Here is a 104,539-nt window from a genome sequence, read left to right as displayed (position 1 = left end):
CCTCTTACTTAGACCTTTCCCATTAGGAGGTGATTTTTTAAATCCCCCTACGTCTTCTTCTGGTACATTTATAGTTTCATTTACATTTGATGCAGCCGGTAGTAATTTTGTCTCCAGGAGGGAGAGAGTCCCCACACTCCTCATTGCCTTTACTCATCTTCCCCTCACAGATTTGCTTTGCATGTTTATCAATTTGAGTTTATTTTTAGACTCTTCTTCTCTTCTATTGACTTGTCTATTCATGTGCTAACACCATTGTTTTCATTTCTGTAGCCTCTCATGTTGTGACTTCATAATACTTTTAAATATCTAGGAGGGCTAGTGTTCTTATCAATATTCTGCTTTTTAAGAAATTTCCTGGTTGTTTCTTAAACATTTATTTTCCCCAAGAACTTTAGATTCAGCAGATCTAGTCTAGTACCCATTCCCTCTTCATCCCCACACCCCCAAAGCATGAGTGTTTTATCAAGAGGACAGTACATTTATAGACTACATTAAGAATATTTAATGCAAAGCACAGAAATACAACTGCATAAACAAGTTCTGGGTATTTTTTGTGGCACGTATTTCCCAGGTTCTATCTCACACATCAAAGCACTCAGGGTGCTTGCCACTTTCTGCTCCACAAGGTGGATCTGTGTAGAGTCTGTGATGGGAATAAGAAAAGGTGAAGGAAGCTGAGATCCTGGCAGAATGAAGGGAACCATGAAAGTAGAGTTACTACGTAAAATTCACGTGATTGGTTGATGGCATTTATTGAGGAGGCAGGCACCATTAACCCATTTACCACACAGTCACAACCTCTACAGGGCTTCCCTGGTGGCTCAGACGGTAAAGCATCTGTCTGCAATGCAGGAGACCGGTGTTCGATCCCTGGGTTGGGAAGATCCCCTGGAGAAGGAAATGGCAGCCCACTCCAGTATTCTTGCCTGGAAAATCCCATGGATGGCAGAGCCTGGTACGCTACTGTCCATGGGGTCACAGAGTCGGACACGACTGAGCGACTTCACTCTTCACTCAGAACCTCTACAAGGCAGGCACGAGTAGTATCATACCAACTGGGTGATAAAACCGAAGCTCAGAAAGATTAAATAACTTTCACTCAACTAATTACTGGAGAAGCTGGACTTTGAACTCAGGCAGCCCAGTTCCTGCAGCTCAGTCAAGGTGAACAGCCTCTGGGAGGCTGAGCAGACAGAAAAAAAGAGAAAAACTTGTTTGCTGAATCAATTGCTGCAGACCAAGAGCACAGCTGTTGCCCCTGGTATCAGCACGGGTGAAGGCTGCAGGCTATGCCATGATCCTGTTGCCACAAAACCAGAAATGAGTGAACAGGCTTTGGCACATACCGGCCAAATAGGCCTACAAAAGTTAAACAACCTTGGGTATTCTTTAGCTGTTACCACTAACAGACACTTGTAGCTGGACTTGTCCTTCACCAAGCTAATTACTCTCTGACTCCATAAAACCAAAAATCTTCAGGGTGCAGGTTATACCCTGCACCTGGCATTCTTCTCCCCCCATATATCCTCTTGTAGCATCCTGCATCTCAGAAAGAAGGTCACAGGCTGATAACTTCAGGGACACCAGACCCAGCTATTGAGTTGCCTGATGCCAGCTGTAGTCACTCTGAAACTTTGCAAGAGGAAGAAAAAGAAAATGCAAGACCTTCAAGAGGATATAAATCCTCTTCCCTACTCCCAAGAGAGGGGGACACAGCTCTCCAGGCGCTAGCCTGCTATGCATCCCTTTTGCCTGGCAAAAAATAAAGCTACTCTTTTCAATTTCCTCCAAACTCTGTCTCCATGTTTCTATTCGGCATTGGGGGACAGGGAGCCCAGACTTTGGCAACGGTCCTTGTGGCCCCATGCTCCCATTGTACTAGACTGGGAGTGGTCAGGCACAGAGGATCACTCATTGATGTCTCCCAGGTCTTTGTCAGGGGAGGAAAGGCTGACCTTTACTGCAGAGGGAAAGCCTTGCTGCCATCACAGCCCTTAATCCCCAGATCAGGGAGCTGAGGTGGGGGCTGTATGGGTTTCTAAGAATATCCACCTCAACCCTTTTTGGAGCAGATGCCTGCAGGGTGAGCCAAAGTTCAGCTGGGCTTGTGTGACACCCCGTCCCTCACCTGGCCTCTGCTGGACCACGTGGCACTGGGATTAGAGTCCACTCAGACACCCCATAATCCCCGAAGGCTTTGGTGCTCCTGAAACTGCTAGATGGCATTTCCAGGGGCTCCATGGAGCTCTGGCTCTTTATGTCTCAGCACAGAAATACCACTGCATGATTCCAAAATTCGGGTCCTAAGACCTGTGTGGGCCTGCCTAAGAACAACCCAGAGTTCTGGGATTAAAAGTCTGGGATCCTCGCTCCAGCCCTGGAGACCCTGTCGTGATGGGCCTGGCTTTAGTCCCAGCATTCTATGGGTCTGTCTGTTCTGGGTGATTCTCACCCAGGTTCATTACACGGAGCATGGGCTGAGCTAGCGCAGACTTTGGTCACCAGCCCTCACCCTTCTGGCTCCAAGTCAAGCAGAACTGCAGTGGCTGCCAACTGACTCCATTCCTGGAAACCCCAAGGTGTATAAACAAAGATCATGCCCCACACGTGACCTTGGAGGTTCTCAGGAGCAGACAGCGATCACCCACCCTTGATTTCTCTGCTCTTCACATTCCCAGTGTTATCTGCACACTGATTTTTTTGTTCAAAGCAACCCAAAGGCCCTCATCACAGGCCTTGCTCTGGGTGTTTCAGTAGGGAGGGTGGCCCTGCAGCCTGCAGTAACAGACACCTCCATCCTCCCCATTGGGCCAATGGGTGTCCCTACCGTAGACTGGAATGTGCCAGGTCTCAGGATGCTGAGGTGGGGATAAGTCACGGAAGATCGTTAGGAAGCCGGGCCTCACAGGAGCATCCAGTTGTCAAGGTCCCTTAGTTTTCTGCCCTTTGGATTTCCCCAGAAATACCTGGATGTTGCAGTTACATATCGTTCAGTGACATTTCATCCAGGCTCCAGTACCATCTGGAAAATCTTCCCCGTTCCCTACAACTGCCGCACCTTCCAACATCAGTGCAGAGCAGTTGCACCCCCAATGACAGCATAATCTGGTCTGAGGTCTCCATCCTTTGGGCAGCACCGCCCTCTGCTGGCCAGCCTCTGTGCATGCAGCTGAGCTAAGCTTCCCACTCTGCCACTAGGGGCGGGCGGGGGTGTCCCACCCTTGCCCACTGGCCATCTTCAGGGATCGTTTGCTTCATGTAGTGAGTGTTTGCATCAGAGGCAGTCATTTACTGATTCCCACCCCACTTGGCAAGGGAAGGGGGGTGGGAGGGTACTTCCTGCTTGAAACAAACAACAAGCCCGTCCACACCCGGCACTAAGAGACTCGACCAACCTGGCTTGGCTTCTGGCTGCCTAAGCAGCATCCCTGGGACAACCTGGCCACGTCGGGTTCCTGTCTGACCAAGCTCTGGGCCGTCAGAAGGATGTACTGTTAGAATATACTGTCTGTTCTAGCCAGTGCCCGACCCCGGGCCTCTGACCCCCGCCCCTCCACTCTTTCTTAGCGCATTCACGGTTGTGGATCCTCCTTGGTCCCTCTGGGAGAGAGATGTATCTCCTGCAGCCCAGGGGCGGCTCTTAAGAACCCTCCTGAGATGAACGCAGGAAGGCCCAGGCCCGTGTCCCGGTCTCAGTGGCCTAGCCGCACTTGTGCCTACCAACCATTTGTGACTTTTCACTCCTGGCTCTGCTTGGGCCCTGTCCACACCTCCCCTCAGCCTTCACCTTCCTGCCAAAATGCCCAGACCCTGCAGCGTTCTCATTTCCCTGTCAGTTGTTACAGAATAAAACGTACTTTCACGGCTTTAACTGATGTCTGATTGTGTTTATTTCTGACAAAACCTGCTCGCCCTGTGGTCCCCCCTCGTCCCTGCACTGAGGTGGGGTGCGAGCTTTGAGAGCAGCAGCATCCACACAAAGTGGGCACAGACCCCGGGAGGGCGTCCCAAGCTCGCTCTCCTTGAATGGCTGCAAAGGCAGAAAAGAAGGGAGAGGAGGGGAGGCAGCCTGCTGGGAGGGGTCTGCCTGCCCTGGGAGAGTGTGGGGTGGGGGCTTCCCGGGACAGAGGCCGCTGCCCAGTTCAGCAAGAACTCAGGGACAGACGCACACACATCTCAGGTCTTCAGGCCACAGCTTCATCCTCATCTCCAAATCCAAGCATCCAACCACTTGCTGGGCATCTCCATGGGGAGACTGGGCTCACCAGGACACACAGGACGCCCCAGGTCATCGCTTCTCCTCTGTGGCCTCTTGCTGAAAGGTTCCAGCCACCAGGTCCTGGGCACCCCTTCATCCACGGCTCCCTGCAGGGTGCATCCTGCCTCATCCCTCCTCCCACATCCCTTGCTGGGCCCCTTGAGCTCCTAACTAGCCCTTCACCCATTCATGGGGCCCCATCCTCCCCACCACTCTCATCTGGGACCCATTACGCCCAGAGCAGAGATCATCCTAGAAGCCTAGTGGGGTCACATCCCACACCCCCCATCACTTTCATGGCTCCATATTCGCTTTGGATGAATCCAGGCTCCTCACTTCTCCCAGTCCCTTCTCCACGCACCCCACCCCTAGCTTCCCAGCTGCTCCTCCCAAGAGCTCCCCTCTCTGCTCATTCCATCACCCTCCCCTGTGCAGGGAACCACGGATATTTAGGAACACTTAGGAAAGAGCAGGCCATGCTCCACAAGTTGGGGACAGGCTTTATTGCAGAACCCCAGAGGCCGTGCACTCTCTGTAATCACAGCTGGGAGGTGGGCAAAGGTTCCACTTGAACGAGTCCTCCGTCTTCCTCCTCCTGCCAGGCCTGGTTCTGGGCAGACTCCGGGAAGCTATACTCACTCTCAGGTCTCAGGAAAACGTAGTCCTTGATGTCCATACTCCAGGGCTGCAGCTCCAAGCAGCTGCCAGGCCCCTTTCCTGCCCCTCAAATCCACCCACCGAGGAACCGGGAATTGGGTGGGCAGGGGTGCGGCAGGCAGCAAACTTGGCCTCAGCCAGGACTTTGCCCCCAGACAGGAGTTTCCCCACCTTTCATTCATTAGTCACTAGACATGGCCGCGAGACTCAGCACCCCCACTCCAAGGGGGCCACAGAGCTCAGCACAGCAAGGGAGCTGGAAAGGGGGTGGAGGAATGTCAAAGGGAGGCCCCATCTGAGTAACAGGCCAAGCCCAGAGCCAAGAAATCCAGGGGAGACATACCATGTTCTGCCACCGCGCCAAAACAGATGCCCGCTGAACAGAATGCCAATCAAATAAATAGTCAATAAAGACAAGAGACTGGCTTCCCCCGCCCCAGGGAGGCAGCACAGCGAGTCAGCTCTGGGACTGTCAGGTGTCTGCCCCAACTCTGCTGGGGGAAGTGAGCACATGGGCTGGGGCCCCAGGCTCCCTCTGGTCCGATGCCCGCAAGCTCTTTCTCCGGTCCTCACCAGGCCAGGGGTTCCCCAGCCCACAATGGGGACAGTCCTCAGGGCCCACGGCACCGCCCACACCTCACTCACAACTGTCTGTCTTCACCCTCCCTCCATCCAGGTGACCTCGAGGGGCTCAGAAATCCTCCTCCCACAGAGAGTCTAGGCCTGGGGTGCAGGGGTGCAGCTGCTTCAGGCTGAGTCCCGGGGAAGGGAGGGAGCCTGATCCCCAGACAGGGAGGCCCAGGTCGGGGAGGAAGCGGGGAGAGGATATGCAGAGAAGATGCCACTTTCTGAGCAAGCCCCTTTGAGTGACTCAGAGGATAAAGGATGCTGAACATACAGCTTTTCAATCTTGATCCAAATTACTGTGGCGCTTTTTGTGTGTGAATGTTTGTCCGTTATGTCAACGTTTCCAGAAATTTCACATCAAAGCATGTCAGAAAATCAAAGAACTCCCAAGAGGGGCCTTCGCCATAGCCCATCTCACAGGTGAGGACCTCACGCGGGCAGATGATCCGGGATCACAGAGCCGGGCGGTGCAGGACCCGGCCTCCTCCCCAGGGCTTCCTCTCCAGCCTCGGAGCATCTTGGCTCCAAGCCCTCCTCCCCAGGACGGCCCGGCCGGCCTTGGGCTCCCCCTTGTAGTTCAAGGCAGCCCCCACCCTAGTCAGCTCCCGGCCAGGACCTACTCGGGGAGGAGCGGGCAGAGGGAACTTGAGGGCTGGACATCGGCTGCTCTGGCTGGCTCTGAGCCCGGCCTTCCTGAGCTGGGGAAGACAGGACTTTCCAGAACCCGGCAGGCCTTAGGGGAGGGGGCCCAGAGGGACCGGACACAGCTAGGGGGACGGAGACGGGGGACGGTGACAAAAGAGTCATCAGGGACAGTGGAGCCACGGTCATCCGGACAGCGGGGGCACCTGAAAGCACATCACGTGACAGCGTCACGGCCTCGCGGTGGAGACCCCGCCCCCCAGCCCCGCCTTGAGGAGCGGGGCTCACCAGGACCCCTGAGGCCTCCCTCCCAACAGATTCTGCTGCCTCCTCGGGGGTCTGCAAACCCACGAGCGAGGCTGGGCCCACGTGCTCCCCCCAGGACCCTGATCTTCTGTCTGTGCTGCCCAGCACAGCGTGGGGTTGGCGGGGTGGGGGGCGCGGAGCAGATGCTCAGGGGCTTGTTCTTCTTAATAAATGACAGCCTTCGTCCACACGCAAAGTCCTGCAACCCTGCCTGACCTTGTCCTCCCTACCCCTGCCTGCCCGCCCGCCCGCCCACCCAGCAGTACCTGAGGCCGCGGAGGCGACGGTCACTCCCACAGGAAGCGAACGTACCAGATGGTCTCATTCTTCAGCTGGGGCCCGAACAGGGGATTCAGCTGAGCCAAGATGGCGATGAGCCAGCTGCCAGGGACAGCACAGCGCCAGTGAGCCCGGGGCACCGGGAACTCCGCTGTGCGTCACGCCAGTGGTCACATGACCCACCCAGCGCATGGATGGTCTGGCTTCCAGAGGGAAGGGTCCCTTGGAGACATCCGCACTGCAGCCAGCTCCGGGGCTCAGTCAGGGCACGTGGGTTTGGGTTTAGGTTTGGTGACTTGTTTTGTAGATTTATAAGATCCCTGTGTTGGGGCTGGACTCAGGGTGTTAGAGAAGAGGTAAGACGGCCCCCAGGGGCACAGAGGGAAGCCATTCCGACTTAAGATGGCTTAAATACCTGGAGAATCCCATGGACAGAGGAGCCTGGTGGGCTAAGTCCATGGGGTCGCAAGAGTCCGACAGGACTGAGCGAGTAAACCGCCACCACCAACTGCTCATGAGAGAGGCCTCCCTCAAAACCAGAGCTTGGACTTATTCGTCAGTTTGGCAGCCAGGGAGATTTAAACATGGAGCAGGCTGACATAGAACCGGGGAGCAATGGTGGAGTGTCTCTTTTGTAAAAGGGGAGGGGCTACCATGAAAGGCACTTATAGAAAGAGAACACCTAGACCCTACTGACATGGAAATTGACCCCCTCACATGGTCCAGGCACTCACATCTCTTGGTATGTGTTCTGTATCCCAGGACTTGGAATATAGGACAGTATTCTATATGTACTGACTTAGCCAAGTTTGAAGACCACTGTTTACCCAGTGGTTCTAAATAGTCAGCATCACAAGCACTCAGGGGCATGCATTAAAAGTACAGATTCCTGGAGGGACTTCCCTGGTGGTCCACTGGTTAAGAATCTGCCTTCCAGTGCTAGGGATGTGAGTTCAATCCCTGGTTGGGGAACTAAAATCCCACATGTGGGGCAACTAATCCCCTCATGCCGCAACAAAAGACCCTGTGTGCTGCAACTAAGACCTGATGCAGACAAATAAATAAATTTTAAATAAAAATACAGATTCCCACGTGCAGACTGTGAGAACTATGATGTAGTGAGTCCAAGGTGGAACCCTGAAACCTGTGTTTTACAATCTCTCCAGGGGATTCTGATGCCCATCGGGGACAACAGGCACCGAGCGGGCCCCACTCACTCGTGTCACAGATGAGACAACCACAGCCCATGGACATGCAAGAGCTTGTCCAGATGATACACTCAGAACCAGAACCCAGAGTTCATAACTCCCAGCCCGTCGCTGTCTTTGCTACTCCAAACCCCTCTTCTTCTGTGGTTTACAGACTCAGCCTTTCAAGAGCTGAATGTGTAGGTACCAGGACAGAGGTGAGAGCAGGGCTGGGAGAGGAGGAAAGAAGGGAGGACAAGGGCCCCCATGGACTAGGAGCTGGGAGAGCAGTACTTACAAGAGGTAACAGCAGACAGCAGTGGCCACCAGCATGGTGATGATCACCCTGCAATGGAAGAGGATGTCAGATCAGGATGGATGGAAGCAGCACCCTCAGGAGGCCTGGCCAAGGCCAGAGAAAGAGCTCCTGGTGCCAACCCCTTTCCCTCTGGCCTTCTTGATGCCACCTGAACACAAGGAGGCTGAGATCTTCCGGGGTAAGAATTGCTAGATGGAAAAGAAAAACTCCAAGTGTCACCTCTTGGGGAAGCCAACTTCGACCACATCCAACTTACATTATCCATTTTTCCCTTCACCTATCTCCGTTCTCCATCACCCACTGTTTCTCCATCGTAGAGGAGTCATGTTGGAGAACAACACTGCACACAGCTGCGTTTGCAGCCACCCACCGTGGAGTGGTCTCTGGGATCCAAAATTCACTGGGCAAAGGGAAGGAAGACAGAAGACAGAGCAAGAAGCAAGGAGACCGAGGGTCATCTCTGAGGCAGAGTAAGCAGTTACACTGAGAATAGGGACTTGTTGCCTTGAGTCCCACTCCAAGACTGGAAACAGAGGCTTTAAATGCAGCAGGAGAGACTTCAGTTAGAAGAAAAAACTCACCAGTGTGTAGGAGAGTTGATGCGCTAAAATGGTTTACAAGGTGAGGCCATGGGACCTCAGCCCTGAGAATTTTGAAAAACAGAGGCAACATCCATATGCAGCCTCCAGCTGAAGCTAACCCTAACCCAAACCAGGCCCTATGACCTCTGCTTGAGGTTGCTGCCAGAGACATCAGCATCTGATCCATTCTCTCAACATTACCAAGCACCATGGGCCAGTCCCGAGCTGGGCACTGGGGTCTACAGTGGTAAAAAGGCAGTCTTCCACCTTGAGGAACTTGTCATCAAAGGGTGAGGGCCCATCACTGCTGAAGAGACTATGAAGCAGAAACCTGTGAGTGGTGCAACAGGTATAGAAACCTGCTGGGAGCCCCCAAGAAATACTGACACTGGCTAAAAATTATTCCATACAGCATGTGCCACGCACAACTAACAGTTTTATATACATTATTTTGTGTAATCCTCAGAGCAGCCTTAAAAGGCAGGAGTCATCATCACCCCCAGTGACCCAAGAAGAAAGTGAGGCTTGAAGGGGTGAGGGACGCTCAAGGTCACAGCTGGGCAGGAATGGACAAGCTGCATCAGTGGCTCACCAGACTTCACCTTCCCAGGCGCGGGGGCAGGGAGCGGCGCGGGCGTAGCTGTCTCCTCCTTTCGACAGCACGACCTTCTCTGCCCTTTGGACCCGACAGCCCGCCTGTTTCCGGTTGTACGCGGCCCAGCGCGGACCCGGGAGGAGGACTGGGGCGCTGCGCGCCGGGACCAGTGCCCGCTGCCCCGCTGCCGCCTCGCGCTGGAGGAGGGGTGGGCCCAGGCGCAGAGGGGTCCCCAAGGAGGCTGGGCCGCGCGCGATCCTTACCCGCGGTTGGGTCCTTTGGGCACGAACCAGGGCCCAGCGATGCCGATGAGGCCCCAGAACGTGGTGAAGATGACGACCGGGAGGGCGAAGGAGTGCGCCGTCATGGCCAGGCGCGGGATGCGGGTCAGAGCTGCGGATGCTCCGCTGGGTACCTGTCACGGCCGGGCAGGGGACTCCGAGCATGCGCAGCAGGACCCCGCCGCCCCGAGAGAGCGCTTTCTGCCGCCCCGCTCGCGCATGCGCGGCAGCTAGACACTCTGGACGGAGGGGTACTTTGATCCGCCCAGCCGGTTTCCTATAGGATTTATGGGATAGAGACACATATGGGGAAAAGCTACGCTTTATTCGGATAGCACAAAGGTTGAGAATCGAACATGGTTTTCTTAAACCGTGTTTTGCACATCTTTGAAACCAGAGAAGTGGACCTCGGCAGACGGACCCCTGGATGGAGGGAACAGGCCCATCATCACCTGGTCCTTAGCACCCTAGGAACTGAACGTGGGTTTGAGGGAAGGAAAAGGTCTGGAGGAGCTGACCTCCTCCGCGTCTGGCAAGGGCGGGGGCCGGCCCCCACCTCCTACCTGGTCTCTATGGCTATTGCACTCACGTTGTCGGTTATACCGCTGGTCACTGAGCTTGTCAGCCCTCTCGGCATCGCTATGGACACCACAGGCGGGGAACGAGAGTGGAGGCAGGGCAAGGGCTCTGGCCAAAGACAGAGCGCTCGCTCCTTCCATTCCCAGCGCCCTTCAGCTTGTTTTCTCCAGGAAAAAGTAGGCAGGCTCTCCAACAGTGGGGTCTCCAGGCCCTGGGGTCTGAAAGGCTGCCAGACTCTTGAAACAAAACGCAGGAGCCAGCCTGGGCAAGGGTAGGGGTTGGGGGGGGGGGGGTCTCGCCATGCTTCGGCCCTGGGGTCCTCCCCAAAATGGCCAGCGTCCTCTTTTCCATGAGCTAACAGACGGGAGCCAGAGCATGGCTGTGCTCCTTGAGAAACTGGGCAGCGTAACTTCCCATGATAAACAGCATTTTCAGTAGTCCCCCTGCCCAAGGGGCCCAAGTTTCTCACAGCTGGCACTGGAGGCTTCCTGAGAGCACAGGTGTGGAGGGGCAGGGGCAGCTCTGGTGGGCCTCCGCCTCACGTGGGGTTTGTGCAGTGGGGCTAACGCACAGTGGTGCTGGCAGGACTAGTCTCTTGCTCTGAGGAGTCTTAAAGAATGGCAGCTGCCACGGGGAGGATGCTGCGGGAATGTCACTCAATGGGAATCCCAATGGTGGGAGCTATAAAACCCCCATTTGAAAGGACCCGTCTCTCTTCCACTGGCCGAGGGCGGATTCCTCAACTCCCTGTAGAGCCCCATGTGAATGGGTCGGGAGGCCTGGGCTCCATCTTGGCTGTGTGGACAGTGGCCGGGCCAGAGCTCCAAAGGCCCATGGTACACCTCAGCCCCCAGGACACAGCGCTGGAGACAGTGCCAAAGGTTAAAAGGCAGGAAGCGAGAACAAAATTCTTGGCTCAAAGCTGAAGAAAACAGGAAAGTGATGGCAGTAAGGCAGAGTCAGGAACACTGGGAACCATAGGTTCTGCCCATGAGGCACTTGGTACCAACATCTCAGGGGCTCTCAGCACCCTTCCGGGGTCTGCTCAAGGGTCAGACTGCTTGGGCCTGAAGCACAGAGCAGGGACCCCACCTGGGGCCCAGCAGCAAGCCAGGATGGAGCGCTACATCTTGCCTGTCTAAAGCCAGAGAAAGGCAGAAGCCTTCCCTCCAAGCTCCCCTGGTTTCCCACCTGTGGGAAGGAAGGCGGGAGGCAGACACCACGTCGTACTCGGCCAGTCAAGCAGCCTAGGCCTCCCCAGAGCAGCTGCCCTGGAAGGAAACATACCCTACTTCCTGGTGGAAACGGAGACGGGGAGAGGCAAGGGGAACCAAATCGTGTGGGACACCCTCTGTGCTGCCGGGGTGGTCTTCTCAGGCTTCAGTGAGCCCGCAAAGTTCCTGGGGGTCTGTGGGAAACAGTCCCAGGGAGCTGATCAGGTGGGTCTGCGTTGAAACATTTAAACCAACACCCCTATTGATTCCCAGGCTGGTCCCCAGAGCACCTCTGGGAAGAATGGACTAGACCATTATGCTGAGGGCACCTCCTCCCACAATAAGGACATCGGTAGCAAGGGACAGGGACAAGAGCTGATGACAGCCAAGTCCACTCTGCCTCCTGGGGCCCGTCTTTGCCCGCAGAGGAGCTGTCAGCCAGCAGTCCCGTGGAGGCCGGGCACTAACAGGCACTTGGCTTCTCTGCTGCCGTTTCACATAGAGGGACGTGAAGGCACAGGAGACAGGGAAGGGGCCATCACGGTTGACCCACTGCCTGAAGCAGAGCTGGGGCTGGATCCCAAGCCCCCCAAGTGCAAACTCATCCTTACGCTCTGCTCCGCAGAAATCCAGAGCTCGGCATGACATAGAGGCTGGACTGGTGGGAAGCACCGGGCCCCTCCAGGGAGACACTCCTCCCGTCTAGGAGCTGTTGGTTGCTCAGGGTGCAGGGATTCTGCTTGCTGCATCCTAGAGGCAGGCCCCGCGATGAGGCAAAGACAGCCTCTGAGGCAGGTCTCCCGTGTGTTGAGACTTCCCTGCTTCTGCTATGGAGCCAGGGGGACAGAGCCCAGAGCCAGGCTGGCCCCAGTCCTGCTCACCCTCTGCCCTCACCTCATGCCTCAGGCTGTGGGTGGCCCCCTGGATGCTCCCCAACTACCCAGGGGCCGGAGTGCTCCTTCAAGCCCTTCCCCCAGCTGTCATTCCCACTTCAGAAAAGTCTTCTTGCCACCAGAAGCTGAGGGTTTCATGATGGGATTACGTACTGAAGCATCTTGAAAATGAGCTTGAGATAGAATCTCTATGCAAATTTAAGTGCTGTGAGGTCCCCCTGGGCCTGGAGAAGGGCCCCGGGAAACAGGCCGTGCACCTCCTGACCCCCGGCCTCCCCGGGGTGTGGCTTTAACTGCCTTGTCACTGCCCACCTCCCAGTGCTTAGCGTCCCACCCAGTGAAGACTCGGGTGGCCTTGAATCCCAGGGCCTGTCACCACGATCACAAGGCCAGGGCAGCATGGGGCTCCAAGGAATGAACCCCTCAGATTCCTGCTCCTACTACAGGAGTGCTTTAGCAGGACAGCCTGGGGCCTCCTGGCCAAGGAGGGGACACGGTAGCCTCTCAGGAGGCTCCAGGACGCAGGCCGTCAGGACCTCCACCGGTTCCCTGCAGGACGGGCCGGGCGGCTTCCAGGCAGTGGGCTCCTCCCTGCAGAGCGTGCCAGTCTTCTTCCTGAGCCCTGCCCCTCGTGTGGGAGGAAAGAGAAGCCACAGTGAACAGGAGAGAACAGTTCAGGTGATCATCCATCCCCCTCACATCCAGCTGCACCCAAGGGAGGCTGGGAGAGTAACCCCCGGCAGAACAGACTGGAGGCGGACAAGGACTGCTCTCTGGGGCTCAAGTGAGTCCCACTTGGCGGACTCTTCCACCCGAGGGCAGCAGAGCTCACGGGGCGATTCTGCCCCCAGGGGACCCTAGGCAGAGTCTGGAGGGAGACGTTTCCGATTCCTACAACTGGGAAGGTGCTGCTGGTAACCACTGGGTGTGCAGTGGGCAAGCCGGGGTTGGCTGAGCACAGGACGGGCCCCCACAACAAAAAACTATCTGGCCCCGAATGTCCACAGTGCCAAGGCTGAGAAACTGCCTGGGGAGGAAGGCTTTGTTATATAAAATCTGGCTGGGTTCTCTGTTTGCTTCAGAGGTATAGTCCCATTGCCCTGTGATTACTACCTGCAGAAGGGCATGGATGAGGGCACCTTCTCCTCCACCCCCGGGGGCCAGGCTCAAAGAGCAACTCGTTCAACAGATGCTGGGTGAAGGACCCTATCTCAGAAGCACCCTCTTTCCTTCTCCCCATTTCTGCCACCCACCTCCCTGCACCCACCACCCAGCAGCAGGCCCAGGGCCACCCTGCTCCCCACGGAGCCTGTCAGCCCTGAGGCCAGCCCACTGCTGATGACCACAGACCCCAAGACAGAATGAGAGTGGAAGCAACAGGACGGAGACCCGTGCACAGCCTGGAGAAGCTCTGGTTTTCTTTGTTCAGTGAACACTTGAAAAGAGGAAAATTTCTTGCTTAAGACTTTCAGTAACTGGGTCTCCAAGATAATATCACTTCCCTCAAACCTAGTCCCGGCCCAGCCCTCCAAGCGAGTTGAGAGGCTCTCCTCATGGACCCCTCCCCTGCCTGAAACCCCTAACCTTCTCCTCCACGTAGCATGGTCCTCACAGCCCCTCTGACCTGCACTGACCTCTTCCTGCTGCAAACAGGGTCCCCACAGCCCATGACAAGGTGGTGTCCCTGCCCTCACTCATCCAGTCCTCGAGTTAGTCCTGGTCATAGCTGAACCTTTAACGGACACCATGGGTATTACTCGCCAGACACTGTTCTAAGCACCTTTGTTGTTGTTGTTCAGTCACCAAGTTGTAAACAACTCTTCCCAACCCCATGGACTGCAGCACTCTAGGCTTCCCTGTCCCTTCCCATCTCCCAGAGTCATTAATTCACTTTGCAGATGAAAAACCAAAGTACAGAGAGATTAAGTTGCCCGAGGTCACATGCTAGTTAGCGGCACGACTAGAACTTGAACCTGGGCAGCCTGGCTCTGGAACTTCCTGCTCTTAGTGCTGCGCCCTGCAGCCTGCAGTGTGGGCGCCCAGCCTGTCTAGCTGAATTATAAAGGTGACCTGTCCTGAGCACCCACCGGTCTAGCAAACAGTTAAGCACGTGACCCCTTAGAGCAAATCTGTGGTGACGGCTGACTTGAGCGGAATCTACCAGGCTGTCAGCTCAGGGCGGGCCTGGGAAGCTGAGGTTCTCCTCTTTAGTGTCCCTGCGTCTAGGAGCTCTGCTGTGCATACTTACTTGCGTGGGAGCGGGGCGGCACCGGGGCACAGGTGTAGACGTGGCTGAACCGCCGGCCTGAGGAGGTCAGGTACCAGTGCTGGATGGCCGGCTGGGGGTCATACTCTGTGACCGCCACACCATTCACGGCCGTCATCATAAGCATGTTGATCACTTCATTGGAGAGCTTGGTCCTCTCTTCGGTCCTGATCCGGTTCATGGCACTGAATCCGCGCTCACAGCAGGAGGTGGAGACAGGCACGCAGACCACCAGGGCCAGGAGCCGGCTGAGCAGGGGGAAGCGGCGGTGCTGGGCCAGCGCGTGCTTGCACAGCATGGAGAAGGGCAGGTTCTGGGCCATGGCCTTCAGGCCCAGCCACTCCTCCAGCAGAGCCTCCTCGCTGTATCCTGGGGGTAGTGAGAGCTCAAAATACCTGGCCAGGGTCAGGATGTCGTCATTCCCGAAACTGGCCAGGGCCATCCCACTTGGCCAGGCCTTGGTGTCAAACACCTCCATGTTCCTGAGCTGCGGGGGACGGTCAGCGTCAAACCTCCGCTGGAGGTATTCGATCCCCGTCAGGACCACTCTCTCCCTGTCTGCCTGGAACCACTGTTCTGACGTCTCAGTCCTCTCCAGCACGATGCCGTGGAGCCGCCCGTCCCTGAAGCCAGCATTGAACTCTTCCTCTTTGGGGCCTGCCCGGTGACGGAGGGTCTCCAGTGCCACGTAGGCCCGCCCCAGCGTGGCGTTCACCTCGGTGATCAGCACGATCTCCTTCTGGCATACCTCGGACAAAGGCCGGTAGAGGCTCAGGAAGTCCAAGAGGAAGTGGCAGAACTTGAGGAAATGGAAGCCCTTCATCAGCTTCAGCATGCCTTGGGCCCTGTGCCCAACCTGCCCACCCGCGTCCGCCACGCTCTGGAGGTGCCTGGCCAGGGCGGGCCAGCTCAGGGTGAGCGCGTTCAGCGTGCGCCTCTCGCTGGCTACCCACCTGACTGCATTCAGGTCCTTCAGGCGGACCATTTCCTGCTCCAGGGGAGCCGCGCCTTCCTGCAGCTCATTCAGCCTCTTGTTGGAGGACTGGTAGAACTTGAAGACGGTTCGGATGTGCCGGTCACACTTCTTGACCAGGCCAATGCCCCCGCAGGCGTCGACCACGGCCAGGGGGAGCCGGTGGGCCACGCAGTGCACTGGCAGCAGCCGGGGCAGGATCTCCTGGAGCTTCTCCACCAGGCCGCCCCCGCAGCGCAGCGGGGCGGAGCCGTCAGTTCCCAGGCCCACCACCCAGCCCGGCTTCCGGAAGGGGATGTCCAGCTCGTCCAGAGCCGAGATGATGGTCTCGAAGTATCCGTCGGCCGTCTCGCTGTGGAGGGGGGCCAGCGTGAGGTAAGACTCCTTCATCTCCGTCCCCTTTAAGTAGCGCAGGTAGATGCCCACGCAGGACTGGTCGGAGGCGTCCGTGGCGCCGTCCAGCAGCACGCTCAGGCACGGGGAGTTGCGCACGTCCTCCAAGATCTCCTTCTTCAGAGTCTCGGAGATGTGCTTGATGAACTGCGTGCAGGCGGTACGGTTTCGGTACTTGCCCAAAATCATGGTCCCCGTGCTCTGGAGGAGCTGCAGGATCTTCTCGAAGTCGTTCAGGGGCCTCGAGTGGTACGCGATCGAGTAGGCGGCATGGAAAAAGTGCTCCATGTTGGCCATCAGGTCACTGGAGATCTCGGGGACTGCGGCGGCCTGTGGGGCGTCCTCCCTGACTTCCACGGTGTTGACACAGAGCTTGTGTGCTTTGCTGACTTCATGGTACTTTAAAGTCTCCACTTTGAAAGGGCCCGTGTAGCCGCGGACCAGCCGGGATGATCTGTCATGGAGACTAGGCCTTTCTTTGCAAGCTGAGCAGAAAAGCTTGGTCTCTTTGGGATCCATCACTAACCACGGGAACTGCCCAAACCACGACCTCTGAATTGAGCGGGGTCTGTAAGTCCTCTTGATTTTCGCCTGTCCATCTGCCTCCAGTTCACAAAGGCGGGGCCTGCAGTAGGAGGTACACGTCTCCACAGAAGGAACTGGAAGCCACGAGGACTCTACAGCTGAGGCCTGTGTGTGTGCCTCTCTAACGGCCACCATCTTCTTTTTCCCTTTGGGGCAAATCAGACTGTGCTTGGTTTTGCTGCCCAGGACTCTGCAGCCTCCTATCAGCTAAGACACCCCAATTCAGTAAGTACCCCTTATGCAAAGTAGAGAAGATGGATGGGCTCCACCTTTCTAGAAATCAGAAAGTGAAAAGTGAAAAGTTGCTCAGTCGTGTTGGACTCTTTGCAACCCCATGGACTATACAGTCCATGGAATTCTCCAGGCCAGAATACTGGAGTGGGTAGCTGTCCCCTTCTCCAGGGGATCTTCCCAGGAGTGGCTTCTCTTGAAACCCTTTCCCATTATTTTCTCTGAAAGTCAGTCTGGCTCCCCATGGGTTATGTGCTAATCCTCATGGTTGCTTCAGCCAGCCACCCCTTCTCTACCCACACAGCTACCCTGGGATCAAGTGACATCAGATGCTCATAAGCTTAATTAACCACCTTGGCCGTAGATGCTGTTGGATGGTCTTAATCCTCTTTCGAGGCACCATAAAGAAATGAGGGCAAACATCCATAAGTCTTATTAGCCTGAGAAACAAAGGGGGCATGGAGGTTTACACAGTAGCTGCTGCTGCTAAGTCACTTCAGTCGTGTCCGACTCTGTGTGACCACATAGACGGCAGCCCACCAGGCTCTGCCGTCCCTGGGATTCTCCAGGCAAGAACACTGGAGTGGGTTGCCATTTCCTTCTCCAATGCATGAAAGTGAAAAGTGAAAGTGAAGTCGCTCAGTCGGTCCAACTCTTAGCGACCCCATGGACTGCAGCCTACCAGGCTCCTCCGTCCATGGGATTTTCCAGGCAAGAGTACTGGAGTGGGGTTCCATTGCCTTCTCCAACACAGTAGCTAGGGGCCAATAAGTTACTGACAGACATATGCAGACCTGCTGACTCCCACAGACCAGCAGTGTTGACGCTAAACACAGAGGAGCAGGGGGAGGGAGGCGAGGCTCACGGCCTGTGGGTCACATGGCTCCTCATGACCAGTGTCCACCACGTATCTCCCCCATCAGCTCTACCACACCATCCTGGTTTCACCTCCACTCATCGAAGCTCCTTACTTTTCCCAAACAGTCCCAGTTTCTCAGACTATTCTATGCTCTGAAGGCAGGGTTAGTTTCATATTCATGTTTTTCTACCCAGGGCCTAACACAGGGCCCCATGCACAATAGAGTCACACGAGTGTGGCTGAACTGACACTGTGTGACGTGCTGTAGCTGCCTGGCCCCCGGACAGACAATTCAAGCGCCTGGTAGATCAAGACCCACCTGGAGGAGGACGGCCTTTCCCCCACTTTGGCCCATGTGGGTCTCTGATCCAGGGTGCAGCTCTCCGCTCCAGTTTTGAGATTAGGTCTGGTTTGGCAGCAGCAGGCCCTGTTTCAGGGACAAAGAGTCATAGTGACGTCACGGCCCTGGACTATCAAGTCAAGCAACCCACGCAAAAGACCTGGGGAGGCCTCGGGTGTATTTCCTGATAAAATCTATTCAACTAGGGGTGCGATGAAAGCATACCTGTCTAGGGTTCCAATTGATTCTTAAAACCCAAAAAAGGCAGCCAGATTAGGGGTATCCCTTAGCTCCATGGGCCAGACATGGAAGCCATGAGTCAGCTGCATACATCTACAGGGGAAAGGGTGAAAACAGGAAGAAATACAGAGGCCAAAAATAAAGAAGACAGGGAAGATAAAGTCACACAAGAAGTGGGAGAGGGTCACCAACAACTGTCCCCTGTACGTGCTTCTCAGAGACACCCATGGCTGGCCTTGGTGCAGGTGGCTACTACACGGGGCACTTGAAAGGCCCCTAACGCTGTGTCTACACCGGCAGTGGGCCCTGAAATCCGCCTCAAAGAGACTCATGTCTTTGGGTTAAGCACTGCCCTTTACTGAAAACATAAATAGTCTTCAGGGGTATGTGAAAAAATTTCTCTCTTGATTTAAAATAAAATTCATCATCTCTACTTACATGCTTTTTATGTATCAATGTGAATGGGTGTATAAACTTTTTTGGAAAGACATATGCAAGCAACTGGTAACTGTGGGCACTTCTGTTGAGGGACTGAAGAACAAGGTAAAGGGAGACTATTTTCACTATTCATCTTCAGATCATTGGGACATATTTATATGTTCATGTGTGTGTGTGTGTGTGTACCCACATATTATTACTAATGAAAATATAATAGATTATTAATCTGTGGTAGACTGAACACATATCCTTCTTAAAACATCTCTTAAATGAGGGCAAAGGAATAATAACAGTAAAAAGAAGCATAAGCCCAAGAGAGACACTGCACTAGAAATGTTAATGCATCTTTAGAAGGAAAGGAGATAAAAGAGAAGAACTGACAGAGCTGAACACCAAACGCCAGCAGAGGGGGTAACAAGGAGAAAAAAGTGAGGCTGACCTCAGAGTCCCCACAAGAGCCAGGACCTGGAGGCACCAGGAGCAGCAAAAGGTGGTGGCCAAGAAGAGACCTGTTCAAGTCCAGCTCCTCTCACCTAGTCCAGGAAACTGGAAAATACCACCACCCTCCCTCGGGGAGGAGAAGAGAGATTAGTCCACAGAAAAACTTAACCAGAAAGGTTCTAGGCCCTGGGATGGTGGGGTGAGTGAAAGATGAAGGAGAAGCACTGCAATGCAAATAGATGAAGACAGCCTACAGACCAGAAGTTGTATTCCAGGGCTCAGGAACACCAGCTTGGCATACAGCCATGCAGGAGACTACAAGTTTTCTTTAGAGAAACAAACCTGCCCCTCCCCAGCCCCCCTCACCAAAATACCTACGGATCCAGCCTTTGGAAGGTGTTTCAGTGAAACATCCAGGTTCACAGATGGTCACCCTACAGTGAATGTAACTGAGAGGTTAACAGGCAGGAAGGCCAGGGGTCTCCAAATGGAGCAAATAGGCTGCAAGTGTCAGACATTTCTTATCTCTCCCTTAAGCGGCAGGAGGAAACAAACTACAAGGGTCAGATTTTTCCTTCTCTATACAAAATTAAAAGGCGGTCTTTCTTAAAATTCTGTGTTGCCATGACGACACCTGGTTCCACCTGAACTTAACTTTTCTCAAACCTTGAGCTAACCAATGCATTTTTCTTATGGAAATATTTTTCTTAAGCTATGTTAATGAAACTATGTATTGGCTTTGGAATTTGCCTTTCTTCAAAATGGTTCCACCTAAGACTAACTTTTTTTCTTTTCTCAAACCTTGGGCTGATTTCATATCAATTGTTTTATGGCTGGGGGCCATCCTATCTCAAAAATGCATATTGTGGAAGAGGGGCCTGGTGAAACTCCCTCAGCCTTGCGGTGTCTCTCTTATCTGTTTAATAGCTTTCTAACAGACATAAAACAGCTTGCAAAAGACTAGCAGGTGGGCACTCTCTGCTCCCTTCTGATGTCCATGTCAGAAGCTTTCTCTATCTCTTTTATACTTTAATAAAACTTTATTACACAAAAGCTCTGAGCAATTAAGCCTCATCACTGGCCCTGGACTGAATTCCTCTCCTCCGGAGGCCAAGAATCCAGCATCTTTCACGGCTTAGCAATAACCTTTCATAACCTACCCCTTGAGTCCCAGCCATGCACACAGAGATTCCAGTCAGTTTTTAAGGCTTTATTCTTAAATATGAATGAACCTAAAGATATTTATCCAAGACAAACCGTGAACATGAAACAAGAAGGAAAAAGAATGGAAGGAACCAGAGATAGAAGCAAAACAAAATTTCAATCCCTCCCCTAAAAAGGAGAATATTCCCACCAAGAAAAGTCATAATAGTTATCCATTAAAAGAGGAATGAAGACTCTGAGATTAAAAATATGATAGAAGAAATTTTTAAAAATTAAATAGAATTGTTAGAAAATAAAATGGAGGAAATCTCTAGGAAAGTCGAAGAAAAAACACAGAAGCAGAAAACAGGAAAAAAAGTAAAAAGTAAAACAAAACCAGGGACTTGATTTAGAAAGTCTAATATCTAACTAATAGGACTTGGGAGAAAGAAAAAATAGGAAGGAAGAAATAATACAAAAATGTTTCCTCAAACTGGAAAGTATGTTTCCACATGGAAGGGAAGCACCAGATACTTAGAACAAAAGATGATGAAAAAACATTTATATCATTAAGCACTAAGTACTTCAAAACACTGGGACAGATCTTAAAACCTTTAAGAGTGGAAAAACAGGCTGTGTTCAAAGATTTAGGAATAAAAATGTAATTAGACTTCTCAACAGGACCTGTAAAACCTAAAAGCAGTGCTTTCAAAATTCTGAAGATAATCAAATCCAACCTGGAACTCTATATCCAAACCAAGTTATCAACTGTGAGAGCAGAATAAGGGCATTTTTAGACATACATACTCTAAAATATTTCCTCCCATGAACCCTTTCTTAGAAAGTTACTGAAGGATGTGCTCCAATAAAATGAAGACGTAAACCTAAAAGAAACAATAGATCTGGGAAATAGGGGACAGACAAAAGAAAGTCCAAGGCCACGGATATGCAGCAGGCCTAAAGAATAACTAGCTTAGGCAGAGCAGAGGGACAGAAGACTCAGTGATAGACATCTCCAGAAAAAAAGTGAGATAAGTCACGGGATGTTCGATCATGTGGAAGAAACTCTTTGAGGAGTTGTATAATTCCAGGGAGAACTTGAGAAGTGGTGATAGCACAGAAAACTAACAAAATAAAAAATAAGAAAAAATTCAATTCTGGGGTGGGGGGGGGAATCTTACAGCAGAGGAAACATCATCATATGTCACTTTGATTAAAAGTAAATAATACATAATTAGGCAAATAATTCACATTGAATTAACCAAAAAAGTATGATATACCTGTTCTGAGAGGATGGAAGGAAGAGAAGTGGGGGTCTGGGGTGATGTAAGAGGGCCATATCTTCATCCTCCACAGTAGGAATCAATAGATAATATCTAAAATCAATAAATCAGGAATAGCAATAAATATATGCAACAGGATATTAAAGTGTGGTTCTGTCTGCCTGTTTTAAAGGCCCCCTCAAAATAGGAGCCAACTCTTTCCCCATTCCAAAGCTAGACCACCGAAGCCCTACTTGGAAAGAATGGCTGAAACACTGGGCTGTAACCCAAAGCTCCGCCACCAAGAGGGAGTCAGAACACTGGACTTGAAGAGGTCAGGGAGTTGGGTATTAGAGATGTTTCTGGAAAGAGCTGTTGGGTGTACTGTGAGTCCCCCATACTACCATGGGGAAGGGTAGAGTGGGGTGGCTTCTTTCCTCTGCCTAATGGAAATGACATATGACCTGCATTTCCTGGAGTTGTGGGACTACTCAGGAACCCGGGCCTAGAAAAAACTGAAGACATAAACTGACCCATGGGCCTAGCTGCATCAAGGCAGGTGGAATCTTAAGATCCCTGACCAGGCATCACACCTGCATCACTTAAACTGGAAGGTAGATTCTTAACCACTGGACCACCAGGAAAGTCCCTGTCTCTCTGAATTTGACCATTCTAAGTACTTTTTCAGATTATTTACTGTAAACAGAATCATAGTTTTTATCATTTTGTGACTGGCTTATTTCACCTAGCATGTCCTCAAGGTTCATCGATGTTTTGACATGTGTCAGAATTTCCTTCCATTTCAAGGCTGAATAATATTCCATTGTATGTATAGGTTACATTTGCTCATCCATTCATCCATCCATGGACATTTGGGTTCCTTCCACACTTTAGCTATCGTGAATAATGCTGCTATTCTGTTTTCAGAATATTCTGAAAATATTGCTGCTATTCTGTTTAAACCTTGCTTTCAATTATTTTGGATATATACCCAGAAGTAGAATTGCTGGGTCATAGGATAATTCTTGGAGAAGGAAATGGCAACCCACTCCAGTACTCTTGCCTGGCGAATCCCTTGGACAGAGGAGCCTGGTGGGCTACAGTCCATGGGGGTCGCAGAGTCAGACACAACTGAGCAACTGACACATACACACATAATTCTTTAGCTCTTTGAGAAACTGCCATATTGTTTCCCACAGTGACAGTACCATTATATATTCCCACCAACAAAGCATAAGGATTCTAATTTCTTCACAACTTCATCAGTACTTGTTTTCCATTTTTTTGATAGTAGCCATCCTAATGGGTGTGAGGTGGTATCTCATTGTAGCATTGATCTATGTTTCCCTAATGATGAGTGATATTATCTTTTCATGTGTTTACTGGCCATTTGTACATCTTCTTTGAAGAAATGCCTATTCAAGTCCTGTATCCATTTTTAATCAGGTTTATTGCTGTTGAGTTTTAGGAGGTCTCTGTATAGTCTGGTATTAACCCCTAATCTGATATATGGTTTGCTAATATTTTCTCCCATTGTGTGTGCTGACTTTGTATTAGGTTTATGTGTTGTTTGTTTGTTTGTTTGTTTTTCCTTTTTCTGGCCATGCCACATGGCTTGTGGGATCTTAGTTCCCCAACCAGGGATTGAACCCAGGCCCTCTAAAGTGAGAGCACAAAGTCTTAACCACTGGACCACTAGACAATTCCTGGGTTATATGTCCTTTGATGCACAAAATTTTACAGTTTTCGTAAAGCCCAACTTGTCTATTTTTTTCTCTGTTGCTTGTGCCTCTTAGTCTATGTAGGTAAAGGTTTGTCAATTTTGTTGATCTTTGCAAAGAACCAACGTTTGTTTCCACTGATTTTTCTCTATTGTTTTTCTATTGTCTATTTATGTCTGCTCTAACCCTTATCATTTGCTTCCCTCTGCCAGCTTTGGGTCTAGTTTATTCTTCTTTTCCTAGTTCCTTAAGTTGTAAAGTTAGGTTGTTGATTTAAGATCTTTCTTGTTTTTAATGGAAGCATTTATAGCTATAAATATCCCCCTTAGCACCACTTATTCTATCCCACATCAAAATGATATGTTGTTTTTGTTTTCACTCATCTTTAAGTATCTTCTAATTTATCTTGTGATTCTCTTCCTTAATCCATTGGTTGTTTAAAATTGCTTAATTTCCACAATTTTGTGAATTTTCCAGTTTTCTTTGTTTTTGATTTCTAACCTCATCCCATTATATTTGGAGAAGATACTGTTTAATATCTATTTTTTTTTAATCTATTGAGGCTTAATTTGTTACCAAACATAATCTAATGCCTCACGTGCATATGCAAAGAATGTGAATATTGCTAGAGTGCTGTATCTAGTAGATATCTATTAGATCTAGTTGGTTATTGTCTAAGTACTCTATTTCTTTATCTTCTCTTTGGTTTTTCTACTCATTATTGTGACTGGGATACTGAAGTCTGTAACTATTATCATAGAACTGTTTACTTCCTTCAACTCTAGCAATTTTTGCTTCACAAATTTTGAGAGTCTGTCATTAGGTTTATATATATAATTTTATATCTTCTTTCTATATTGAAACTTTTATAAATATATAATATCTGTGTCTCTTATACATTTTTTTGATTTAAAGTCTATTTTTTCTGATACTTGTATAGCCAACTCTTGTTCTCTTTTGATTACTATTTGCATGGAATATTGTTTTCCATGCTTTCACTTTTAATCTATTTGTGTCTTTGGGTACAAAATTAGTTTCCTATGGACAGCAAATAGTTGGATCATGTGTTTTCATCTGTTCTACAATGTTTTTTGATTGGAGTGTTTAACCCATTTACAATTAAAGTAATTACTGATAAGAAGGGACTTATGACTGTCATTTTGCTATTTGTTTTCCATATGCCTTAGGCTTTTGCCCTTCATTTCCATCATCACTGTCTTCTTTTGTGTTTAGTTTATTTTTGTAGTGAAAACGTTTAAATTCCTTTCTAATTCCCTTTTGTGTATATTCTATAGCTATTTTCTTTCTGGTTACATGGGAACTACATTTAGGAATTCCCAGGTGGCTCAGTGGTAAAGAATCAGCCTGCCAATGCAAAAGAAATGGATTCAATCCCTGGGTAGGGACAATCCCCTGGAGGAGAAGATGGTAACCTACTCCAGTATTCCTGCAGGGAAAATCCCACAGGCAGAGGAGCCTAGCAGGCCACAGTCCATGGGATCACAGAGCCAGACATGACTTAGTGACTATACAACAACAACAAACATGGCAATTACATTTAACATCCTAAAGTACCAACACTCTTAATTTCAATTTAGCTTAACTTCAATAGTATACAAAAACTGCTCCTTTACAACTTTCCATCACTGATGTCACAAAATTACATCTTTATATACATGTGTCCCAAAACATAAACTAGTAATTCTTTTAAATGTATTAAATTATGTAGAAAATAAGATATGGAATTACAAAAATTAGAAAATACTAGCTTATAGATTAATAATTGTTTTTTTTTTTTTCCTTTAAATGTACCAGTCTCTCAAATCATGCAGGAAACAAAAGGTCCAGTTACCAACCATTGTTATGATAACAGCAGCTTTTGTAACTGCCCGTGTATTTACCTTGATTGAGACCTTCATTTCTCCATAAGCCTTCAAGTTACTGTCTAGTGTCCCTTCCTTTCACCTTGCACACCTCCCTGAGTGTTACTTGCAAGGAACATCTAGTGGTAAGGAGAGCCCTCAATTTTTGTTTAGCTTGACATCTCTTAATTCCACCCTGACTTTTGAAGGATAGTTTTGCCAGATATGGGACTCGGTTGACTTTTTTTTTTCATTTAGCACTTTGAATATATCTGCCCACTGCCTTCTGGCCTCTGGAAGTTAAATCTGTTTATAATCTTATTGAGGTCCCTTGTATGAGATGATTCACTTCTCTCTTGCTGCTTTCAACGTTCTCTTTGTTTTTGAAAGTTTGACTACAGTGTGTCTCAGTGTGGGTATGAGTTCATCTTACCTGAAGTCTACTGAGCTTCTTGGATATTTGTATTCATGAAGTGAAAGTGAAAGTGTAGGTTACTCAGTCCTGTACAACTCTTTGCAACCCCACGAACAGTAGCCCACTAGGCCCCTCTGTCCATGGGATTCTCCAGGCAAGGATACTGGAGTGGGTTGCCATTCCCTTCTTCAGGGGATCTTCCTGACCCAAGGATCGAACCCAGGTCTCCCACCCTGCGGGCCGATTCTTTACAGTGTGAGCCACCATGTCTCTGATCAAATCTGAGGAGATTTTAGTCATTCTTTCTTTCCTTTTCTCTCTCTCTTTTCCTTCTGGGACTCCAACAATGTGCATGTTGGTCCACTTGATGGTTTCCTACATGTCCCTTGGGCTCTGTTCATTTTTCTTTGGCTTTTTTTGTCTCAGGGGCTCCATAATTTCCATTGTCCTATCCTCAAGCTTGCCGATTCTTTATTTTCCCTGCTCAAATCTGTTTTTGTATTCCTCTAGTTAATTTTTCATTTCAGTTCTAGTTTTCAGCTCTCAATCTTCTTTCTGGATACTTCTTTGGTTTTCTCTCTATTGATATTTCCATTTTATCCATACATTTCTGTCCTGACTTTCTCCACATCTCCCTAAAGTTCTCTGAGCATGTTTAAGACCGTTGTTTTAAAGTATTTATTTAGTATACCTGCCATCAGGTCTTTTTCAGGGACAGTTTTTGTTTAATTTTTTCCTCTGAATGGGTCGTACTGTCCTATTTCTTTGTGTGCCTTGTGATTTTTTTGTTGAACACTGGACATTTGAATCTAATAATGTGGTAACTCTGGAAATCAAGATTCTCCCCTGTACCCAAGGTTTGCTGTTTTTATTGATTTGGGTTACCATTATTATTATTTTTTTAATTTTTTAATCATTATAGGCTATCTCTGTGCCAAATATCAGCCTGAGGTGTAAACTTAAAGTCTTCTCAGGTCTTTTCAAGTCCTTCCCTAAGTCATGCAAAATCACTGTCTTAGTTTTCCTCCTATATGGTTTTGAATGTCCTAGTCTCTAATGTCTGGTTTCCAAAAAAAGGAGAAAGAGAAAAAGAAAAGGGGGAAGAATCTGCAGCAATAGGGGAGGTATACAACACTGGCCGCTTACTTCTTGGTCTGCACCTCTGTAATGAGAAGCAGCAGTCGGTGATCAGAGCACTGACCCCTGACTGATATTTAGAGGACAGTGCCCTTTTGGCCCACCCCAATTCCTGCCAACTCTGTGCAACCTGCTCTAGTCATGCAGTACAGCTGCTTGCTGTGATAGGAGAGAGAGAAGGGCAGCTGCTACTGTGCTAAGAGCTGAAATTGACCAAACTTAACCACAATTTACTTTCCAGCTCTTCCCCTGTAAGCTGAAAGCCTCTGACAGATTTCAGAGTTCCAAAATAGCTACACGAGACAGATTCTACCAGTGCAACTGTTGTCCAGGTAAGGAAACAGATTCTTGGTGCTCTTCCCAGAGTTCTCCTCCTAATCAGGACAGTTTTGAAGAGTACAGTATTGGTCATTTTATTAATTAAAATTAGAAAGCACAAATGTGACTAAAAAGTGATTGGAGGCCTACCTGTTACCTGAGTGTGACAAGTCATGGGCCCCACTCAAGGTTTCACCCTATAAAAAAGCCAAAATGGAGACCACAATTTGCTTTTATTTTTGGCCTCAGCATGCGGGATCTTAGTTCCCTGACCAGGGATTGAACCCATGCCCCCTGCAGTGGTAGGGCAGAGTCTTAACCACTAGACCACCAGGGAAGTCCCAGAGGCCACCTTTTGAATAAACCCCTGGACCAAACACTCATAACCACATAACCAAATCTTAAACTGTCCTAATTTCCTCAAAATGCTGACTCTGGTTTTAAACAAGATTTAAGTTTCTTTCATGTCAGAGTGACTATACAGCTTCTAAGACAATTAGCTACACACAAGAAAAAGTAAACAGTGCTACTACCCTAGAGAGAATATAATCACAATAAAAAAAATACTCCTTAATTCACATTTTATAAACCGAGCATTACCTGCTGAGAGCCAAACTTTTAACCACTTTGGGTGTGAAGTCTCCCAGTTCATGAACTTCCTCAATAAAATATTCCTATCAGGAAAGCTCTCTGAATTTTCTTTTAACAATGCAAAGGGTAAAAAAGAAAATCCCCAAAGAGGTGACCCAAGCAAGTGGTGATGGAAAAGAATGAAGCTGTTTTAGAAATGCATCCTGCTGAAGTTTGTGCTTTTAAAAACAATATCTATATATGTGTGTTTCTTAGGCATAATGAAACCAGTTACTGGAAAAAACAGCTAAAAATTTTTGGTGATAGAGAATGGTGGGACAGGAACTGTCATTTTTTTGTTATATGAGAATTATTTCGATTAAAAAAATATATAATTATTGGGCCTCCTTGGTGGTCCAGTGGTTAAGGATCCGCCTTGCAATACAGGGGACCCGGGTTCGATCCCTGGTCCAGGAAGATTCCACATGCTGAAGAGCAACTAAGTCGGTGAGCCACGACTACTGAGCCTGCGTGCCTAGAGGCTGTGCTCCACAATGAGAAGTTACCACAAGGCAAAGCCCACCCGCCACAACAAAGACCCAGCACAGCCAAAAAATCAGATAAATAAAGGTCTTTAAAAAACATAATTATGAAGAAGTATTTTTAAAGACTAACTGAAATCGTACATGAGACTGAATATCCCTGAAAATGTTTGCCTCAGTTACGCTCCCTTGAGGATCGGTCACCTCTGACTGCTCGCAGCAGTGGCCCCATAAGTGCTGAACCCCAGGCACAGCTCTTTGAAACTATGGCTGAAATGGTGCTAAAAAACCTTTTCTTTTTGTTCTCTTCAGAACAAGTGAAACAGAGGGAATTTGCAAACAGATTCTCCATGTCTTAATAATGGAAAAGTGACTGAAGAGATATAAATACAGCACATGCACGCATGTGCATGTTGATACACACACACACACACACACACACGAAGTCCAGAAAAATGGCCTGGCTTGCAAAGACAGATTCTGACCCTTTCAGGCTACTCTGACCCCAGGGTTGGCAGGCTGGCTCCCGCACCGGTTTGGAGATGGCCCCTCTGGCTCCTGGCACTGCTTCTTTCTCTCTAGCTCAGCAGGGCCCCACCGGGAGGCCAGATACGGCCCACCGTGCAGCAGCTAGCCTCCCAAACAACACATAAGCCACTCTAACTCCCGCTCATGTCACCGAGGGCTCTCCCACTCAGTTTTCTTTCCACTTGGTGACCTGACTTCTTCTCCCAGCTGTGAGGTCCAGCTGTTGCTGATGAGCTCACCTGTAGAAAAGGCACTGCACACCTGAAGTGAGTGACCTGCTACTCTGCATACGATGACACCTTTACTAGTAAAAACAAGGGTTACCACATAGTGCCTGTACTGGCTTGTCTGTTTCTGTAATGACAACTATTAATTTCTTAACAGTGAAATGTAACTGAATTTTCTTTTTTGGGGGGTGGGGGGAGCAAGAGATATCACCAAATATGGCCAAAGTTTGAAACCAGAATTTAAAATACTGAAATAAAAGAACAGCTGGAACTCTACATAGTGATAAACAGTTCTAAATGAGCAAGTCCACAAAAGTAAAGGTTGGCAGAGGAAAGCACTAAAATCAAAGCACAAACCTCTTCTTTTCTCCATAATCAAAGTGACTGTCCTCTACAAGTTCAGTCCTATTGATAAGACAACTGGTGGGGCCATGGAGGCTGAACCTGACCTGGAAACTACCAGCTGAAAAGCTTTAGTCAACAACAGTTTAACTGCTGCACAACTGCCAGATTAACATTAAATCTGACTGCATCAAATTGAGACTGTCTTTTTAAAAAACAGGTACCATAATAATAAAATCTAAAAGAACAAATCTACTAGTTGTAAGTCCTAATAAGAGAAACTAAAGAACTAGCTGGGTTTCCTCGAATGAAAAGAGCACAAGGAAATCGACAGCGCAAATGTGCTGCGATGCAGCCTGAGGCCCACCGGACCACAGAGACCCAGGACCTGAGCTGGGCTGACCCGAGCCAACCCCAGCCTCACCCCAGGGCAGTAACCCCTTTCTGCACCTCAGTTCTCCCGGAGGAGAGGCCTACTTACTGAAGATTTCCCCACTTCCGAACATATAGAAGTTAAAAAGAAAAGGATAAAAAATGCTTAGATGACATGGTCCAGCTCAACAATCCAAGTCAGGCCCATGCCATGGGAAACACACTGCTGTACCACCGGTCACCCCCGTCTTCCCCATGACTTTCCGCAGGGGCCCAGAGGGCAGAGGGCACCACTGCTGCTCATTCCTTCAAAGGAAAAACCAACTTCCTGTGAGATTGGTTTCTTTCTCCCCCTCGCTCACTGGCTCTCTCAGACACTGTGGATGGTAGTAATGTTCTTTGAAGGTGTGCTTCAAAGGCCTTGGCCCAGGACACGAGTACAATACCTCTGTCCTCATGAAAGAAACAATTTTTCACATCCTTTCTCAACATTTGAGGAGCCATTTAAAACTGTGAACAATGATAAGAAGTTGTATATTGGTCAAGGATGTACAGAAAATACTCATGTGCCCAGGAAAGGGTGTTGTGAGCCGGGGACGTGACACCAGGTAAGCCACAAATACTCGGATTCCTTATTCTGTAGAAGTCATGACCCAGGTCGCTGGTGGAATTCCTAAGTTAGGTACAGCAGCCTGTTCTGCAAGGCTTTTGTTACAATATAGGCTAGTAATAATAACAACAGCGTTTAAGATGAAGAGTTGTCTTTTTCGTGCCATGTGAAGATCTGGGCTGCCTGATGGATAAAGGAGGCAAAGAGAAGAACAAGGAGCAGATGCAAGAGAGCAGGCTGCTCCGGGAAGGTGGCAGCAGTGCGTGCGGATCGTGCTCCGGGGCCTATAGCCCAGGGACACCCGGGCCGGCCCTGCCCACCCCGCTGGCCCCAGGATGAAGCAGCGCTGGCTCAAAGCAGAGGTGGGAATCCAGGAGTCCAGCCGGACACTCTTTCTTGCCTCCCTGCCTCCACTCCCGCCGTCCCCAGCTCTGTCATGTCTGGAAGCCTGTCCTCCTCCTGCACCTGGTTTTCAGCGCAATTAAAGCACTTCATTCTCTGTAAAGCCTGTCCTTACCCATCCCTCGGATGCCTGGCCACATTAAGCCACTGTCTGCAGCAGCCCCAGGGTGCTTCCTGAACCTCTTTTACAAAGCTTGTGTTATTTTCCAGTTTCTTATTAAAGTGCCTGTCTCTCCCACACCTGCTTGTCTCTTGGAAGCAGAGCCCTGACTTGTGCCCATTCAGCCGGCACACTGTAGGCACTCAATAGGTGTTTGGTGGAAGATGGATGACGACGGGTGGATGAAGAGGAGAAAGAGCACAGCACCCCGAGGCAGGGAGAGTTCTGAGACGCAAAGATCTAATCGCTCTCTGCCTACATGCAGGGAGAGGGCAGGAAGGGGACGACAAGGACAAACGGAGCCACCCTCGTGGGTCCCCATATCCAGTGATGGCACAGACAGGGGGCTTCTCGGATCTTTACCCAGGGACGCCAACAGCTCATAGTTCATCTGCATCACGTCTCTGTACAGCTCCTTCTGCCACTTGTCTAGCGCGCCCCACTCCTCCCGGGTGAAATACACCGCCACATCCTCAAACACCACCGGGAGCTCCTCCAACAGCCCCTCCTCAGAAGGACCCTGCAACAAAGAGTAGCAGGCACTCAGTACTCCTCTCACGTCAGACACCCAGCATGATGCTCTGGGGATCCTGCTCACGGCCTGTTTCTCTTGGGAAGCCTGCCAAGAGGCCCAGACGCTCTCTGAAGAATTCAGCTGTCCACCAAAGTCAAAGGAGCAAACATGTGTGGCCCAGAGTCGGTAGGTAACAACTACACAAACCTCACCTTGATCCTAGAAGGAAGGGAAGACCCTTCCTCTTCTCTCTGGGAAGGAAAGGACAGGGCACTGAGGAAGAGGGTCTCGCAGAGCCTCGTGGCTGCACCCGTCCTCGAGAGCACCTTCTACTCATCTACCGTTGCAAAGGTGGCCGCTGCCTCGGCCGCTGCCTCTGAGCCGCTGCTGAGGTTCCCCATCAGGATGGAAAGAGCAGAAAAACAACAAGTAAAGATGCTCCTGTTCAGTGACTAGGTTAACGCACACTTTACTGCTAAAGGAATTCAGGCTATAAAAGGTTAGACCTGTTTATCATCTTCTAATCCTAAACACTGAAGGAACATGAAGGGAAATGAGCTTTGTCCCTTTTCTGGATTCCATAAAAATCCGAACTTACTAATTTTACCTACAATGTTAGGAATAAGGAACGTCTGAGCTCTTCTCAACAGAATACTAGAAGGGGCTGCTCAAAATGACTTGTAGTAAAACCCCGCTTATATGGGTGGAGGGGAGTTGAGAAAGGGGGATGGATCTGGTTACTCAGAGACCTCAATTAACACAGCTTCCCTGCAGGGCAATTTTCCAAAGAATCAGAAACTAAACCCATTGCATTTGATAAACAGGCCTGAGGTGAGAAGTGGAGTCTGGGGGTCCCATCAGTGCAGCAGGACTGGGAGGAGAGCCCTGGGCTGGCGGCCAGGGGCTCAGCGGGAGGGCAGCACCACGAGCCCTTGTTCTCTGGCTACATCTTAGCTCTTGCCCAACAAAGTGAGTTTAACTACGCTTGCTCCACCCCCTTCAGTGCAGCATTAAAAACACATTACACAAAGTCTGAAGAAACATGAGTCCAAAGTTAAAGCTGAAACATATCTTTTACATTGATTATTTAAGAGCTCTGTGGCTGTTTTTATGGTTGTGGGTTATTTCCGGAGTTCTGTGGTCATTTTAGATTCTGGATAAAGATGGCTTTTCTGAATGTAGCTGTTCTCTTAATGTCAGAAGTTAGAGTATTTGGCCCCACTAATATGTTTTGTTATCTGCCAAAAGGAGATAATAGTAGTAGGGCTATTGTGGTCAGTAAAGGAGCTGATACACGTAAAGCACTTAAAATAAGACCTGGCACAGCTGAAGCATGGCAGCTTATGGTAACGTGATAATGTTAGCAGCAGCTGTGGCTAATGGAATTGTTCCACCATCATCATGCAATATACATTGTTGTCAGCACGGAATCCTCCCCCTTGAGCCATCATTATAAACATATTACCTGGCCACAGGGTTCAGCAGAGTCATTACATAAAATGTTATCATCTGAGGAACTGCGGATGTCATCAACGATTTCTGTTTGCCTGAAATCAGGGATGTGATCCAGGTACAATGCAGGAATTGCTCCATTCCCTCCAGGGTCCCCCAGGGCAGCTCTCGAGCTGGGCAGGAGCTGGGCCACGTTATCACAGGCCCCCAGAGGCCCTGGGGGGTAAAATATGGGATAATCTGCAGGGAAGAAGGGCCCCTGGCTGGCCAGTACATCACCAGACACCTCCTGGGTGCTCTGGAAACGGGCTGCCCAGAGGGGGTCCCGTGCCGCCAAGGCCTTGACACAGAACACGTGGGCCTTGCTCTTGGAGTGGTATTTGAGAGTCTCCACCTTGAATGGTCCGGTATAACCTTCTATTAATCTTGACCGCTTGTCCCTGACAGATGGGTATTCCCGGCAAGCACAGCAAAAGAGAGCCGTCTGCTCCTCATTCATGACCAACCACGGGAACTGCGCAAACCACGACTTCTGGATGGATCGGGGTTTGGAGGGTTTGCTGCTTCTTCCTGCACAATCTCCCTGGAGGCTGCCTCTCTCTGAGCTGAAGTGGGACAGACAGGCTTCCTTCTGAGGAGGCAGGTAGAGTCCAGCTTCTCTGGATGGGCTCTGCATGTCCATTTCCTCCATGAAGCCCATCTTGGTTTTTCCTATAGAGAAAAGAGACAGGTGGAATTTTCTTTGAAATCCTACAGGTTGAGTCACTGCAACTCAGAGGTGCTCAGATCCACGTTCTATGAAAGCTGGAACCATAGCCACAAAGTGACCCACTGTGTCCCTGTTCTCTTCTCTCCGGCCCCCAGCCCCCCAGGCTCACTTTGCCTAACCCCAAAGAAACAAATGGACTTTAAGAAAAAGTTCCTTTTTTTCCCTAATATAAAGGACAGATACACCTGGTCAAAAAGAGAGCTCCACAATTTGCCCTGTGCAGCCTAAGACAGTGGCACAGCCTTCAGGAGAGCAGACTTATTTACTAGAGACTGAACACTGAACTCAGAGAATGTAGGGTTAAAGAGGTAATTGAAGCAAACACCACCACTCCACACTTAGCAGGAATCCCCCTCTTTGATACCCTTGCCAGACAGGCATCTGCACTTGGCTCATGTATCTTCAGAGTGAGAGAACGCCCCCCACCCCCCTACTGGGCAGACAATTTTGGCCCCCAGCGAGTTCTCCTTGAGCTGCATCCATCCTGGAGCACCTACCCCCTGGGAGGGCTACTTCAGCCCTCTCTCACACCACATCCCTTCTGAGAGGTGAAAACTCCCAGGACCTCACTAAGATTTTTCTTCTTTAAGCTAAACCAGAAGTTTCTTTATTCACGCCTTAGTTGAAATGCAGCTTAGACACCTCTAACTGCTCTCATGCACCAACAAGTTCAGATGCCCAGCAGGCAAGGACTTGACAGCATTTGCTCCAGGCCACTGGACCACAAAATGGTCCATTACCAATCCCGGAAGCACAAATCTACTAATAGACTCAATAGGTCCAAAGTTAAGAGCTAAACACAGCAAACACAAACCAAAACAAGTCGGTGTCTGTGAAGTCTAGGGCTCTGTGTGGTCCATCTGAGACAGGCCACAAGGGAGAGCAATCTTCCCTGATTCCATTCCTGGAGGAAGTAGCTCCACCTCCCCTTTCTGCGGTAGGAAGGGCTGGGTTAATGCTGTCAGACAGGGTGATAGATGCCATCTGGCCTGGCTCTGGCCAAGCCAGTCCCTGAAGAGGACAGGCTTATCCAAGGAGGAAAGCAAACATCAATCCCCATGAGTTAGCAGCTATCCATTCATTTACCCGTTCATTCCACATTCAACTACTGAGCAACTGCTTGTCAGGCATCTTTCCTGGCATTGGGACTACAGTGGTAAATGAGACTAAGTCATGTCTTCACGGAACTTAGACTATATGGTTATACAGAAACATCTACTCTCAGGTAGAAATGCACTATAGAGAGATGAGAGCACGGAGAACGAGGTGTGCATGTCTTAGATCAAGTGACTGCTGGGGGAGGAGCAGCGTTCTCGTGTATAACTGGTGCACAGGGAGAAGTAGAGGACGAGGCCAGAGGCCTGGGGCCCAGCTTCCTGCTCCCTCCCTCCAGCAAAGCACCCCTCCTCCCGGGGCAGGTCTATGCTCACCTGGGTTGGGGCTCAAGTGACTCCTCTGACCTTGGACACTGGCGAGCCACGGTTCTGGCCCTTGCTCAAATTTATAGAACAGCTCCGGGCTGGCAATAGTTGATCCTGAGTCAGGAACAGAGAAAAGCACTATGAGGTCGAATCCAGGTCACACAGATTAAAAAGGTTATGAAAACTATTGGTTCAGAACAGAAGCTCAAACTCAAATGCTGGGGGGACCAGACAATAATCTGAGGAAACCAAGTGCGGGGGTGGGGGAAGGAGGGGGAAGCAGGGGAGGCTGTGGATCTGAGGCCAGGTAGGGGCAGCTGCTCAAATTCAGGAGAGGCCATCAGTTAAATGCAGGGTCAGCACGGCCAGACCATCCCAGTTTTCAAGAGAAGCCAGAAATCCTATTTCTATGTGTTCCCCTCCATGGCTAAATACTGACAACTAATTTAAGTACTTTTTTAAATATATAATTTTATTGATTTATTTTTGGCTGTGCTAGGTTTTCTTTGCTGCATGGGCTTTCTTTTTAGTTGCAGAAAGCAGGGGCTACTGTTGAGTTAACGGTGTGTAGGCTTCTCGTAGCAGGGGCCTCTCTTGCTGCGGAGCACAGGCTCTAGGGTGGGTGGGCTCTGGTAGTTGCTGTTTCTTGGCTCTAGAGCGCAGACTGAATACTTGTGGTGCATGGGCTTAGTTGCTCTGAGGTATGTGGGATCTTCCTGGATCAGTGATCAAATCTGTGCCCCCTGCATTGGCAGGCAGTTTCTTTACCACTGAGCCCCCAGGAAAGCCCCTTATTTAAGCATTTTAAAGAAGTCAAACCAAAAAAAAAAAAAAAGAGAGAGAAAAGGTGTAGGCCAAATCTGGCCCAGTGCTACTTTGCAACTTCTCGTTTAAAAGAATCATCAGTTTTCAAACTTTTTAGTAGACACAAAGAACGCAACCCCTCCATTCAAAGAGAGCTGAGACTGTTGGCCCCATAAACCTTAGACAAGGGCCAAGATGAAAAGAAGTAAAGAAATGCATGGTGATGGTCATCAAATTGAAATCAGAAGAATATATATGCACATACACACAATGAACTACAATCACCTCTGTCCATGGTACCAGAAGTCTATCCACAGAGGAGAGAAAGGACATTCAGAAAATAAAAAAGATGAAAACTATCTACTTGGGCACAAATTTTTAAGTTGTTTCATTTCATTAAACCACTACAACAAGCCTGTGAAAAAGGAAAGCTTGTGAAGAAAGACACCAAGTCTCAAAAAGGCTAATGGGCTTGGCCAGGCCTTGCGGCGGAGACGGCACTGAGACCAGATTTCCACGCTGCAGATCTGAGGCTTCTTCCACCACTGCCCACCACCTCCAGTGTCCTCTGGGCACTGAAACAAAACCCACCTTCCAGCAGCACAGTCCACAGGTGGGGCTCTCCCTGCCCCCGGCGCCCTGGGAAATGCTGAGGCATCCAGGTCTAGCCCTGGCACATCAAATTCCCCCACTTCTCTCGGCCAGTTTAAGTGGAGAAGAGAAAGCATGATGTGTGAATCCACAGGCAGTTAAGACAGATAGAGGACTGAGTGGATAAACAGTGTCAAGATGCTGGGGGATAAATGGTCAGATTCCAGACAATTCGCAAGCATGTCACAGTCAGACATGGTTGGGAATGCTGTGGGGAAGTGAACAGGAGCCATACCCAGAGGTGCCACCAGCTTGTCAGAACCACAGATGTCCTTCTGCTGCTGACTCAGCAGCACCCACTCCTCCTGAAGCAAGTACACCGTGATGTCGTCAAACGTCACAGGAGCCTGGAAGGAAAAATGACACGAGGTAAGCACCAACTTCCTCCTTAGTCTTCCACGGCTGTGTTCACAATCACCTGAGGGCACCCTGGGAACAGAGGTGGGATCTACTGGGATCTACTCTGGAAACAGATCAGACTGGAGGAGGGGGCACCGTCAGTCTACACACAGGAGTGCACCTCATCGCTCTCCCCCACTGAGTGCAAGTCACAGAGGGAACGAGACCCCCTTCTTCGAGGGAGGGCCACACCCTGAAACCAAAGTGCTGTAACGAAGGCTGACTCTGGACTCTCACAATCCTCTCCCTGCACGCTCCTCGCCTGCTGTCCCACAGGACCCCTTACTTCTCAGCCAGTGTGTCAGAAACAACCAACAGTGCTTCTTTTTGCAAAATCTTGAACATGGTAAATATTCACTTAGGAAGATGTATCCAATTTCTAGAAATAGTCAAATGTCACTGAGAACGATACCTGTGAATGTTTCAATGATCAAGATGGGCAAGGCTTTAAAACTGAGAACTACATTCCATGGGGCTTGTAAAGGAGCTCGGTTCCACCAGAAAGGGGCAAGGAAATTCAGAAAATGTTTCAAGGGGTTCTGGATTAAGATGGCAAGTTCAACAAGTACACTGAATTTTGCTTCCTCCTGTGAATTTAAAAGACACCCTTCTCCCATGAAAAAACCCCAAACGATACACCCACTAGGATGGACAACACAACAAGGGGACAATAGCAATATAATTGTGCTAAATGAAAAACAGATGAAAAAGTAATAACTGAGCAGATCCAAGAAAACTGAATTCTCACCCAACAGTAGACAAACTGAGGAACAACCCAACTTACACCAGTAAATCAGAGGATTTATTGAGCCTGTCTAGAGAGAGACTCAGGCCTGGCCGCCCCAGGAACCATTGGCCTGGGAGTGAAGGCAGCAAGGCTAAAATAACAAGAGTTGGGGGAAAACTGTTTGCCAACAAATGCCAGACCCCTTACACAGGCTCCAAGATGGCAAGAGCCTCCTTCCCACATGGTCAGAGCTTCCAGTTAGAATTCTGGTTTTCCACTGTTTAGAGTCAGCAAACAACTGGACTACCAAGACACAGCAAAAGGCTCTTTCACACCTGACAGAGTCCAAAACAGATGGGGGTGTGGGGGTGGGGGCAGGGGGAGAAGGAGCTGAGGAAATGGATGTGAGGCAGGGAGGAAAACAATCTGTAAAAAACAAAAGTATCAATAGCCCCAGAGAAGTACGATATTGCAGCCATGAACCAAGTGGTTATAAAAGAAATAATCAGAAAACACTCAGAATCTGTTGCTGGTTATCCTTTTAAATTTTGTACCACCAACAATTATCAGCTACTCAAAGAAATAATATTAATAAATAAAATTCTCAACAACAACAAAAAACCCTCCCCCAAAGAAAAACATTTTGGGAAATCACATCCTTGGGGTATCGGCCGTTTCAAAGTGACAACACTGAGGGGACTATTTGGTAAGTCCAAATAGTCCAATGGCTATTTCCATTTATAGCAAGTTATAGTATATTTTTTAAAATTTGCCTGTAACTTTATATTCCAATTTTAAGTACATGAAATATCTAACTTCAGCAAAGAAGCTTCTTGAGAAAAACAGTATACATAATTCTTATAAGTCACTATTGATTTGTGTATTTAAAAATAATTTGAGCATTTTTCTTGTAAATCAATATTTACTGCAGAAAATTTAGACAGAAAGCCAAAAAACAAAAACAAAAAAAAATGCTTTAATATCATCCACAATCTCCCCAATGAAAAAGAATTAGTATTGACATTTGATATGCAACTTGCCAGTCTTTTGTCTATGAATATGTATGAATGAACAGTTTTAAAAGTAACAATAGAATTGTACTGCCAATGTGTATGTTTTAAATAACTATTCACTCTCAGAGTGTCTTCCAAAGCAAAATATGATTATAATTCCAAAAAACTGCTGCAAGCACACTGCAGGATGGACTCCACTAAAAGCAGGCAATCAGACAGGAAACAGGTACACACAGATTATGGCCTAAGGAGAGCCAATGCGGGGAAGTGGGTAGAAAACCCTCAAGATTATAATGAAGGAAGATCCCAGGACTACTGCACACCAGGGCGACAGGGCAAACTGTTCCGACCAGGACAGGTCAGAGTGTGTGACCAAGGGCAAGCAGGGCTCCCTGTTCATTCCACCCACCCTGCCTTCCTGAGGGAACAGGTGGGCATAATGAAAGCCACCGGACCCATCACTCTATGAGTGCCACAAGGACGGAGAACACGGCCAGGGCTGAATGTTTAGATACTAAAGAAGTATCTTCCCACAAGAGCCTTGTGATGACCGCAATGTAAAACACACACCTACACACAGACACACACGCACAAATCTGCTTGAATAGGAGGACTTTCTTACCTACACAGACAGCAAGGAATATCCCTGGATGTTCTATTTTAGTGATTCCTACTGTCTATAGGTAGAGCTGAGTTCTGAGCCCAGCACCAAGTTCCCTAGATCTGAGCCTGACTCCCCTTCCTCAGCTCTAGACATTGCCCCACCTGGAACCTCTACTGCAGTCAGGTCAGGTGAATATAATTGTAATCACAACCCTGTATTATTCCTTTCTTCCCTCCACACACCCAGTCTTCAGATTTCCCGATTCTGCCCACTTCCACCAACCCACTTAAGTTCCTACTCACAGTCCATCTCTTTCTCAAGGGATTTCCTGTCCACCGAGCGAAGCACTTCTGCTTCCCCTGAGCAGGAAGCCCTTATGATGCCTGGTGCTCGGAAGCCTACACTGATTATCTTATTTTATAACCACCTTCACCATCACCACCCTTCCTCCCATCACCACCACAGGATTTCATAGGCATTTAATTCATTTGTTCACTGAACACACATTTTATTTGTTTCTGTGTGTGCTTGGAGATCCTAAGATATAAAAGACACAATATTCATCAAGGAGAATAAAACCCCTTGGGAGGTGACAGACAACTATGATATAAGTACAACAAAACTGGGTCCAGAGAGCAAATGAGAAAGGAATAATCACTTCTAGGGGAAGGGAAGGAGGTTTGCTAGAGGTCGGTGACTAGGAACCAGAGATGCTGTTGAGGCAATAAACAAATATACAATAAATACCCCTATCTGGCAGCACCAACAAATCTCCCAGCGGACACAGAACACGGTGTTCGTCACAGCACCCACACCTATAGCAGAAAGCCCTCTGCAGAGATGCTATCTTGAGTCATTCATTCAAAAAATACTGAGAACCTATTACATGCCATATATTGCTCCACTATTCTAGCTGGGGATATAGCAGACAGTAAGTCAGCAAACATGTGAGTAAATAAATAAATGTAAGAATTTTATACAGTGATAAGGGCTGGGAAGAAAATGAAACAGGATAATGGTATAGAGTGATGGGGAAGTCTTTGACCTCTATCCATTCTTCTGCAGTGACAAGCAAGACACCCCACACCCAATCCTATAGGCCAAGACTGCCTTTACTTAATAAATATCACAAAATAGCATCAAAGGAAGATTCTAATAATAGATCAATAATACCTCACATGGACCCCCCAGTCTTCCAGCTTTGAGCCAAAAGAGTGATATAAAGAATGGAACTTTCCCTGGCGCCTCAGACAGTAAAAAATCTGCCTGCAGCACAGGAGAACTCAGTTCAATCCCTGGATTGGGAAGATCCCCTGGAGAAGGGAATGGCTACCCATTCCCGTACTCTTTCCTGGAGAATGCCATGGACAGAGGAGACTAGGAGGCTTCAGTCCATGCGGCTGCAAAGAGTCGGATACAACTGAGTGACTAATCCTTTCACTTTTAGAATAGCACAGCTATTCTACTCAGGCCTTAGTTATCATCATTCATTTGCATATCATCTTACATGTCTAGTTTGTTCTGTAATCACTTTATCTTTGAATAACATTCTCATTCCCCAAGCTAAAAAAACACATACACCTGGAAAGGGTGTCCTTTTGATATCCTGCAATCAAGATTAGAATCAAGAATGAAATTTCCAGTCCCCAAGGTTTTAAATTAGTGATTGGGCCTGAAAAGGATTTCCCTCATAGCTCAGCTGGTAAAGAATCTGCCTGCAATGCAGGAGACCCCAGTTCGATTCCTTGGTCAGGAAGATCCCCTGGAGAAGGGATAGGCTACCCAGTATTCTGGCCTGGAGAATTCCATGGAAGACCATAGGGGTGCAAAGAGTCGGACATGACTGAGTGACTTTCACTTTCCTGAAAAGGACATAAAATTTCTCTTCCACTTCCCAAAATATTTGTAGTTCTCTCTTTTCATATTAAAGACTAAGAAAGTCTACAAATGCACAGAATCGCTTGAAATCAACCTCAAATCACTAATTCCAATTTGCAATGCCAATTGTTTATAGCCCTTCTTCCCCACTACATTTTGCTTCCCCTGTCCAAAATCAGGTTCAGTTTAAAATAAACCTCGGATATTACCTGAGGGCAAGGGCCATTTCCTTTACGTTTTTTGTATCCCCTAAAGCAGGAGTTGGGGGCTGCCCAACTCCTGAGTGAGTGAGTTGGGGCTTCCCCCTTCCTGAGCGAAGTCGCTCAGTCGTGTCTGACTCTTTGTGACCCTATGGACTGTAGCCTGCCAGGTTCCTCCATCCACGGGGTTTTTCCAGGCAAGAATACTGGAGTGGGTTGCCATTTCCTTCTCCAGGGTATCTTCCCAACCCAGGGATCGAACCTGGGTTTCCTGCACTGCAGGCATACTCTTTACCGTCTGAGCCCCCAGGAAAGCCCTCCCAGTTGGTGCTAGTGGTAAAGAATCCACCTGCCAATGCAGGAGCCATAAGAGACAATGGTCAGATCCCTGGGTTGGGAAGATCCCCTGGAGGAGGGCATGGCAACCCACTCCAGTGTTGTTGCCTGGAGAATCCCATGGACAGAGGAGCCTGGCGGGCTACAGTCCTTAGGGTTGCAAAGAGTTGGACACGACTAAAGTGACTTAGCATGGCACAGCACAGCAAAGCAGGGGTCCCCCAACGTTCAGGATCTAATGCTGAATGATCTGAGGTGGAGCTGATGTAAGAATAAGAAGAAGTACACAATAAATACAATGTGCTTGAATAATCCTCAAACCATCTCCCACAACAGTCACCACCCTCCCCCCAACATTATTCCCCTCTGGTCCGTGGAAAAACTGCCCTTCAGATAGCCAGTCCCTGGCACCAAAAACGCTGCGGACCGCTGCCCTAAAGTGCTAAGTATGAGGCTAGCAGGCAGGTCATCTTCAATCTTCCTCTGGTTAGATTGTTGGGCTTTATTGTCCTGGACTGTTTATAGGTTGTTACATCTGGAAAATGCATTGTGGAGAGGGCTGAGTAAGGAAAATATGCTTAAGCAAGGAGTAACTTCTTTTGTAATTCAAAGTCTTTCCCAGTCTTCCCAGGAATAAGTACAGCATCAAAATACCCTCCTGATTCTTTCTCTCTTTCGTCTGTGGGGCCACCCTGCCGCGCTTGTCCGTGTTACTGAGGTGAAAACTGCAGGAGAGTTCCTGGAGGAAAGTGGTCATTTCATATTTATCCTGTACTTCCAGAATCTCCATCAACTTAAATCCCTGACCACAAAGGCTTATTAAACGAGCAATTTTTTTTTTATTTTTTTTTTAAAGAGACTCAATCCGCATTCGAAAATGTTTGCTGAAGACATTCCTCTTTGGCCAGAGAAGAAACAACCCTCAAGAACTAGCATCAAAGAATCTTAGAAAGATCTTAGTCCCCAAAGTCTGCCATGGTCTCCAAGTCAAGAGCATGCGACCACGCTGGTCTTTGCTGACAGACTCTGAGCTCTTAGCAATCCTGCCAAACCCACTTAACTCTATCTCCAAGCACTCTTCCCCACCTTTTCTTACAACTCCGCTTCTTGCCCAAAGCCTGAAAAAAATTTATGGGAATATGCTTCTCAGAAATATTCAGATACTCCACGAAGTAGAAATTGGCAAGAAATATTCTAGATGCCAAGTCTTTTGCTTCTCAGCCCTTTCTTGGAAGAGACATCTAGGCAGGGCCAAGCCCTCACCCTGCCCTCCCCTGGCTCCCAGTAGTGGTGTCTTATCCAGCCTCAAAGCCTTAAACCACCACAGGCCTCTTAAACGCCAACGTTGGGAAAAACGGGAAGCCCTTACGCATTACTCCACTAAGCGGGTCACCCACCCAGCACCAACGGGGCGACCACTCGGCAAAGCGCGGCTGAGCCAACCGCGGAGGGACGGAGCGGAAGGCTGCGCGGGACTCGCCGGGAGAGCGAACGAAGAGGCGGGCGAGCGGGCGAGTCCTTCCCTGCAAGGCTGGCTCATCTGCGCGGACTCCGCCTGTAGCGCCCGCCTCGCCGGAGCCCAGACCTGGGACCGACGGGAGGGGAGTGACGGCCCCCGGGCCCTTCCAGGCCTACCTTCCCCGACTCCCTGGGCTCCATGGCCCCGCTTTCGGTGGCCCGTGCCGCCCCCGCCACTGCCGTCAGGCCGCCCCCTCCCCCCGCGGCCTGGCCTGAGGAGGCCGCAGCCGCCGCCGCGACCACCTGAGAGAACCCGGATTCCCGGTGGGGAGGGCGCCCGAGAGGGAGGGAGCGCGGCCCGGAACCGGCAGTGCCTCCTCAGAGGGGGCGGTGGCGCTCGCGGTTCCCGGAGAGGCGCGCGGCCGGTACTCGCGTCGCACCAGGCGAACCGCTTTACGGCACCCGCCCAGCCCCGGGCATCATGGGAAGCGCAGTCCAGGCTCAGTAAGCGGCTTCGAGAGCCGCTTGTTGGCTTGGGGAATACAGGGTCTCGGTTGGACAGAGCGGTTAGTTCTCTACCCTCTCCACTCTCCAAGGCCCAACAGTAAGGGCAGAATGCTCTGATTGGGCTATAAGGTTGCTTGTTCTTGCGTCTGTTCCTTCCCATTTTTGCCAGTAACTGCAGTTGCATAGGACTCTCCTGTCGGGGTGGTCTGAGGAATATGAAGGGAGAGAGGGTAAATACAGAATCACTGGACATTGGAGCAGAAGTGTCCAGCCTGGCTTCCTCCCTCTCCACTCCATCCTGGAAGCAAAGCTGGAGACCAAGGTTTGGTCCTGGAAAGTGACCCAAGAGAGCAGACCTTGGGACTTGGGAGGGTTAAGCAGGGAAGAGGAAAAATTGATGGATGGATACGTTTTCGAGGTGACTGCTGTAGGTATTGGGGGCTTCATTCCACTTCTAAGAATTATACAGAATGCCTCTCCCCATAATAGTCCATTGAACAATGGGAGGAGGGGAGCTCAGCATTCACCCATTGCTCCCATCCCCAGAAGTTGAGAGTTGCCCAACTAGACGGTAACTGCACTCGGTCCTCACACTTGTACTTCTAGCTGTGCTTGTATGGAGGCCAGGTGGACACTCTGTGGTCAGAAAGCCCTGGGGCAGAAAGCAAAAGAAGCTTGAAAAGAAGCTGCTGCTGCTGCTGCTGCTAAGTCGCTTCAGTCGTGTCAGACTCTGTGTGACCCCATAGACGGCAGCCCACCAGGCTCCCCCGTCCCTAGGATTCTCCAGGCAAGAACACTGGAGTGGGTTGCCATTTCCTTCTCCAATGCAGGAAAGTGAAAAGTAAAAGTGAAGTCGCTCATTCGTGTCTGACTCTTAGCGGCCCCATGGACTGCAGCCTAGCAGGCTCCTCTGTCCATGGGATTTTCTAGGCAAAAGTACTGGAGTGGGGTGCCATTGCCTTCTCCGTGAAAAGAAGCTATATAATGGCAAATCAGCACATGAACAAGAATGCTCAGCATCATCGGTCATTTGTTGTTGAGTCACTAAATTGTGTGCAGCTCTTTGCAACGCCATGGACTGCAGCATACCAGGTTTCCCTGTCCTTAAGTATCTCCCGGAGTTTGCTCAGATTCATGGACATTGAGTCAGTGATGTTATCTAGCCATTTCATTAGTCATTAAGGAAATACAAATTAAAATTGCAATGGGACACAACTTCATACCCACTGAATGGGTAATAAAAAAAAATAAGAAAGATAACAGCAAGTGTTGGAGAGAATGTAGAGAAATGAGCCCTGGTACATTTTGGGGCAGAAGTGGGGATGGCATAGGGGCAGGGGAGGGAGATGTAAAATGGTGCAACCACTTTGGGAAACAGTTTGAAAGTTTCTTAAGAGGTTAAACTTACCATATGACCTAGCAATTCCCACTGCTAGGTATATACCCAAGAGAAATGAAAACATGACCACACAAAGACTTGTATAGGAATGTTTATAGCAGCTTTAAATGTTTATAGCATGAGTTTGAGCAAGCTCCAGGAGTTGGTGATGGACAGGGAAGCCTGGTATGCTATAGTCCATGAAGTAACATAGAGTCAGACACAACTGAATGACTAAATTGAACTGAATTGATGGCAGCTTTATTCATAGTAGACCAAAAACAAGGAAGTACTCAACTGTCCATCAACTGATGAATGCGTAGATAAAATACGGCATATCCACACAATGATTACTATTCAGCAACAAAAGGGAACAAGCTGCTGGCACATGCTGTAATATGAAAGTGTGAAAGGAAAGGAAAATAAAAATGGAGTTGGTATTGCTAAGAGAGCTCTTGAAAATGGAGCTGAGAGTCCATTAAGGGCGTGTGACTTATTCATTTCTCAGCCTGGGTGGAATCTGATCTTTTGACTTGTTGGCTTGGGGAATACAGGGTCTTGTTGATTTGTTGGTTTGGGGAATACAGGGTCCAGAATACCTTCCAGAAACTCAAGATACTAACCAGACCCTTACCCTAAAATATGATCATCTCTTTACTTCTTGGATCCACGGACAAAGCAATGTTGCATGCTATTTTAGTTAACAATAATTGTTGCTGCCATCAAGCCATCAACAACTGTAGCCACAGCCCCATGGTGTACCCTGAGGGGATTCAGGATGGAGGAAAACAGGGTACTGACCCAAATAGTTAAGATGCATAGGTAAGGGATAATTTCAATGAACCCAGACTCTTGCATCTTCCCATACATAGAAAAGCACTACAATCATTAACTGGAGATATCAGTATTTTGTGATTAGCAATAATCGATTGATGTTCAACTACATTTTTTTTCCTCAGAAAAATCTATTATTCCTCCACTGCCTCAGAGTTCCTCAGAGCTGTCTGAAAGTCTGTCTCCCAAAACATAATCCTCAGTAAGGGCTCCAAATAAAACAGGCAATTTTTAGGTAGCGTGTTTTTCTTCTATTGACAGGCCTTCTTTAAAATGACTCCTGATTCTTAGTATTAGTAGTGTGCTCAGTCGTGTCTGACTCTTTTTCAACCCCATGTGTAGCCCACCAGGCTCCTCTGTCCATGGAATTTTCCAGCTAAGAATACTGGAATGGGTTGCCACTTCTTACTGCAGGGGATCTTCCCGACCCAGGGATTGCATTTGCAGGCGGATTCTTCACCACTAGCACCACCTGATTCCTTATCGACAACTATTTTCTGATTCACATCAGACTCAATCCACTCTCTCCAGGCAACTTTAAACAACCTCGTGGCTCTTTGTTTTTATTAGCAGAACACTCCTTCAGGGTTACCCGTATTCATGTCTCCTGAATTGTAATTCTTAAGGTTCCCAATAAATTTATTTGCAACCTCCTGTATTATTTATTTTGCTTGACAGATGAATCTCAAAATCATCATGCTAATATGAAGGAGCCAGACATTTATATGAAGTGTCCAGAACAGGCACATCTCAGTTCAGTTCAGTCGCTCAGTCGTGTCCGAATATTTGAGACCCCATGGACTGCAGCAGGCCAGGCTTCCCTGTCCATCACCAACTCCCAGAGCCTGCTCAAACTCATGTCCATAGAGTTGGTGGTGCAGTTCAACCATCTCATCCTGTCAGCCCCTTCTCCTCCCACCCTCAATCTTTCCCAGTATCAGGGTCTTTTCCAATGAGTCGGTTCTTCGCATCAGGTGGCCAAAGTATTGGAGCTTCAGCTTCAGCATCAGTCCTTCCAAAGAATATTCAGGACTGATTTCCTTTAGGATGGACTGGTTTGATCTTCTTGCAGTCCAAGGAACTCTCAAGAGTCTTCTCCAACACCACAGTTCAAAAGCATCAATTCTTCAGTGCTTAGCTTTCTTTATAGTCCAACTCTCACATCCATACACAACTACTGGAAAAACCATAGCTTTGACTAGACGGACCCAATAAAACGGATTGTTTTATACAATCACTGGGCCTGGAGGTGGGAAGAATGTATCGTATATTGGCTTGAAATAATGCAAATGTTCTAAAACTAGCCTGTGGTGATGTTTGTGTGTGTTTTCTATAAAAGTCAACTTTTATAAAACTTTGTGTTTTCCATAAGTCATCAATGTGTAAACTCAAAATGGGTGAATTTCATAGGATCTAAATTATATCTCAATAAAACTTTTCAGAAGGAGGAAGAGAAGCAGACCTCAGCGTGAGATGAATGTATCTTGCATGGAAATGCCTGCCAGAGCTGCAGCTGCCATCAGATGGGGTGAGGGATGGGACCTGGGGCCCTAGAGATGTCTCGTACCAGAAATCTTAAGACTTTACATCCCAACTGCTAAAGATGAGGTATCTGAGGCTCAGATATGGGAGGTGACTCGCCCAAGTTCACTATCATGAGCGATTCGCAGAGGTTTCCCAAGTGACAGTCCTTGTACAGGTCCAGGCCAGGGCGCAAAACCCACCCTCCCACCCCCACAACTCCCAGCCCGCCTCCCCTCCCCTCTGAATCCTGGGATGCAGACTCTGTACACGGGCTTGCTGCCAATGTCACTTTATTTGGAATACGCTAGAACTAGAACAGGGGATGGGGGGCGGGGCATGGGAGGAGGGGTCATGATGGCCAGTGCAGGCCTCATCCAGGGAAGCCGTCAGCGCTCTGAGAAATCACCTCCTGGAGGACAAATAAGAGGGAGATGCGCTATCAAAAGAGGCAGGGTAATCGGGCTGGGAAGGGATGGGGCTGGAGAGAGGGAAGGTGCTGAGCAAACTGGCAGGAGAGGAAGGGAGAGCCGCCAGGAGGAAGACCGCAGTCACGGTGAGCTTCTGCCCCAGGCGTTCTCAGCGCCCTTCCATCTCTTTCTCACCCGCCACACTGTGTGGTGGCCTCGGGTTAACATGTACCAGGTGTTTATAGAGAACCTGGCACTTCGCATACAGCCTCTCACCAAGTCCTCCCAACAAGCCTGTGCAGATCGTCACCCGGGTGTAAAGACGAGGTCATGGAACCTCAACAAGGGAGGAAATGGATGAGCTGGGGTTCGAACCTGATGTGCCTGACCCCGAACATCTGGGCTTAAGTGTGACTGGAGAACAAACCAACAAGAATGATAAGAAGGGGAATGGAGCAGAGCAGGACTCGGAGGAGGAAATTCACGCGAGGGGCTGTCGGGTAACGCGCCCGGCCTGGCCAGCTCCTGGCCTCAGGTGACCCCCCGACCCCGGCCTAAGCCCCGGCCCCGCCCCACCCCCCCAAGACCCCGCCCACAAAGAACCCCGCCCCTCCGGGAGCCCCGCCCACACCCACCCTGGCAGGCGCTGCACTGGCAGCTGTGAATGACCGGCAGCACCACCAGCTCTGTGCGGCCGCCAGGGCAGCGCAGGTTCAGGATGCGCACCGGGTTCTCAGGGTCTAGGCGGTAGCTACAGCAGTCACACTGACTCTGCAGGTACGGTTCCTGGGCGAGAGGGAGCAGGTGGCTGAGCTGGGGAGGGGCAAAGAGTTTGCCCAAGCCACCTGCCTTCCCTGGCCTTTCCTATCCAAGACAGCAGAGTGCAGGGAGAACCAGATTCCAAGATCTCAGCTCCCAGACCTCTTCGCCAAATAGGGAAGCCAGGCGGGGGGCGTGTCACCACCAAGCCCCCAGTTCTCCAAGAAGCCCACCTCCTCCGTTCCAGGCCCCACCCGTCTGAGCATCCAACAACTTGCAGGTTAAACGAGTGCTTTTTTAACGCGCTCATCACTGCATCCTGGTAGCAGCGGGGGAAAGACATGGGTCTACTTCTAAGTGTAGTTGAAGAGACAGAGTAGTAATTTCTGAACCTACAAATAATGAAGTCCTCAACTGCACAGTCCGATCCTAAGTGCAAAGTGAGTTCTAACTCCAAAGCAGGCACTCTTGCTTTATGATTATACAGTAACTCTGTGACTCCTGCTGAACGTTTGATTTAATTTTACGTGTAATTCTAACTTTATTTTTAAGTAGGTCATACATTCATACAATACCAAGTTAAAGATCGACAACAGAAAAAAATTCTCCCCCTGATTCTATCCCACTGCCACTTACTTTTTCCTCCCCAGAAAAAAAAATGTATTAACTGTCCTCTCCTCACTCTGTGTTTTTTAAAAAACCCAAAAAGTGATTTGAGAGGCATTTCCAGAAGGTTTCAGGTGTGCTCGGGGGAGCAGGAGAGTGGCCACAGGTTGAGGACCAGGTGGGAAAGCACCTTTGTCTTCCAGGCATAGGTTACTTTGGCTAGGTGGGCTGAGGCAGGGCCAGGATCCGAGTGAGGCTCCACTCTAGCTGGATGCTGGGCAGGTCGGAGCCACAGCTCTCCAGGCTCAGGGCTGGGGGAGTCAGGGTGACACAGGGCTCCTGAGGAGGTCGGTGCCAGGAGGGTGAGCGCAGAGCGGAGCTCTGTCTCAGCCTTCTGGGCAACATCCAGGACGAGACTACCGTGGATAACATCTGCCCTTCAGCCTTCGCTCACTGTATCACGGGTTAACTCAGCACCTCCCTGCCTTTCTCTGTTGTTCTGGCTGGCCTGTCTTGAGGGGCATAGTGGGCCGAAAAGTAGGTGCCAGGGGCTGTGTGGGGCCACAGTAGGGAGGAGCAGTATAAAAGCCCCAGGAGGGGCAGGAGGCAGGCAGCAGACTCCAGAGCCCAAGCCCCACTGAAAGTCGCCGGGCCACCTGGCTCTGATCAGCTGTAGGCCTGCGAGATGACTCTGTCGCTCATGTCCCCTGGGCTCTGCCTGGGTTCTGGGCTCACAGCCGCAGGCCCTGGGTGTCTGCCGGTTGAGCTGCCTCCCTGAGCCGGCAGGCCCCCCGCCCCGTGCTCACCTCAGGCAGGACGTTGGTGCTGGACGGGCAGTGCCCGCTGCAGTAGTTCACTTCCACCTGCTCTAGGTAGCAGGCGCCCTTGGTGAGGTTGCGAAGCTCCGTGAGGTGCCTGCAGGAGACGGGCTGCTTTTCTGTAGGGGAGGGGCAGGGCAGGGAGTGGACCATGATGAGGGGACTTCATGAGGCAACAGAGCGTGGACCCGAGCAGGGCAGGCTGGGTGGGGGTGGCCTGGTATTGTGACGCAGTGCCGGGGGTCTTCACTCTGCTAATCTGCATGGTGGGGAGGACGGGGGAAGGTGGCCTCCCCAGGGCAGGGGGTGGGGGGGAGAGAAGGGCCCAGAGCAAGCAGGAGGGGCCCCCCGTCCCGGCGTACCCGGAGCCTCCTGGCGGCAAGTGGGACAGCAGCTTCCAGGCTCCTGCACGGCCGTCTCACCCTGCAGATGGAGGGGGCACCCCAGTCCGCTCAGGAGGAAGGCCCAGTGCCCCACACTGCCTGCTTGAGGCCCTGAGACCACCCTTCAGGGAGGGACCCGGGAAGGAGCCCAGGGCCGCGGGGCTCAGGTGGGTACCTGGGCACAGGTGAGTGGGGGGCAGTGCTGGGTGCAGACACTCTCCCCGTTGACGCAGCGGCAGCTCTCACAGGCCTCCTGCCACTCGGATCCCGGCTGGGGAAGGGGGGCAGAACTTGCTCTCCATACCTCCCTCCCCATCACAGACTTTTCTGTTGCCCAGCCCCCCACCCCGAGCCCACCCAGGGGCCTGGCCAGGGCAGTGGCCTGAGACCAGCGTCGGCAGCAAGGGTTTCAGGAGGGAGGTGGGCCCCTGAGGGCCAGAGATGGTCCAAGTGTGCCAGCCGCTGGCCAAGCTGCCTGCTGCTGTGGGTCCGGGTACAGGGGTAGGAGCCAGGGACAAACCAGTGGTCCAGAGCCCTGGGTCAGGAAGGGCCAGGGGGCACTGAGGGCCGCAGTGGCTCACCGGGTGGGGGCGCCCGTGGTGCCAGCACTCGCAGAGATCCACGGGCACGCAGGGGCCCTCCTGGCTGCGGAAGTGCCCGCGCTGGCACACACAGCCCGGGGCCTGCCTCCCATTGCAGTTGCCCTGTGTCTCTGTGGCGTTGGGTTCCTGGCACGTCTGCTCGCAGGGCCCCAGCTCCCCGGGGGCCACCTGCTGCCACGTTTCTCCAGGGGGGCACTCTGCCAGGGAAGACCACCCATCCCACCACTCAGGTCAGCCCTGGGTCCAGCCTCCACCCTCCCCCTCCCACACTGGGCACCCCAGGTCCCTCCCCGCTCCTCAGCACTGCCCACTCGGCTCCAGCAGCCTCCAGATATCTTGGTCTCCAAACCCACCTCTCTGCTCCTATCCACCCTCCCACATAGTAGTGGGGCCCAGCTTGGTGGCTGGGGGGTAGCACTGGCCCCTCTCCCCTCATCAGGGCAGCCTAGCCTTGGATTTGGAGGGACCAGCAGGAACCTGGGCAGCCCACATCTCACCCTGACAGTCAGTGAGGGAGCAGCTGAAGGCTCCACCTTGGCAGACGCTGGGAAGACAAATGCTCTCTTCAGATGCCCGCCATGCCCTCCTCCCCACCCCCATTCTCTGCTCCCCACCCCCACTCTCAGCACCCCACCCCGACACTGTCCCCACCCACACTCCCCGCCCTCACCAGTGGGTGCAGTTCTGGGTGAGCAGAGTCCCTGGGGGCAGCTCTCGGTGCTGCTCTTCAAGAGTCAAGGTGAGGCCCCAGGGCAGAGACAGCTGGGTGCACGGGCACTCGGCAGGGGGCACACACGTGCCGTTGTGCAGCAGCTGAGGCAGGGCAGGTTCGAGTTACATGTGACCACCACTCCTGCCCCCCCACCAGCCTGGTCCCCCACTCGAGAGTCAGGGCACAGCACCCAAACCCACCTGCCCTCTGGGGCAGTCACAGCCAAGCTGGCAGGGTTCCTGCATGCAGGGGGTGCCAGGCTGCAGATGCGAACAGAGGCGTGGGCACGAGACAGTGCAGGCACTGAGCACCTGGCCAGGTGGGCACTCTGGGGGTGGAGGGGAAGCAGAGAATGAGGTGGAGTCCAAGGGGGGTCCTCAGGACAGGCCCCAGGCTGGGCAGGAACCCACCACCCTGGGCACTCACCGGGGCAGGGCTGCAGGTTACAGTCCTGCCGTTGCTCCGTGTCCTGGGCCTGGCATGGTGCCACCCCGGGGCCCTCCTTGCAGCTCCGATGTCTTTTGGTGGTGCCCCCACCACAGGGAGCAGAGCAGTTGCTCCAGGCTGACCAAGGCCCGAGGGTTGGACACTCATGGGAGGAACACGCCAGGGACCCGTTGACACAGGTGCTGGGGGCAGGGGTGTGCAGAAAGGGCTCAGAGCCCCGAGAGTCAGGATGAACAGCCTTTGCTCCCCAACAATGCCCCATAACCTTGAGCTGGCTCGAGCCTCCCACCCAAAGCTCCCCGTCCCCGTGTGGCCATTGGAGGGCATTCGTACCAGTTTCTGCAGTCCAGCCGCACCACCTCAGCCGGGGCCAGCGCCCAGGAAGCGTTGGGGCTGGGGAGGCCGCAGCGGCAAGAAGACACAGGCACACAGTGCCCATCCTGTACCAGCTGGCCAGGGGGACAGCGGCAGCCTGGGAGAGGGGGTGAGGGGACAAGCAGGATGTGGCAGGCGCACACGGGGAGCCCTCTCTCAGCAAGAGGGATTCCAGCCCCTGGGGCAGCCCTGGCGTGCCCTTCCTCCCACCCCTCCCACAGGATCAGGCCTCTCTAGGCTGCCCCGTGTGTGGAGACCCCCCTTGGGGACCTCTGAGGCTGCCCCAGAGCACCCCAAGGACACAGCACATCTTGACCAAGGCTCACTCAGGCAGGACCCCCAGCTGGTCACTAAAAGTGACCCAGGGATCCACTCTGCTGCCCTGTAACTCATGACCCAGCCGTCCGCCCACCCCAGGTCACAAGCTCTTGGGCAGCAGGAGGCAATGGGCTTCCCCAGAGTCCCTGGGCCGGGCGGTGGGCATGGCCTGGCCACCTGGGCGGCATGGTCCCTGCAGACACTCCACGCGGTCCCAGAGGTCGACACAGCTTCTTGGGCACTGGTTGGCACAGTCAGGGGTGGGCACGGTGTCCTGGGCCTCGCAGCTCTCTCCTGCGGACCAGAAGGTCAGAGTCTGGCCTGAGGTGTTCTCGAGTCCCCAGCCTTCCACGGGCACCTCCAGGGGCTGAGGCAGCAGCTCCCACCCCACCCCAGAGGCCATATCCCCGGCCCCTCTTTCAATGCTGGATCCGTTACCTGGGCAAGGCCCCATGTTACAGCTCTCAGTCTGAGCCCATGGCCCCCGGCAGCCTCCTCCAGGGGGGCCTCCGGCCTCTCTCCAGCGCAGCCGGAATCCCCCACTGCAGGGCACCTGGCAGGGGCTCCAGGCCCCCCAGGGACCCCACTGACATAAGTCTGGGGAGAGAAAACGGGAGTCAGTACCCAGGCCCACCCCCCGCCCCCTGGCTCCCTCTGCAGCCCTGAGCCCCCTTCCTCCTCTTCCAGCTGCTGCCCCCTCCCAACCTCAAATCCAGCAGACCCTGGAGTCCAGCAGGAGGATGAGCCAGCCAGCTAAGGGCCCCCCCACCAACAAAACATGAATAGCGGAGCCCAGCCCTACCCGGCCAGGCCCCGCCCCTTACAAGACCCCGCCCATTCCCAGCCCCACGTGGCCCCGCCCCCCCATCACCTTGGCAGGCTCCAGGATCTGGACAGAGGCGTTGTTGGCTGAGTGGCACAGTGCAGAGGTCTGGGTCCCCGGCCCACGGCCTCCCCGTCTCAGGGTCCAAACAGAGGCGGTGGCGGTGCTGCTCCGAAGCCAGCGTGGGGGCCGAGGTGGGGAACAAGCCAGCTGTGTCCTGGGGCCAGCGCTCCTCTAGGGCAGTCCTGGAGGCAGGGGCCAGCAGGCCGAGGGGCAGGCAGGGCCCACAGGGTGACCACTCAGACCAGCCGCTCAGAGGCAGAAGACCTAGGAAGGGCGGCTTGTGAGTGTCCTTCCCAGGGACTCCCCCCACCAGACCCAGAGACCACAGTGGATGGGGAACAAGAGGCTCCTGTTGTGACCAGAAAGTTCCAGAAACAGGAGAGCCGGAGTAGGGGGACCAACCATCCTGGTTTGTCTGGGACTGTCCCAGTCCTAGAAATGAAAGTTCCAAGTCCCACTACCACCCAGTCCTGGGCAAAAAACCACCCCCACCCAAGTCCTGGGCAGAAATCCAGCCCCCTACCCGAGTCCCGGAAAAAGAGGGACAGCTGGTCTCCCCGGTCCAGTCACCTTGACAGCCTTGGCTGGTGCACTCTAGCTCCCCGCGCTGGCATTCACTGTGGGAGGGGGTGGTCAGGGTGGGCTCCAGGAGGCAGGACCCAGCCCAGAATGGTGGGTTGGTGGGTTGGTGGGTGGGGGGCTCATGTAGGGGTAACCTGGGCTCTGGGCTCATTTGGAGCAGGGGGAGGCTGGGACCTTGGGGCTCTGCTTGGCCTTCTCTGCGGGGGTCAGGCCGCCCTGCGGAACCCCTCCTCCTCCCTGGTCCAGTCCCTGGTCCCAGACCTCTGATGCCACCTCCCTCACCCCCAACACTCACCACTCTTTGCAGCCCAGCTGCAGGCGGTCCCCGGGGGCCAGGGTCACCCCAGCTCCTTCTCCTGACACGTGCTGGCAGTTACACTGTTCTGGGGGTACGCAGCCTCCGGCCTGCTCCAGTAGCCCCTGTGCAGAAGGGAACAGGGGACAAGGCCTTGTGGCATCTCATCGTCACCCTAATGTCCACCCATGCCTGGCCCCCAGCAGGTGCCGTGCGTGCTGCCGAGTCAATGGTGTGGGCAAACGGCCGCCTGGCAGAATGTGCAGTGCTGTCCAGATGAGAGGTTCAGAGGGGAGGGGAGGAGGTGCGGGAGAATGGACAGGGGACCCCTCCTCCTGGGGCGTCTCCCCTGGCTCCACTCCTCACCTCAGGGCAGTAGCAGCCAGGCTGGCAGGGCGGCAGGTCCTGGCAGAGCCAAGGGCTCAGGTATGTGGCACAGAGTCCAGTGCAGGGGGAGCCGCAGGCCTGGAACTCGAAGGGAGGTGCACAGCTGTCCTCTGCAGGGGGAGGCAGGCAGGCAGACAGGCTGGTGCAGGGTGCAGCCCAGAGACACTGTCTGCCCCCCAAACCCAGAGGGCACAGTGCGTGGTCCCATCACCTCCCCTTGAAGTCACCCAGTAAGAGTGCAAGATACTGCCCCCCTGCGGTAGGTAAGGACAGACCAGTGTTGCCCCATCCATGCCCACTCAGTCCCTGTAGGCACCTCCAACTGTTTGGACCCAGAAGAGCCAGCAAGCCGCAGGGGGTTCAAGCCCTGGCAGGTAGCTCCCGGGATTGGCAGGTGGGAGGCAGAGGGGTGGAGATGGAGGGCAGCTGGAGTAATAAGTGGGCAAAGACCCACCATGCCTGGGGCAGCTACCAGTGGACACAAAGCCACAGCTGGGGGGCTTCCCTGGTGGCTCAGTGGTAGAGAATCCACCTGCCAATGCAGGAGACACGGGTTCGATCCCTGGTCTGGGAAGCTCCCATGTGGCAAGAAGCAACTAAGCCCGTACGCTACAACTACTGAGCTTGTGCACTAGAGACCAAGAGCTACAACTACAGAGCTCATGTGCTGCAACTACTGAAGCCCACGTGCCCTAGAACATGTGCTCTGCAACAAGAGAAGACACCGCAATGAGAAGACCAAGCACTGCAACTAGAGAGTAGCCCCCACTTGCTGCAACTACAGAAAAGACACACACACACACACACACACACACACAGCCACAGCTGGGCCTGTAGCTGCAAAGTGAGAAAACCACGGTGAAGGCTTGTGGGGCAGGGTGGGGACGAGCACCCGAGGGTGAGGCAGGGAGCAGCTGGAGCAGGGTCCCAGCCAAGGGCAGGGTCCGTGCAGGCACGGGCAACCCCTCTGAGGACCTGGGCACCCTGAGTATCACTCTAAGAGGAGCTGGCGGTGCCCCCTGGGGACCCCAGGAGGCCCCTGCCAGGGTTCGTCTCCCCGGCTCCCTGCTCCCGGGGCCTCACCGGAGCAGTTTCCCATGAGGCAAGGCCGGAAGTGGCCGTCCAGTCGAGTGCAGGGGGTGCCCACCCCGGCACCCCCGGGCGCGGGCCGCTGGTGTCGGTAGCGCTGCTGTACCAGCACCTCGCATGAGCACCGCGTCCAGCTGCTCCAGCTGCTCCACACACACTCCTCTAGGGACCAAGCGGGGCCAGGGCTCAGCCAAGGGCCTCTCTGAGCTCCCCAGCCTCTCTCCCACCCACCCTCCCCTCTCATCCCAGCCCCAGCCAACACCCTGAACAGGCAAAGGGCCAAAGGAAGCCAAGAATTCCAAAAGGTCCCAGCTGGCGGGCTTCCCTGCCACCCAGCAGTGAGGGTCACATGCCACAGGGCTCTAAAGGACTGATGGTGGAAGAGGGAAAACACTGAAAAAAGTCTTGAGAGGAGGTGTGTGCTTGCTCAGTCACTCAGTCGTGTCTGACTCTTTGTGACCCCACGGACTGTAGCCTGCCAGGCTCCTCTGTCCATGGGATTCTCCAGGCAAGAATCCTGGAGTAGGTTGCCATGCCCTCCTCCAGGGGATCTTCCCAATCCAGGGATCAAACACAGGTCCCCTGTGGCTCCTGCACTGGCAGGCAGATTCTTTACCACTGAGCCACCTGGGAATCCCTTGGGAGGAAATAAACAGACGTATATTTTGGGGAGATAATCGGGAACTTGATTATAATAATAAACATTCTCTGGATCTTGCGCAGGTAGGAGACAGAGAAGGGGGCTTCACTTCTGACACACACTCACCCAGGCAGGGCCCCACGTAGCAGGCCTGGGTGTCCAGGCGCGGGGAGGTACTGTTGCAGGCGGGCTCAGCCTCGGCCAGCAGGCAGGGGCAGGACGCAGAGCGAGAGGCCAGGCCCGGGCCGCAGCTGCGGGAGCAGGGCCCCCAGGGGCCCCAGGAGCAGGCATCTGGCAGCGCCAGGCAAGGCCACAGCCCGCAGCGCCGGCTCTGGGCATCGGGGCCCAGGCAGGGGGAGCCCCCTCGGGGAGGGGCCGAGGCCACACAGACCCGGGTGCGGACCTGGTTTCCGCCTCCACAGGAGACAGGGCAGTCAGACCAGGCGGACCACGGCGTCCAGGCCCCGAGCCCTGCGGGAGGCAGCAGGGAGGTTAGAGAAATCAGAGGAACAAAGAGGCAGAGGGTTGGACGGGACCCTCAGCACACAGGGGCCAGCGGTTGGAAACACGGCAGGAGGGAAACACAAACAGAGCTGATAAGCGGAGGCCAAGGTGGAAGGGCCAGCAGGGTAGGGGGTTTGGGAATGAACCCCCAGACCTGCACACTCGGCGTCTTCACATATGATGCCCTCCGGGGTGCAGGAGCTGAGGGAGGAGCCCAGACTCAGGGACGCTGCTGCCCAGCAGCATGGCACCCTCCCCTGTCTGCCCCCCGCCCCTGCCCCAGGGCTCACCACTGCTGGCATCCATCCTGCAGCCAGCTGTCCCCCAGGAAGCGGGGGCGAGTGCCCTGCAGGCACAGGGGTGGGCACGGGGACTGAGGGCAGGGCTGGCTCTGGGACTGCTCCTCCCGACACTCCGGGGCCCACGAGCCCGACGTGGAAGACCTGGGTGGGGCCCCGGGGCGGAGAAGGTGAGAGATGGTCCCAGGCCCTTCGTCATGCCTCCCACCGCCCGTGGGGAAGCCCAGCGCAGGTGTGGAGGTGGCTAAGGAAAGGCAGGGATGACCAGGGACCAAAGCCGAGGCCAGGTCACGGGGTGGGCACAAAGTCACCAGCGGTGACAGGATCCAGGAACCCCGGCAATCCAGGAGGCAGCGTCCAGGCTGCGGGAGGCCCCGGTGGAGCGAGGTGACACAGGCCCGGCCCTTCCCCGTACCGGAAGCGGCTCTGCTGCCCTGCGGGCCCGCACGAGTGGCTGCAGGGACTCCATGCTGACCAGCGGCTCCAGGCGCAGTGGGCAGGAGGCGGGCAGGGCTGGGCCGTGCAGGAGAGCTGCCCTGCCCGGCACGTGCAGTTGTTGCAGGCCTCCTGGAACTGGCTCCCCGGGGCCCAGCTGTGGCCCTGGGCATCCGTGCACTCACAGTGCCCGAGGGGCACGCAGCCGCCGTCCTGCTCCAGGGACCCTGCGGGGGGCGGCCCTCCAGAGCTGATGCCCACGCCCCAGGGCCCCCCTCTGCCTTCCCGCTGAGCTGCCCCGCCGTGCCCAAAGGGAGCACCTACCCTCGGGACAGCGGCAGCCCTGCTGGCAGGCCTGGTCCTCCTGACACACAATCCCCTCCTGGAGGTCTGAGCAGCGGTGGGGGCAGCGGTTGGCACAGCTGACCACCTCCATGCCTGCAGGGCAGCCCTCCTCTGGGCAGACAGGAAGACCAGAGTCAAGAGGCCCTGAGCCCTGGGACTCGGGAACCCTCCCCCTGCCCCATGGGGGCCACCCTGACCTCCATGAAGCCATATGACCAGTCTCTCCCCTCCCCCAGGCTGGTGCCCAGGGAAGCCTGGGGTCCTGGGGAGACCCTGGGGGTCCTAGTGACACACTGAGGGACAGTCAGTTCCTCTCACTGTGAGTGCGCAGCACCTAGCCTGCTCCTGAGAAGTGTTTGTGAGGTGGACTGAATGCGTGCGTCTAAAAGCCAGCATTCTCACCTATGTGGCTCCTTTGTGTTCATCCAGAGAAGGATGGAAGGGATGGGGGGGTGATCAGTGCGGGGGGTGGTCCTAATAGAGGTGGTGGGCCTTAGAGTACAGGGTCCATAGGGTCAGTGAGCTTGGAAGAACCAACTTCAGAAGGAGCTGGAGCTCGGAGTGGGTGACGGGGGTGACAACCTGGCTGGCTCAGTGGACCTCCAAGGCACCAGGTATCTCAAGACTGTTATCCTTAAGCCCCCTGAAACTCTTGACCGGGTGGTTCCAGGAACTGAAGCGGGGGGGTCACAGCTGAGAGGATGAGCTCTAGTCCCAGGTGGGGGTGGGCAGTGGGGGCGGATTGGTCAGCTCAGCCCTGGCCACTGGGAGTCCTTGCCCAAAGCCCAGGCCCCACCACCATCTGCCCTTGCGGGGCTTGGTTTCCTTCACTGGCCGATGAGGTAGCAGCCTGCCCCCCATCCACATTGCACAGCGATGTGGGGGGTGAAATTAGAGGAGGGGGTGGGGAGAGCTTCGCAGGGAGCAAGGGCAGGAGGGCTGTCACCACTGCCGTACCACAGGGCGCAGGATTGCAGAGCCGTGCGTGGTGCCTCTCCCCAACACAGGGGGCACCGCCGTTCTTGGGTGGGGGGCTCGAGCAGCTGCGGCTCCTCAGGGACCGACCCCCTCCGCAGCTCCGGTCGCACCAGGACCAGGGGCTCCAGCGTGACCAGCCTCCGGGTACTGAATGGGCCAGAGAAGGGCTGCACCAGGGGTCTGGCTCAGGCAGGGACCCCCAAAGTGTCCCCCGAGCCTGGGGCGAGGTCCCACTCGAGATGGAAGGGCCCGGGGTGGGGTGGGGCACTGATGCTAAGGAAGGGCAGTCTGGCTGGGCGCTCACCACCCACCGCACCTGGGCAAGCTCGCAGGTTGCAGAAGCGGCGTTCCTGGTAGGCTGTAAGCACGTCGGGGCACCAGTGTCCGCCGGGCCCTGGGGGGTGGTAGGCCCGCAGGCGGCGCTGCTGGCCCACCCCACAGCTGCGGGAGCACGGCTCCCACGGGGCCCAGGCGGTCCAGGAACAGTTCCCGGCCACGCAGCCGGGGCCCGGGCACAGGGGCAACTCTGCGGACGGGACAGGAGGCCGCTGAGCTGCAGCCAGCCCCCTGACCCCCACCCTCCCCGCCCCAGCTCAAGTGCCAACCTCCTCAGCGGGGGCTGGCTATGCCCCATCCTGCCCCCCTTTCAGATCTGACCCTGACTGTCGTGTGGCTTTGGCAACCGAGCCTCGGTTTCCCCTCTCTCGGGGTGACAGTGGCACAGGGTGGGGAGACAGTAGTCCCAGACTCCCAGGGTGGCTGAGGGATTGGATGGGACCTTTTTTAGGGGGGAGTATTTGGTACCCACATGAGTGAGGATGGGTGGAAGGTGGCAGGGCTCTCCAACAGCTGTTGGGGTTCACAAAGAAGGCCCAGGGTCAGGTTGAGAACTCCGTATTTGCACAAGGAGTATTAGATGTGGGGCTTGGGGCTGGACGTTGGCTGGGGTTAAAATGACGCGTTAGAGGGGAGGTTCAGGGTCCAGACCCGGGGCAGCGTCAGAGGTCAGGACCGGAAGGCGCACCTGTGCAGGAGGGCAGGTTGCAGGGGCGCTCCTGGGAAGCGGCACCCCCAGTGCAGTTCGCCAGACAGAGGCGGCTGCGGCTGCGCCAAGCGGGGTGAGCCGGGTCTGTGCAGGTGCCAGAGCAGGGGGACCACGGGGACCACAGGCCCCAGCCGCCTTGGGTGGGGAGAGGAGACCCCCAAGGAGTCAGCCCTGGGCTCCTGGGCTCCTGAGCTCGAAGCAGGGCTGGGGAGGGAGGAGGCCCGGGGCTTGCTCTTCCCCAAGGGGAGGGGTGCAGGGAATCGGGGTGGGAACCTGGGGAGTCTGATACCTGGAAGGCCTGTCGCTGGCTCCACCGTGGACCCTGCAGCCCCTGTGCCAAAGGAAACCTGTTCAGAAGTGTTTCCCAGGCAGAAGTGCACGAGGCCCAAGCCCCAGGGCTGGTGGTCAAGTTCCCCAAACCTGTCTCTCTCTGGTTCAGCCCAGACACCCCAGGCCCCAAGCACAGCACTTGCTCACAGTAGCAAGGCCTTTACTCAGACCATGCCTGATTCCTGGCATCCCTTCCTCCAACACCGTCTGAGTCCTCTCCATCCCTCAGAGCCCCTCAGATGCCACCTCCTCCAGGAAGCCTTCCTAGGAGAATTCTCAACCTCCCTCGTTTTCCCGAGCACACGCATTCTCCTACAGGGCACACCCCCCATGCTGAAATGGGTTATCTGAGCCCCTGGACTCCAAGGTCAGGGTCCTCACTCTCCTACCCAACCCCCCACACACATTCGGCAAGAGTTCCAGAAATTTGGTTGAATGTATCTGAGCAGAAGAGAAACACTGAGCTAGACCCAGAGTGGGGACAGGGATGGACAGACAGGAAGGGACAAAGGGCCAGCCAGACGCCTCCCACCCCGCCCCCCTTCCCTCACCTGGGCACTCCGGGCTGGGGCAGTACTCGAGGTCCCAGCGGGGCCCGTGGCAGCCCTGGCCACCAGGAGCGGGCGTGGGGCGCACACACTGGCGGCTGCGGGTGCGGGTGCCCAGCCTGCCACAGGAGCGGGAGCAGGGGCTCCACGGACCCCAGGGGCCGAAGCCACCAGCAGCCTTGGAGCAGGCCCCCATGGAGCAGGACAGCTTCCCGTGTGCACAGGAGCTGGGGAGAGGGTGTGAGGATGAGGGGCCGGCAGCTCGGACCCCAGGAGAAAGGGGTGCAGGCAGACACATCAGCCCCCAAGGGCGAGGAGACAGAGCTAGGCTGGGGCGGGGGATGGAGGAAGGGGTGCAGGGCCGCCCAGGGCCCCTCGACACATCCTCTCACCCCCTAACCCTCAAATCCCCGCCCCAAATCCCCTACACTCTCATCATCCCCCTCAAATTCCCCCCACCCCAAATCTCTCACACCCTCACCAGTTGTGACAGCCTGTACGGAGGCTCTGACCCGAGCCCAACTCATCGCCAGGCCCAAGAGGCTGACCGTTTTCTCCCAGAACAGACAGGTGAGCCCCTGGGTCAGCACTGGCAGCTCCTAACCCCTGCAGCCACCAGGCGGTGAGCACACAGGGGCACTCCTGGGATGGGGGAGAAAGTGCAGAGACACAGGCTGGAGCCACCTGCCAGGGGCCAGTCCTACCCCACCCCACCCCCATGGACATCCTTGGAAGCGGGATGGGGAGAAGGAGACAGGTAGGAAAGATGCTCCTGACAGCTCCGGGTCCTAAGACAGCACTTCCAATAGCAAGTGGGACTGTGTACCTGCGTCAGGGAGCTGACCATGAGCAATGTAAGGCTATGGCTTGACCAGAGCTGGCCAGGCACCTTCCTGATCAGAGCACTTAGCCAGGACATGGCACGGTCAACAGAGGCCATTTACAGGATGGGACCCACGAGAGGAGAGCGAGGGAGGCGGAAAGGGCCTGAGCCAGGAACAGGGACGCCTGCGTTTGAGTCTAGCTCTGCTGGGAACTGTCCCCTGACTCGGTGTGTCTCTTCCCCTGCCCAGGGCTCAGGGCAAACCAGCTCTAAGTCAGGACACTTAGAGGCCATCCAGAGGCCACAGGGTCTGCAGAGGTGAGAGCTGACGGGGGAGGGGAGGGCCCTGGGCTGCTGGCAGGGGGAGTCCTAACCTGGACACAGGCTGAGCGGTGCAGGAAGGTGCCCTCGGGGCAGTGACAGCCCTCCTCGCAGCCAGCGGAGAAGCAGCCCACCTGCCCGGTGACGTGGGCGCAGGAGAAGGGGCACCCTTCACTGGGCTGACATTCGCGGTACAGACGCCCGGCCGGGCAGCCTGCCTCTGAAGGGAACCCCCCAAGTGAGCACCCGCACTACACCGCCCTCACAGCCTCCTGTGCCCACCTCCGCTCCCCCCAGTGCCCATTCCCTCCTGTGTCCCCCCGGAGTCCTGCGGACCACACCCTCCCTGGGCCGGGCCCTGGGTCACGCCCGCTCCTACTGTCTCCCCTGCCCCCCAATCCACCTGCCTCCTCTTCTGTTTGCCCACCACTGGCCTGGGTGAGGGGTGGCATGTGGCAATGGGGTGGGAGAGGTCAAAAGGCAACCCATGAGTCAGAGTCAAAGGCCAGGATGGGGATCAGGAGTGACAGAGTCCGGGCCAGGGCTCACCTCTGCAGACCTGGGTGCGGCAGGTGCGGCTCTGGCGGGCAGGCCCGGGGCAGGGGGGGCGCGGGCAACGGCGGGAGCGCAGCTGCTCCCCTCCACCACAGGAGACGCTGCAGTCCTCCCAGGGGCCCCAGGAGCCCCACAGCCCCGGCCCTGAGCAGGCGGGCACCTCCTGGCACTGAAGGATGCCTGCCACGCAGGTGCTGGGGACAAGGGTGGGGTGTTAGAAAACAGGGCCCTGCCCGCTTCCCCCAGGGCCCTCCTGCCCAGCTGGCAGCCCACACCTCCCTGACGCTCTTGGCTCACCAGTTGTCACACGGCCCCGTCACCACCTCACCGGGCTGCAGGCTCTCCCAGGAGCTGAGCCCAGACCCCGCGGAGCGGCTCTGGTTCTCAGGGATCCCTGAGGGCACAGGAAGGGGGCGGGTGCTTCAGACGGCTCAGCCAATCACCAACCCTGCTCAGGGCTCTACCCCGCTGTCTCCACCCATGGGGACCCAGGTCCTGGAGGGCGGAGGACACAGAAGCCCCAACGGGCACCAGCCCCGGGACGTGGGAGTTGCCCATTCCTGTCCCACAGTCCCAGGCTGGCCCCCGTGGGCAAAGGTGTAGGGGCCAGGCGGGAGGGCACTGCTGTGCTCAGGGGCGGGCTGGGGGAGGCACTGACCCATGGCTCCAGGCTGGTACTGGCAGCGGCACTGGGCGGGGGGCACGCAAAGGCCGTCCTGGGACAGCTGGCCAGGGGGGCACCCACAGCGGGGCTGCTGGCAGCCCGTTGAGTCTGGCTGGCACTCGACCCCAGGGGACAGGTCCTCGCAGGAGCGGGGGCAGGGCTGCCCACAGGGGAGAAGATCCTGGCCACCCACACAGTCTGCAGCAGGAGGGAAGCAGAAAGGGTGGGTTTGGGGGGGTCCACCCTGGGGGGGGTTATCCTGAGAGTTGGGTGACCAGCCCTCCCGCCATGCCTACCACCTGCTAGGACCTTCACTTGCCCAGTTCCATGGGGTGAGTGCCCTAAGTGCGCTCCCTCAAAGAAAGTGGCCTGCATGTGTATATGTGGTGGTGGGAGGGGGGTGGGGGGGCGAGTCAGATGCAGGGGATCAAAGGTCAGAGGTAGCATCTCCCTAGCCTAACAAGCCACCACCACCACCCGCCATCTCTGCAGAAGTCCTCACCCGTGCACTGAGTGGAATTGCCCTGGCAGGGGCGACTCTGCCTGTGGCCCCCAGGGCAGGGCCGGCCTCCCTCAGAGGTGGGGGGCCAGCTACACGCTCGGCTGCGATGGGACTGCCCCAGGCACACGTCACAGGGAGACCACGGTCCCCACGGGCTCCAGGCTCCATCCACTGTGGCAAAAATACAAAAGCATCCCTTTGCCTTGGGAGGCCCGAGAGGTCCCAGCCCACTGGGATTAGTGCCGCCTGGTGGGGCGTCTCACCTGGGCACTCGGGGGGTCTGGCGCAGGTCTCCCTCTGATGCTGGGCCCCCGCCTCCCCTGCCTCCCCGGGGCACGGGGCCCCGCCATGCTGTGGAGCCGGGCAGCTGCAGGCCCTGGAGCGGGTCCTCGTCTGTTCCTGGCAGGGCTGGGAGCACGCTGTCCACTTTGACCACAGGCACCAGGCTCCAGGCACTGTGGGGGTGAATGGTGAGCCCTGGGGTACAGCCATCCCTCCCCCGGTCCCAGCCCTCCCTGCGCCCCAGGACACTGCTTTTTCTCACCTCGCTCTGAGCAGGGTACATACCTGGGCAAGGCAGGTCTGTGCAAGTGAGCTGGCCCTCGGAGCAGGTGCTGGGCGGGGCACGCAGACAGAGAGGGCAGCTCGTTCGCACCGTGCCCTCCACACACACCCCTCCCCGTCTGCCTCCCCTTCCCCTTTCCCCCACCTCCAGCCTCTGAGGTCTCAGTCACCCTCCCCACTCTCCAGCACCTCTAGTCCCTGCTCCCTGACCCACTCCAGGCATGCTCAGGGGTCCTGCGGACTCAGTCCTATGGGGAAGTGACCACAGGTCGTCTGCGGCTGAAGGAAGCCAGACAGCAGGAGGAAACACCACACCGCCACCCCCTGTCCCCTCAAAGCACAAGCCTAGCTCTTCAAAGTCTCAGATCCCCAGAGCTGGCTGCCTCAGTTTCCCCACCTGTCAGACCAGGGATTAGGGTACCTGCTGCATCTTCTCAGGGCTTGTGGGAGCCTAGTGTGCATCAGCTGAGACCGGGAAAGCTCGGGTGTGTGAGACACGGAGTGGACTAGCCCTGCCCTCACCCGTGGCATCCTGCCTGCACGCCGCCCCCCCCCCCCCCACCGCCCCCACCGGCCCTCACCAGTAGTTGCAGCCGTCAGGCTTGGCCAGCTGGGCTCCTGGACGGTGCCGTTCCCCAGTCAGCAGGTCCAGGCAGCTGCAGTGACCGGGCTGCACGCAGACGGTGCCGTCAGCACTCAGCACCTGGCCTGGGGGGCAGTAACAGCCGGGCTGGCAGTGCCAAACGCAGTGCTGGGGGACAGAAAGAGAGGGCCCGGGTCAGTGGAAAGCCGGGGGCCCAAGGGAACTGCTGCGGAATGGAGGGGGTCGCCGGGAGCCACGATGAAGTGAAGGAGGCTGCGGGGGTGGGGGGGGTGCGGCGGAGAGGGGCGCAGAGGGGAGGAAGTGTGATGCTCCAGGTCATAGCTGTCTTTAAACACAGTTTATGCCGCGTTTCCACTGGAGTTTCTCCTCCAGGGGAGGAGAGTGAAGAAGGGACAGCCTGCGAGGAGCTTCCCTGAATGGAGTATCCTCCAGACGTTGGGCCCCGTAGAGGGTTGAGTGGGGACCAAGGCAGATCTAGGACGGAGGGAGCCGGGGACCGGAAAGCTGGCGGGAGCGGCGGGCGTTTGGGAAGGCGCCGGGACTCCCTGGGAGAGGTCGGGACCAGACACCGTGTCCTGGTCCTCCCGCCTCCGTGTGGAGCCTCCCGTCCCCCTTGGTCAGGCCCAAGCAAGGCTTCTCAAAGCGCCGTCCCTTCGCCCTAGCTGTTTGCTCCAGCATCTTTCGACTCGGGGCCGCTTCCTCGCCACTGCGCAGGCGCCACTGGACCGCGCCCACCCCCAGCGGCAGCCGGCCTGGGTCCCTCTCCATGGTCCTGGACTGGCCCCTCGCCCCGGCAGGCGTGTGCGCACTCACGCGCGCACAGGGTCAAGGTCTGCGCACCAACGTGCCTGGGCGGGGGGGCTTCGGATGGATGATCCATCAAAAGGACTGCCCTTTTCCTGTGCGTTCCTGCTGTTTCTATCATAAAACGTGTCAACCGAGAAACGTATATGCTGTGTAAGGACGACAAGGGCTACTGGATGAGGCTCACTCCCGCTGCTCTCTAGAATCAGGAGCCAGGCCGGCTGGGCGCTGACCCCTTTCCTTCCCTCCAACCGCGGACGGCCCCAGGTCAGAGGAGCCACACCTGCCGCCCGGCAATGTGACCGTCAGGAGCCCAGACTCACCACGAGGTCATCGCAGGAGCGAGGGCAGGGAGGGCCACAGGCGCTGTACTCCGCCCCTTCGATGGCGGTGCAGTTGGTCACTGCGGAGTAGGGGGGTGGGGGGAGGAGGGCACCCGGGTGGGTTGACAGCTGTGCGGTTCAATCTCACGCCCCTCCACCTCCCTGCTCGCCTCCCCAGAATGCCCCCCACAGCTTTCCCACCTCTCCTCCTTGACCCCCATCGCCGTCCCTGGCAGGTACCTGGGCATGGCAGAGCCTGGCAGGCCGCCCCCTGGGCCCGAGGCCCCTCGCAGTAATCCCCCAGGCCCTGGGGTGGGGGCTGATCACAGGCTCGACTCCGGCTCCGGAGACCCCCTCCACAGCTCCGGCTACAGCTGGACCAGGGTCCCCAAGGGCCCCAGCCTCCAGCTCCTGGAGAACAGAAGAGGAAGCAGTGGCGAGGGGCTGCGCTTGACTGGGGCAAGGTGGTGGGCACGTCTGGGCTCCACAGGACTCACGGTCACACTCTGGCAGGAGGCAGGGCTCCTCCTCTGCCTCAGGGCCTGGGCAAAGAGGGGGCACCGAGGACAGCAGGAGTGGTGGGGCCATACTGGACGGCGCCCCACTGGGGGGCCCAGTGCAGAAGTGGTGTCTATGGCGCCGGGCTGGGCCACAAGAGGCTGAGCACTCACTCCATGGGGTCCAGGGTGACCACGTTGGCTGACCTGGGGTGCGCAGCAGGGAGAGGCAGAGAGGACAGAGCAATGGAAGGCCAAAGGGGCCCAAAGGGCGAGGGGCAGGGTGCACAGGACAGGCCGCCCCTTCCCTGCCCCCCTCTCCCAAAGGCTTTCCTCCCCAGTGCTACCTCCCTCCCACCCCTGCACAGACCCACTCTGGCGGGGCAGGGGGAGTGAAGTCAAGAGAGGCCCCCTTCTCACCCTCCTCACAGGGCCAGGAGGTGCAGTTAGTGATGAGCCCAGAGACACAGGAGCTGGTGGAGAAGCAGCAAATGGTGGGGGAGCTCTTACAGGCTGAATGTGTCCCCTCAAATTCACATGTCAGAGCCCTAACATGTGAGCGTGACTGCAGAATTGTGACCTTGTTTGGAGAGGGGGGTCTTTGCAGAGGTGATCAAGTTAGAATGGAGCCGTTAGGGTGACCCCAACACAATGTGACTGCTGTCCTTCTACAAAGGTACAGACAGAGGGGATGTGAAGACCCAGGGAGGAGTTGGCCATGTGAAGCTGGTGGGAAGGATGCAGCCACAGGCCAGGGGAGGCCAGGAATTGCCCACAAACTCCACAAGATGAGTGGGACTGGGAAGAGCCCCAGCAGACGGAGACAGGTGGGAAGAGGGAGACTGATGAGGAGGGGGCAGGCGAGGGGCACACGCAGGCTTGCTGAACACTGTGCCTGTGAGAGGGTGCGTCTCTGTGGCCCATGGAGGCCAAGACTCCCCCACCCCCCAATGCAGAGGAGAGACAGAGGGTCCTTGGGGTCACGGGGCAATTGCAGGGGGCGGGAGCCTCACCAATTCTCACATGGACGAAGCACAGCACTGCCTGGGGGGTGGAGGCGTCCCCCATGGGTGCAGGGGCAGTCCCGGGTGGGCACGCACACGTTGTTCTGGAATCAAAAACCCTCCACTGCCTTCTGGTTTCCAGTGCGTTCTGCCCACGCTCCCCCAAAGCAGAGCTCAGCACCCACCTGGCAGGCGCCCACCCTCAAATGTCATGGATACTCCTTCCAAACACCCATTTCTTCCCAATTTCCAGCATTGGGGAAATGCACACCATCAGGTGCAAGGGCCATGGGGAGGGTCATGGACCCCCGATTTCTGGGAGAAAAGACCTGATGGCCACTCACCCAGGGTCACGTGCTGGTCATGGAGCTGGCAGAGCAGAACCACGTGTCCCAAGTTCAGCGCTCTGTCCTCAACCCTGCAGGCTCTCCCTGCCTCCCGCCCCACACTCTTGGCTTTGCCCCTGCCCAGGCCCTGAGGAGGCCAGGCAGGGGACACTCACCAGCAGGAGCATCCCAGAAGGGCAGTAGCAGCCAGGGTGGCAGGGCTGGTCAGCCCCTCTTGGAGCGCTGAGCTCTGCACAGGACGCAGGCCCCTGGGCACAGTCCAGCCACTGCTTGCCCGGGGGACACACACCGGGCACTGGCCCTGGAGGACACAGGTGGACAGCTCAGCCCAGGCACGTTCGATTCTCCCCCAGGGTCTCCCCCCGGGGAGAAGGCATCAGCTCTAGGTGTGGCCGGGAAGGTCATGGGGTTCCCCGGAAGCTCCAGGATAGGAGTTCCTGGGGGGACAGGGAGGGGTTGACGGAGCTCTGGGAGGTGTAGGGAGGAGAAGGTGGGTGCCCTCACCCACACAGGGCTGCAGACCACAGGTAGAGAAGTCCACGGGGCTGGGCCCGCTGCTCCCTCGGGTGCGATTCCGGTAGCCGCCCCCACAGGGCACAGAGCATGGAGACCAGGGGCCCCACTCCCCACCAGGACCTGGGGTGACACCCAGGTCACTACAGGTCCTGCCTATCACACCCAGGCCCCCGGTCACTCCACCCGCCGGATCCCAGGCCCCAGCAGGCTCACACCCACCTCCGGACACCTCACCCCTCCTCAGGAGGCCCCAGGATACCACCTGGAACAGGGCCTCCAGGGAGGACCCCTTAGAGCTCCCAGGGAACCACACCCTCGTGCCATCTCCTTGGGCAGGCCCTTGCACCTGTCCCGGGATCCAGGGCAGGGAGTCCCCAGGTTTGAGGACCCCAGTCGCGGCTCTCACCTCCGCATGGCCGCAGGCTGCAGAATTCAGCCTCCATGTTGGGGCCCTGGCACGCAGCCCCCCCGAAGGCAGCAGGGGGAGCCGTGCCTGCCCGGAAGCGCCGCCGAACGCCCACGTTACAGCTGCGGCTGCAGAGACTCCACGGGGTCCAGGGGCTCCAGCCACAGGCCACTGCCAGGGTGGGTGTGGGGGAGAGACATGGGATGTGTGAGACAGGTCAAGTCCTCCCTGGACCCCAACTTCCTGAGGGCACCCCCGACACCACCAGGTTGATTACTTAAGGGACCAGCATCCCTGAGACCCAACCACTGCCAATTCCTTGGCCCCGAGTATGGGGGTACCTGGGCAGGGCTCTGAGGCACACACCATCTCACCAGAGATACAGGTGCTGCAGAGAGAGGACCCAAGGAGGCCACAGTCAGCCTTCCCCTTGCACCCCTGTGTACCTGCCCCCAGGGAGAAGAGGCCAGGATGCGGTGTCCACCGCACAGAAGAGGAACCCGAGGGTCTGGGAAGTAAAGCAAGTTGCCCTACGTCTCACGTGGAGTTCGTGAGTGACCAAGGATTCTCACCCAGCCTCCTCCCCCAATTCCACCCTCCACGAGCTCCCTGACACCCCCAGGCACCGTGCTGCTCTCTGTCCCATGGTTTTATTGCCTTGATAAAAAGAATTTGCCTTTTTGTAATTTTATTCCATTTATATTTATTAAACACTGTAGAAATGGTTTTGAGTGACTCTTCCAGGCCAGTTAGGAGCTACTCAGAAGGAGTAGATACTAGTTTGAGTCTCCTGGATTTCTCTTTTGAGGTTTTCCTCCTTTTTGTTTTTCTCCAGTAAATGTTTCAAAACCCACTCCTCAAAAATGTTGACATTTCAGAAAAAAAAATCTAGAAAGGAAAACGAGAAAGGGGCAGGGGAGAGAGGAAGAATGAAGGTGGGGATTGGGGGAGGACCAGGACATAGAAAGTAAAAAGGAAGATTAAAATGAACTGAATAAAGAAAAATAATAACAAAAAAAGGAATGGGGTTAGTGCCCCCTCTGCTGGCGGATTCCTGGTATCAGCTTTGTGAGTTGGGCGATTCAAGGTTTCTGAGCAGAAATCAAGTGGGTCCCAGGAAGTCAATTATACTCAGAAAAGAGAAACAGAGGCAACTGGAAGGAGAACGTAGACCTGCTCCCCTAACTCTAGACTCTCAGTTCAGTTCAGTGGCTCAGTCGTGTCCAATTCTTTGCGACCCCATGGATTGCAACATGCCAGGCCTCCCTGTCCAGCACCAACTCCCAGAACAACTCTAGGCTCTAGTTCCATCATAAATCGCCTCCCTCAATTGAGCCTCGGTCTCCCCATAAGTAAACAAGCTGGACAGTTCCTACAGACGCCCGCCCTTCCGGGCTTCACGTCAGGATGGAGGCATGCTGAGCACCCCCGCTGCTGGTGTGAGTCCATGCCCACCCACCTCGTGGCTACGGGCCTCCCCACTCCACGCTCCCTGATCCTGATGCCCACCAGTTGCTGCAGGAGTCCAGCCGGGCCACTTCTCCAGGGGCATAGAGCTGCCCGCGCAGCTGGCAGGGGCACTGACTCGGAGGCAGGCAGCTGCTGTTGTGCAGGAAGAGGCCCGCAGGGCAGGCGCAGCCAGCGGTGCAGACGCCAGTGCACTCCACCCCAGGGCCCCACGCCAGGCACAGCCCAGGGCATGGGCCCCCCTCCCAGCGGCACTGCTCTGCTGAGCGGAACACCATGTCGCCCGGGCACTGGGCTGCACAGGGAAGACAGAGCAGGTCTCGGCAGGGGGCACACCGAAGGGCCCGGGAGATGGGAGGGTGTGTGGGGGGGGAAGCTGGGGGCTGAAGGAGACAGGAAATAGGGCCAAGTCAGCTCAAGGCACAGCCTTTCCTGGAGGCAGAGGTCAGTGCCAAGCGAAGGTGGCTAGGGAGAAGGTCAGCACCCCCCGGGGGCCGGCTGGTCGAAGCGGGCTGGAGAACGGGAAGGGGACATTCACCTGTGCAGGGCTGCGTGTTGCAGTCCCTGGTCTGGCTGTGGGGTCCCTGGCACCCGGGGTCCCCAGGAGCCGAGGCAGAGCACCTGCGCCCTCGGGTCTGGACGCCCCCATTACATGGGGCGGAGCAGGCGGACCAGGCGGCCCACTGACCCCAGACACCCAGCCCTGGGAGGAAGAGACAGCCAACAACGGTCAGGGACGTGGCAGAGATGAGGGATGGCCAGGGTGGGTGGGGGGCGGGGGGTCCGGAGGTCTGCAGGGTCTGAACAGCAGCCTCAGCCCCCACCACATCCACACCTCCAGGGCTGCCCCCAACACGCCTTCAGGCCAGGTCCACCCTGTGCATCCTCCGCTGGGCTTCCAGGGGGGCTATGACTGGGGGCCAGAGAGAAGCTTCTGGGCAACAGCCAGGTTTGCCTCCACCCTTCCCAAAGTGTTCTTCTCTTCATCTGTGCCTCACCCCACCCGAGGGCCCCCAGAAGGTGCCATACCTAGGCACACAGGGGGGCTGCAGGGCTCCTCCTGGGTGGACTCTCCTGGGCAGGACATGTCCCCAGGGCCAGGGCAGAGCCGGGAACGGCTGCGCAGGGCTGGGCCCCCTCCAGGGACGAGACAGCTCCGGGAGCAGGCGGACCAGGGAGCCCAGGGTGTCCAGCCCGGCACCTCTGCAAGGAAAAAGGTGGGAGGCTGCATGGGGCCCTGCAAGGCGGGGGTGGCTGGGGGCAACCGGGGTGAGGTCCGAGAAGCTACAGGGGCAAGAGAAGGGCTCGTGAGGGAGGGCGTGGTCTCTGCCCCTGCGGGACCCCAAACGTGGACCCAGGTCTCCCTCTCAGAGCTTAGCTTCCTGCTGAATCTGGTTTGCATAAACTCCGGGAGTCAGTGATGGACAGGGAGGCCTGGCGTGCTGCAATCCATGGCGTTGCAAAAAGTCGGACACGACTTAGCAACTGAACTGAACTGAACTGAATCTGGTTCACTGGGCCCCCACCTCTATCTGGGGGCCTGGAAGGTACCTCCACAAGCCCACACCCATCCTCACGTTTTATTCCAGAGCCTTCTAAACAACGGTCCTTCATTCAGCCTCAGTGAGGAAATCCTAGAGACCCCTCAGACAGCCAGCTGCCATTCTCCAACAGCCCCTCCTTCCTTCTCCTGCTCAGAACCTGCACCCACATCCCCTGGGCCCCCAGCTGCACCCCAACTTCCCTGCTCTCACCCTGCCCAGTTGCCTGCTCACAAAAGACCCACAGACCTCCGCTGGGATGGCTCTGGGCCCCCCTCCACCCCCCCCCCCCCCCCCGCCATGGAACAAGGGCATCAGTCTTGGGCTCCAGGAAGTCCTGAACTAGCCCTCTCTTCCTGCCCCCGCCCCCAGGTCCAGCCTCAGGCCTCCATCCTGCTGTCAGACACTTGCGCCCCTGCCCAGGCCTTCATCTCCTCCCGGGGGCGCCTCCTGAATGGGGGGGCTTCGCCGACCACCCAGCAGAGTGACCAGCAGGCTCGACCCAGCCACGCTCTCCTGGCAGGATCTGGAAGACGGAGGCTGGTGGGGACCCACCTGCTCCGCACGCCGAGTAGCAGGCCTGCAGCTCCTGCCTCTGGCCCTCACACGGGGCGCCCCCCAACGCAGCCGGAGGGTTGGAGGGGGACCTGCGGAGAGAGGCAGCGTGGGCACCGCTCCCCACCCCGCCCCTCGCCCCCCCACCCCAAGGCCCTCCGCTCGCCCCGTGCCGCCTCATCCCTTATGGTTCCATCGCCCCTCTGCCTGCACACCTGAACCGGGCCCTCACGCCAGAGCCACAGGAGCGGTCGCAGGGACCCCAGGACGACCAGGCTGACCAGCCGCAGGGCACGGGGCAGCCCCCTGGTTCACACAGCAGGGCCCCCTTCTCACACACGCTGGGGGGTGGCGGAGGGCCGAGGGCGGAGGTCAGGACCGGAAGGTGGGGACTGGCCCCTGACCCCGCCCCGCTCCCCCCCCCCACCTCCCAACGGCGGGCAGGCTGCCTGACCATCGGCTGCAGTTGTCCAGGAGGAAGGGCACGCCTGGCTGCTGCAGCTCTTCGCCCACAAGGCAGGGGCACTCGGAGGGGGGCAGGCAGCCCGCGTCCTGGAGAAGGAGCCCAGGGGGGCAGCGACACCCTGGGTGGGGGAGGGGGCTCTCAGGCCGGAGAATGGGGGACAGCAGGGAGGCGGGGTGGAGACAGAGGGCTGGTGGGCCTGCTGGACACCCACACTTCCCCCACCACCCCCGAGGACCTTGCCCGCAGCACCCCTGCTTGCTGGGTGCGTCTCACCCTCCAGACAGAGTCCGCTGCAGCTCCTGTTGGCCTCAGGATCCAGGCAGGAGGGTGGGCACGGTGGCACCAGCCCCTTCCGGCAGAGCTCAGCACTCACATGCACGCGGCCCTGCCCGCAGTCTGGGGGATGGGGGTGGGGGGGTGGAGGATGGGCACCAGGCAGGAGACACTGAGAGGCCCAGCGACGGGTCCCACAGCCCCACCCCCACCCCGGGGCTTCCCCCCTCAGATGCCCCCCCGCCCCAGCCCAGCTCCTCTCACCTGTGCCACCTGCACAGGGCTGCAGGCCGCAGGGTGCCCTCTCCTGGGGGGGCCCGGGGCAGGGGGCACCACCATTCTTGGGCGGGGGGTCCATACAGCTTCTCTGACGACTCCGATGGCCGCCCCCACACGAGACGCTACAGGGCCCCCAGGCCTCCCATTCAACCCACGCCCCAGCCACTGCGGGGGAGCGGGAGGAAGAATGGGGGTGAACCAGGCGGTGAACCCCAAGAGCTGCCACCCCGCTAGAGAGAGCAGGGCCAAGGGGCTGGGAAATCTGGGCAGTGGCCAGCGGGGTGGCTTAAGGCAGCGCCCCGAGGCCTCCGCAGCTTCCTCTCGTGTCCCAGGAAAGCCCCCTTAGGTGGGTAGGGCGGGTGACGTGTGGAAAGGCCTCTGGGGATCAAGGCTCTGGTCCCCGAAAATGGAATCCCGGGGCGGCGCGCCCCCTGGAGGCAGCGGTGAGAAGCGGGGTTACAAGGGCTGCCTGCGGGCGGAGGAAGGCCCGCGTGGGAAACCCTGGATGCAAGGATGCGGCGGGCTGCGGCCCCTCCCTGAACAAAAGCGCCGCGGGGCCTCGGGCGCAGAGCCCGGGACCAGCGGGGCCGCCTGTTCACAGCCTCCCTCTGGGGCGGGCCGGCCGCGGCTCCAGTTCCCACACTCCGGCAGGAAGGGGGCCAGGCAGGGAGCCGCCTTCGGACAAGCCCTCAGTGGGGAGGCGAGGCTGGGATGTCGGAGGGGGCTGTCCTCCTAGAGTCCCGAAGCCGGACACACGGGTCCCACGGGGGAGCAGGGGCATTTCCCCGTGAGGGTGTCCCACCTTGGGGGTGAGGGGGGTGCGGGGAGGCCTGGGAGGGGAGGCCGGTTACCTGGGCAGGCCTGCACGAAGCAGGGCTGGCTGCGGAGCCTGTCTCGTGGGCAGCTGCCCCCGGGCAGGGGCGGCCGCAGCAGCTCCCGGCGCTGGAAGGCGAGGCCCAGGCCACAGCTACGGCTGCAGCTGCTCCAGCCAGACCAGGGCGCCAGGCCACAGTCCACTGCAGGAACGGGTGGGCCGGGTTCAGAGAGGGGCTCACGCGGGAGCGGGCCCTCCCCAGGGCGGCCCCCGGCCTGACCCGGACCAGCCTCGCCCCTACCACAGCCATTCTCGTCCGAGCCGTCCTGGCAGTCCAGCTGCAGGTCGCAGCGCCGCTCGGCGGGCAGACACTCCCCACTGCCGCAGGTCAGCTGGCTCGGCGAGCAGAGGCCCCTGGAGGCCGGCAACCCAGGCAGGGTGGTGGTGGGCACGGTGAAGGGCATGGTGCCCACTGCCCGTGCTGGGGTTGGGGAAGGGCAAGGGCACAGGTGATTCCGGCCAGCGATAAACTGACCCCTTCAACCCCAGGCCCAGTGCAGAACTGAACCTGCTGACCCTGGCCTGGCCTTCCCTTCCTCCTGATTCCTCCCACACCCACCCAGCCCAGCACCCAGGCCTCCCTCTGCTATGAGTGGGGTGGTCTTCCATCCACACACCATCTCACAGTCTCTCCGTCAACAGCTCTTTGAATGTCCCAAGAGAAGCCAGAACAGTTCACTCCCCAGGTATCCCTTCCTGATGGATTCCCCCTGGAGTAACTGGCTAATACTCCATCCTTCCCGTTATTGCTTCCTGATGGATTCCCCCTGGAGTAACTGGCTAATACTCCATCCTTCCCGTTATTGGCTAATACTTGATTGTTCTTCTTTTGATTGAAAACTAGGCTTTGAGCATATTGGTCTACTTTGATGGATGGATAGATGGGTTGATAATGGATGGATGGATGGATGGATGAACAAACCTCCAAGGTCAGAGAGGTTTTATAAAACACCTATCCCATGGTGCCCCTTCACTACCAGCCAAAACACACACTGCTGGTTGTTTTAACCCAGTCGGTTTCCTTCCACTCCCCGTGGCCACTAGACTTTCCCAGGACCTTCTCATATATGCTAGAAACAGAGGTAGGCACCTCCCCAAACCTACAGCCGTCTTGACGTTACCACCCACATGGCACCGGACTCTCCAGGGTCTCACCGCAGGGCCTTTCATCAGAGCCGTCCAGACAGTCCTCTCTCCCGTCACACAGCTGCTCCAGCTCCACGCAGCCCAGAACCTTGCAAGGCACCTGGCCTGGGCTGCACTGCACAGGCGGGAAGGGCCCCAGCATGGTGCTCCGTTCTGTGGGCGCCACCGCAGCCAGCTGACAGGCCATCGCCCCCTCCCCAGCCCTGTCCTCTCTCCTCCATCACCTCCTAGCAACCCCCAGCCTCCCTCCTGACATCCACTGTGCCCTCCCTTCCTGCCCCTCGTGGGATTATGGAAAAGCAGGGAGTGGTCTCGGGAGACTTGGATCCTAGGCTTGATCCTCCCAAGCCCCTGAGGTCAAGCTATGTGACCCAGAGCAAAGCAGCCAAGCTCTCAGGGGCTCGGTTCCTCTACGGGGAAGCCGTCTCTACAGGGCAGGAGGCATCTCACCAGCAGGGACCTCGGGCGTCACCATGGGGTGTGGGGGGAGCACCGTCACAGCTGCCATTTCCGGTCTCAGGGCCTGTGCCTCCGGTTGGGAGGTGGGGCTGGGGGTCACGGTCTGCACAGATCCCCCAGGACTTGGGTGAGGCTCGGACCCAAGACTCGCTGGCCCCTTGCCTAGGAGTGCAGGAGGGAGGGGGAGCCCATCAGTTCCCTGTCCCTGAGATAAGGCCAACGTGGGCCCTCCAGAGGGTTTTCCAGGTCTTGGGGTGGTGACAGGTGACACCCCACCTTCTGAGGGGCTTCAGATCAAAATGGAAAGGGGACTTGGTCAACCCAGGGGCACAAGAAAGGTTTTAACTGAACGCAGAAAAAAAGCTGAGTTTTGAGTGAGATGTGTACTCTCCACTCACAAAGGCACACACAGCAGCCTCCAAGTGAAACTCACTATAAAGTCAACTCACTATAAAGTTTATGGAGAAACGCAAACGGCAGCAGGAGGAGCCGCCTTGCCAGAGACTCAGCACCAGCCCTTTACTGCAGGTACAGAGAAATCGGCCGGGAGCCTCCTGGCAGCTACAGGGAAAAGAGGGATGAACCTATTTTGTACAAGAGATTCATGCTTAAAAAGACAGCCTTTTTTCTAGAACCAGACTTGGGATGAGAGGAGACTTCGTCATGGGAGTCTGCATTCTGTGGACCCAAGCGATGGTTCAAGCGGCTTCTCACAAGAGATGCAGAAGCACTGCTAGCCAGGCTTCCGAATAGCTATCCTCAGAACTTTCTGGAAGGGACCATATGCACCAATTATAAGTGCTCCTGGGCTCACAGAGGGGGAAACTGAGGCTCCGGGCAGGTGGTGAGATGGACCCAACACGTCCCAAGAGAGAAGGTCATTCCCAGCTGCCCTGATAGCCCTCACTGGCCACCTTCGCTCTCCTGGGCCCTCGTGCAGGTGAAGGGCCAGGCGGCCATGGTTGCAGGGGGGGCTGGCACACAACGGGAGCCCCTTCCTTGTCCTATTTAGGACCCCGCTAACTGGGTGACCCTGGCTTCCCTGTGCCCACTGACAGACATCTGCTGCCTGCAAACGCTTCTGAAATGGGTGCCTGGCTGGGTGAGTGCGAGGGTGGGGGGTGGAGGGAGTTCTGGGCGGCAGCCCACAGATGGGCCAGGGGCCTGGGGAAGGCAGCCACCCCCTGCAGGGCACAGGCTCAGCCCCGGGGACCAGCCAGAAGCCTCGCACCCTGGAGTCCAGGATGGTGGGCAGGGGCTGGACCTGGCCAAGGAGTCCACGGGGACCACACCTGCCTCCCTGAGCCCCCCTTGCTCAGTCAGAGGACAAGAAGGGTCAAAAAACTGAACTCCAGAGATGTAACAGCCTGCCTGAAAGAACAGGCAGGCTGGCAGGGGTCGGGGGGGTGTGGCCAGGAAGGCGGCCTGGGGTTTGGGCACGTACCTGTGGGGGTCACGGGTGACCCCCGCCCGGGATGCCAGTGGTCAGCTTCTGCTTCTGCCAGACCCTGCAGAGAGAGGAGATGGTCAGCTGCCGGTGAGGCCCCAGCCCGGGGGCAGTTCAGCCTGGTGTCCAGCTTCTCATCCCCTCCGGGAGTGCACTCGGACCCCCAGCTCCAACCCTCTCCACGGCGCAGGGCAGAGCTGGGGTGTGCAGTCTTGATGTCGGGTTCCACACCCCCCAGGTGCTAGGAGCTCAGGAGCTGTTCTTCCTGCACGCCCAGGCTTGTGCCTGAGTGCTGGGGTCACTCTCCCTTCTGGGGTCCCCACCAGGCTGTTCTCCTGTGGGACAAGTGCCCGGCCCCCATCTCTACATTACCCACCACCTCCCATCCTTCAAGCCTTGTCCAGGAAGCCTCTGGGGCCTATGGGCTCGGGTTGGCTCTGAGCACCTGATGCCCTGGTACCGGCCTGTGGGCATCGCCACGCTACAGGTACATGGGCTTCTATGCTTCTCCCGTCTCCCTGACTCCTCCCGGCCCAGCATCTGCCCAGTGCTCCCTGCACCCTCTGGCCCCCAGCCCAGCACCAGGCTGGCCCCAGGAGGCCCAAGGCCGAAGCCCCAATGGAGAAAGGAATACCAGGGCTGCACAGGGAGGAAACGCTGGCTGACAGCGCAAAGGGAGTGAGGACCAGGGCTGCTGAGATGCTGGCGTGCCCCGGGCTCTGCGCCCCACCCACTGGGCTCGCGTCTCCCCACACACCTCGCTGGGCTGAGGGGGCAGCTGTCCAGGCTGGGCGGAGGAGGGCGCGGAGCTCCAGGCTGTGGACTCGATTCTGAGAGAAAAATAACCACGGGGCTCCAGGGGCCCTCCCAGCTTTGGAAGCCCCATCCCAGCAGGGGTCATCCCTGGGCTGGCCTGGGGAGGGCACTGCCCACTGAGACTAGACATGGGGATGCCCTCCACCATGGTCCCAAAGGTCAGAGTCCCCTGCAGGTGTTGTTAAGCAGAGGGCTGGGCGTCCCCCACCCCCCAGTGTCTGCCTCAGCAGGTCCGGACTGCGGCCTGAGAATCTGCATTTCTACCAAATTCCAGGTGATGCTGACGCCTCTGGTTCAGGGCCCACCCTCTGAGAACCACTGATCTCCAGCTCCAGGACAACAGCACAGAATCCCACGTGGGAAGGGGCCTCCGAAGGCGCCCAGCTACAGCGACTCAGCACATCCGGACCCACGGGCACTTTGGGTTGAAGGTGACACAGGCTCCTCCCACAAAGCTGGGCCCCCCAACCAAGGCTAGGCTGGGTGGCAGGGCGTCCCATACCTGCCAGCGCCTGCGGGTGGCGTTACGCAGCCCTCCTCATCGGAGCCGTCCTCGCAGTCCTCCACACCGTCGCACGGGGCCCCCCTGGGGGCACACTCGCCACTGGCACAGCGGTGCCCAGCCCCTGGGCACAGGGGCGCTGCCCAGTGGGGACATGGCAGGGTGGGTGGATGGCTGAGGGCTCCTGCCCATCCCTCCTGCCCACTGCCATCTCTCCCTCCCCCAGCCCAGCCTGTACCTGGCTCACAGCCCAGCAGCTCCACCCGCAGGGGGCCACCCAGGTTGGCATCACTGCGGGGGGCAGCCTGGCGGTGCCCATCAGAAGGCCACACCCGGACGTGCCGCGCCTGCACCATCCGGGCAAATGTCCACACTGTGGAGGGGCCATCCCAGTTCTTGGGGAAAAGCTACGAGCACAGGGGTGTCTGCTCAGGCTGCCATCATGACCCTGCCCAGTGCGCCCCCCTCCATCCCCCCAACCTCCATGGCATGGCATGGCATGGACCAGGCCATCCCAGCGATCATAGTCTCCCAGCATGAGTCATCCGGGCCCCTCAAGGCTAAGGGGCTCCGGTCCTAGTTTCCTGAGGGCAGGGTGCCCACTGCGGTGTCCCCAGGGCCAGGCCAGTGCCCACACGTGGCAAAGAAAGTGAAAGTGAAGTCGCCCAGTTGTGTCTGACTCTTTGTGACCCTGTGGACTGTAGCCTACCAGGCTCCTCTGTCCATGGGATTCTCCAGGCAAGAATACTGGAGCAGGTGGCCATTTCCTTCTCCAGGGCATCTTCCCCACCCAGGGATTGAACCCAGGTGTCTGGCATTACAGGCAGATTCTTTACCATCTGAGTCTCCCTGGGGAGGATGCTAGCCCCAGGAGGGCAGAGCTGTGCTCAGCTGCTCTCTGCACACCCCAAGGCCCTCACTGAACTCGCTATCACCCCAAACTCCCTCCCTCCACAGTAGGGTTTCTCACAGCCGCCCCCCATCTGAGCCACTTCGATCGTGTCTGATGCCCTTTCGACTGTGGCCCTTCTGCCCCACAGAACACTGTCCCTGCTACTAACAGGTGCTGAACAAGCCTCTAAAGTAGGAAATGTCCCTCCAGAGACAAGAAACCCCTTGGGAACATAGACTGTGGGCCCCACACAAAAGGGCATGGTGGGTTACTGGTCCAGGGAGCCCGAGTGGGTGGTACCTGGGGTGCAGGCTGAGTGCCAGGCCGGATGTCACGATAGCTGTGCCAGTGTAGACCATCACTGCTGACCTGGAGCCAGTCTGAGGACCCAGCCCCCTGCACTATGATGCCTGGGGGAGGGGCAGGGGGCAGAGCTAAAGCAGCGAGTGCCACCCCCAGCCTGCCATCCTCCACCCCTTCCTCCTCCAGCCCCGGCCTCTGCTGTCTCCCCACTGACCGGTGAGGTTCCTGGGCTGGAGCAGGTCGAGCTGCAGGTAGGGAGGCGGGGTGTGCCCCTGAGTATCAGCGTGCTCCACAGGGTTCCAGCCTGGCGCCCCCGGGGCAGGCCTCAGGACGGCAGCCCAGGCGGGGTGCTCCAGCTGCTGGGACGAAGCAGGCAGGCTCCCTTCGGGGAGTTGGGCCAGGCCCAGGGGTGAATAGCAGGGATCTGGGTGCACAAGAGAGGGGCTGGAGCCTGCCGGGGCCATAGTTAGGAAGGCACAAGGGGTGCTGTGGAGGGTTGAGAGCCCACATGGTTGACCTTGTAGGGTCACTGGAGGCTGGTCCAGGGAGGGCAGGGGTAGGGAGGAAACAGGTTGGGCTGAGGTTCTAGATCCTTAGGATAACCGTCCTCCCCATGGGAGGCAAGAGGTATAGTCCAGTGATCCAGTCTCCCCTCCCAGGCTGGACAACCCCTCATCAACACCCTCCTTCGGCCCAACAGCCCGTGGCCTTTACCTCCAGGGGGAGGCAGAAGGTAGGTGATCAGAAGGGCTCCGATCTGAGGGCTGGGGGTCGGAGCGGGCATGGGAGTGGCCATGGGGTAGACCGTCTGGTTCTCTCCTGGAGGCGGGGGAGGAGAGACAGGCTCACACCAGGCCCCGGCCCTCACCTCTCTCCACTTGTTGGAGCACTTTATCTCCCAAGACTTCCCTGGGAGCTTTGGCAACAGCGCCCCCCTCCCACAGCTGGGAAAGGTCCATCCCCAAATGAGTCAGGGGTTTTCGCTTCCACTGAATGTATTTAGAGAACACAAACTAAAGCCACCTGCCCAAAGCCACTTCAGGGGCCAGGACTGAGTGGCTGCAGTTCAGTTCCTGATCAAGGCTGCTGTCGCTAATAGGGGACCTTTGTGGGCACCAGAAAAGGGCATCTCTGGATGGAAGAGGTCTTTCAAGCTAAAGTCTGGTCCCCACTCGCCACGTAACTTGTGCAGTCAGCCGCCTGTGCCACTGTGCAGGCGGGCGCTCTCCTAACCTCAGCAGCCTGTAGGTGCACTTTAAAGATATGAAATCTGGGACCCAAAGTGCATCCGTTTTTGAGCCTTTGTATTCTGTTTTATTTATGACTCAGTTTCCAAGTAAAGACGATCTTGAAAAGTCCAACTTGGTCATGGTTGCTCTTAGAGGGAACAAGAAAGGAACCAGATCCAGCCCATCGTAACCAGAGAAAGGAAAGTACCCTCAAGGGTGACCTCGTGGGGGAGGTCAGAGGAGGCGGGCAGAGACTGAGGCCCAGTCTTAGGGGCCCCCACCCCCACCCAGAGGGCCCCTTCCTTGCCCAGCTTCCACAACCCAGGCTCCCCACCTCTGACTCCCTGCCATCGTCCTCCCCCTGGAACTCCTCTGCCGCCCCCCAGACCCACTCACCAGGCGGCACGCAGCGGCAACACGACTCCCCCACTCCCTCCACCAGAACCCAGTCCTACAAATGCAAGAGCGTGCGGAATTGGCCACCTGCCCCTCCCTGGCCCACTCCATCAGCTGCCACCCACAATTTTGGCCTCTACACACCGCTCCTCGCCCCACCCCTGCTGGCCACCCGGGCGCCCCCTGGCCCGCCTCACCTGGGGGCAGCTGCCCAGTGGGCAGTAGGGGGAGCAGCGTGCTGAGCCGTCATGCAAACACTGGCAGACCCTGCAGGGGCCCGCTCGCCAGCGCTCCCCCACGCGGTGGACCCGGCCATCCTGCTCACAGCCTTCACAGGGCTCTGTCTGGCACCTGGGAAAGGGGGCCACCCCTCACCTGGTGACCAGCCCACCCTGGCCTGCCTGAGGGAGGCATTTCCCAGGACTCGGGACTTTCGGTGATAACAAGTCCTGGAGAGTCCTGGGCCACAGGGGACACTTGGTCATCCCATCACCCTGACCCCACCCCTGAACCAGAGCGACTGCAGCTGACCCAGGAGAGGGTGGTGGAAGCAATTTGTGTCAAGGCCCTTGGCCAGTAAAGCCAGTCTCAAAGTGGGGTGGGCAGGCAGATATGGCTACTCCCCACCACAAGCCTCAACCTAGGTACCTCCAGAGGCACAGGGTGCAGACCAAAGGGTCCATATCCACCCCCAGACCTGTGGGCTCCCTACATCCCCCTTTTGGACCTACTGGGCATAAAACTGATGCAGAAGGCCAGGGGTCCCCAAAGATGTGCTGGGAGTCCTGGTGTTTAGACTAATAGGGCACACAATGGGGGTGGTCCTCATCTGGGCTCTGGCCTGTGGAAGCACTTCAAGTGAGGAAGGGCGCACACAGGCAGCTTCCCAGCTGGGAGCTGGAGGTGCGGTTCCTGGGGTACGGTACCTGCGGGCCTTGCGGTGGAGGCCCCGGCACTGGTGCCCTCGACCAGCCGGGCGGGGGTTGTTGGGGCTCCGGAAGGACCACTGGACGCTCCGGCTGCCACAAGGGCCCAGGCACTCACCCCAGGGGGACCACGCTGACCAGCCGCAGTTCACTGAGGAGGGGCCATGAGTCAGGGCTGGGGGAGGCGGGGCAGTCTGGGGGAGACCAGAGGCCCCTGGGGGAGACCAGAGCCCCTCGGGAAGGCTCGGGGTGGGGCTCACCTGCACAGTCTGGGCTGGGCTGGCAGCGCCGGGGCCGCCCGTCCTGGCAGACGCAGAGCTGGCAGTCAGTCTTGATGCGCTGCCCGGGCCAGTAGTGGCTGCCGTCCACCAGGCAGGGGCACTGCCGTGGCCACACGCACTGCCCCTGGGCAGCCAGCACCTGCCCCGCGGGGCACCAGCAGCCTGAGGGAGGCCCGGAGTGAGGCCTCCCTGCAGAGAGCTCGGCTGAGCGGACAGGCCCCCCGCACCCCAGGTCCAGAGCCCCCTTACCTGGGCCGCCACAGGGCTGGTCGGAGGGGCACGTGGCCTGACCAGAGATGTCATCACAGGTCAAAGGGCAAGGAACGCAGGCATGGAACACCCGCTCCCCAGAGCAGGTGACGTTGGGGCAGCCGTCCTGAGGGCAGGGCCCTGGGAGGAGGTCATCGCGGGTGGGTCCCCATCAGGGACAAGCTCCCCCGACCACCGCCCCTCCACCCTCCCTCCACCGTGCCCGCCTCCTGTCCACTCACGGGTCTCCCAGGTGCTGGGAGGGCCCCCGGGCAGCATGGCACAGGTCCGGCCACCGTTCTGGGGCGGATGGCACTCGCGGTGGCGAGCTGTGACGCCCCCGCATGGCTCAGAGCATGGGGACCAGCGCGACCAGGAGGTCCATGCACCGTCCTCTGTGGGGGGCGAGGGCCGGCCAGTGGGGTGGGGGGGCGGCTGTGAGGCTGGGGGAGGCCCGGCGCCCTCCTCCTCTTCCCCCCTGCTCTCCACAGGCCCTGCCCGCCACAATGGGCTCCTGGCGCCCAGGTGCCCCCCTCACCTGGGCAGGCGGCCGCAAAGCAGGCCCGAGTCTGGCGCTCTGGGCCGGGGCAGTGCCGCAGCACCGGCAGGCTCAGGGGCGAGCAGCGGCGACTCCGGCCCTGCGCCCCAGGCCCGCACGTCCGGCTGCACGATTCCCAGGGGCTCCAGGGCCCCCAGGCCCCACAGCCCTGCTCCTCTGGGGAGGGCCCTGCCGTCCCGGCCAGCTCACAGTCGGGCTGCCCGTCGCACACCTGGGGTCAGAACAGCGGGGTCGGGGCGACTCGTGCTTTGATGGCACCGGGGGCTCTGGCCTGCTGCACCACCCGCTCCCCAGCCTCACCTGCTGGAAACCGATGCAGAGGCCATCCGGGCAGGAGTATTCTGGGCAGGGAAGCCCTGTCCGGTTGGGGCCTCCTGGGGCCTGCAGCCTCTCTGAGGGAAGAGAAGAGAAAACACTTAGGTGGAAGGGAGAGCCACGTCCCCAGCCCTCATCAGACTTGGCCTCCATCAGGGGAACAGCATGCCCACCCTGTCCTCACCCCGGGGACAGGTGGGGAGCCCATCCCAGAGCCGCTGAGGGTTCGGGCACAATTGGGGAGTCAAATCACAGGGGAAGAGACCCCTGCAAGGGGACAGCTGGGTGGAGCCTGCAAGGCGTGGGCCTCCAAAGGCATGCAGGGGTTGTATGCATGCTAAGTCACTTCAGTCTTCCGACTCTTTGCGACCCCATGGACTGTAGCCCACCAGGCTCCTCTGGCCATGGGGTTCTCCAGGCAACAATACTGGAGTGGGTTGCCATGCCCTCCTCCAGGGGATCTTCCCGACCCAGGGATCAAACCCTAGTCTCCTGTGTCTCCTGCACTGGCAGGAGGGTTCTTTACCACTAGTGCCACCTGGGAAGCCCAAAATGTTAATCTCTCAGTCGTGTCTGACTCTTTGTGACCACATGGACTAGAGCCCACCAGGCTCCTCTGTCCATGGGCTTCTCCAGGCAAGAACACTAGAGTCCGTTGCCACTTCCTTCTCCAGGGGATCTTCCCAACCCAGGGATCGAACCCAAATCTCCTGCCTTGCAGGCAGATTCTTTTACCACTGAGTCACAGGGGAACCCTGGAGGGGGCCAAGTATGAGATAAAAACCACCCAGCCTGGCTTAGAGACATCTTTGGGAGGGTGCAGGAAAGCAGGCCATGGGAAGGGGAGGAAATGGAGCCTATGGACAGCGCCACCCCCACCCCCCAGGTAGTCAGGACAGTGAAGGTCTGACTTGCAGGGACACAAAAGGAGCCCCCAGTTTTGGTGGGAAGAGGCTGAGGGGAGACCCCAAAACAGGTCCACCCGCTGCGGCACAGCCACTCGGCCGCCTTTTTATCAAAGACAGAAAGCCCTTTCTACTCTCCACCCTCCCCGGGCTGGGTGGACGAGCAGAAGTTTTCAGAGTTTCCCAGAAGAGATTCAAGGAGCACAAAACTCGTTCCAGGCTCGGATGCCCTAGACCTAAGTCACTCTCTCTAGCGGGGGCGCCCGGGTTGGGGTGGGAAGAGAGGGCGATCCTCCCGCCAGCGCGTGTCGCGGCAGGGCTCTCACCGCAGGCGCCCGGGTCCTCGTCTGAGCCGTCGGGGCAATGCGGGACGCCGTCGCACAGCTGCTCCGCGGCCACGCAGTGCGGGCCGCGCGCGCAGGGTGCGTGGTGCGGCGCGCAGGGCCGGTCGCAGCCGCTCTCGTCGCTGCCGTCGGCGCAGTCCCCCTCGCCGTCGCAGCGCCAGCCCCGGGGCGCGCACTCGCCGCTGCTGCACGCGAAGTCCAAGGGGCCGCAGGGCAGCGCTACGGGGACGTCCTCGCTAGACGCCGGCGGGGCGGACCAACTCCCCGCAGGCCGGCGGGCCCTTCCACCGCCGCCGCCCCTCTCCAAGCCCCTCCGGGCCCCCTCCCTGCGCCCGGCCCTCCCCCCACCTTGGGCCCCTCCCCTCGCATTTTGATGACCGATTGGTTTTCCTAAAGCTCTCCCCTCATCCAAGAATTCCCAAAAGACGCCACTCCGCTTAGACGAGGCTTTGAACTCCTGGGAAGATTTGTACTCTTTTCAGTCCTCTCTCCCTTCGCCTCCTTCATTCCGCTGTCTCCAGGAAGCTGGTCTGGACCCTGCTCCTTCCCCGCCTCCCCACCATGTGCCCCTAGGTCTCCCCCTGAGACCCTGTCCCCTCCCTCCCAGGCCTCCAGATGCCAGCTTTTTAATGCCCTTTGCTCCAGGAGGCTCACCAGGGCCGACACTGGCCAGGGGGGTAGGTGCAGTCTCCCAGGAGACAGCAGAGGGGCCAGGCAAGGTACCAGCAGGAGGAGTGGGCAGAGAGGGGAGGGGGCAGTGCCCAGGCCCCTCGTCAGCTCCATCCAGACAGTCCCAGACTCCATCACACAGCCGGATGGCCCCCAGGCAGGTACCATCGATGCAGGACACCTCCCCAGGGGCGCAGTCCACTTGCCCTGTAGCCAAAGAGAGGGGCTGGTCCCAGGGTACTGCTCCTTGGGATGCCCTCTCTAACATGCCCACAGGTGCCCACTTCTCAGCCGGAACCTGCATTGGTGAAGGAGGGGAGGCAGGCAGGTTGGGGCTCACGAGACAGATGCCTGGTGGGCTGGAGCCCGGGATAGGGACCACTAACCCAGGCAGGACTCCTCGTCAGCACCATCCGGACAGTCGGGGTGCCCGTCGCAGAGCCTGGCCGGGGGCAGGCAGTGCCCGTCGGCACAGGCCAGTGAGTCCTGGGGGCACGGGCAGCCCTGCTCATCCGTCCCGTCTCCACAGTCGTCCTGCCCATCGCAGAGCAGGACCAGGGGCAGGCAGCGGCCGGAGCTGCAAGATACCTGCCCCTCGCCACAGACCGGGGTGGCACAGCCTGGGGCAGAGAGGGCCGGCAGGCTCAGGACACCCACAGAGGCCCCCAGAGATGCCCCAACACCAGAAACCAGGGTTGAACCCTGCCCACAAGCGGCTGGCAACTGGACCTGCAGCTTAGGAAGCAGCCCTAGGACTCGTGCTTCCATCGGAGGCCTGACCCACCACTTGTCACTGCCGCACGCCACCTAGGACACTCACCCTCCTCGTCTGAGCCATCGCCACAATCATCCTGGTTGTCACAGAGCCACCCGTGGGGCACACAGTGCCCACTCTCCCGGCATGGGGTCTCTCCCTCCGCACAACCAGGCCCGGGCTCCACACACCGGCCGCCATCGTCCCCACAAAGCCACTGACTTTCCCGACACGTGCTGAGGACAGGGCGTCCGGGGATCAGCGGCAGCACTGGGCTTGGGCAGCCCAGGGCACGGGGGCACCCCCCCGCCCCTGCTCACCAGTTGTTGCCACAGTCCTTCTGCAGCACTGTGCCCGGTGGGAAGAAGCTGCCCCCCCACTCGCAGGGGCAGGCAGCCAGCTCCAAGCAGACGCCTCCTGAGGGCAAAGACAGCAGGACTCCAGCCAAAGGGGCACCCCGTCACCACGGCCTTGTGGCCCCTCCGCACCCCCCTACCCAGAGCCCCCTCCCCTCTGCCCACTCTGACCCTACACACCATGCAGCAGAGTCCCCTCAGGGCAGAAGCAGCCCTCCACACAGGCGACGGCCCGGCAGGGCCACCCAGGCTCAGGACGGTGGTTGTGGCACGTGGCGGGGCACATGGGGCCACAGGCCTCATACACCTGGCCCCCCTCACACTGCAGAGCTGGGTGGGGAGGAGAGAGGCCTGTGTCACCGTGGGGCGAGGGCCCCAGGAAGCAAGAGCAGTGGGCAAGCCAGCCCAAAGCGAGGCCCGTGGAGGGCACCAGGGTGTATGAATGGCGTGGATGTCTTGCTGGGTGCCTGCCAAGGCTATTTGCAACAGAGCAGTGATCTCAGCATGTTTGGTTCACCTATGACAGCGTCTGGCTCATAGTAAGCACTCCAGGAATGAATGAATGGCTCTCAGACCAGAAATATCCCCAAAGGAGCTGAGCAGGTGGTGAGATGGGGTATTGCGGACCGAGGGCTGGGCACACTTACGGCAGAGCTCCTGGCTGCGCCAGCGCACGTGGATCCCGTGCCGGGCACACTCGTCTGCATAGGTGGCAATGGCCGAGCAGAGACACTCACAGTCGCCTCCGGAATCGCAGCTGTGGGAGGGAGCGGTCAGCCCCCCTGCCACTCCCCTGCTGACCACCCACACCCACCCCGGGTCCCCAGGCCTGCCCCTCTCACCCGCAGGCATCATACACACACTGCTCGTAGTGCTGCTGCGGGGGCACCTCCACGTGGCACCGGGCAAAGAGCGGCTGCAGCACCACCCCGCAGCGGGCGCGGGCCCAGCCGGCCCGGTGGGCGTTCACCTGCAGGGATGCCCCCGTGGACCAGCCAGACCCCTCCACAGCACCCTGCCTCTGGAACCACCCCCCACCCCGGGTTCCAGCAGCTGCCCCCTTCCACCCTCCCCCCAATCTCCAGCCATCCTCACGGCACAGGGGTGTGGCAGGTCCCCTGGCTCTGGGCAGAGAGGACCGAGGCGCCAGGAGTGGGCGGCCAGTTCAGCTGTGGGCTCCAGGACCCCCTGGCGGCTCCGAAGGTCGTTACTGGCATCTCCATCGAAGTCTCCACACAGGCCAGCCACCCTGCCGCGGAGCTGGGGGGACAGCTGCACCAGGACCCGGGTGCCTGGACAGAGAGTGTGGCAGGGGGACTCTGGAGACGGATCTGGGGGCCTTCTTCAGGGCTGGGAGTGGGGAGAAGACCTGCTGGTGGTGGTGCTTTAGTCGCTCAGTCATGTCCGACTCTTGCAACCCTCATGGACTGCAGCCCACCAGGCTCCTCTGTCCATGGGATGCTCCAGGCAAGAATACTGGAGTGGGTTGCCATGCCCTTCTCCAGAGGATGTTCCTGACCCAGGAATCGAACCCGGATCTCCTGCATTGCAATCAGATTCTTTACTAACTGAGCTACAAGGAGTGGGGAGAAGACCTAGACGCCTATATTATGTGGGCTGGTTTGACCATCTGACAAAGGTACCAACCCCTCAGTGGGGGAGCTGGTTCCCTCACGTTTGGGACAGATGCTTGGTGGTGACGGACGTGAGACCTACCTATGGGGGGCTCAGGGCAGGAAGTGAGAGCCTACTTTCTTAACTAAACTCAGGTTGGAGGTAGGGTATGGAAAATCTCCAGAGGGCGGGATTCCCGAGTCCAGGACAGACTGTGACACCCTCCAGTCCCAGAGGCCTCACTGCAGATGACTTTTCCCACACCGGGGGCCATTTGGATTTCCTTTGATTTCTCAGTAAAAAGTTATTTCTAAATCATCCGCTGCTTGGGTATGGGTGGTGGGCTGTTAGGAGATTTCTTTTTATTTCTTCTCTCTAAAACTTGCTGGTTTTTTTCCAACTGTTTCTTTTGGTGAGGAGGTATTGCTTTCATAAGGCAGAAAGATGTAATGATGAAAGTGTAATTTGGAGACTCCAACCAGATGTGCACAAGAGGAAGACTTTCGGGGTAGGGGGGGAGCTGCAGGGCATGGGTCAGATGACTGGGGGATGGGGTGCTGACCTCCATCCCAGAGCAAGGTGAGGCCCAGGCGGGTGCTGAGAAGCAGGAAGAGGCCGGCGGGGTGCAGGCTCAGCCCGGGGCCTGAGTAGACCTTGGGGGGCGTCACACTCACCCCATTCACCGTCACTGCCCTGCCTGTGGGGGAGCAGAGGCATTCAGGCCCGGCCTTAGGGTCCAGGGGCTCCAAGATCCCCAGTAGGCCCTCCCAGCCTCCCTCCCCTCCAGCCTTTCCTTTGCTTCTCCAGCCATGTGACTTGGCGCAAGTCATTAGACCTCTCTGGGCTTTAATTTCCTGGAGCCTTCCAGAATCAGGATTCCCAACCAAGAGAAGAGTCACCAGCTCCCCACCCTGGGACTGATGGCTAGCAGTGGGGAGATGTGTGAAACCCCAGGCCTCAGCTGTTTCCGCAGAGCTGTGATGCCACCCGGGTGGAGGCCCTCCTCCCTGGCCCATGTCACCCTTCAATGTCACAGCCACCTCTGAGCATGTGCACAACGGTGCCCTGCAGCCGCACAGTCAGCGCCTTGGTGCAGGTGAGGCCACTGGCTCCGCAGGGCAGGTTTTGGGCAGAGACCATGAACTGGCCGCTGGCCTCTCGCACCAGCAGGTACTCGCAGGCCCCAGGGAAGGTGAGGGCCAGCCCGTCGAACGTCACATAGTGAGGGGCGCCTGACGCCCGGCACCGTCCATCACACCGCTGGCCCGTGCAGTGCCACTGCCGACCCTGGCACACGCTGTGGGCAACGGGGGAGAGGAAACCATCAGGAAGACCAGGACCCAGGGCGGGGGGTCAGGGGGCGGTGGGCTGAATGCCGGGGAGGCAGCGGTCCAGATTCCAGGCAACGCCAGACAAACCCTCAGGTCAGAGAGATGCTGGGAGCTTCCACTGTCCAGGCCTGTCTGGATATCCCTCCCCACCTATCATCCCAACCCCCAGCCAGGGGTCACTAGGTCACAGGGTCACAGGTCACAGGGCGGGGCCTATATACCACAGGTTGCAGTCCTCCTGGATTGTAGCATTGGGCAGGTACCACTGGCCGCCATGACGGCAGGGACAGAGCTCGGGAGGCACGCAGCGTTCCTCCTAGCAGAGGCCAGGGACAAGGGGCTCCATGGAGGACTGCCTGGTGCCCCCTCCCTGCCAGTTACACCCAGCCAGGGGCCAGGGCAGGGCACTGGCTAGCGGAGCCCCTCCCAGACATACCAACAGCACGGTGCCTGGGGGGCAGACACAGCCCCCCGGGCTGCCTGGGGGGCAGGGGCGGTCGGTATCAGGGCTGTCACAGGTGAGCAGGCAGGCTCCAGGGACATAGACGAGCTCACGGGGGCAGAAGGTCCGGGGCGGAGCACAGCGGTGAGCAGTGCAGTTCCAGAGGCCCCTCTCCTGGCAGACGCTGCCGGAAGTTGGGAGGCAGGGAAAAGACCTCACTTCCAGGCCCCTGACCTGCCCTGGGACAGCCTAAGGATCCCAGGGGGTCCAGAGCCCCTAACCTTGTGGGAAGGTCCACCTCCGATGCTGGAGACCTGAGTGTCTCGCCCCCAACCCCAGTTGCCCCAAGCACAAGAAGTGTGACAAGCACCTGGCCACAGCTGGGATTACACACTGCCAGCCTGCCCCAACACCAATAGGAGCCATTCTCTGGGCTTTGGGGAGGGGCCAAGATACTGAACAACCCTACTCCCAGTATGGGTGGGAGAAGGGTTTCACTGAAGTCTCACCCACCAAACCCTGGACTCTGGCACAGTGTCGTAGATCTGCAACTTCTCTTTATGTCCTAACTCTTAGAGGAGCCTCTGGACCACACTCAACTGGAATTCAGAGACCTGGGTTCTGTCCTTAGTCATTAACAAGCTCTGTGACTCTGCAAGCTGTTTAGCCTATCTGCACCTCAGTTTTCTCATCTGCAAAATGGCAACAATTCTTCTACTTCCTACTTTATTAGGGTATTGGGCTTCCTTGGTGGCCCAGCAGGCAAGAAACTGCAGGAGACCACAGGTTTGATCTCTGGGTGGGGAAGATCCTCTGGAGGAGGGCATGGCAACCCACTCCAGCACTCTTGCCTGGAGAATCCCATGGACAGAGGACCCTGGAGGGCTACAGTCCATAGAATCCCACGACTAAAGCAACTTAGCACACACACAAGAATTAAGATTAAATAAGGTAATGTACATAAAAGTGCTTTATAAGCCCTAAAGTACTCCACAACTGAGGGATGTTATCAGTGCTCTGATGGGCATGCCATCCTCCCCACATCTGTCACCCTGTTTCTCTAAGCTACACCTTTTCACCCCCAAGCTCTTTGCTTCCCCCCACAGGTCTCCGCTCTCACCAGTGGTTGCAGTCCTTCATAGCGGCACTGCCAGGGGCATAGCGATGGGCCCCAAGCTGGCAGGGGCACAAGTTGGGGGGCACACACTGGCCCTCGGGGTCCCACAGCAGCCCCAGGGGGCAATTACAGCCGGCCACACAGCTGTCCAGCTCCCCACAGTCTTCAGGCTCCCCGCAGTTGCGACCGCATGCTGGGGCACACTCCTGGTACTCCTGGCCACCAGGACACAGGACAGCTGGGCACAGAGACACATGCAGGTCAGGGGCTGCTCTGCCCCCTTGCCTCCAAAAGAAAGCAAAGCCAGCAATCTGCAGAGGTCAGAGATCCTTCTGGGACCCTCCCCTGCTGCAAAGCCCCTGGATCCCCCTGTGCTGGAAGGAGTGTAAGGGTGCAGCTAGCTGGCTGAGCAGACTCACGGCAGAAGGTCCGGTTTCTCCAGGAAGGCAGGGCACCCTCCTGGGCACAGCGCCGAGCATAGGCCGCAAGCACGGGACACAGGCAGTCCCGGCCAGGGGCGCAGCCACACACAGCTGCCAAGCAGCGCAGGTGGAACGGCTCCCTGTCCACCAGCCCGTGGCACTCCTTGGAGGGAGACAAGGAAATGGCTCAGCTCCTTCCCATGGATTCCCCACTGCCACCTCCTGGTGCTCAGCATGGCTCAGAGTGAGGCCCTCCCAGGAGCCCAGAAGGATGCCAGGGCAGGTATTGACCCCATCTTACAGGGGCAAACAGGGCGAGTGCCCCCAAGCTGGCTACCTGGAAGGTTGGGCCATGCAGGATGGCACAGGCTACCTCCGCGAAAACCTGGCGCTCAGTGTGGGTGCTGCAGGGGGAAAGCGGGGTGCTGGCCTCCAAGGAGCACGTTCCCCCGCCTGCCACCTGGAACTTGCTAGCAAAAGCAGTGATACTGGTCTCCACATCGCCAGCAGGGGTCAGGAAGTCATCCTGCTGATTCCGGGTGAAGGTGCCACACAGACCCTGCACCTGGGCCGCGGGAGTGGGCACAGGACAGTCAAACCCAGGCCCACAGCGGCCGGGCCCAGCCACTCATCCGCCCTCTGGGCACACCTGGTGGGCGTGGTGGGGGTCCAGGGTGATGTAGGCTGCAGGGTGAGACACTCCCCAGAGGATGCGGGCACCAGGCCAGCGCAGCAGCAGGAAAGAGGAAGAGGCCCGGGAGACACTGAGGCCCCCAGCTGCACTCCAGGGCAAGGCCACATCCTGACCGTTGACCAGCACAGCTCCTGGAATAGGAGGAGGGGGCCACCCACAAAGGGCGGGGCTAGGCCGATGAGGTGGAGGGAAGGCACATTTCAGGATGGGGCTGTTAAGAAAGGGAAGGACCCAGGGTAGGAGGTGGGGAGCTCCGTCTCAGTGGGCTGCTCACCCTGAGCAAGGGGAACCGAAGTGACCCCTGGGAGGTCACCCATCCCACCTGAGCAACCCCCATGGGACCCTTAGCACCCACTTGGCCTTTGCCCTTGAAGTCAGTGTGCAGGAGGAACTGGGAAGGGCCTGCCTGGACTAGGTATACCGTGAAGCCTTTCAGCTCCTTCAGAACCCTTTGAACTGTATTTTCCCCTGAGATGGGATAGGCAGAAGATGCCTGGGAAAATCGCCACAGGCCTTTTTGCATCTTCCAGAGATGGCAGAGTGAGGGGAAAGCTGAGACAGTGACCTCGGTTGTGGGAGTCTAACTGGAGAATTTGGGTTCAGGAACCACAGGGCAGTGTGGACAGAAAGTGCTGGAGAGAAGCGGAGTCCACAGGGAGAGGGGAGCTGGAAGGAGGCCACTCCGGAGGGCTGTTGAGTGCGGAAGGCCTGGAAGGCATGGGCCCTGAGAGCTGGGGCTACCTGAGTCCCTGAGCTGGACGAGTGTGTCCCCCAGGGAGACAGAGATGGCATGGAGGCAGCTCCCAGCGTCACAGTCCCCGTGTTCCAGTACAATCAGCAGCTGCCGCTTGGCAAAGTCCTGGGCAGATGGTGAGGAACGTGGTGGGGGTGGGGCGGAAGGGTCCCTCCTGGGCCTCTCCTGTTTTACTGGACACCCATAGCCCACACTCCGAACAGCTCCCACAGAACTGTGCTGACGGCTTGCCAGCCAGCCACATTCTGTGAGGTGAGGGGCTTAACCCTCACCAAGGGCTGGCATGTGTGACTGTGTGTGTGTATGCACGTGCACATGTGGAAGTGTGTGACTGTGTGTGTGTAAGCACGTGCACATGTGGACGTGTGTGTGTGTGTGCGCGTGCGCGCGCATGCACCGGTTCGGGCAACATGCTTCCTCTCCCTCCTCCCTGTGGGGACATATGCTCACGTCTTTGAGTGCCCTCAAGGGTGCACACGTATGAGAGCGTCCCAAGAGCCCCTGTTTGTGTCTACGTGTGTAAGAAGGTGCCGGGTCGGAACCTGGGAAGTCACCTCACTTTACCGGGGGAGGAGGGCTGGGGACGAAGGCGGACCCTTCTTTATTTGCGCCCCCCATTCGCCCCCGGGGTCGTCTTGCAGGAAGGAGCGTGTGTGACAAGCCCAGCCGTCCCATCTGTGAGACAGGGCTGTACGGGTGGGTTCTGCGTGGCGCCCCCGACCCGGGGCGGCGCCGACAGCGAGACTTCCACGGGAACCTGAGGCGGCGGCGAGAACCCGGAGGGCAGGCTAGGGGGTGTGCGGCTGCCATCTTCCCGCCGGAGCCGGGCCGTCTCAGAGTCTCCCTGGACGGCTGTCTCGTTTATTCAGCGGTTTCCTTACAGTCACTGCTCTCCCCCACCCCCACCAGCACCCCTACGAGGGCCCCCAGGACTCTGGCACGACCCCCCGCTTCCGCTCCCGCCGTCTGCCGGCGCTGCACACCTGCACCAGGATGAAGCGGCAACCGGCGCGGCCGCGGAAGGAGAAGCTCCGCCCATCGAAGGTGACGTAATGCCCGTCCCCGCCCACCGCGCACTCGGAGGCGCACAGCGCCTGCGCGCAGAGCCAGCGGCCGTCCTTGCACACGCTGCGGGCACAGGGGCGAGGAGACTACGCTCAGGGTCCGCGCCGCCGGGGGTCGGGAGTGGGGGCGGTACCGAGCTGAAGACTCCCTCCCACCCCCCACCCCCCAACACTCTGGTCCCCCTCCCTCCCCCGGCACTCCCTTCCCCCACGTTAGGACTAGAGGTCTGCTGATGGAGGTCGCCCGCTGGGTTTTTAAGCAGGACAGTCAGTTATAACTTGAGAGGTCACAGGTCACTTGCGAGGGAGGCTCCTCCAGAACCGAGGCAGGTTGCAGAGCAGATGGCATAAGAGAGGGATCAGAAGGGACCTACGGGTAGCCCTTCAGCCCCCCGCGAAGGGGCCCGCCAGGCCCGCGCACCCACCACGGGTTGCAGAGCTGGCGCACAGTGTCCCCGGGCTCGTAGCGCCGGCGTCGGCGGTAGCAGGGGCAGCGGGCGGCGGGCACGCACAGGTCGCCGTCCCAGAAGAGACCCGGCGGGCACTCGCAGCCGCTCACGCACTCTTCCCCGCAGCTCCGCTCGCTTCCCTCGCCCACTGCCGAGCAGCTGGGCGGGCAGGCCGAGGCGCAGTCGGAGTACAGCTGGCCCCCCGGACACAGGCGCTCTGCGGGGTATAGGGGTGGGCTGTAAGACCCAAGGAGTTCCCCGCCTCCGGCCAGAGCCCACTGGCGGAACCCCACCCCAGGGAAACAGGAGCCACGCGAGGGCCCTCGGTCAATCCCCGGATTCCACAGAGAGGGGAGGCCAGAGGCTGGGCAGAGAAGAGCAGGCAGCCGCCCTACCGCAGAAGCCGGGCTTCCTCCAGCGCACCGCGATGCGCCGAGTCGCACAGTCCTGGGCGTAGCTGGCCAGGGTGGCGCACACGGCCTCCAGCCGCTCTGCCCGCCCACTGCCCGCTGGGGCCCCAGCACAGTAGGCGAAGAGGCAGGCCTCGTGGTACTCGGCAGGGGGCACCTGCCAAGAGAAGATAGCCCTTCAGCAACCAGCATCCAGCGCCTCCCTCCTTTTGCTCCTCAAATGCCCTTGTTTTACGATCAAAAAGGTGAACGCTGCAAAGGACCTTAGAGATAACATATTGGGGCCGTCTCATCTCCCAGAGATCAAATCAAGGCAAGTCGGGGGGGGGGGGGCCCTGACCCATGCCCCAAAGCAATTTGGTGGCAGGACCAGGGGCCCCGTTTGGCACCACCCTAGCACTCGTCACCTCTTTAATGCCTGATGCCACCTCCACCCCCATCCATACCTGGGTGTGGCATTCTCTGAATGGGCCTTCCAGCAGCTGGTGGCACACATCCTGGGCTTCAGCCCGAAGCTGGCCAGCCTCCGTGCCCGTCTCTGTGCCCCTCAGGGGGTCCTCACAGCCTTGAGCTGCCTCCACTGCATCCAGACACCCAAGCTGGGGACAATGGGAGTCAGGCCAAGGAGCCAGGATGAGGGATATTAACCAGGACATCAGGAAAATGGCCATTGCCCTGGCAGCTGGCTCAAGACCCCACCCTCATGGCTACCAGCCCAGACATCCTGGGACTGTGAAGGGCAGCAGAGTGGCAAGCCCAAGTGGATGTGGGGGGCCAGGATCACTGTGAACCCACAGGCAGGAGGTTAGATAACTAGCTAGTGAACCAAAGCTTGTTGGTGACCAGGTGGGTGAGCAGGCAGAAAGCGAGGGAACCCAGCACTGCAGTCTCACCTCTGAGTCTGGGAGTCTCCAGGAATTCCCAAAGGTGGCAGCTAGCGCAGCCAGTCCCCTGCCGGGCTCTAGGAAGTCATCTGGGGGAGGTTGAGGCAGAGTGGCTATGTCTGGGGACTCCTGTCTCCCCTTCCTTCCCACAGCAGCAACCAAGCCTCACCCCCACTCACCCTCAGGCCGGCCGTTGTAGACCCCACAGAGGCCTTGAGTCTGTCCCTGGAGCTCGTGGTCCACAGAAATGGAGACGGAACTGGACCGGTCCAGCCGCACAACGACCCCCAGGCCTCCCAACAGCACCAGCCAGTCCCCTTGCCACTGCAGGCTGAGCCCTGGGCAGGAGAAGTGGAGAGTCACAGCCCCACCCCTCCCACCATCACACCAGGGCTCAGACTGCCCTGGGAAGGAGAAAAGGGCTTCTCACTATCCTAGAGAGTTCTGCACGCTATACCCTTTAAAGCAGAAGCCACTGGTTTCCCATCACAGACCTCTTTTGAGAAGTTCATGAGCACTATGGATGCGCTCTTGAGAATAAACTACAGGTAAACTACAGAAGGCAATGGCACCCCACTCCAGTACTTTTGCCTGGAAAATCCCATGGACGGAGAAGCCTGGTAGGCTGCAGTCCATGGGGTCGCTAGAGTCGGACACGACTAAGGGACTTCACTTTCACTTTTCACTTTCATGCATTGGAGAAGGAAATGGCAACCCACTCCAGTGTCCTTGCCTGGAGAATCCCAGGGACGGGGAAGCCTGGTGGGCTGCCGTCTATGCAGTCGCACAGAGTCGGACACGACTGAAGCGACTTAGCAGCAGCAAACTACAACACACACACACACACACACACACACACCCCTACCTCACTCCCCAGACCCCAGGCAAGACAGAATTCTGGGAGGAGCCTGACCCATCTAGCAGCATAAAAGCCCCGCCTCTGAGGCCTGGGTGCAGGGGTGAGTAGAGGGACTTTCCCCAGGTCACCCTGTGAGGGGGCGGGTTGTAGGGGTAGGGGATGAGGACCACGACTTCCTGGCATATCAGCAGGCTCCTTCATCTCCAAATGCTGACTCCCAACAGCTGTGGGGGTGTTGGGAAGCTGCAGGCGCCCACCCAGCTGCCTAACTTCAGCTGCCCAACTTCAGCTGCCCTCTGACCCGTGCCCTGCGGATGGACAGACTGTCCCAGAGAAGTGAATGGGGCCCTGGGCCACCTCCTGGTGCCCACCCGCCTTACCAGGGAGCAGCTGAGACGCCCCCTCAGGTACCAGCCGCCCGTTCACAGAGACGTTTTCACCCCGGATCAGCACCTCCTCTGGTCCCATCATTACCCGGGCCTGTGGGGGCGAGGGGGCGGGTGACACGTCGAGGAAGCGTTGAGGTCAGTGGCCCTCCTCCCCCTGTGTCCAGCTCCCTCTCTGTGTCCGGATCCATCTCCCTCCTCACCAGCTGACAGTGCCCAGGCTGGGGACAATGCCCCCTGGGCTGGAGGTGGACGGCCCAGGTGGCATCAGCCGCACCCGCCAGCAGATAGGTGCAGCGGCCCAGGAAGTGGAAGTGCCGTCCATCGAAGGTGCGATAGTGGAAGCCAGACCAGGTGGCGCAGGTGGCCGAGGGACGCTGGCGCTGGCTCCAGAGCTGGGCCACAGCCCCCGCCAGGGGCTGCAGGATGGCTGGGGAGGGTGTGCTGCCTGGGGGAGATACACCAACGGTGACCTCTGAGCACGGGAAGCGGGGTGGAGGTGGTCAGTGCGCGGTTACCAGTGGTGACCAAAGGTGGCAGGCGGCCTTTCTGAGCAAAGAGGGCAGTGGGCTCCACAGAGGGACCCAGAGCTCAAGAATTCTAAGTGGGGTGCCTGTCGGGGACAGGGTCCCGGCTGGGGCTCTGCTTTTCACGCAGGCTGGAACTCTGTGGACCCACCCAGTCGACTGTGGTTGGAGCAGCTGTGGCAGGTCTGGGAGCGGCCATCCCGCCAGCTGTGTCCCCAAGGTTGGGCACAGCACTCCTCCAGGCTTCCTGCAGGCACGTTCACTGAGCCTGCCCCCAGGTTGCACAGCCAGGTGGCAAAGCAGTGGCCCTCAGGGCTGGCCTCTGCAAGGGCTGCGGTGGATGGAAAGAGAGAATGGGGTGGACCCAGATATTCCACCTGGACCCGGCTTCCCTCCCCAGGCAGCCTGCTGCCTCCAGGAAACCCCAGATCTGGGCTGATCCTGGGCGCTTACCTAGGGTACAGTGGGTGCCCCCCCAGCCTGGGCAGCAGGCCCTCACTGTCCGGTTCCAGGCAGCAGGCCGGGTCTCTGGGGGTCTGGGTCCATGGAGCAGGGGGAGGGAACAAGATGGCAGTGTTCAGCCCCATCCCTGGGAATGGCCTGGGACATTGCCTCTGATCACCTGCTCTCTAAGAGGCTTTAATGTGTAATTTTCCATTCTTGGTGTCAATTTCCAAAGCGAGAATGATCTCAGGAAGGCAGACTGAGGGGTAGGCAGAGGCAGCAGGCATCTTGACCCTTCCCGGCACTGCCCAAGGATGTGCCCACTCATCCACCACCCCGTTCCCCCATTTGGCCCCCCTTGAGTCCACCCCGGACCTGCTTGCCAGATGCCTGCATCACCAGGCCACCCCTCAGTCCTCCCCCGCTCTCAGGAGGTCACCCCACTGCTCTCGCCAGCCCAGTGGGCTCCTCGTCACTCACTTGTAGATGGCACAGAGCCCCGCACGGCCACTCCAGGTCAGGTCCAGCCGCCAGCCCCGGCGCTGGTAATGCTGGAGGCTGGCACAGGGCACCAGGTCCTCCTGACGGGGGGTGACTTCCTCCTCCACCAGGACGGTCTCTGTCCGCTCGCACCACCGCCTGCCCACGGACGAGGACCAACAGCTGCGACCACTGTCCCCCTCTGCCTGGGAGGCCCTGTCCCACGACCCCACTGCCCGGGAGAGTTTACTGAAGAGGAGGCTGACTTAAGCTGGCTGAGGGGGACGAGGAGGGAGTCTGGCCACCCCAGAAGGTCCTAATCTCGGGGTGGGAGGAGAAGGCCCTGAGGTGGGCTCCTTACCCATTAGCCAGTGCCCATGCCGCCCCGAAGAGGAGGGCAGGGAGCAGCATGGTGACCCCCGGTCACCTGTCGGGGGGCTCTGAGGCTCTGTGGAGGCCGTGCTGCGGCAGGGATGCAGAGAGGCCAGGCCAGGGCTCCCCGGCCCCCCACACGGTGGCGGCTGCTGCAGCCTGGCCTCAAGGGTCCAAGGCAGCCTGAGGCAGTGAGGGCGAGGCCTGGGAGGCTGGGCAGGCTTTATCTCAGCCCTGTGCCCCAGAGCACCAGCTGCCCAGAAACAGATTGGACCTGCCTACACATAGCATGGTCCCCTCCAATGCCAACTCTCCCTGGAAACAGTGCCCTTCCTGGGGGGTGTGTGTGTGTGTGTGTGTGTGTGTGTGTGACACTCTGGGCCTCTGAGAGCCCACACTCCCTGGAAACAGTGTCCTTCCTGGTGTGTGTGTGTGTAATAAGGGGATCCACGTATGTGTGTGTGTCTGTGTGTGTAATGAGGGGCCACAGCCAGATACTCTGGGCCTCTGATAGCCCACACTCTCAGGCCCTACCACCAACTACTGTGGACATGAACAAACCACATTCTTTCTGGGCCTCAGTTTCCTTACTAGTAAAAACCTCAGGGCCTCCAGGAAATCATGGGGGGTGGGACAGGGGCTCCATGAATACTTTGAAATTGTGTGCGTGAGTGCTTTTCTGATGACAGTTCCACAACTTCTATTAGATTCTCAAGGGGAGCCATGACCCCACACTAGGGTTGAGTCACAAGGCCACTGCCTTCCGGCCCTCAAGTCCAGAGTATCTGAGCCTCTCTCCTGTCCCTTTTCTGTATCTCCTGCCCGCCCCAACCCCACAAACCAGGCACTCCAGAAACGAGGGTCTGTGAGCAGAAGGAACGGGGTTTCCAGGGTGGTTGGATTGTTTGGGGCCAGGGGTCCCTCTGTGCGGTCTGACTTCTTAGTGAGGGTGATGACGTGTGGCCAGCTGGGTCCACCCTGGTCCCCTAGGATTCATGGGATCCAGAACCAGGAAGCTCAGACAGGGCAATGACAGCCAGCCTCAAGGAAGAGTGCTTGGGGTAGGAAGGGGGGACTGCAGGAGGCAGAGGGGCCCTGGAGACAGCTCTCCCAGCCCTGGGGGCCAGGCAACCGGATGGAATAATCTGGAGCATCCGGTTAGAAGCCAGCAGCAGCTCGCTCCCCAGGGGAATCCTGGTTACATCCTGGTTACTGGTCCCCAGGGGGATCCTGGTTACATCCTGGTTACCGGTTACCAGCTCCCAGGACACCCAGGCCGGAAAGTGTCTTGGGCCTGGTATCCCATAACCCTCCACCCCCAAGCCTGATGTGCCTGACTCCAAACACCCCACACAATCACTGCACCTGTGGGGGGGTGTGTGTGTGGTGGTGGGAGGAGGAGGTGGCTGTCAGGAACCAGAGCCGTGCCAGGCATTCTTCTGGGCCAAAAGGGAATGCAGTGAATCTCTCCAGGAGCTCCTGGATGGGGTCTCTGGAAAGGTCCCAGGTCAGGACCTGGACACCCAGCTGTCCCCAGCTTTCACACATGCATACCTGGACACACCCTCCGGCACCTCACACGCTCACACTCTGCTGCAGGTGTTACAAGGACCCACGCGGGTGCTCTGGCCCTGCACAGGCACACAGCCGTGTGCTCTGGTCCCAGGGCCATCCTGCAGTCTAGAGAGCAGGCCCGGCCCTGCTGGCTGAAGCAGCGCATCCAGAAGGGAAGGTAGAAGGGCCCTTCACAGCTGACCCCAAGGAACCCTGTGCTCTTCCAGGTACCCCCTGTCCCTGTCTCCCTCATCCTAGACATCAAGAAACACTGGTGTGGCCCTGCGGCTCACCTTGCCTCTCTGTCCCCTAGGATCCCCTCCGGGTGATGGGGTGGGGACAGTCAGGGGAGCCTGCTCTTTGCTCCAAGAGCCAACCTCCCTCCCCATGCCCTGCTCTAGGGAACCTGAAGAGACTGGAGAAGGAGGTTAGGGAGGGAGGCCTGGAAGAACCAGCCCACAGTTTAGATGGAGGAGGATGGGATATGGGGAGCTTTCAGGGACTGGGGTGGTATCCCAGTGGCAAGGCTGCAGAGAAACATCACAGCCCAGGGCGGGGACCTCTGAGGGTTGAGAGCATCCCTCCAGCCGGCCAGGAGGCTCCGGCCCATCACACCCAGGGGACTACCCGCCCCCTCCCCGCCCCCGCCCCCGGGAGGCAGAGGCTCCCCTGGATGATGCCCTGGCTTCTTCAGGCCTTCACACCGCGTGACTCCGGCCACACCCCTGAACCTCCTCCCCCTACCAGCCCTGCCTTGTCCCAGGTGACCTAGTTGGAAGCCCTGACCCCCATTTCCACTCCGAAGGTCAAGTTCTTCGCAGGCACCGGGGCCCACGCCTGGTCTCCTTCGGGCTCACCTCGAGGCCCCGAGGGACCGTGGGGTGGGGGGAGGGGGAGCGGGTACGAGTCGAGGTGGGTCCGAGCGGGATCCGCTGGAGAGCCGGACAGGGCCGGAGCCTGCCAGACAGACCCCACCGACTGACAGTCAGGGGACTCGATCCCCAACGCCGCCAGAACGCAGCGAACGCACACACACTCCTGGTGGGGCCTCGCGATTCAAAGACCGCAGCCCAGACGCTAGCTCCCCTCCCCCGAGCAGGCCCCCTCCTCTCCCCTCAACTCCTCACCTCCTCCCCTACCCCACCCCCCGACGCCCCGCGCGCCACCTTCCCCGGGCTCCTCCCTCCACGCCTGCCAGCGCCCTCCCTCGCCGCCCGAGTGCCTGTCCTCCCCTCCCTCCTCCCCTCCCCCATCCCTCTCCCCCACCCCTTCCCTTCCCTTCCCTTCCCTTCCCTTCCCCTCCCCGCTCCTGCGTTCCCACTTTCCGGCACCGACCGCGGGCCGTCGTTGGGCCAGACCTTCACCTGCCCGCCGGGACCCCGCTGGGCACGCCCTCCTCCCCCAGGGCACCCGGTCCCTGACCCGCCTCCCCTCTCCCCTCCTCCCCTGCCGCTCCCCTGCTCCCTCTCCCTCTGCGTCTTCTCCTCTCCCCCTCCCCGCGAAGTTTCGGGGCTGTCAGTCTGTCAAGTCTCTGGGGCCGTCTGCACCCGAGCTGCAGAGCCCGCGAGGGGGAGCAGGAGAACCGGGCGCCCGGGTCGGGGCCGCGTCGGGGCCGGTTCCCGCCGCACCCACAGCCGCCGCCCGCGCCGCGCAGGTGACAGCCCCCGGGGTGCGGGCGCCGAGACGCGGGGTGGGGGGGCGGCTGGGAAAGGGGGGCCCCGAGGGCACAGGAGGGGCGGGGGCTGGGGGAGAGCTGGGTGTTGGGACGGGGGAGGAGGAGGCCTGGCTGGGGTGGGGGAGGTCAGGGTTCCTGGGAGAGCGGAGAGACCGACCCGGAGGGCTGGGCTGGCGCCGGGGACCGGGGGCCGCGTGGGGGTCCAGAGCGGGGAACGGGTGGGAGGCCCTCAAGGAAAGGAGGGGGAGGGCGCAGGGGAGGGGGCCCGGGGGAAGGCGAGGAAGGGGAGGCGCGGGGACCCGGCGTTCGGGAGGGGCGCGAGAAGGGCGCTGACAGGTGAGCCCGGAGCGGCGGGAGCGAGGTCCGGGCGGAGGGGCCGAGGCGGGGGACCACACGGGGGCGGGGGGCGGGGAGGCGAAAGGGGTCCCTGGGCTAGGGGAGGGAAACTTGAGAAGTCGGCGGGGAGCAAAAAAATGGGGCAGCGGGCTACCGAGCGGGAGGGGAGGGGACGCGGAGGTGAGCTGGGAGGCTGGGGAGGGGGGCGCAGGGCCGGGCACGGGGGCCAGAGTGAGCGGCCCAGCCGCAGACCCCGAGGTTTGGGTGGGGGGCGGCTAGAGAAGGAGGCGGGGGGGCGGGGGCTCGGAAAGCGGACGGGAAGGGGGCGGGGGCCGTTCTGGGGAGTGGGGCTCGGGAGGGAAGGGAAGCGAGAGGCTGCCGGGGAGGCTGAGGGGGAAGGGAGACGGGGCCTCGGAGGGGGAGGGAACCGAGGTGAAGAGAGGAGAGGAGAAGGGAAGCCGGGGTGGGGGAGGAGAGGGCCGGGGAGGGGAGGAAGGAAAAGAGGAGGGGGAAGGAAGGGAGGGAGTGTGCAGTCGGGAGGGGTGAGGAGGCGGGGGACGGGCAGGGAGAGCCCGGAGCGGCTGGGGAGGCGGCCCCGGCCCCGGGGAGGGGGACGGGGAGGGGACCGCCGCCGCGGAGGCTGCCCGGGCGGAGGGTCAGGGGGGCGGTGGCAGTGGAGCGCAGACAGGAGCGGGGCCGGGAGGGGTGGAGCCGGCGGGCTGTGGGCAGGGGCGGGGCCGGGGGCGGAGCTGGGGAGCCAGCCAGCTCCCGTGGGGAGAGAGGGCGGAAGGCGGAGGGCGAGGGATAGGGGAGGGGTGCAGGGACCGCTGCCAGGGAGGCTGTCGGGGGTGGGGTGGGGGTGGGGAGGGGAGTCTGCTGGGGGATGGGCAGGGGACCCGCCGGAGCCGGAACCGCCGTGGGGGCTTTGAGGGTCGGGTGTACGGGCCTCAGAAAGCCCCGCGGGGGAGGGGCGATGGTCTTGAGGTCGGGTTCTGGGGTAAGGCTGTCAAGAGCTCTTTCCTGCCTCCAGGGAGGACCCTCCTGCGACGGCCTCCCCAACTCGTGGCCCCAAGCAGTGATACCTCCGGCCCGCCCCCCACCCCCACCCCAGGCTGGGTCCTGTTTCACCAGCTCCTGCGATGACAGCTGGAGGGCCAAGGAGACGAAGTTCCCTGCTCCTCACCGCAGGTCTCCCACCCTCCACCCTCTTCCCAGAGAGTCGGTTGATTCCTGACATCCCCAGGCAAGGGCCCTGGGGAGGAGGAGGTGGTGGTGGGGAGCGCTGATGGGCTGGTGCTGGACCCCAGTGACCTGCAGGTGGGGGTGAGAAGCTGATTTCCAGAGCTGACCCCGAGCTTAGCTTGTAGAAATGGTTTCAGCCCTTTTCCTCACCTTCAAAGGCGTCTGCTTTCTGAAATCCACAGTCCCTCAACTCCCTCACCGTCCCTGAGGACATCCCTTTCGGAGCCCCTGGGGCTAGCTGATGGGAAGAGGTTGGGCAGAACCAGGGCCCAGGTAGAAGCTGCAGAGGAGAATCTGAACAAGGATGTATGTTCTCCTTAGGGTCCGTGGCCAGATCCCCAGGAGGAGTCACCCTGGGTTGCCATGAGAGAGACCTTGGAGGCCCTCAGCTCCCTGGGTGAGCCTACAGAACTGGAGGAACTTGGGTGGGGGGCAGGGGAGTAGGAGGCTTCAAGGGCATACCATGCCTGTTGTTCAGTCGCCCATTCGGATC

The 104,539-nt window shown here is 57.2% G+C and overlaps 5 protein-coding genes across 7 annotated transcripts in view; 1 reads left to right on the top strand and 4 right to left on the bottom strand.

Moving 5' to 3' along the window:
• Positions 1–4,754: 4,754 nt before the first annotated feature.
• On the bottom strand, positions 4,755–9,848 carry ATP6V0E2 (ATPase H+ transporting V0 subunit e2). The gene is made up of 4 exons (XM_055591244.1): positions 9,718–9,848; positions 8,258–8,305; positions 6,760–6,874; positions 4,755–6,393 (listed from the first exon to the last, which is right to left on the bottom strand). The coding sequence occupies exons 1-3, from the start codon at positions 9,819–9,821 to the stop codon at positions 6,781–6,783; spliced, it is 246 nt and encodes an 81-aa protein (XP_055447219.1). The 5' UTR covers positions 9,822–9,848; the 3' UTR covers positions 4,755–6,393; positions 6,760–6,780.
• A 3,013-nt stretch (positions 9,849–12,861) lies between these two features.
• LOC129659652 (zinc finger protein 862-like) lies at positions 12,862–32,914 on the bottom strand. Of its 3 annotated transcripts, none has more exons than XM_055591240.1 (5): positions 32,778–32,914; positions 21,611–21,706; positions 18,048–18,155; positions 14,670–16,784; positions 12,862–13,049 (listed from the first exon to the last, which is right to left on the bottom strand). In XM_055591240.1, exons 2-5 carry the CDS (start codon positions 21,675–21,677, stop codon positions 12,862–12,864), a joined length of 2,478 nt encoding a protein of 825 aa, XP_055447215.1. In that variant the 5' UTR covers positions 21,678–21,706; positions 32,778–32,914. The 3 variants fall into 3 exon arrangements, with proteins under 3 accessions (XP_055447215.1, XP_055447216.1, XP_055447217.1); XM_055591241.1 differs by lacking the exon at positions 32,778–32,914 and adding an exon at positions 31,162–31,295; XM_055591242.1 differs by lacking the exon at positions 32,778–32,914 and adding an exon at positions 31,162–31,295 and having other exon boundaries at positions 14,670–16,678.
• Positions 31,714–43,408, bottom strand: LOC129659653 (zinc finger protein 862-like). The gene is made up of 4 exons (XM_055591243.1): positions 43,202–43,408; positions 36,645–36,756; positions 34,964–35,068; positions 31,714–33,475 (listed from the first exon to the last, which is right to left on the bottom strand). The coding sequence occupies exons 1-4, from the start codon at positions 43,223–43,225 to the stop codon at positions 32,763–32,765; spliced, it is 954 nt and encodes a 317-aa protein (XP_055447218.1). The 5' UTR covers positions 43,226–43,408; the 3' UTR covers positions 31,714–32,762.
• A 4,245-nt stretch (positions 43,409–47,653) lies between these two features.
• LOC129658756 (SCO-spondin-like) lies at positions 47,654–99,278 on the bottom strand. Its single transcript, XM_055589596.1, is given in 104 exon segments — positions 47,654–47,676; positions 48,310–48,460; positions 49,846–49,976; positions 50,220–50,280; positions 50,416–50,511; positions 50,822–51,039; positions 51,340–51,386; positions 51,513–51,655; positions 51,755–51,882; positions 51,981–52,183; positions 52,335–52,473; positions 52,872–52,988; positions 53,133–53,291; positions 53,566–53,844; positions 54,151–54,197; positions 54,458–54,582; positions 54,824–54,954; positions 55,928–56,095; positions 56,700–57,044; positions 57,232–57,278; positions 57,368–57,520; positions 57,792–58,038; positions 58,136–58,267; positions 59,114–59,281; positions 59,451–59,660; positions 60,159–60,314; positions 60,469–60,510; positions 61,061–61,284; positions 61,539–61,699; positions 62,255–62,421; positions 62,751–62,950; positions 63,054–63,150; positions 63,415–63,618; positions 63,923–64,093; positions 64,186–64,377; positions 64,490–64,536; positions 65,068–65,237; positions 66,218–66,297; positions 66,458–66,628; positions 66,715–66,921; positions 67,135–67,187; positions 67,728–67,822; positions 68,221–68,366; positions 68,570–68,701; positions 68,988–69,158; positions 69,329–69,375; positions 70,497–70,749; positions 70,993–71,157; positions 71,484–71,657; positions 72,551–72,642; positions 72,766–72,891; positions 73,005–73,134; positions 73,290–73,412; positions 73,554–73,733; positions 74,420–74,584; positions 74,684–74,863; positions 75,598–75,741; positions 76,039–76,209; positions 77,492–77,555; positions 78,252–78,324; positions 78,813–78,951; positions 79,051–79,219; positions 80,005–80,114; positions 80,222–80,431; positions 80,722–80,826; positions 81,633–81,687; positions 81,830–81,983; positions 82,559–82,709; positions 82,819–83,001; positions 83,089–83,229; positions 83,331–83,483; positions 83,627–83,858; positions 83,948–84,039; positions 85,194–85,443; positions 85,866–85,901; positions 85,903–86,087; positions 86,267–86,500; positions 86,701–86,870; positions 86,955–87,051; positions 87,171–87,320; positions 87,638–87,747; positions 87,833–87,960; positions 88,086–88,282; positions 89,167–89,301; positions 89,645–89,901; positions 90,157–90,251; positions 90,372–90,561; positions 91,498–91,732; positions 91,914–92,079; positions 92,254–92,481; positions 92,566–92,741; positions 93,352–93,469; positions 94,348–94,492; positions 94,854–95,094; positions 95,273–95,444; positions 95,734–95,886; positions 96,181–96,260; positions 96,351–96,509; positions 97,411–97,510; positions 97,620–97,864; positions 98,095–98,274; positions 98,397–98,479; positions 98,868–99,026; positions 99,229–99,278. Coding segments are annotated over 104 exon segments (15,459 nt in total).
• Positions 99,279–104,409: 5,131 nt separating this feature from the next.
• LOC129658461 (zinc finger protein 467-like) overlaps positions 104,410–104,539 on the top strand; it is a 2,061-nt gene continuing 1,931 nt past the window's right edge. Inside the window, exon 1 of the mRNA XM_055589417.1 lies at positions 104,410–104,443. Within this exon, the coding sequence (XP_055445392.1) occupies positions 104,410–104,443 (34 nt within the window). The remainder of the gene's footprint in view (positions 104,444–104,539) is intronic.

Source organism: Bubalus kerabau, chromosome 8 (genome assembly GCF_029407905.1).
Source record: "Bubalus kerabau isolate K-KA32 ecotype Philippines breed swamp buffalo chromosome 8, PCC_UOA_SB_1v2, whole genome shotgun sequence".
Taxonomy (NCBI): Eukaryota; Metazoa; Chordata; class Mammalia; order Artiodactyla; family Bovidae; genus Bubalus; species Bubalus kerabau.
The sequence above is the reverse complement of the archived record's forward strand: the minus strand, read 5'-3'. Positions and strand labels throughout refer to the sequence as shown.

What these genes read in the sequence shown, in the direction of transcription:
- ATP6V0E2 (XM_055591244.1), bottom strand. Translation starts at nt 9,821, where the DNA reads ATGACGGCGCACTCCTTCGCCCTCCCGGTCGTCATCTTCACCACGTTC. An exon ending in CCCAAAGGACCCAACCGCGG is followed by an intron (nt 8,306 to 9,717) that starts GTAAGGATCGCG and finishes CTTCCATTGCAG; the next exon opens with GGTGATCATCACCATGCTGG. An exon ending in GCTGTCTGCTGTTACCTCTT is followed by an intron (nt 6,875 to 8,257) that starts GTAAGTACTGCT and finishes TGTCCCTGGCAG; the next exon opens with CTGGCTCATCGCCATCTTGG.
- LOC129659652 (XM_055591240.1), bottom strand. Translation starts at nt 21,677, where the DNA reads ATGAAGATATGGCCCTCTTACATCACCCCAGACCCCCACTTCTCTTCC. An exon ending in CTTCCATCCTCTCAGAACAG is followed by an intron (nt 18,156 to 21,610) that starts GTATATCATACT and finishes TCCCTGAAACAG; the next exon opens with GGCCTGCTGCTGCCAAACCA. An exon ending in GCCGCCCCGCTCCCACGCAA is followed by an intron (nt 13,050 to 14,669) that starts GTAAGTATGCAC and finishes CTCCCACACGAG; the next exon opens with GGGCAGGGCTCAGGAAGAAG.
- LOC129659653 (XM_055591243.1), bottom strand. Translation starts at nt 43,225, where the DNA reads ATGGAGCCCAGGGAGTCGGGGAAG. An exon ending in CAAGCTGGTGGCACCTCTGG is followed by an intron (nt 35,069 to 36,644) that starts GTATGGCTCCTG and finishes TTCCTGACTCAG; the next exon opens with GATCAACTATTGCCAGCCCG. An exon ending in TCACTTGAGCCCCAACCCAG is followed by an intron (nt 33,476 to 34,963) that starts GTGAGCATAGAC and finishes TTTTCTCTATAG; the next exon opens with GAAAAACCAAGATGGGCTTC.